This window comes from Diadema antillarum, unplaced genomic scaffold, assembly GCF_040938485.1.
Source record: "Diadema antillarum isolate AM-2024a unplaced genomic scaffold, OU_Dant_1.0 seq00000126_RagTag, whole genome shotgun sequence".
Lineage (NCBI taxonomy): Eukaryota > Metazoa > Echinodermata > Echinoidea > Diadematoida > Diadematidae > Diadema > Diadema antillarum.
In genome coordinates this window covers 1-144,179 of record NW_027271205.1, presented here as the reverse complement: position 1 = coordinate 144,179, position 144,179 = coordinate 1, and the positions used below count along the sequence as shown (strand labels likewise).

The following is a 144,179-nucleotide window of genomic DNA, read 5'->3' as shown; positions in this document are numbered from 1 at the left end:
GAACAAAGACGCAGACTGCAAATGCAAGCGTTTTACGTACGTAGTGTGCCGGGATCTCAGCGTGTGTGCAATGGATCAAATCATATGGATCCAAGATTACACGGTAAATGAAGCCATAATTGCACTAATAATGACATCATACTAAAATGGGACAAATGATCGATATCAAACCTCCAATCAAATGACAAGGATCTCTGTAGGTGCTATGTAACATAAATAATAGTGCATGTTATATAACGCCTGAGGAGATCTTTGTCATTTGATTGGTTGTTTGACATTGGTCATTCGCCCCATTTCACTATGATGTCATAATCCGTGCAATTGTGGCTCCATTTACTGTGCAATTTTGGGTCCATACGATTTGCTCCATTGCACGCTCGCTGAGAGCCTGGCACACTACGCATGTAAAACACTTGCGTTTGCAGTGTGTGTATGCGACAGCGCGCTAGCGTAAGGCGCTCAGAGAGCACTCTCGCGATCTCAGATTCTCTCGTTTCTAAATTAATAAAACATCAAATGACAATGATCTATTTTAGGCATTATATAAAACAAATAATAAATGTTTTTAATTCGTGCAATGGACAGAATATTTCATTCAGTAAAAGATGAAATGTTCGATCCATTCAACTCGGCTGCGCCTCGTTGAATGGATCATTTCATCTTTCACCTCATGAAATATTCTGTCCATTGCACTCATAAACATTCATTATTTGTATATTATACAACGTCCAAGCAGATCCTTGTAATTTGATAGGAGGATTGTTGGTGACGTGATATTCAATAAGTACTCCATTCAACGCGCCATGCAATTTTGGTTCTATTTTTGCGTGCAACTTGGTTCGATTTTTTCATTCTATTCCACGGTTCGAGAAATTGTACGGTACTGCATGTACTGTGTGTTGCATATTGAGGATCGCATGCAGCTAGCGCAGTGTCGTGTGCGGTACATGCGTGCGCGTATGTAGGCCTACGTAGTGCTAGTGTACGTGTATGAGCGAGCGCTGTGACCTGTATCTACACTGATTGCACAAGCCAGAAAGAGAATCGCAGTGGATCCACATGTAAGTATGGCTATATTTTTCATACATATAGACTTCTAGGCCTACCTAGACCTACCCAACAATCCAACCCAAAAGATCTACTTGGACGTTGTATAAAACAAATAGTGTATGGTCTTTACTCGTGCAATGGAACGAGATTTCGCACCATTGCACTCGTGACCATTCACTATTTGTATACTGTCAGACACTATTCTGAAATTTATGAACAACAAGAACACTGTTTGCTATCATGTCAGTTTCTTTTACATCAGCCTTTGGCCTTGGTAAAATAAAATAGCTCTTGGGACACTAATGCATTAAATAGTTGTAGATGTAGTCCAGGATAGTGCATTAATGATCATGTATTGCTTTATGATTTTGATCCAGGCCCTGCTGTTCCTGATACTAACAAACCTTCACTGGTCAGATACTACAAGTACATCTCCTCTGATTACATAGATTGATAGTAACAACACTAACACCTGAATATTTCAGTATGTGCGATCATTTTTATTCATTTTCAATAAAAAAAAAATATTTACATCACCACAAAAATCATCTCAACATTTGTAATGCACAAATCTGCATGTAACTGTCCTGCACATTATCGTGTAAGTTAACAAGCAGTATGCATTCAATTGTGCTGCATATCAAAAAAAAAAAGGGGGGAAAAGGTTCATGCATCACATTGAAACTGCCCTGCTCATTGCAGTAAAAACATCAGTACAAACTCCAGTTTTGTAACGCTTTCAAATCCTCTGCACATTTCCGTGACAGAGGTTAACCATGATAAGTTCAAGGTTTGCCAGCAGCTTGCCTGAACTAGATTTTTTTTTTTTTTAAATATGCAAACATGCATTCAAGATTTACCTGTGATACCCTTGGTAATCCAAGAGGTACCAAATAGTTGTTGCAAGAGTCTTGTACATATACAATTCAGTACATCATGAAAGTCGTGTATTGGCTGTTTTCCGAGCATTTCAATATCATGGACATTCTACCCTAAGGACATACATGTAGCAATACCTATTCAACTCAACCTTTTACATTTTATATATTTTAGCATTTGGACACCAGTTTGCATACCAGTTTGCATGCATTGTTTTTTGCTAATGTTCAACAAGACCAAGACAAACATTTGGGGGTTATGAACAACCTTACAAAAAAAAATTATAAAAATGGTATGCATAAACTCTGAACCCCATAAAGGCTTGTTCCCATTGCCGTGCAATCCCCTATGCATTGTCCATTAGTATTACATGGTATTTTCATTTATGTCTTTCCAATCTTTGCAACTGTTGACATCATGGAGTTATCATCTTGTTAATTGTATCAGATTTTGAGGTCACTTGTGGCAATTACATTAATCAAAGACAAGTTTTAAATTGTTGAAAACTGTTTACAATCAATGCAGTTGTCATGACTGACCTAAAAAATCTGGTAAGAGCTGATATGACTTGATACGATCACCACCAGTAATCCACGATTCAGACCAAGATTTCAATCGTGGTGCAAATTGTGAAACAAATAAACAAAAATGATACAATCAGCTCCTAATGGCCAAATTGTGGTGTAGGAAATGGATCATATGACAGCACAAACAAGCCTTTAACAAATATCTGTTTGAGGTGTGACTCATGGAATGATAAAATCTAGTACGAGTTTCACAGTTTGGGTCTGAATTTAAGACTTCAGTAGCGAGTTTCTGCCAGTCGTTCCACAAGAGCAGCAGTTTGCTCATAGTGCGTTAGCTACTGCATCTTGCTTATAGTTTGGTTTTCTTGGACAAGCTAATCCTGACAACAATTCAGGGAACCACTCATTCCTACACAGTTATTAAATGGACTATACTATCATATTTCAAGCTGAAGTCTGCAGTACGCACAGTATCCAGTTCATCAATAAATACAGTGTAACAGAATAAAGAATCCACATCAAGTTTAAAGGGGCTGTACAGTACTGGTTGTGGTGGGGATTCATGTTTTTTACATTCCTAAGTGAGATAGTAACATCTTATGAAATATGAAAGATCATGTAATTTTAAGAAGGATTCAACGTTTATTTGATGAAAATTGGTTTTCAAATGGCTGAGATATCCAAAAAAGTGATAATGATAAAAGACTACAGGCCACGCCTTTTATTAGGATATCTGTTTCACCTTGTTTTTGGATATCTCAGCCATTTCAAAACTGATTTTCAACAAATAAACTTTTGATACCCCATAGAATTGCATGCTCTTTGGCATCTCATAGAGTGGTTTCTGAATATCTCGAAAAACGTTAAAAGCTAAATCCTCACCTCGACCAGTACTGTAGGCCTACACACCCTTTAAGATGTGACTTAATACACCATCAACGTTTATTGCGCTATAACACTCATTTTCACTATCAAGAACTTGAGATTTCCAGAACCATACCATGGCTAACAGAGAAATTGAAGTTAACAATGAGGAACACCAAAGGGGGTTTGACATGCACCTTAAACTCCATCGACAAACTATCAAAGGACACCTTTGGCGAGGTTGACACCTTCAAAGGGGCACGTAACATAACCAAGACGGAGGGTCAATTCAAACAAATTGAAAGTAAACATGTGGAGCTGGTCGAGAATATAGCAGATGAAGCGACATGTGAAGAAAAGGAGACCTGGATGGAAGAGTGTGAGAATAGGTTTATGGAGACCATCGTACATGCGAGAAAGTTCATTGGTTCCCCATATGACCACAAACTATGTCAGTTTGCATCACCCTGCAAGATTCAGAATTGTGGCGATGATTCCCACTTCTCTGCTATATGTATTTGCCTTGTTGTATATGGAGAAAGAGATCAAAGCTCTTCGTCTCCAGGGAATCGCACTGCACCACCAACACGTTCCAACACCACTTCAGCGAGTGTGAAGAACGGTTGCGAACAAGGACGCAGGCGCATTACAGAGAGTCCTCCCTGCTGTCATAGGTTATCCGCCATATGGAAATAATCGTGAACTGGTGAGGATTCTGTTAGATGATGGAAGCCAGGCCACTCTGATAAGAGAAGGAATCTTCTCCAAGACAGAGAAAGACATCTATCAGGATCATGATCTAAGTCCGGTTGGAGGTACCATAATCAGGAAGACAACTGACTGTTGGACTGTTACATCGAAAACATCAGGGGAAAACTGGTCCTACCCACTGACAGAAACAGATAAGCCTTGTGGGGAAGCCCCAGTTGTACAACCAAAAGACCTCCAGCAGTATCACCACCTGCATGGAGTTGATGCACACGCTTGCCTCTTCTGAAACTGTTGACGTGTTGCTAGGCATTGACAACATCCATTTGATGATAATGGAGGAATACATCCTTGGAGAAAAACCTGACAAGGCTGTAGCGGGGAGATGCCCGTTGGGATGGTTCATCCAAGGAGGACAGGCAGAAGGCTCTGCAGCGCTGCTGAATCATGTCAATGAGTCGACAATCGGTCCCTTGGAGAAGTTCCTCGGCCTGGAAACAGCAGCCTTGCAGCCGAGAAGATGTAAATGCTCATCAGAGCTCTTGGACAGAGGAGCAACTGAAGCGATTGAGCGAAGTGTTACTCAGCATTACGATGGCGCGTACGAAATCATGTTGCTGTGGAAGAAGTCCCCAGATAGTCTTCCGGACAACTACAGCTATGCCGTGTAGAGACTGCATGGCTTGGAAAGCCAGTTCAGAGACAGGCCTGAGGAGTGGGACATGTACTGCAAGCAAATGAGGGATCTGCAGCACAGAGGTGTTTCACATCCCGTCAGTGATGCAGAGGTTCGACAAGACAGAGAAGCTGGAAGAAAAATGTGGTTCTTACCACATTCTGCTGTAAAGAAGATTCAGAAACCATCCCAGTCAGGATTGTCTACGACGCAAAGGCGATATTTCAAGGTCATTGCTTGAACGACTACCTCATGAAAGGTAAAGACCTGAATTCTGATCAACGTGGCTCTGCATTTCAGAGAGATCAAAGTGGGCATCATAGCTGATATTTGCAAAACATTCCAGGCGATCCAGATCAGGCCAGAAGATGCAAGGTTTCATCGGTACGTTTTTCCCGAAAACCAGAACCAACCCATTCAAGTTTATGAACTCACCACTGTGACATTCGGAGACAGGCCTTCTAGAACGGCGGCAACTGTCACCCTCACTCACGCACGTCACAAATAAACATGCACCTGGTGAAGAGCAACTGAAGAAAGTTACCACCGATGAGTTCTATGCGGATGACCCGAGTGAATCCATCAACAATGTCAAGGAAGCCATCAACCTGAAAGCCAAGCTTGTAGAATCGCTTGCTAAGGGCAAATCTGACATCCGTGAATGGCGGTCAAATGTAAAGGAGGTGTGTGACTCTAAGGAGGATGTCAGGACCACATCTGTGTTTTGGGACCGAATGGAACCTTTCGACTGATACACTTCATAGTGTGAAAGAAGTCAAGCCCATGGAGGATGTTGTCCTAACCAAACCCAAGTTGTCAGCCCAAGATAAGATTGCATAGGAATTCATCACAGTGACTTTGGCACATGGGAGCAAATTGGAAATTACAAGTGAACCTTATAGTTCACGAAACCAAACGAGGCATTTAATGCTATTTTTTTTTTTAATTCGTTTGATTTGAACACATTAAAAGGAACATCCTAACAAAGCCTGTGTCTGGAAAACCTGAGACAGACTCATCACATCAAACTTATCGAAGTTAAGGTAATGATTGATATTGTCTCAAGCATTTGAAATACTTGTAGCACACTGGTTGTTGCCTATTTCTTTCCACCACGTCTTGTCCATTGCACTGTTCATTTTCCTTACTGTTGATACCTTCTTTGAAGCTTGAGAATTCATGCCGTTTGTCTTGCAAGGTGATTCCTTGGTTATTTTCTTTAGTGTCATGACATGCTGTTGCCATGGCAATGCATTCTTTGGTATTCTCTAAAAATGTGTTTGGCACACTGTATGAGATGGGTTTGGCTGTAAACGTATTTGCTTATTTACTTACCAACATTATTGCCTACCCATTGTCATCTAAGCCACCAAGTTGGCGAAAATTCAGCATAAGGGCCTTGCTACAGACTTCTCATGACATATTTGCCCAGTCACTGTACCTTTGTCTGTAATACGTGCCTGCCTCTAGATAAAATGGAGAGGCACGTCCTCAGACCACAGATTAGAACAAGTCATCAGTTGCCCGAGTGTCAGATGGCTTTTGGGAAATCGAGCCATGCCTCAGGCTCTTTTTTTTTCTTCCCCCGACACTCGGGGCAGCACAACTGGAAGAACCCATCGATAGTCCATCCAATACGTGTAGTTGTAAGGAAGCCAGTGAGGATGACAGTATTCATGATTCAGGGCCAGGACAAGGTAATCTTGACGATCAGACTGACAACAGTGATATTCTCTCTTCTCATGAACCTGTGTGCATGCACCAGACAGGGCTGCTGGTTTTCGTCAGGAAGAATTTGAAATGCACACAGATTTTGAGCATATCAATGATTTTGATTGTCCACATGGTGGGAGTGGTTCAGACTCAGAGGCTTTGCTTCTGGAGGATCTCTATGCAAGTGGACTATTGAATTTTAGAATCAAGTATCACATGCTGCTCTTGCTGGGCTATTAGCTGCATTTTGACCCGACTTTCCAAATTCACCCAAGGACCGAAGAACTTTGCTGTCCACCAATTGTTTACCAGAATGTAATGTCACTAGCTGGTGGTGAATACCACCATTTTGGTGTGAAAGAGTGTATGTTGTTCACACTGTCTTCCAATAATATTCATCCTGAGAGTTTGTCACAATTACTGCTTGATGTAAACATTGATGGGTTACCACTCTTCAAGAGTTCCTCTGCCCAAGTATGTTTAATCCCTAGCATGATGAAGTCATCATCCGTAAAAGATCCATTCGTGATAGGCATTTTCTACGGCAAATCAAAGCCAAATGATGTCAGGGAATTTCTGTCACTATTCATTCAGGATGTTCCGTCTTTGAAAGAACATGGAGTGAACTTTGCAGGAATCAACAATCCTTTTGACATCCCAGCACAACTTGAAAGAGAAGAGACCACACTGTCACCATTTAAGGGATCTCAGAATCCTACCAGCTGTAACAACTAGAGATGAATTGTTGCAACTCCTTTATCTAGAATGGAAACAGGGGAAACATCAAGCAATATTCCAGGCTGAGTAGGATACAATTCACATGTGTCTCAATGCAAGCCACTGACCCAGGTTGGAGCAACACCAATACTCCCATCAGAGGTAGCACACGAGTGGTCAATCCTGCTGACTGTGATCATGCAAGCAAGTCAACTGAGAAATCTGACCTTTGAAGATCACCCTACTATCATTTCATTTGACATCGCTCTGACAAGGTGGTCCATCTGCGAGATGCCAGACCTAAGTTGAAACATCCAGTTGTCTCACTACTGGGAGAACTACATTGTTGTCATCACTGCCCCACTACACTCTTGGTGCCTCCTGGCATCGATGATGCTGGCATATATAAAAGCCAATGTCGAGATCTCTGGGTCGGCAACAACAAGGCAAATCCTGACGGTTTCACATAAGACGCGCATGCTCTTCGTGTCTACACCTATTCTTATGACGCTCTCAATGAAATGGCGCTGGAATTTTTCAAGGAAAACCTACAAATGAAAGGGGTCTGTCTGAAGGCAACAGACCAAGTTGAAGCTGCCTTCGTGAAGGGAGCAAGAGCAAAAAAGTGGAGACTGTAAAACAAGCAAACACCACTCTATATTTGAGGCTTTGTGCACTGCTGATGTCATCACGGCTTTCTAAGAATGAGAAGAACAAAAAAAATCCAAGAATGCAATGTTAAAATGCAATGATGAATTACCAACATAAAGTTGAAGTTATCCTTTGCTTTGTCGCTGCAACCAGAAGTAACTAGAAATATCACTTAAGGTGATTAATACCCCCGCCCCGTGACGACAGTCTTACCCAAGGAATGATCTTTCCTTGATCTTCTGCCATTTAAATGCCGTTACCATGGCAACGCAGCTTCCGACACGTCCGAAAAATATGTCTTGCACATCTTCCCTCCAAGACTATTGTGTGTGCCACATTTCATAAGCTTTTGTCAAAAACTGAGGAAGTAGTTCAATCCACAAGATCTTTCCTTGATCTTCCACCATTAATATGCCGTTACCATGGCAACGCAGCTTCCGACATGTCCAAAAAATATGTCTTGCACATCTTCCCACCAAGACCAATGTGTGTGCCACATTTCATGAGCTTCAGTCGAATACAGAGGAAGTAGTTCAATCCGCAAGATCTTTCCTTGATCTTCTGCCATTTATATGCCGTTACCATGGCAACGCAGCTTCCGACATGTCCGAAAAATATGTCTTCCACATCTTCCCACCAAGATCAAGGTGTGTGCCACATTTCATAAGCTTTGGTCAAAAAACTGAGGAAGTAGTTAAATCCGCAAGATCTTTCCTTGATCTTCTGCCATTAATATGCCGTTACCATGGCAACGTACTTTCGGGTACTGTCAAAAAATGTGTCTTGCACATCTACAACCAAAGGCACACATCTGTACCAAGTTTCATGGAAATTGGGCAAAAACTGAGGAAGTAGTTTGCAACACAAAATTTTCCATCATTTTGGCTCATAATATGTGAGCTGTTACCATGGCAACATACTTTTTGTCACTGTCAAGAAATGTGTCATGCTGACCTATATCCTAAGACAAACATTCAATATGAATTCCATGAGAATTGGAAGAACACTGATGAAGCAGTTTTGCCATGAAGCATTTTGCCCTATATTTAACATGCCGTTACCATGGCAACGCACTTTTTGCCACTGCGGAAATATGTGTCTTGCACATTAACATATTCAGATGAACATCTGTACCTAATTTCATAAAAATTGATCAAAAACTGTGGGAGGAGTTCGCGACGCAAGATTTGTACCCATTTTTGCCCATAATATGCCGTTACCATGGCAACGTACTTTTGGGTACTGTCAAAAAATACGTCTTGCACATCTACAACCCAAGGCACACATCTGTGCCAAGTTTTATGGGAATCGGTTGAAAACTGAGGAAGTAGTTCGCGACGCAAGATTTGCAACGGACCGACCGCCCGACCGCCCGACCGCCCGCCCGCCCGACCGTCCGCTGATTCCTATATACCCCCTTCAAACTTCGTTTGGCGGGGGTATAATGATCAATCCAGTACCAGGTCAGAGATGACACCAACATAAAGTATATCCCAACAAGCAGGTTCCTTTCACATAAAGTTGAAGGCATAGCTGACCAACTATCTTGCTGCAAAGGTTCTAGAGTACTACAGTACATCACACAAACATGGCATCATCTCTTCTTCAGGGCATACCAGGATCAACAAAGACTTGCTTTTTCACGAGAAGAATCATGAAGAAGTAAACACACTATTGATCTCCCTGCTGTCCTGGTGAAATTCATAGAGCAAATACATGCTGCATTCTAGGGAAATTATGAGCTGAAATAATATGTATGACACACACAATATTTGCGTGGAAATATGCGTGTGTATTCTTTTTTTTTTTCAATTTTAGGTCCAAAAGTAAGGGTGCGTCTTATATACGGGTGCATCTCATACACGGAACTTTACGGTACTTGTGTATGAGGACTGTTCAAGCCTGTGTTCATGTAAATACCCTTGTCAGCATACACTTCTTCTTCAAGAATGGGCTTCCAAAAACATTCTGTAAAAATATGTACACATAGGTCTCCTTTTGACAATGGATGGCAGCCAGACAAGTGAAACTACAAAGAGGTTTGTCGTGGTGGAGTTTTATGAGGAGGAGCCACCGATGTGTTGGCTCAGTGAGTAGAGCGGCTGCCCTCACAATCGGGAGGTCGTGGGTTCAAACCCCGGCCGCGTCATACCAAAAGACGTTAAAAGATGGGAGTTGCTGCTGCCTTGTTTGCCGTTCAACAGTTGAAAAGGTTAGAGCAACGTCGATCTGGCGCTGCTCAGTGGCTGCCGGGCCCACGATCAATTGGGCAAAATGAATTTCCATTCTTGGACAATAAAATTTGGAGTTTATATCCAAAACAATTATTATTATTATTATTATTATTAGAAGTTGCGATTGTCCTGTCAAGCTGGCTCCATAGCTTCACAGGAGAAAATGGGTGCGAGGTCAACTGGCCTTCCACCACAAGTAGTCTGAAGTTGGGGACGATGCTCACTTCAAATGCAATTCCAGAACCGATGACATGGGAAACGTTATTCCCCAGGGATGCTATTATGCTGACAAGAATATCCATCAGGGAAATCAAAAGTTACTCTTGATGACAGGGCATTATTGTATGCTGCACCAAAACTATGCAATAATCTCCCTTTGTTTGTAAAACAAGCAGCTACAATTAATGAATTTAAGGTCAGGTTAAAAAGTCATCTCTTGAAGCAATGTATTTTTTGTTTGAATTATGTATGTTATTTTGTAATGCATAGTAGAGTATATTATTTTAGCAGCTGCACAATATAAATGTCCTTTATTATCATCATTATCATTTTTACCTGCTAAGTTTGGTGAAAATCAGTCTTGGGGATTTCCAGAAGAAGATGAAAATGTAACAAGTTTACGCACAACATGACGCATGATGGATGACGGATAACGCATGAAGGATGCCGAATGAAGAATGATCGCAATAGCTCACTTGAGCCTTCAGCTCAGGTGAGCTAAAAACCTCGAAGGCTTCATAGTAATGGCCGGAAGGATTGTGGGTTTTGTAATAATATGTGTTAAAGGGATAGTACAGTATTGGTAAAGATGAGAATTGGGCTTTTAACTTTTTGCGAGATACCAAGAAAACACTTATTATATAGTACAGAGCATACCATTTTAAGAGGAATTCAAAGTTTATTTGATGAAAATCGGGTTTGGAATGACTGAAACATCCAAAAACAAAGTAGAACAAAGCAATCGTGACAAAGTGTGGGACCCACACTTTAGTGGAATTGCTCTTTTTTTGATATCTCAGCCATTTCAAAACCAATTTTCATCAAATAAACGTTGAATTCCTCATAGAATTACATGTTCTTTCATATCTCATATGAGGTTTCTGATTATCTCACCATAAAATGTTAGAAACCTGAAATTAGGTCTCAACCAAAACTGTACGATCCCTTTAAGCACAGCAGTTCATGCACATGTCATTCTTAATGCGCTCTACTTGTTATGCACAACTATGGTAACGCGTATCGAGAGGATTCTAGAATATGGCAGTCCTCCTTGGCAGTGACCTATCCGTATAGATGAGCAACTCATCATACTGCGATGATGTCAGCAAGAAACTTCGAAATCAACAAGAGATACAGAAATAAGACTTTGACTCGAAAGGTGTTCGAGAATTACCAACACTCTCTTTGGGTCAGAAGGTCACAATGCCTGATCATGGATGTGGAACATGGAATCCTGCAACAGTAGTTGGACAATGCCAGGAACCCAGATCATACTTTGTGCAAACTCCGATCGCGACACAAAGTAACAGTCGTCACAAATGACTGATTTTCAATACAGTTTGTAACAAAAGCAGAAATGAATAAAGGATCCAAATTTGAAGACGATGAATTGAGGACACTGCTCCTGGCCTGGGCAGAGCCAGAGGTTCAAGAGGAGCTGAGAGGTATGACGCGAAATAAGTGTGTTTTCGAGAAACTGGCAGAGCAGCTGGTGAAGGCAGGCTTTGTACGGAGGACCGGACAAGCTTGACGGGATAAAATCAACAGAATTAAAGTATGTTATGTGTGAGTTTTATTCCAGAAAATATATTTTTACCGCAATATTAAAACGTAGGAGATAAATGAAATTAGTGATAGTTGATACGCAAGACTGTTAACTACTGGCGAGCTAGACAAGATCGAACAAACACTGTGCGAGACAACTCTTTACCATTCGGCTCAGCTCCCCTGGGCCTGGCCTGGCCAGCCCGACAGCATAGGGCCAGGCCGCGGGGGGGGGGGGGGGGGGGGGGGGGGGGGGGGGGGTGAGTGCTATAGTATAATATGGTCAGACATATAAATGCATGAAGAGCTCACTATACATTCCGATTTTGTCAACAATTTGTCGATGAAATATATACACATATTTCCCATTATTGTCTACAGTTCATGTACGTGTGTATTAGTAACGCAATCGAAGTTATATTAGACATGCTACGGGACATGAACAATGCACACACTCAGGGCAGAACTTCCAAAAAAGCGCGGCCCCCAATTGACCTGCCTCTGCTGAGGTCAGCGAAGCAATCGCGAACGCTCTTTCCAGGGCTCAAAGAAAGTGAACATTAACAGTGCTCCCGTGAACCGCGTTTTGAATCAGCATTTTGAATCAGCGTTTCAAAACGCTGATTCTGCCTTCGAGTATAAACACACCCAAAGCTTACCGCACCAGATCAGGATGCCTGATCAAGAAGCCTGATCGTCTAATCGAGCATTAGTAACTTTATACGCTGGTTTAACAGTGGTACTAATTTGGGTTAGACATTGTATCTGATGAGTTTGTAAATACAGTTCTGCACTTATGGTGTTCATCCATGAGAAGTATAACTTATAAGAATTTGTTTGGTCACTGACAGGATTTGATAGAATACATTCTGTATCAGAATAAGTAATATTGATTGTACAATATCTACAATATATAACTCGCAGAATGGTATCTCAAGCCACATACATTGAAATGTCTGATGAAAGCATTTGAAAACATCCTTTAATGATCAAACTTTCATGTTAATTTCAATTAAAACATGTATTCACACAGTTACTTAAAAGGAAAAAAAACGAAAGAAGTTCAAAAGAGTGATGTTAATGTCATATGTAATTACTGAAGATAGCTGTGTGCATGCTGTATTGAAATTCTGCATATTTTCGGTAGGGTTGATAGTATTCCTGCTCAAGTAAACACGTGTGATATAGATTTCTCATGCCCGGTGTTAAAGGCGTTGTTACAGTTTCATTGTACATAGTTAAGATTTGCAGCTGTTGCACGAATGCTATTCCAGTACATGCATGCTATTAAATGTTCAGTGCTTATGACTGATATGATTGCATTTACATACATGTATAATCTTATTTTGGCAAAGGTTTCAAGTCTTTTGTCAATCAATTCAAAGTTAGAAATGAACAAGGTAGAAAGACTACAATCATGTATATTTGTGAAATGCCTCGAGTGCACTCTTTCTTTTTATAAGAAAGGAGGGATGCAATAATATGTGTTAAGCACATGCACAGTTCATGCGCATGTCATTGTTAATGCGCTCTACTTGTTACGCACAACTATGGTAACGCATATCGAGAGGATTCTAGAATATGGCAGTCCTCCACAGCCTGCTGTGGCGGCTAGCTATGAAGAATAAAACCATGCCATCCATTAGAATGTTATCACAAACTATGAGTCTTCTGACTGGTTAATCTTTGAACGCTTGTTTGACAGGTTTGGTTACAGAGTTTCATACCCATGAGAATCACACTTGCTGCCACCAAGATCCTAACACCTGCGGTGATAAAGCACCACAACATTGCATTCACTCTTAAGGAAGAAAAAGAGTAGGAATTGAGCACTGTGAGCAATATCAGTCTTCATTGATGTGCTAGAGTATTGACCGATTTGGGTTCGTTGAGGGCAGCAGACAATTTGTGGCACTGGGCGCAGCCATTAGCTAAAATTGCAGTGTCCCAGCTTGTCCCCCCCTCCTCTCCCCCACCCCCCGGGCAGCATGTTTATCGCGCACATGTAACAAAGGTTCGCGCATTTAGCAAGCATTCGCGCACTCAGTACGAGACGCCTTTAGGCTAAAACAGCCATGCCTCAGTTTTTCATTCCATGCGCGTGCTAATGGGGGGAGGGGGTGGGGGAGTGGGGAGAGGGTCGGCTGGGACACAGCAGTAATGGCGCTGCCCATGCCGATAACACACAAAGCGCGTCACAGAATCGGTCAATAAACAGCCCTTAACTAACTAATCAAAAGTCCAAATGATATTGTGGTTTCCCCCTTCTCACACAATGCCAATGTGACAGGTTGTCATTTGCCGATCATTTGCCGATGACTGCAAGTCACATGGGGGGATGGAGCAAACGGCAAGGTGTCATCATTATTTGTCCATTTTCTGGGGGTGCAGATTTTTTTTTTTTTTTTGGGGGGGGGGGGGGAGGGAGGGCAGCCCACTTCACCAGCCCACTTCACCAGCCCACTTCACCGGTTTGGAGCCTGCATGTTGTGATGTGAGAAACCAGTGTAGCTTCTGCGACGACCTCTGCTACGGTGTGAAGTTTGGTCCTTGCTCCGGTCACTCCTATGGTCTGTGGTACGGGTGTCCTCCTCCAGACTTGATGTTGGTCCTAATGGAACTGGACATCTTGCCCACGGGAGCTGTGTGAGGTAACAGCAGAAAGAATTGGGGTCACTCCTTCCTTAAAAATGTACTATCTATCAAATGGATAGAAGACAAATGAAAAATGACAAGCAGTGAAAGGTCCCCTTTATCCTGGAATTTACGATCATCTCTGTCCTATATGATATCCAAGTAATCAAGCTCCTTTACTAGCAGTATTGGCTGTGGTAAGGATGTCGACAAATTACAAAGACAAGGTTAAAAAAAAAAAAAATCGCAAACATGCAATGTTTATATCATGCACATGTCATGCAGAGACACCAACACCAAGCACCTTCTGATCAGGAGATTCTCCCACTTCAAACCCCTAGCAAACTGGAGACTCGAAGCGCGAAGTTCCTTGTGGCCGGGGTCCAGGGCCCTTAAGCGGGCCCTGGAAGCTCTAGGGTTCTAGATGCTCTCTCGTGCTATCTCAGGCTGCATGCCACATGACAAAGTGCATACCGGTAATATTCTTTCAATGAACTTGGACTCATTGCATTCACTGGCTTAAACACATTGGTTCAGTTACTACAGTGATGCCAGCTGTTCCTTTTTTTTCTGCAGTATTTCGTTGTTGTTTTGTTGCTGTTTTTTTGACTGAAAATACTGCCAGTCTCATGGAAAATACTGTTTTTCCAAAATTGTATAGCTACACGTTTATTGCCTAAAAGGTGAAAATACTGGGGTTTTTTCCACAAAAAATGTACCTTTTCATCCCTCAGAATATGGCAATGCTGTTTATAAGGTTATCATCCATCATACTACGATAGAAGTTGATATAGAAGTAAATATCTAATATTGATTGTGTCAAAACCTGTTAACTCCCTCGCATCCATTCTATATGAATTGTGCTTGAGCCTCCGTGGACTTTCACTATAAAGCAATCAAAAACAGAGATTATAAAACTGCATTATAATATAAAGGAGACACTGATCGAGCCACCGAGACATAACCTTCTTGGAAATTTGGTGGGGCGACATCAATTTTTCAATGGCCCTGGACCACCACCAATGTCGAGCCCTGTGTTGGGCGTGGCACAGGTGCATGATGGTGGCACTGAACCACGCCCATATACCCCATGGTACTCACCGTGCTGCTCCACATGCCTCTGCATGGGGGCTGTCATGGTGTGGATGGGCTGGGCGCTCGGCTGCTGCTTGCCCTTCTTCAGGTCCTTGCCCATCCGGATAGCGTCCACCAGGATGTTGGTGTCCACGTTGGAGGAGGTGGTCATGTTCAGGCGGGATGCTACCGGAGCAGCGAGGGCAAGAGCAGATATAGGAGAGGTGAAATTTAGAGGGCGCGATTCTGATGTATGTGAGAACAATTTGGAAGGTTGCAGTGATGTTTTTTAGAGGATGAAATATCTTGTGTGAGAGGAATCTGAAGCGACTGATACACTATATCTGTTATGTACCTGTTTGACTGTACATTCAGAACTAAACAAAATATATATATGTGACAAGGTGTGTGGGAGAGGGCAAAAATAATTTAGCAAAACAAGTTTAAAACTTGATTAAGCATTTAACCCTAAAAAGACTGGGCTATTTTGGTAGCTCGAAAGACTGGGGGGGGGCCTCAAGGGCCCCCCCCCCCAAGATCTCGGCCGTGGATTGCGCGATCGCCGCGGAACTTTGCACAATGGTAGTGTGCGATGTAATCTACAAGATCGTGTTTTTACATTTTCCAAAATAGACTTCGTTTATTTTATTTTGATTAATTATAATTTATGCAAGAAATCAGAATCTTTCATCTAAATCAGTAAATAAAGCTCCAAAAGTGCTCATTTTTGGTATAATTAATCTTTGTGGCATTCTTAGCAAATGTACTTGAAAAAAAATTCGGTATCAAAATTAATTTCTTATTTATTTTATTGTTTCATGAATTTCTTATGTATTTCTATGTTTTTTCTACCTTTTGTTTTTGTTGTTTATTGTAACAAAATTTGTCACAGACACTTTTTGAGGCATAATACTCCTAAAACAAACTAATTTTAGCCATTGAGAGTAAAAATAAGCATATTTATATGAACCATGTGAAAAAACTCAATTTGCATTGACTTTGTACACAAAATCACATTTTTTAGCCATTTTTGGCCTCACGTGCATGTACAAAAAGTCATGTAACTTCAGAACCGTACCCCCAGGCGTCACAAATTTGGTGTCAAAATGTGCGGGAAACTCAAAAGAAAAAAGTCATGGAGCATCGCGGCGAGAGCATTGCGTGTTGCAGAGTAATCGTGCGAAATGTTGAGGGGGGGGGCCTCCGAGGCCCCCCCCCCCCAGTGCAGTTAGGGTTAAAGCACGAGCTGGATCAAGTGTGTTTGTGTTTGTGTTTGTGTGTGTGTGTGTGTGTGTGTGTGTGCACTTCACTTTGTTAAGATTAAAAATTTCCCACTTACAGTCAGTATCCCAGCTGTCTCGTTGGCTATTCAGGATGTTCAGCACGTGGTTACTCAATCTGTTGAGGTTGTCAATTTGTTTCTGCATGATGACAAAAAAAAAAGAAAAACAAGGAAAAGTAGAAATTACGCGGTGCGTAATATATGTCCCCGCCGGAAGTAGCATTTTGTAACAAAATGTACAATACAGGTCAAAAAATCAAGGTCAAAGGTCAAAGAAGTCAAAGGTCAAAATTCTGTGTAGAAGTGTTGAAGCCCTCACCTAGTGCCATCACATAAAGCAAACGGAATCGAAATCGGGTTAGAAATGGCGAAGGAGTAGCATTTTGTAGCAAAATGTACAATACAGGTCAAAAAATCAAGGTCAAAGGTCAAAGAAGTCAAAGGTCAAAATTCTGTGTAGAAGTGTTGAAGCCCTCACCTAGTGCCATCACATAAAGCAAACGGAATCGAAATCGGGTTAGAAATGGCGAAGGAGTAGCATTTTGTAGCAAAATGTACAATATAGGTCAAAAAATCAAGGTCAAAGGTCAAAGAAGTCAAAGGTCAAAATTCTGTGTAGAAGTTTTGAAGCCCTCACCTAGTGCCATCACATAAAGCAAACGGAATCGAAATCGGGTTAGAAATGGCGAAGGAGTAGCATTTTGTAGCAAAATGTACAATATAGGTCAAAAAATCAAGGTCAAAGGTCAAAGAAGTCAAAGGTCAAAATTCTGTGTAGAAGTTTTGAAGCCCTCACCTAGTGCCATCACATAAAGCAAACGGAATCGAAATCGGGTTAGAAATGGCGAAGGAGTAGCATTTTGTAGCCAAATGTACGATACAGGTCAAAAATCAAGGTCAAAGGTCAAAGAAGTCAAAGGTCAAAATTCTGTGTAGAAGTATTGAAGCCCTCACCTAGTGCCATCACATAAAGCAAACAGAATCGAAATCGGGTTAGAAATGGCGAAGGAGTAGCATTTTGTAGCAAAATGTACAATATAGGTCAAAGGTCAAGGTCAAAGGTCACGACTGAATTCTGTGTAGAAGTTTCAAAGCTCCCATGTAGTGCTATCATATAAAGCAAACAGAATCAAAATTGGCTCATAAATGACAGAGAAGTAGCAAATTGAAGATTTTGATCACAAACGGACGCACACACGGACGGACACACGGACGGACGGACGGACACACGGACACACACACGTACAGAGCCCGTTTCATAGTCCCCTGCTCGAACTCGTTCGGCGGGGACAAAAAGAAAAAAGAAGACAGATACATTAAGTGTGAGGAACAATCTAATTTGAGTATTCATATGCCATCAATGGTGCTATTAAACTACAACTAATATAGAGATGGCTGGATGATCATAAACTGGCATAAAGGGGCTCTTACACTTGCATAGAGTTGTGTAGTGTTGCACAACAACCGAGCTTACGCTACCCTACATCGGCCTATGTACCGATTCACCGAGCAACACAAAGGGGTTCGTGGGGCATGCAAAAAACAAAATAAAAACTAGAAATGTCGCTACGGCGACTGGTGTATGCCTCCGCCATAATGCATGGTTCTCCTAATAGGTCTATAGTACAATGTCTTGACAATGTGTGATGACAGTTTCACACAATTGGCAAAATATTAAAATGACAGGTTTGCCACAAATGTGCTGAACGTTCACTTTCCTAGAACTAGGTTCAATTGGATGAACGATTAAAACGTCAGAGTGCAGGTATTTGGGGGAACTGATGATTTTTACTTGACTTTTGACCCTTTTATAAGTTTATGCATAGAGTAATTTTCAAGGTATTGAGAAAAAGTATAATTTCAGTATCAAATGGTAAAATAGTATTATCTAAACCTGGCCTTTGACTTTTGACCTCACAGTTCCAAAGAGAATCACTGTTAGGTAGAACATGCATTAATATGTAAGTTTCATGATAATACCTTGAGTTACTTTTGAGATATGGAGGAAGAAGTGCAATTTAGCACTTTCACTCGACCTTTGACCTTTTGACCTTTGACCTTTTGGCAAGAAACTTCCCACAGAATATATATTGGGTTATACATGCATACATCAAGTTTTAAAAAAATCCTTCAGGCACTGCATAAATATAAGGAAAGTAGTGATATTTTGAGGAGTTGACCTTGACCTTTGACCCCCCTGACCTTTGACCCATGACCCCCAACTTCCCTAGATAATCACTGCCCATAGGTACATGCATATATTCTAAGTTCCATGAAGATACCTTGAACCATTTGCGAGATATGGAGAAAAACATGAAATTTCAACCTTTTTTTCACAAAATAACCTGTGACCTTTGACCTTTGACCCCGTGACCCTAAAATCCAAACAAAGTATTATCCCCCCAGGATATACCCTCATACCAAGTTTGATGCAAAACCACCTCAAGGTTCTTGAGATATCGACAAAAACAAAACGGGACGGACGGACGGACGGACGACCCGAAAACATAATGCCTCCGGCCACTTCGTTGGCGGAGGCATAAAAACATGCTCAATTTTTTTTTGCGTTCTTCCAGCATAGACCACAGGACACAAAAATATGCAGTTTATCCGCACGTCTAAACAACACTATGTTGCAGCATGTCTCATACCTGAGCAACAGTATGTAACACTACACTACTGTACACAAATTCCTATGCAATAGTACACTTTCCTACGCCAGTCCAACACAAAAAATCCTCCAAGGCTGGGTCCACGGAGTTACCCATGCACTTCTTTTTCTCATTCTTGCTATAGCTTGCTCCCGTCAAAATTTAGGTCAAGAGTACACAGCCTATTTCGGCATAGTTGGTACATAACACTATGCTCCTCTACGCAGGTTTGGTGTGAATACCCCTATATTCTATGCTTCAGCCATTGCATCCTAACAGCAAACACATTCTAAGATTTGGAACCAATCATCTTGTTTGTATCCTCCATCAGAATTTACTCGTAATTCATTATGCGGACAGAAAGAAGACGAAATAAACGAACAATTACTCTGGAGGACAGTATACGTATGTATCGTCTCTTTTAACTCTATTTCCATCACAACATATTATACATGTATATAGCTGCAGCACAAAGTTGAGAATCAATATACCACAGCCGCACAAGAGATTTGAAGTATGTATTCATAACATTACGTACATTTTGCAAACAGCTCGCTGTGCGCACATTCATATCAATATTATGTATGTACATGTGTGGAGACACATACAATCAAAAACACTTTTTCATTGTGTAACCGTTAGAAAATTAAGTTGGGAGCTGGAGCCTGGGAACTCCATCAATACACTGGTGTTTACAATTTGTGACTGAGGCATTTCTCTTCCATCTAGAACATTATTCATTTCAACAGAAGCAATCAGGCAAACTAAAGTTTGCATTTGGCAGGAGAAACACAATCCACATCAAACTCTCTCTACACAAATGTCGTTAGGAACAGAATGCAATAATTCATGTGAATAGATCATAAAAATTGTCTTCGAGACAGTTGACTTTGAAGACAAAGCATACACTTATACCAGTAAAATAAATCATCAAACATGACCCTATGATATTAATCTAAGTTAGGTATTGCATTCATGACTACTTTACTTTGTTTCAGACTTATGAATTCCAAATTCAGGTGATCAATAAAGGCCTTACTTACCATTTGCAGATGAAACAAAAACCCAGCTTTAGTGTTTCAAAATAGTGCTAAGATATGAGTTTGAGATAGAAAAGCCAATGTAAAAATATTAATCAGTATAATCAATACTACATACTGTTAAATAATCAAAGTGTGAACATAATAATAGTGATATCTCCTTATACTTTAAGCTTCATTGCAAAATCTTTACATGGTAGGACGTTTTGTCATAGTACTGACCTACACATACAGTGTATATGCAAAAAATGTAATAACTCGAAAATTGTTTAAATCTCTTCTCCCAATGGTATGCAGTACCTTTAATGAATACAAGAAAGAACAAGCTAAGAAAAATCTAATAAAATAAAAGGAAGATCTACCTTTGCCAATTCCTGTGAGATTGGTCCCGCATCCTTGGACAATGTCTGCTCCCGTTCCTCGATCTCTGGCTCAGCTTTGGTGCGGAGGTAGTTTGGGACCACCTCGTGGTTGAAGGATGGTACTCGCCCCTCTGTGGTTTTCTGTTCAACATTACGTGGACAGATGAATATCAAGAATCAGATTTGAAGTGGTGGAGATTTGGATATCAACAGTTTTGGAGAACAATTTCATATTAAGAACTCTATAAGCTACTTATTCACTTGGTAGAAGCATGCTACATTGACATTTCGTTTGTACACCTCTAAAACTTCTTTTTGAATATGATCCTATTCACATGAATGTTACATTTAAATATATGAAACTTTGCATAATATTCAAATGGAAGCAATTATCATATACCCCAGTAGCCAGAAAATCTACTCGTACTTTGCTCCATTTTCTGTTCTGTTCACAATTGTGATATGCTGGGACTGCAGTGGTTATGGTTGCTAATTCACTGGCAGATTATTGAGGTAGTTTCATTGAAAATGACATTCAATAAATCAACTGAAACATACACTAATGATTCAATTATTTTTTTTAAATCCTTATTCAATAACATATAATCATTTTCTCATTCATGTAATCACGCACCTATGCAAATATAGCTTATACCTATTAACTCTTTATGTGCCATGTTCGCACGCCCAACTAGGTCGACGGGGAGCCAACTTCGCATATTCTGCTCAAACCCACAAACCTGCCCAAAATGATCAATAAATCGCCAAATGCCAAAGCACAATGAAAGCGTTTCCTGTGATTCCATTCCTGTAGCGTGTACCTTGTATTTTACGTGGTGAATGACTATCAAACGGTGTGCCCTACTGGATTTGAAAGTAAATTCTAAGTTTCTGTCACTGTTTTGCATGCAAAAGTCAAGCCTCCACAATGATGTAGCTTCTGGTCATTTGAAAGAAAAACAATCATAGTTTTCTCATACAATTTACATCAAAGCAATGCGTGGGCTTTTATATCTCTATAATTTTGCTCACTACATGCCGAGGGGAACAAAAAATCTATAAAAGTTTACATAGATTTGAAAAGCAGAAGGTTTTCCCAAACCATGACTTGCATTGCTATCTCGAATAATGTGGCACACAGGGGGTTTACATCATGGCACATAAAGAGTTAATCAACCAACCAACCAATCAATCACTCGATCAATCACTCAATCAATCACTCAACCAATCAATCAATCAATCACTCAATCAATCTACAGCTATTTTACTGTATGTGGATATTTTCTACCTCCAGTTCTTCATCTCGGTCTTGAGACAACTTGAGGGGTAGGAGGATGAGATTCTTCAGAGATGGAGTTTTGTCGCTCTTGAGATGCTTATTCAATGTGTTGATCTGACCTATACAAGATAAGGGGGAAGAATCAAAAAGAGAAATAAAAGACAGTGCAATTTAGTATCTGGCAATACTTTACATTTGTTTGCACATTTCAAAACAAAGTACATTGCACACTTTTATCACAGGGATATAGCTAACACATGCAATGCTCAAGTTCTCTTTATGCCATATATCATGTGGCGGTTTTATTTTTTTAGAAATTTGCAAGTCCATTGATATTTGTGCAATTAACGGCATGCTGATTAATATTGCCACTTGTAACAAAAATGCAACATACATTGTTTCCAATGTGGAAAATTGATAAGTGTGCTCCCTAAAAAGGAATACCATGGTAATGCCTATATAAATCCCATCTTTTGTCGATGTGATTTCAACTGCTTGCAAATCGTCTTACTGTCCCCTTCGCAAAATGTTATCCTCACAACAACAGAATATGGCATTAAAAAATCTTTCATTTGTTATTTCAATTGGAACATCACAGATAACAAAACTATTTTATTTTGTTTGTGTTTCCTGTAGAGTTTGGCTTAGTATATTCAATATCCTCCACAATGCAATAAACCTATCTTGTGTTCGCCACATGAATGATGAAATGAATTTAATCTTATGGGGTGTTGCAAGAAAGTTGCAATCAACTGCAACTTGCAACTGATTGTCACTGGCCAATCAAAATAATTGTTGCATGCATGTCTTCTTAATAGGGCAGACCTTGAGCCAATCAGAATGGTTGTTTCAAAATTAGCAATTGATTGCAATTGATTGCAACTTTCTTGCAACACCCCATTAGAGTTTCTACTTCTTAAAATGTCACCCCTTCTCCCCCCCCCCCACCCAAAAAAAAAAAAAAAAAAAAAAAAAAAAAATATATATATATATATATATATATATATATATATATATATATAAGCTGGATAAGCTCAAAATAAGCATTCAAAGTTCTTTACACAGAAGAACAATGGAAACTCTCTGTAGACACTGCCCACAGATATAGCAGTTACAGTTGTAGTACAGGAATTTCTCCTTTATCATTCAGTTTTCAGATTATAATAAGACAACTAGGATCATTTGGAAGATAAATGCTATGACATTAACAACTTCATGTATGAGTTGTCTTTTTTCCATGTGCAATTGAGCCTATTTTGGCTAAAAAATCATATCATTTGAGAAAAATAACTATAGCCTTTGAAAAAAAGAGAGAAGATAGAATAGATCATTTCAGAAGGTGAAATAGCATGATGACTAAGAGAGAATAAAGTTTGCCTTATCATCATTTTTCCTCTAGTAAACAAATATGAAGATGAATGAAACAATTACAGATGTGTTACATTACAGTGTTCTTACCTGAGAGTAATGCAAAACTATTGAGCACTGAAGGCCTGTTGAAAGAAACACAACAAAAAAAATTTAGATTTTGTTTCTCTCTTTCTTTCATCTTTTTAGCCAGAGACATTCTTCACATCACAATGTCAAGTCATGAGAATAAAAAAACAAAACAAAAAAAAACAATTGTTGACCAGGAAAAGTACTTCAAAGAAGAAATGATAGCAAAAGGCCGGACAATAAACGGGCATATCTATGTACAAAAATTGCAAAATATCATGAAGCAGGTCCTCAGAAATGGATTAGATATTAAACGCACATTATCTTTGTGATTCCTTAAAACACTGACCTTTGACCCTTTGGAGTGAAAGTGGTTTGTCTGCCATTCACTGTTTCATTGATTCACTACCCTTTTATGAATTTTATTTAATTTCAACTGATTTGATTTATCAGGCACTGTGTGCAAGAAATTTTGAGTCTTGATGGCTTGCATTGTTACAGACATAATGAAATGGAAAGACTTGTATTATAGGCATGTAAAATTCACACAGTCCCTCCATTAATTTTGCCACACCACTCTACACTACAATACAATTGTTAGCTCATGCAGGAATGTGGATGCATGCACGTTTAGCAAGTGGTGGCTGGGGTATCGGGGGGAGGGGGAGGGAACATAATGAAACTGGAAGTCTCGCCGACTTGAATGACCGTTCGTCTTTCCTATTGCAACGCTGCAGGCAAGCACTGGTCTGACAGTCCCTGACCAGTAAAAATTACCGTGGGACCAGTAACTTTTTCAGGAATGGACCAGTAGAGGTCTATATGGCAGTAAAACATGGAAAAACTAGGTATCTATTGGCCCGACTGGTCAGCTGGACACACACACACACACACACACACACACACACACACACACACACACAAATGGGTTAGTGTACAGCCCTGCCTATTGTTATACTCGTCTTCCTTTTCATGTCTTAATACCATGCCATAGTTATGGAAATCATTTTTACCAGTTCAGTGTTTCATGATGATGTTCCAGTTTCATCAGGAGGTCAGTGAGTGCCTTCTTCAAGTCATTGACCCGACTCGAAACATACTCCAATGTGTTATCCAAGACCTTGTCTTGATTCTGCTTATGGGAAGATAATTACAACATAAAATATTGCCATCAATTAATCACCTTAACCAACAGAATCTTGGTAGACCCTAGTCTAGCCCTGTACCATGTACAGGGATGGTATTACTGGACAGCATGGTAATTCTGGACATGCACATCTCTGTGTAACAATGATATTCAAATAATTCAATATGCGCGGGACGTCGTAGACTAGTCTTACAGAGTGTACTGTCGATGCTGTTAATGTTTGGCTGATAGGCCAAAATTGTCAAAAATGTGACACAAAAATGTGGAAATGCAAAGAAATTCACATTTTACCTCAGATTTAGAACAAGAAGAATGAAGATGTTGATTTATTACAAGATTTTATCAATTTCAGTTCGGGAAACCCACTCACAAGGGGGGCCCCTCCTTATAAGTAACCCGTCCCCCTTATAAGTAACCCCGTCCCCCTTATAAGTAACCCCCGGGGCACCCCTTATAAGGAGTCTCCACGCTTTTTTGCAATGCAACGCGAAAATGAAAGGACTGCAGCAATTCGCTTGATTATGTCCATAAAGCTTCACAAGTTTCCTAGTTACTCACGAAATTTGAGCAAAATCGGTTTGAGGCATCATATCTAAAATCATGGATTTAAATGCCATGTCAAACGACCCATGCGAATGCTGAAATGCGAGCGATTACTGGCGTGAGTGTCGCCAGGCGCGGGGGCGCGGCAATGCTTGAGTGCAGACGTGGCGACTCAGTCGCCACGTTACTTATAAGGAGGGGCCCCCCTTGTGAGTGGGTTTCCCGAACTGATTTATCGCGTTAATTGTTCAAAATGTTCATGTTATTGTTAAACCTTTAAAAGATTTACCGGACGATACGAAATTTGAGCCTCATTTGCCGATTTTCTCTTTGTAGTCCGCTTGGTACAAATGTGTAAAGTTTATAGTTTATTTAGTAGTTGTTCTCATGATGATGCGATTATACGAATTTGTACACCGCGCTAACTAATGTCCGTACGCTACAACACTAAAAAATTCAGACACAAAGATTTCGGTGTGTGGGACTACTGTCAATACTAACGTTCACACAGGTCCTCACCTCGCCTCGAAATACTCACATAAACGTTCACACATAGCGACATAAGATTGTCACCTACCAAGCCAAATAACATGCCTAATCGATCCACGGTTTGAAACATTGTAGAACAAATAAAAACTTTTACAATACCTGCATTTTATCTGTATGTTGATACCTCAATGCTCTCCACGCAGACAGCCGTACATGTACGTACATTTGATTTGTAACGTTACTTACTATATGAACTACACAGTAGGTACTGAGTACGATCTACAGCATTCGTTTTCGTGTGTGTGACAACGTGAGACGACCACGTTTGGTGGAGAAGATTGAACACGTCATATTTCGACAAAGATAGAGGCGGCACAAGGACTCTCCAGGAACAATGAATGATGAAGCTGAAACATACAAACTATGGAGAATCCGAAAAACGATAATGCAGGTTGGTGATGACTTGTTCCGCCTTGTTGTAAGACTTAATCGTAGGATGAAGAAGCAGTGTGGTGTGCAACCTGTAACAGTCCCACATATAGAAAATTTGGTCTGCATTGATTGTTACCAATTGTGCTGCAGTGCATTAAATTAGATACGATTACGAAATATTCACCTCACCTGTAGTAGGCTGTATATAAGGCTGTATTCACCTGTCTTGTTGGGCCTCTGGAAAGACAACAGTCTTGTAATGCCCTCCCACTTTCAGCAAGCTTCCACTGTATGTCAAACTTGAATACCTTGACTTCTTCTTCTTCTTCTTCTTCTTTAATCTTCAAAGGGCTAAATTTATATAAAAGTTGAAATCTAGTAATACTATGCAGCCTATCACTATCAGTCACGAAGATGACTTCCTATTTCCTTATTTGCAGTTTTGACTGCTGACGTTAGTATTTGAGACTAACTAGACGTAGGGTCTATAAACCTACTGTCGAGCTGCAACTGGATATGGATTTCTAGGGGCAATGTATTACATTTTTAAGAATACTGCTACAACTGTATGTCACTTGAATAAACAAAGAGTATCGTTGTGGAGTCATAACTGTCTCTTGCCCCTAAGTACCGGTAAATGCCTGGATTACCTTAATACGAAGATAATTGTAAGAAATGACTAGAACCTCTCAACAGTTAAAATTTTGCCAGATCTTTTTTTTTTTTTCACCCATCAGTGAAATTTCAGTTGTGAAACCCAATTTCAAAATTCTACAAACCCTGCCTAGTAGCTGTGCATGGCTGTGGGAACAGATGTTCATTGCATTGTGTTGTTGCAAAATTACAAGTGCTGTATTATGGTAGCTGTATCAAAAAATAAACCTTCATGTCATGTGTGGTATGGAATGTTAACTTGATATGTCTTCAAATACTGAGAACCTATCTTACTCTTAATCTTAAATTCAAGCACTTTTGACTTTCACCTGTCTACATCTGTTACATCACATTTCTACATTGCAGGGTTGTACCACCAGAACAAACAAACTCTCAGTCACAAATCAGTGGCTGGAATGGTTCAATTTTGTCTCAATAAAGGTTTACCGGGTACCTAGTGTAGTGTGTATATATCACCACGTCAACTTCTTCTTTTCTTTTCCTTGCCATAGTGGTTGGTTGTGCTGTTTTTGCCTTTGTTATAATATTAGAAGTCTTGTTTTTATAATATATGTTTGTTCCAGTCTGACTTTTGGTCTAACATCATTTTATGCTCTGCAGCTGTGCCACGACAGAGGCTATCTGGTGACGCAAGATGAGTTGGACCAAACTTTGGAACAGTTCAAGGAACAATTTGGGGATAAACCTAGGTAATGGTGGAAATTTGTTCATTAGAAAACTTTTTGAGATCTTGCAGACCTTTAGGAGTCCATCTGCAGAAAAATGAAAAAACAAAACCGAACCAAACATAAATGCAATAAGACAAGACAGTAACCTCATAACTTTTTGCCAGTCAAAATTTAACTAGAAATAATGCTAAATTGACAATTGGTCATAATGCCATTTGACTACATATCACCAGAACATGTGTTCTTGTTGCTTTTGAGTTGGTTACAAACAAAACATTAATTTTTACTTTCCTGTATACAAAGTTCTACTTTAAATCATATTGAAATTAGAAAATTACCAATTTATATGTGTCAGAATGAAAATTGTTGTTCTTGTTTTTGTTTGTTTGTTTTGATACACTTAGGTCCTAAAGTGAATGAAGTTAAAGTATTTATGGTGTACTCTTATGCTTTCAAACCACATTGAAACAGTGAGAACAGGCCGAACCGCAAGGACCTGACAGTGTTGGTGGCACACAATGATGACCCAACCGATCAAATGTTTGTCTTCTTCCCAGAGGAGAAGAAAGTGGGCATGAAGACAATCAAGGCGTAAGTACATCTTTTGCTGAAACCAGGACATTGTTCATGTTCATAGACATTCTCTGATGTGTCAATGCATCTCTGTTTCTCAAGTCATATACTGTGTATCATATGCCATACTTTTTGTAAATTTGGATTTGCAAGACAATTCTACTCATGACTGAATTTGTGTTCTAGAATCACATTGACAGAGTAAGAAAGAAGTGTAACCAACTCTCAATAGAAAAACTAGCAGTTTCCCTCCATATGGTACAAAATGCAACACATTTTTGTAATTGGAAGCAGTACGTGTTCATTTCATGAATCTGCATAAATAAAGTTGCTTCTGTTTCATCAACAAGTAATACCCTGCTAAAAGTGCTATTACATTTTATGAAAATTTTTGTTTGTGAACATCCTGTATTATGAGCTTATATGCAAACCATCATGAGTGAAACAAAAACGAACATGTGAAATGTCAACTGACTTCTTGTTGCCATGGAAATGTTGCATCATTTCAGGTACTGCCAGAGGATGCAGGAGGAGAATATCACCAGAGCCATCATTGTTGTACAGGAGCGAATGACACCCTCAGCAAAGACCGTGAGTTTCACTCTTGGTTGGCCACCTCTCTCAGAACACAATCCAGGAATGGCAGAAATTCATTCATTTTGCAACATTTTACCAAATGTCTCATTTCCATGATCCAGTAGACCAGGTAAAATGTTTTTAAAAAGTAAAAATTGATTTCAAATTTGTACATACAGCTGTACATGTGCATACAACAAAAGGTCATCTAGTGAAAAACAGAAAGGTACCAAGGGCTTCCCTGACTTGGCAACCACTACAGCATCAAACCCCACCACATACAAATAAAAAGTAAAAATTGATTCAAATTTATACATACAGCTGTAGTATGTACATTTACAACAAAAGGTCATCTTGTGAAAAGCAGAAAGGTACCAAGAGCTTGTCTGACTTGGCAACCACTACAGCATCAAACCCCACCCCCGTGATCTTGTCCATCAATGCGCAATCACCATGAAAATTGGCATATACGTTACATGTGGTGTAATCTACCAAACTATTAAAAAAAAAGAAGAAATTGAAATTGAATTTTTAAACATTTTATATTGATTTAAAATGATGCATATATATGTGTAATATCAAATGTTTTGCTCTAAATCAGAAAATAAAAGTTCCTGGAACCCTAATTTATGGTGTAGATATTCATTGTAGCTTTTCTAAAGATGTACATTAAAAAAAATCTTGTATCAAAATTAATTGCTTATATGTATATCATTGTTTCATGAATTCCTTTGTATTTTGACCTTTTTTGTTATTTTTTCCACAAAATTTATCGCAGAACCTTTTCAAGCATAATTATGCTAAAATGCACTGATTTCAGCCAATGAGAGTAAAAACAATCATATCTTTATGAATAAGGTGAGAGATATCGCATTGACTTTGTACACAACATCACGTTTTTTAGCCATTTTTCGATCTGACAAGCATGTACAAATGCATTCCCGTCTTAGTACGATTATGAGGTTCGTTATTCCTAAATTTTGTTAGTGGACTCACTTTTTTCACTTTTTGATTAAAGAAACTTGTTTTGAAATGTTCCGATTAACGAACGTTTGAAATTCCTATCATTTTCGGACTAACGAACCGTCATAATGCGAACCATATTTCATTGTCGTACTAGAGAACCTTATCAATACCGAACCTTTGGAATGACATCAAAATGTTCCTAACAACAAACCCTATTTCATTTCTGAACTAACAGATATTTAAGTGTATCAGAATCTGTGTGTTTTGTAATTAAGAACCAGTACAATAAAACAAATCTTATTTAATTTTGGATTATTGTATTACAATAATGCAAGTTCCCCTCGGAAACTGCGTGACACACAGAGCAAACACACGGTGATGTTAAGCATTCTCCCATGCAGAGACCCTATAACTGATTGTTCCGCTACATATTTTCGAAAGCGATCCGCATTTTGTTATAATGGAGCACATTTCTTTTGTTTTTCTTTGTCAGTGGCGCCCTGAAAAGACTTCGTTATAACGAAAATTTCGCAATAACCTTGTTCGTTATAAGCGAATTTGTACCATAGACTTTGATGCCGATAATTTTGGGACCAGAAGTTTTACTTCGCTATAAAGAAATTTTGTTATAACCGTGTTCGTTGTAACACGAGTGCACTGTATAAAAGGTCATGCAGCATTGTAATGGTGTGCCCATTTTTCGCAAAACTGTTGTCATGATATGTGCAAGACCTGAAAGTAAAAAGTCAGCAAGTGGCGTGGTCAAAAAATTTCTCCCGGTGGAATGGTAGTGAAAAATGTCGAGTTATGTCAGTTATGGTGAGTTCTTGTGATGTAATTTTTGTGTGTGCATGTGTAAGTAGGTGGTTTGTGGGTGTGCAGTAGATCAAGGACTGTTAAAGCCATAGTCATGAGAAGACAAGAAATGAGACACGTTTCATATTATCAGAAACTTAGATTACGCACATACAACATGTAAGAGAAAACCTATGTAATCCAATGTCAGCCAGAAAGTGCTTGAATGCTAGACTTGTAGAAAAAAAAACATTAAATGATAAGAATATACACAGAATAGAGAAATGTCATATGTCTTCCACCTTCTGCCATTTCATTTTTCCCCCCTCACCTCTCCTTCTTCTTCCCCTTATCCTATTTCATGTTCATTTTTCATTTCCTGTAATCATCTGTCCATCTTTCTCATTCCTGTTTCTCTCCCATTTCAAGGACTGTAGGGACTCGTTGTTGAGGTCGTGGAAGAAGACATATAATTTTTCACTAAGGGTACACTGAAAAAGAGTGCAAAGTATGTTCGTGTTTCACATAGAAAGGACTTGATTATTTTTCTCCTCCCTCAATATTCATATTTCTGCATTCTTGTTCTGTTTAAACAAAAGAAATCTTTCTCCTTCTTGCTTATTCCTGATTTTTATCCCTTTTCTTGGATATCTTTTTTTCCTTCATTTTCTTCATGGCATTCTGCCACATTATGTATCTCCATTATCAGTGTACATCTTACCCATTTGTCTGGGTTTTTTTCCCCCCTCGTCTCCCAGAGTCTTGGGGACATGGCACCAAAGTACATCCTGGAGCAGTTTTTGGAAGCCGAGCTGCTGATTAACATCACTGAACACGAGGTAAGTTAAGGGGTAGTGAGTGAACCAGTTTCTGGTTCCCCTGTTATCCAAGGGTGAAGCCATCTAAGTCAGTAGGGGTAGGGGTGGGGGAAATACAAGGTTTGATTGATTCTTTTGAGAAGCCTTGCAGCCTGTTCTACATTAAATTAGATGAATAAATGAGTGATGAATGATTGAATGAAGGAAGGAAGGAAGGTCCAAACAAATACATACTTAAGTAAGTAAATGGATACATGTGGATAAATGAATAATTGAGAAGATTTATTAATTATGAATACACACATACATGACTCATATGTGGACCTCCCATCCATACTGGATTTGGAGGAAAGAATCTGAATTTTGAACATTCCCAGCTCCTGTTTCAATAGGAGTTTCCTATTTTTCTGGGTAATTTTACTTCACACTCTTATGGGATCTGCTCTTTCTTTCCTACTTTTTAGCCAAATCATCCCTATTTTTCAGTCAGAAAGGTTGGTAGGTCTGCATATGTTTCAGGATCAACCTGAGACAGGCATGCTAACCTTTCAGATATCTTGATACCCTCCACCCCACCCCATTATTCTCCCATCACTTTCGTCATCACCAGTAAACCCTTGCACTCGAGTGGTTTCTGCAGCCCTTGATGATTCTGTCACCATAGTAGCATACCATCATCTCCAAGGAAACGATGAAGCCCTGAAAAAAAAAAAAAAAAAAAAAAAACCTTCATCTCTAAATCTCCCATGTCACGTCACTGGTATTTCGTGAGTGCAGGGTAGAGTCACAAACAGCCACCATAAGTTATGTAAAAATTGTGCCATTCAGATTTCAATATGAGTCCCGAGTATACTCGGGCAGGGGTCTATGGGAAATGCGTGTTGTAGCATAATCAGCCCGCCCTCAATGGGTTAAGCTCTTCATTAGTACACCAGAGACAGCATGGAACAAAAGAACATTTGTTTAAGGAACTGCATCTTGTTTTTTGACCAAGTACCGTCTTTTAATGATTTTGCCCATTACTTTATCAGAGTTATACAACGTGGTACTGTGGCCTCCCATTATTATGAAGTCCTCAGGACAGGCAGTTTATTTTTATATCAGAATTTCATTATAACCGAGCAAATAAGCAATTAATAAACATCGAGCAGGTAATGTTGTGGCTTGAATTTTTACTTCATGGTAACCAGAATTTCGTTATTATCGTGTTTGTTGTAACAGGAGTGCACTGTATCAGATTAGGTATGCAACTCTGTTTGGAGTCGTAAATGAAAAAAAAAAAAAAAATCATGCCACTGTTTGTACCCCAGCACATTTTAGATTTCTAGCCATAGTACAAAATACCTCACATTCTTGGGGGAAATTATATGATAATGTTCATGCATACATGTCTTCTCATAACATACTTAGTCCCCAGCAGTGTCAACTACACTGGAAGCAGCAAATCAGTCATTTTGCAGCTGAGGTGCATGGATGCAATTTAATGTACATCTTTCATTCAACTGCAAGCTCAGTTTTACATCAAGTTTTATCCATAAAAAGAAATCAAAGTCAATCATAACTTTTCAAAGAGGAAGACAGGTGAAAATATCTTGATATCTCATTTTTCTAGAGGAAGAAAAGATAAAAACTGGTGAAGAGAGCAATACAACAATGTTGTGAGGTCTGCATGATACCACTCAAAATCATGTAGTCTTTCCCATGACCCCTCACCTTTGACCCAAAGGCCTGATAAGTCCTAGGACAGACACTCCATGAAAAGGTAACACCCTCAACAACCTGTGTGTGCTGTTACAGTATGTACAATGTATGTTTGAACTTCGTCCTGCTGGTCATTTCCACTCTCACATCCAGTTCGTTCCGGAGCATGTCGTCATGACAACAGATGAGAAGACAGAGCTACTCAACAGATAGTATCCTTTCGATGCCTGTGTCAACACAATTAGTATTTTCATCTCGATTTTGTTGTTGGTGGTTGTAGCAGTGATAGTGATTTGTGTGTGTGTTTGTTTGTTTGTTTTGGTTTTGTTTTTTATTTATTTATTATTATTTTTTATTTTTATTTATATATTTTTTATTTATTTATTTATTTATTTATTTATTTATTTATTTATTTATTTATTTATTTATTTATTTATTTATTTATTTTATTTTATTTTATTTGTTTATTTTTTATTTTTTTTTGGGGGGGGGGGGTCTTTTTATACCGGAATGGACATGTATGTGTCATTGCATGATTGTGTATACCACTAAGCTCCATTTCACAGAGTGTTGCTATGAAAGTAACTCTTGCTGCTGTGGTAAGTGTCATGATAGAGACAAGATTCCTACATCCTGGAGTTGCCATTCTCTAGAGCAAGAACTGCCATCCTAACATCTCTTACGGACTGTGACCCAGGTGTTCATGTGTCGTTTTGAAGGAGAATTAACTGCAGGGAGGATGGTGATGCAAACAATGTCAGTGAAATAAAAACAGTCAATTTCTTGTGCAGTAAGATGAGTATCTGGACTGATGTAACCATGTAGATATCAGTTGATTATCAAACTCAACATCCCACGTGTGGGCATCTCAAAACTGACTTGGTATTGTTAGAAGCTCCATATCTATATATAGTGCAAGAAAATAACAGGTTATGTCCTTACTCACTCAGGGTATATGTCTATTTAGGGGGAAGGTCGGTGTAAAAACAAAAAGACCTTGGGGTTTTTTCTGAATCATGGACATATGTTTCTTTGAGGGAAAAAAGCTACAGTGAGACACCTGGCATTTTGTGTACATGAAGAAAATGAGTTCTGTGCAGATGACATCGCCTTTGAAAAAAATGTCAGCCAATATCATTTTGCTAGCTTTGCAAAGAACATCAATATTTTTAATGACCAGAACATGTCTGTTCTGTAATAAACCAAAAAGGAATGAATGAATGAATGGATGAATGAATGAATGAATGAATGAATGAAGGAATGAATGAAGGAAGGAAGGAATGAAGGAAGGAATGAAGGAATGAATGAATGAATGAATGAATGAATGAATGAATGAATGAATGAATGAATGAATGAATGAATGAATGAATGAATGAATGCACTTAATTTGACAAAGGGGGGAAAATTAAGAAGAAGGAGAGTGAGTAAGAGTTTATGTGAGGGAAAATGGGAAGGAGAAATAATGGAGATTGGCTCGCTGCACAACATCTCATGTTCCTTAACCCCCTCACTCCCACCAGTAAACTGAAGGAGCACCAGCTGCCTAGAATACAAGCAGGAGACCCCGTAGCCAGATACTTTGGGTTAAAGCGAGGACAGGTGAGTGGTATACTCAGCATGGGGGATGATGATGATGACATAGCTTTGTATGTGTTTGCAGTCAGTTTTGACTGACATCATACAATGTAGTGCATGTCAGCGGGGAATTTAGACCCAGACTTATTGGACTCTCGAGCTGGTCAGGGTTATGCTTTCATACTTGCATGCCAGAGGTCAACAGTAGAATTTTTTTCTCTCATGGCCAGTCTGGGCAAATGAATATCATTCAATTTGACACATTGGTGGTCCTAGAAATAACTGCAGTCAGTGGCGCTAAATAAAAGGAAACATAACAATCAATTTTCAATCTTAGTTTCCCAATCACGCCACCAAAAGATAGTACACTTTTTTAGAATTTGGTGGCCCGCCATCAACTTTTGGTGGCCGTGGGCTGTCGGGCCATCACTAATCTCGAGCCCTGCTAATACCAATATTTCAACATGATCCCTTTAAACACTCCTGAAAAACATGTTATCTGTGTATCTGTATTAGTCATTGTGAAGTGAGGTCAGCATAGATTTGAATTATATTTTGCTTCTAAAGATTAGTTCCATGAAGAGAATTAATCATCAAGCTGAACAGTGTTGATTGAAGAGACAGTTTACAAGACGAGTTTTGTCAGGGTATAGAACAATAGCAGTGTACAGATATTACACATTTATTATGATGTGCAAGATGAAGATCAATTTGTTTTCTAGTATAAGGTGAGAATTGGGAACACTTGTAATATTTGATGATGCATGCCTCTACACAAAGGAATAGATGCTTGTACATTGTCAGTATGTCCACTAGATTGTCTGACCATCTGCTTGCATTCGTTGTGTAATGAGTCAGATGATATGAATTAATTTCCTATCAGAAACGGACGGTATAAGTATGAAATAACCCAATGTTTCAAGAATTGTTTGACATAAATTTATCAAGCATGGCAAGATGATGTCATATGACATGTTGAATTCAATTAAAAAGCTTGATAAAGTATAGCTGAGTGCATGGACTCATGAAGGGTTAGTGGATGGCTGGAAGTGATGGTCTCATATCCTTTTTTCCTGTAATTTCATTCATTTTAGGTGGTTAAAATCATCCGTCCCAGCGAGACTGCCGGTCGCTACATCTCGTACAGGCTGGTACAATGACACTGGCCTTGTTCTCTTTGTACATTTGCCAACTTGTAAATACTTCTTCTTTTGTACATTGTACATTCTCGCACAGCTACTTTCCCAATGAACACTGATGATGGCATCAATAGACAAGTGAATGTTAATGAATCTGCGTAAGTTTCAGGTTTACATGAGGATCGCCTTTTCTTCCACCAGATGTATGTAAAACTGATACATGTATATTCTGGATTCAGTTTGTGTGAACGTAACCTTCAAAATCCACAGTTCTTCTCCAGATTAGATAGCACACAGGCATGTGTCCTAATTAATGTTCAGATTTAGAAAACCATTAGACAGCAGATCTTCAAGAGTTTGCAAGACCAATTCAAGTTTGTTTGTTTTTCTTTTCAAAAACCAACAGTGCTTACTGAAAGTACCTCTACTGACATTTTTTTTTTTTTTTCATGGATCAGTTGTTATCCTGCAAGTCTCGAGTGTGTATTTTACTTTTCATGCTTCAAGGCCTTCAGCAAGTTTGGATAACTTTGTTTCAATTCAGCTAGTCTAGGCTGTCAGGAATACTTTCCGGTATAAAAGAATCTGATTGTCACAATAGCTGTTTACTGTAAAAGTGGATATTGTAGTGTGAGTAATATTTGCGCTCTGCCAGGTAAGATGACTCTTGAGTGTTTTTAATTCCGCAAAATCAGGACATTTACTACTGGAACATATGGCATGCAAACATTTTTGTGCTTTTATTTTTGCACTAGTTTCTGGTCGTGTGAAATGCGCAAAAATTTAAACACTGTGAAAATTTCCACTTTTACAGTATATCACGATGGGCCTACAATTCACTTGACAGTACATTGTATCGGAGAGAAAAAAATATTTGTATTCATGTCAACATGGCACAATGTGTGACTTTTTAACTCTCGATTTGTGTATATCACATTATCAGCCAAGCTACCTTTATGAATTTTGTCATTATGTTTCATTTGTAACAAGATTTTGTAAAGCAAGTAGCATTCATTTGTCTGTGAGAGGTAAAGATTTTTTTCATAAATGTTCTCATGTTTCACACAAATTTACCAGTGAACATGTCCCTGGACTACATCAGTGTAGATGTACTCTTATGTCACTATTCAAGCCAGAGAGATTTGTTTTACTGTGAGCAGTAACAGACCTACATGTAAACTTGAAGTGTTTCCACTGTATAATGTTGTGTTTTTTAATTGGTGTGCTGCATTTGTCAGAGTAACAGATTGAATATGATTACCTAGTGTTCTTCATAGTGAAATGAAAAAAAAAACATACAGAAATGGAATGCCAAATCTGACTTCTGTTACACAAATGATTTTTGGACATTTTAAGGACTCTAATGAAGTTTGAGATAAGATCAGAATGCTGAGAAAATAGAGGCTACAGCTGTGAACATTGTGTTGTGGGATTAAGCCAAATTCTCGAACCGTACATCTTACATTGTTCTTTGTACTTGATATGTGTGCTTGTATTGAAAGGACACCGAACAGGGATTCCTCTTGTCCTTATGCCATTACTGTGTCAAGTACGTTCTTCTTTGTCAATAAAGTGATGCCATGCATTTTCATTTTTTTCGCTGTATAGGTCTATTCTCATGGAAAACACTTGTATTCTTATTGGTAGATACTGTGTTGCATGTATATTCAAATTGTGGACATTTTACCTAGGGAGGACTTAGTAATTGAAAGTTTCAGAGACTCCAACCCCAAGCACCTTCTGATCTGGAGATTCTCCCGCCTGAAACCCCTAGGAAACGGTAGCCTCCAATTTGATGTGCGCAAAGCGCACATCACGAGCGCAAAATTCCTTGCGGCCGGGGTCCAGGGCCCGTTTAAGGGCCCTGGAAGCTCTAGGGTTCTAGATGCTCTCTCGTGCTATCTAAGGCTTATTTTTCAACATACGATGACATTGAGTAAAGATCATTTCAAGCGGGAGACACAGAGCTAGGGCGGGAGAAATTAAATCTCAAGCGGGAGAACGGGAGATTTTGCAAAAATGGGCTTTCGGCGGGAGATCTCCCGTCGAAAGCGAAATTTGGTTGTACATACCATATTGGGCATCCCATTTTAGTGCTTTGATGATGCCGGTAGTCAAGGAAGGTGGGGCCAAGCTTTATGGTAACCTGGAGGAACATAACTTACAACAATACATCCTTGGAATGATGTAACTTCATTATTTCCATTCATTATATATATATATATATATATATATATATATATATACACTGTATTTATATATATATATATATATATATATATATATATATGATAATTGATATATATATATATAGATATATGATAATGATAACTTTAAACACAGTGAATCAATCCAAATACAATTTCAGGATGTGAAACTAATTTATTACCTACATCTTACAGAAAACCCCATCCGATTTTCTTCGGTGGTCAAAGAGAGATGAGGAGTTTTGTAGAGCATGTCGGGAATCCCTTCCCTCCAAGTTCTGTCCATCGTGTTCACACATTATGCAATTCTAAGAGCATCCAAGTGATAAACTTGGAAGAATCAGACCCATGACATGCTTTACAACAATTCGCATTTCTCTGTGACCACTTAACCAAATTGAATGAGGTTTTCTGCAAAATATAGCTAAGATGTTATATTTTAAAACCCGGAAGTAGTGTTAGACAGTTTAATCATATTAAAAGTTATCAGTGTGAAAATCCGATTGTATATTTTTTTTTCTAGGGGTGGGGGCGTACTGTATATATATATATAAATATAAATAAATGATATATATATACATATATATACATATACATATATATATATATATATATATATATATATATATATATATATATTATATTATATTATATGTATGGTTATATATGATAGTAGAGAGAGAGAGAGAATGGAAGAGAGGTAGAAAGAGACGGTGGGTTACTTCCCTCTTTCTGTCTCTTATTTTCTTTCGTCTCTCCTTTCCTAGAAAACTTAATTTCTTTCCTCTCATCTTTTTCCCTCATCTGTGTTTATGAACAAACTGAGAGTACAAGAGCCCGGTCATACCTTGGGACTCCGTAATTCTTTGAAAGGTAAAACAATCCCTTTGAGCTCACGTACTGTTACTCCATGATACTCATATTTCCGGTTCAGCTGTAATATCAGAACTCCGATCTCCCCCCCCCCTTTTTTTTTTTGTATGTGCGTGTGGTTTTTTTTTCCTCCTGTAAAGCCTAACTTTCGAATTATAAACAAAACACACCAAAGCACAAACACAAACAAAAAGTGGAAGGGGACCTACCCACGGTTGACTGACCGAAATCTTTCATTCTAGAAACAAAGGTAATGAAGGGCATTTCCACCTCCGGGGAGTTACATTACCCCTGTTTTCTTCCGCTCTATTGCCGCGAATCCGGTGGGTACGTAATACATGTAGCGCATCACGAGATTACCACAGGTAGTTCGCGTCCGAGGAAGTTTACAGCTTGTGCATGCGTCCAATTTACTTTCGTTGTTAACTGGTTACAGTACTGTATAGCAAGAGAAAAAAAAATGTACGTGGTCGAGAAAACAGACACTGCTTTACTGTTGATAATGTTGATGAATGATGGTGTATGTGTTGTATAACTACATCAGAATGTGTGCGTTGGTTGAAGTTTAAGCGTGGATGGAGAGTTTTTGGAACTAATCTGTCCCTGTTTTTCGTTTTCCATGGGGTTATGTAGTGCTTGATTTGATTGTTGCCTTTAGCTTTATTCAGTTTTTTTATGACTCTTTTCTTTTTCTCCTATTTTCTTGTAATTACTCCGCTGCGTCTGTTTTGTTTTTCAATCTTACAAACTTCCCTCGTTTCTTTTGTTATGATTTATCTCCCTGTCCTCCTCTTCTGCCATCTTGTCATTTTTGTTCTTGTTCTCTTCGTTGTCATTTTCTCCTCCTTTTCTTCCTCCTTCTCCTCCTCCCCTCCTTCTGTCTATTCTCCTCATGTAAAGGCCTACTGCTGATAGCTATAGGACACACATTCTAAAGCGAAAATGAAACTCCATTTTACTCTACTTGGACATTATTGGTCAAACAGTTTTGAGCATCTTTGTTTGTTTGTATTGTCTTGTTTCTTCTTTTTGCTACAGCAAAAATCTCGGTAGCCAACCAACAGTCCTCTGCCTGATACACAAGTATTCTCTTCCCCGGCGCGATCTGACTCAATTCTACCCCGCTTTGTTTCGTTCACTCTATGTTCACCATTGGGCACATTTCTTGTGTGTTTTCAGTGAAGACGAAATAACTCGATGTTTTGATTATAAATATATAAAAGAATCATTGCCTCTTTCCACAATAGCAGTGGCATTGATGATTACTGCGAACATCATTTTGTTTCTTAATTATTGAATGTTGAAGTTCGTAGATAAAAATCCACTCGCCAGAATAATTACACAAAATAATACGAATACTGCACGCAGAAGTGCTTAGAGTATTACAATCAATTCTCGCACTCCCGTCTTACAGGGCCTTTTCCTCTTCATATCATTAGTAACGAACATTCCACGATACAGTCCACTATATCCGTTATTTTCCATCCCCTTATGTAATGCCCCTGTCACACTTTGCCGAATATGTCAAACGCATTAAAAACGAATGTCGAATTTTGGCATCCGTTGATATCCGTTAAAATGCGTTGCATGTCATTTTTATCCTTTGGATGGACATTTATCTTCCGGTGATTTCCGTCAGAGCGGCCAGAAAACTTTGTGCATGCACAAACTTTTTTTCTCGCCAAAACGGACAGCGCGATCTGATCCTTGTCCGATGGTTATACGTTTTCTCCTGTATCTACTGTACTTTGTCGTTTTCCATGCGTTTCCATCCATTCGGCCTCCTGTAGAGTCCGTTGCTGCAAGAAATTGAACGGATAGAACGGCTATGTACAGCACATAAAACGCGTACATACGGTTCTCTGACGTTCGATGTACGTCTCATGTGTCACCCATTTGTTCCTCGTGCGTTCTGTCCTGTGAGCACGCGGTTCTTATTCATTTCTCATGCGTTTGAGCGCGTTCCACTGTCCTGTATACACAGTCGCCATAACAGGTGCGTTTTGTTCGGCCGGTAGACCGTGTATGTACGCTCCTCTAAAACGGAAAATCTACACGTTGTCCACCGGATTGACGGTTTGAACAACGGATGAGCAAAATCTCGCCCGTTTCTTTTACGGTGGGCCTATCCGACAAAGTGTGACAGCGGCTTAAATTTGAGTGAGACAGTCCCTGCGCCCGTTTTCGGAAGATCTTAATATCGATAGATTATGATGCATTATGCTCGTGACTGAAAAATGTGCATCAATACTCTGCCAGTTTATACAAGAGCATTACATTGTCAAGTCTCTCAAATTGTCATTTTATATAAGGTGTATTTCGCATGAAGTTGTTGTCTATACAGCTGTATGTTATTTGCAGTATTTCAATGACGCAAAACGACAATAAACTTTCTGAATATAGTATTCTGTAATTATGCTTCATTAGTGCGGGCGAAAAAAAGCAGTTAACCAGTGATAAACATCTCGGTCTCAATGAAAGACTTGTTTTACAAAGACAAATTAGGCGAATGTCCAGAATCATTAGGGCCTACACAGAAACTACAGATCCTCAGGAACCCACTGAGGCGATAAGATACGAGACCGTGTCCAAAATGCAACTTGCAGTGATAAAAATTTGCACTATTCTGATATCCGCGAGATACTCCATCACAACGTTACGATTTTCATTAGAAAGATGACAGCAACAACAACAACAAAATCAACGCTTTCATTCTATAGTCGTCCGTTGTGCTTTTGTTTGCGCACACGGCAGGCAGGAGCATATAGATAGCCGAGGTTATCAGAAAGCCCACGCTCCCCTTTAATTGGTCAACGCGGAAGCTTGTGCACATGCGCCCCCTATATCAGTGTATTTTCGAGCACGCAAGAAGGCTGCGGTGACCGATATAGTATGCTTTCGCTTCGTGGATTAAAACGATACCTTAGTGATTCGCGTTTTTAATGAACAACCGGACCGGAAATCGGAAATAGTAGAGAAAAGGACAAGGAAGCACCAAGAAACTTGCTATGTTTGTCCATTCATTGTGGACCCCACCCTCATGGCAGGCTTTGTGATCCGACTTCCCCCCCCCCCTCCTTCCTTTATCACAATACCGACTTGGAGGTATATATAGATGGTCTCAATACTGTAAAACTTTGTTCATTTGTTTGTTTGTTTGGTTGGTTGGTCGGTTGGTTGGTTGGTTGTTTAAATCAAGGTACCAGCAGATCTACGGAGGTTTAAAATGTAAGACCTCTACTTTTTTTTTTCATTCATTTATTTTTTTTCCATTTCCAACTACACTTAATACAGTTGTTGGTTTTTGTTTACATAAGACATAAGTGCATATATGCCAATGCCAACATTACAAAATATAACAAATGAAATTTAGGGATATACCAATAAATGAAAGGATGAAAAAGAAAAAAAACACACACACACATAACATTCTGAAGTTTAGAAAGTGCAGGAGATGGGGAGGAATGCTAAGGAAGCAATGCTTATAGGGTGCATCACCCCCCCCCCCCCAAAAAAAAAAAGTAAAAAATGATTATACATCATATCATTGATCTTCTATACTTTGTACATGAAAGTAAATATTAGTTGATGTGCTATACGGGAGACTCCCCCTCCCAAAGAGGAGGGCAATTTTGATGGCCATTATTATGGTGTGGTAGTAGGCTACATAATATCTTTCCACGCATGTTGTGCGCTCCAGGAGGCTGCTCTATTGGCCAATGATCTCTATGATCTCATTCAAATAAGTTAGGAAATTATGTTTCAGACATTTCAGTTCGTAAAAGTATTATCGATGACATATTAAGATGAATCACATCTGTCAAGTCTATTCAACTGTGTAATTCTTTTCTCTGTTGCTTATTGCAAGGTTGATAGAGGCAAATGTTGCAGGAAATGTTGTTCATCAAAGCAAACGTCGTTTGAAATCATAATGGATACAATTGAAGCAATATAGATCAGCGGAATGAGTTAAGCGAGCTAATTTCACCAACAATAATTCAGCGAACCCTGACATGTACTCATCCAACATGGCTTCATCTGGGGATTTTGAAGTACAGCCTTTTTTAAAATCACATATGGTCACAAAGAATCTTTAAGGAATATTTTTTTTTTTGGGGGGGGGGGGCATCGGGAAGATGCTCGGAAAGAAGTTAGTGGGTTTCCTTATGAGAAGAAATTAAACTACCGTGGAGAATGTGAATAACACGATAGCCTTGATAGGCTTTCCTTATAGACCCCTCTTGATTCCATTGCTTTCGAGAAAATATGACGATACTGAGGTTTTTTTTTCTCTCTATCTCTGCTCTGCTATGGATGTCACTTGATACCCGTTGCATATTTACCTGTAAATTAAACCTTTCTTGTTATTGCTTGCCTACATTTTTGTTTTGTTTGTTTTCTAGTAATCTGTTTGCTTTGCTTAATATTCAGAAATATGCCACTGGATAAAATGATACCATTTTGGAAATGGACGAAACACGTGCGTTTAAAGAGCGCCCTCTTGTGATACATTTCTAGCTAGTTTTTCTAGACTGCGCATCAATATTTTAATTGGCTTCAGTTGCCTTTGTCTACTCTACATTCCTTTTCCTTTTTTATTTGAGTCAGTCATCATTAGTTGTTTCTTTCAGTCGCTAATTATTTTTCTGTATAATAAATCAGCTTCTCATTTCTCATTTATCTTTCTTCGCGCGTGTGTTGTTTTGCTTTGCATGTCCTTATTTTTTTGGGGGGGTGGATGGGGGGTGAAATATGGTTGTTGTTGTTGTTGTTTTAAAGAAAAAGAAAGAGAAGGAAAAATTGGGGCCCTATACAAATAATTTGTCCCAGACCATACAAACATAAAACAAACATTAGAGATATTAAACAAGAAATATGGGCGTACATTGAATGCACCAGCTGTTTCTGAATATGCCGCAGCAAAATATGATTATAGGAGTGTGCCATTACAGTGTTGGAAATCTGCTTGTCTTCTGTACAAAACTTCTCTGTTTTAATCGCTTCACAAATGATTATGCAACGAGAGCATTGCTCGTAAAATCTTATATACAAAAAAAAAAAAAACGCTTTTCAATCTTTCATTTAATTACAGAGCAATGTTGACATGGTTGACACAGACACAGTCTGTTGTACATTCATATGACTTGAAATCTTTGTATACACACAGGTAAGTATGTTTATTTTTATCATTATCTTAACTGAGCTTAATTTCTCATGAACATCTATACGTGCAGACCGCTGCAAACTGATTGCAATTGTCAAAACACTCAAATTCACAAATCATTATCATTATTTTTTTACATGTTCAAAATTGTGGGTTACAAAGTTAATCATATATCACATATATCATATTCGGGTTTTTTTCAACGGTAGGAATGATGTTTCGATACCTTCAAATATAAAAGTCATTAAACATTTGTGTACCCATCATTATTCGACAGCAAACGCAACGCAACTAATCTGTCAGCTTTAGAGTAAACATCAGCTCATTGCAACTAAAACATTTCCCATCGTAGAAAAGAAACAAACAAAAACAAATCAAAGTGAAATTATATTCATGTTTTCTTCTTTTTTTTATAAAGGAAATTGATATCCATTGTTCGTGCTCACTCAAGCATTTGTGCGCGATTGGACTTCCTTATTCTCTTATGATCAGCGATAGTATTATGTTGTTATGGTTCTTTATTTTTTTGTGTATTATAGAGCGTGACCATCGATAGATGTTATGCTACGTAGAATACCTGCGTGGGGTGCTTATAACATCAAAACGAGAATAACCATTCACCTTCATGTATTATACGGCATTGTTGCATCGACACATGTTATATTAATTTGCTCTAATCGATATATGCGTTGTATTAGAGATATCCACGTCACATTACCCAGATACGATGAAACTAATCGTTTAAAACACCAGTCAAATGACTATCATATCCTTTACTCATTGACTTTTGCAATGTCAAAGAGAAACGGAACATGCTGCCCTGTCTATAGGACATTGATAACTAGAAGCATAAAAGGAAAGATGAACCATCATATATTTCAACCCATGACTGCAATTAAAACATACCAGGTGTTGATATTCATATTAGTCCACAGAAGTGATTTATTCACTCTATCCGTTTTTGTCTATAGATGATGGGTTTGCACATTCCTCTCAAGTATACGTACCTATAGTTAGTAGTGGGCCTAGTTAGTTTACGTGTTTCCAGGGATATTACATTATGCACCTGTAATTCAGCTTGGATCCATTAGTTCTTCCTATGTGAGTTAAAATCAAGCATTCCATTCCACGATTATGAGCAACTTAAAAAAATATTAGAGTACCCATAAAATAAGGATATGTAAGTTAGTAGTAGGCCTAGTTAGTTTACGTGTTTCCAGGGATATTACATTATACACCTGTAATTCAGCTTGGATCCATTAGTCTTTCCTATGTCAGTTAAAATCAAGCATTCCATTCCACGATTATGAGCAACTTAAAAAAATATTAGAGTACCCATAAAATAAGGACATGTAAGTTAGCTTAGTTATTTCACTAAAGTTATCCACGACAATCCAAGAGTGTGCTCAAGATTTTCCAGGGGCAATTTACTTTTCTTACTGTACTCTAATTTTCCGGGACGATGGTGTATAAAGGTCAGAGCCTGTTCACCGATCTGAGGGGGGGGGGGGGTGTTTCATCAACGTTTGTCAGCGCTGACAATTTCAGCAAAATCCTTGGTTTTGATTGGCTGAGATGCTCTGGTCACTGACTGTTGCTATGGTGATTCAAGTTGTCAGCGCTGACAAACGTTGATGAAACACCCCCAGGATTGTATACTCGGCTGCTCTTGATCCTTTCAATAATTACAGTCTTGGATAAAATGTCATTCAAATATGTATCCTGAATTATAAAAATCTATGGGACATTATACGTGGCAAGGAGGTGGAAAACTGCTTGAGACCAATGACCTAGGGTACTAGTCACTTGTAGTTAAATACACAATTCTTCCAATACTTACTCCAGCTTATTTATAAAGACATTCACAGAGCCGAGACCACATCTTTTGGAAGAGAATTCCACACATCGACCACTCTGTGATGACAAGAGGTACTTCCTCACTGGATCTAGCATAAAGATACCGTTTCCAAGCTTCATTTAATGGCCACGAGTTCTCTCTCCACAACTGCAATAATCAAAGCTGACAATATAGACTCTAATAATGAGAAGAGCATGGAAAGACCAGATGAAGATGGGAGAGTTCTCAAGTATACATACCAAAATAGGCCTTTCTGGCTTTGTAGAACGAAAGATCGTTTAGGCCCTACTTCTATTTTGCATTTCGCATGACTCCATTGCAAATCCCCTGCCAGCAAGTTGGTTGCCTCTCCCACATTTCAATAAAACTACGTCACTTGACGGCAGGCATGTTTTTACGTTTATATTTCTCTTCATTTCTTTGCTGCGTTTGTTCGTGTCAGGAGGATACAAAATCGTTGCGAAAAGAACTGCGGCTGGTGAAGATTATTCGCAGCGCCTGAAAGTACAACTAGACGATGGACGTATGTCGGCAAACTTCACAGGAAGCGGTACGCACTGTTATTGTTATTTACTTATGTTAATGAGGCTTAATTGATCTGAGCTTGCGCAGTTAGTCGTTTAAAGTGCAACTTTACTCGCACGCATGCGCCTTGGCTGTCTCTCACACACCGTTGATCACATTCTACACAGTACATGCGATCGACAGCTCGCGAGCGGACCGCTATGCTAGCGCTCGCGCTCGCCTAGCGAATTGCTTCTGGAACGGCCGGCTACGTGCTTTACTATACGGATCGAAATATTCGCGAAGTCCAATTTTCCCAATGGCGGCAGCCAAGCGACACTGCGGCGAGTTCTCTCCGCATAATGGCCACAGATTTGGCCTATCAAACTGTTCTAAACATAAAGAAAATGGACCCATATATTTCCCGGAATCTTTATTGGACATCAGCGCCAAGGTTGTGGCGTTAAATATTCCTTTTCAGCAAGTGGAGGAACGGTTTTCTCGTATTCCAGAACCGGTTCAAACACGGATTGTTTACTGGTCATTTCCTCGGAATGAGAAGGATATTTGTATGTATTCATCCCTTCATCACTCAACAGTGAGTGAAAGTGAATATCAGAAATTACCTTTCCAAAGAGGAGTGAGATTATTAGAAAATGGAGCAGTGGAAAATGTCCTGCAAGTCGGTGAGTAATTTTTCTGAATATCCCGTTGTGTTTGTGTGCGTGTGTTTCTCTGCGATGACAGAATCTCGTGCGATTCGTGTGTGTAGTGTTCTATTGCCATTGGAGAAACAAATATTTCACATGCAGTATTTTTACTGTAAAAGTAACAGATAAATAACATTTGTTACAAGTACATGTTAATAAGTGAAGAATTTCGATGACTATTTCTTGTTCCACTGGCAGCAAGCGTTCTGGTACACTCGCTAAAAGCGTACGCTCGGTAGGGATTGAGACATTGAATACTGCGGGAAGAGGGAGATTTTATGTATGCTAATGCGCATACAGAAAGCCCGTGTGTTCTGCACCATTGTACCGTACTGTGTACACGTACCCTACCCGCAGCTCTGCGGTGAAGTGACCCGCATTTTCCATCCATTATAGACTGGGGCCGAGCCCCATAGGCCTCTGCTGTTTGTTCTGCCCGTTCGTCTGAAAGCCGAGCTCCGCTGTCGCCACGACAGCTCCGCTCGATGAATGCGCGCTGTGAGAGGTGTGTAAATTAGTCTTTCTCTGTGGTTGGACAAGGCCTTCGGAGATTTTTTGTTTCCCCAAATGATTGTGTGTGATCGTGCATGATTTACTCTGGTGCTGAGTTACTCTGCTTGATTACTGGCGCGACATGTCTCCCCAGCCAAGCCTCAGATTACCCTGCTCTGCCTGGCATGCAGTTATTTTACCCTAGCTTTCCTTCTGCTTGAGAAAGTCTATCCCCCACTGGCCCAGATTGCTTTCTTTCTTTTTCTTTTTCGCCGTTTCTCTTTCTCTGACGTTGGCTTCAAATCAAGCTAAGATAAGATGCTATCCAGGAAAAATAAAAGCTCTCAATTTCATTGGAATATGATGTTGATGTATGCATATGAAGGTTCGAATTAGTAAATCTCCTTTGAGACTCGTGTGATGTGTGTGCTGTTGTTTGGATTCAGATACTGACACCCGGGAGAGTCGAGCCCTCTTTATGGTCCATCTCTTGTGTGTGGTAAAATCAGGACTGACTTGAGAGCCGTTCTCACTCATTGAGATGCTAGTGAAGATTGTAAAACAGTGCCAACGCCCAGCGAGTGTTTTTTTTTTCCACTTTGAGTTTTGCTTCACATTCGGAGGTGCTTGGAGTTGGGCAGACTATCCGACTTGACCTCGCAGCTGTTCCTGCCAGCCAGTTCCTGTGGAGTAGATGGGGATTAGATTCAATGCAAACCACTCCCTTCGTTCACCTTGCTTCGTTCCTGACTTTTGTGCTGCCAGAACAGAAATCAGGCAATCTTGTGACAACCCTAGCTTTGCCTAGAAAGCAAATTACTTTCTTGTTAATCACTATTTTCACTCACCAGATGGAAGCATTTTGGGTCAATTCCTCACTTTTAGATCTCATCTTATCCTCCCCCCCCCCCCTTCGCCCATCCCCATTCTCCAACCCCCTACCAAGCCCTGTGTGGCTCAGATGTAGGTCATAGTCAATTTTGGAAGGTGCAGCTCAGCTCGGCTTAGCTCTGCTTTGGGAGCAGGGCTTTGTAAGCAATGCTTGAGTGAGGTAGAGTCATCTGACGTGGTTGCCCCCACACCTTTGATTGATTTCATACACGAGGAAGGATATTTGACGAAAGTGGCTGCGTGTGCAAACCGAACATGTGTCACGGAGTGACGAGGAGCCTACAGGACTTAACCCTCTCCCAGCGATGCTAAGGCTGGAACGAAAGCCCCGAAAGGAAACTCCTTATTTTTAGCTTAGCATCGATGGATGCCCTAATGCGCCGCATGACAGGTCTGCCTTTGCGCGTCTGTATATGAAGCGCACTCCCCCCTGCGTAGCTGCCTGGATGAATAACCGTTTGTCAGTTATTGTTGGCAGAGGGTGATCCGAAGTAACCTTGGCACCTGAACGCAACCCAAATTGATCTAAGCCCCCGTGTCTGCCATCAGCACTAGAGCAATGACTGAAACAGAGGCCGCATTGGTGATGTCATTCATTTATGCAAATGAAAATTTGTCCTTAACGCATCCGCTTCTGTCAGTACTCGCAGGCTTTATCGTATAGGCCTATCTCGCTCAGCAGGTTTACTATGCTAAAAGAGAAGTTAGGCTTTCTACTTCACGTACTTGTGTACATGGGTTATGCTGTTTCTTTCATCATGGAGTCTCCAGCTGAAACTATGAGGGAAAAGTTGAGTGTTTTCATGGTCTTCATAGAAAGTGTAAGCCAACTCCCAGCTTGCCGAGTAACAAAGGGCACTTGATACGGAGATGGGAGAGCTATGTGCTGTGTGCTGCCTTTTGTCTTGCCGCTGCTTATCCTGGTGCTGAGTGTATCAATTTGGACACCAGCTATATAAACTTCCTCTTGTGGTGCCAGCATTCCTTCCACAGGTTTTTTTTTTTTCTTTTTTTTATTGGATATCCCGCTCGTGCAAAGTGCTGGTCCCCGTTAGTTAGCTTGACGAGATGGGAGTGCATAGCGCTCGCTCGGGTATTGGTTTCTAGGCTAATCTTTCTCGTGGTAGGAAGTTCTGCTCAGGAAGGGAAGGATAAACGGTAAAGGTAGACGCTCCGGACTGGGGTGGGTACTGGTCTCGTTTGACTCCAGGAAGTCCTGCTAGCTTTATATGTTTGGTGATTGGTCCTCTGATCAAGGGCTTGGCTGCGTATTATTCGTTTTGTTTTGCAGATCTATACCAACTCTTCCCCCCCCCCCCCCCCCCTTTGTTAATGTTATCTGCAAAGTCCACATGACATATTGAGTTCTGCAGCCATTTACATGAAATTAAGTTCCACTCACACATCAACAAATGCTTCTGTTACCTTTGAAGAGGAAATGAAGAGATTGAATCTAGTTGTTCTTATCAACAGGTTGAAATTTTGTCACAAACTCACAACATCAGGAATTTCCTCATCAGAGAAAGAAAATGAGTACACAACGATAGCAAAAGCTTCATATGCATAGAATCAACAACTATCACATTTGGTAGTCAAGATGACTTGTCTTCGTTCCAGAGAGAAAAGATTAGACAATTCATCCAGACAAAGAGTTGTTGAGAAACTCCGGGATGTGAGTGGAGAAGGGAAGAAAAGATTCTGCCCAACTCTCACAGCGCAGCATCTTTTGGGAAATTGCTTGTGGGTGTGACAGCGAATGCACTTTCTGAAAGGTTACGAGCAGGCCCTGTGCGTGTGTGCCAGTGGGCACATGCTTTCTCCCGTAATTTGAGAAACTCTACCTCACTGGCGAGTCTCAGATCTAAGGAGATTTTTACCAAGACAGATTACCTTTCTCTCCGCGCCGATGCATGCTGGCCGGTATGACGCACAGCGCGCGAATGTTGCAAATTGAAGTTTCATTGCCGATAGGTCAGTGGAGACAAAATAAATTGGGATATTTGTCTTGTGCTTGTGAGGATTCCCGGGGAGAGAAGGAAGAGAAAGAGGGGGGGGGGGGTGGAGGAGGCTGAAGGATGGGATACAGGATGAGATTTTTGCAAGTCCCCCAAGCTGAGCCTCTGTTCCTCTTGTGTAAAGCATGGATGGTAAATAAAATTTGCATAGCCACACTTAATCATCATCCCCACTTTCTGAATAACAGTGCTGAGAGATTGTTCCCAGAAAAAGTAATTCGGCGAGACATTCCTTTTTTCTTCTTCTTTAGAATTAGATGAGTATACAGGAGATGGGTGGGGGGGGGGGGGGATGGAGATGGGTTACCTGGCAGATTAAAGTCAGTTTCCAGCAGCTTTTCAAACCGAAGGCTGCCGTCAGCCTGTGCCCGTTGGCAGGTAATGCAAGCCGGGAGGGGCGCATTGAGGCTGTCGAGTATGGGAAAGTGACCCGCTCCGCCATCTACCCCTGCTGAGATGTGTTTGGTGAGCCCAGAGGAAGGAGGAAGTCTTCTTGCCCTGTGTGTGCTCGGAGGCACTTGCACTTTTTTCCCCCTCCTCCCTCAAAAGGCTCGGGCGACATCTTTAATCTTGCCATGTTTCTCCAGCACTTCTCCCACTCTGCACTCCCCTCATGCGTTGGGCCATTATGCATTCGACAGGCGTGATGGCCCCATTCATCACATGTTCATCCCCTGAAAGTCTGTGGTGTTAAGCACATTGATTTCTGTCTGGTGAATGATTAGTTGCCGAAATGCAATGTTTAAAAGCACCGTACATGTAACTTATTAAGTTCTCCTTTGCACTGGTTTTTGTCCTGCATTGAAAAGGTCTGCTGCAGCAGTCAATTCCCTTATTCCGAAGGTATGGAACCAGCATTAGAAATGTCAACAGACTTTCTGAATTGATTTTATGGTGTGACCCTTTGGAAACCAAATGCTGTTACCAAAATGCCATTCCAGCAGAACATGAATGCACACTGTACATGCTCGTAAGGAGACGGATACTTGTAGGTGTAACTGGATGCTTGCACTGTATGTATGTTTATGATACAGTGCTGTATTTTGTAGCCCCTACTACTCTGTGTCGCCTTTGATCATCAATCTTTAATAGTGGTATCATGTTGTGAGTCATTTGTTTGTGTAACCAAGAATATATTCTTGAGGTATTGGGCATGGCTTTAAAGAAATCGACATTAAAGCTTTGGTTTCATCGAGGATAGGAAAGAAGGATTTCATACAATGTGGTAAAGTCACAGCATTTGTACTACAAAATGTAGGCCTTATTGTGTTGTATGAAGCAACTGCATAATACCCAGTTTTAGCCAGTCGCACTTTGTGCCTACATGTAGTGGGACTTGCTTTTATGTCATTTTGCCATGTTTGACATTCTGTGTGTGTGTGTGTATCTGTGTGTGTGTGGTTTCAAGACTGAGGCATGATGACCAAGTTATCTTCCCTCCCTTCTCCTTTGCCTCCCCCCCCCCCCCCCCCCCCATCTCATGCTCTCTCTCTCTCCTGTCTCCTGCTTGGAGATTGTAATCGTGAACATGTGTGGATGCACTTCAACACATGGTGCGCTTCATCACCAGAGATGACCTGACAGATCGTAGCCAAGAAGGGGGCTCTTCTCTTTCTGCTCTCACACACAGGCTTGGGGTTATTAGGACCCGCGACCTGCTTCCCAGATTGATAATTTCCTGGAGAGAGGCAGTCAAAAGTGAGAATGTGGGAGCGCCTCCCGGCTTGTTCCTCGTACTATATTTTTCTTACGGGAGCACTGTAATATACTTCCTGAAAATTCTCCTCTCTTCCTCCCTCATTTCTCTCTTACTTTTTTTCTTTTCCTTTCCTCCTCAATCTCTCGTTTCATACTTCCACATTTGGAGAGGAAATACTCATTCATTAATTTAGCTTCTGGAAGGGGAAAAAAAAGGCGGACGTGCTATGGTGGCTGGTAATTCTCATCTTCTAGGAATTACTTGTGGGATATCTGATTATGTTTACAGTGTACTGTAAAGTTAATGCTCGTCTTATATGGCTCTATCTGGGTCTTAATTATTAGCAAAGGATCAACATTATGACATCTTTTGAATATGAAGCATATTGTGCTTTCGTCATTTCATATCCACCTCTGGTTCTATGATTTATGGGATATATTTACATGTAAATTTGCAACTACAAAACCCAAGTTGAATGGCAACAATGATGGACAGTTTTTAAACAATTTTTAGGTGCTCCAAATTTGCCAGACTTGTGTTCCCCATGGTAGTGTATGTGTTGTCTTTTGTACTTCAAGAGACATTGTCGGCTAATTCATTTGTCTGAAAAGATGTTTTGCAGATCAAGTTTCTAGAGGTTTAATTAAATGTCTTTGCTAGTGATAATTATGTATAGTATTGGAGTTATTAGCATACAATTGTGTTAACATGTAAGTACACATTGTACATACTGTGTCCATGTATTATACAATAAGTACTGTCAATGACTGCATTGTTGTAAATTGATACAGTGCTGAGAACAAAATACTCTTGCCACTCCAGACGATTCTCAGCGTTCTCCAAACTCTGGTCCGTCGCGACTTGGTTTCGGCGGTTTTAACAACAGTGTTGTCATCCTGACGGTCTTCTGTTGAGTTTAACAAAGACTGTTTGTATTCAGCAATTTCTTGTTTTTGTTTTAGCATAGCTCATTAGTGCATGTATTTGCTTTTGATCTCCCACAACTACATCTAGTAAATATTATGCCGTGGAAGTCATAGAGATAATATTGCAAGCGGCTGTCGTGTTTGTGTACTTGACTTTGAAGCCATGTAATATTGTGGTTGTTTGTTTCCCCCAGTAGGGGGTGATTGCGTGCAAGAATCAATGCGAGTAGGGAGACATACACTTACAAGTACATGTACATTTGATATTGTATCTGTGAGTGCAATAACGATGAAGAAATTCTTCCATTGCGATATAATGTCAGTTTGTCATGAATATAGGCCTACATGGATGTAGTTGGAATGTACAAAGTGTTGCTTGATAATGAAATGACCAATTTTTGGAGTAAGCTTTGTAGAACAATAAAGTCAGCAAGCAGTGCATCATACCTATATGTACATGTACATCAAATTTGTACGATTTACCATGGATAAAATGTCAATGTTATCATAATGATCACTTTATGACACTCTTCAAGGAGAGGAAATCCTCTGTTGTTTCTTGAAGTGAGAGTTTGCTTGGAGTACACCTAGTGAGTCAAAGTGAAACAAAACACTCCCCCATAATAGTCACACTGTATGTTCAACTAGGAGAGTGTTTAAAGGAACTCCAGCACTCAGGTAGACTAAACCTCCGCAGCAGACTTCCTCGTAACTGACCCGTTTTTCCACGACAAAGAAGCTCATTCCTGAATACTTTTGCCTATCATTGATGAAAGAGAGGAATATGTGTTAGAGAGGAGAGGGAGAGTGAGTTGAGAGAAAAGAGATAAATGTGAAAGCCTTTTCTCTCTCTCTGCTCCTCTCAATGGGCAGAATGAGATTATTGATGAGTAGGAATGGCATTATCATCTCTGTGCCAGCGTGATGAGAAAGAACAGACCTCATCCAATTGTGCCGTGGTGGGGCCCAGTGAGGCAGGGCCACACAAAACGTGACCACACACAGGATCAATGTTTACCTCCCTGTCGTATCAGCCTGTTCGCATACTCCAACACCGCCACTACCTACCACTGCCTCTCGTCTCTCCTCCCGCGGTGAAAAGCCCTCCCTACTAAAAACCAGCATACTGCCCCAAGGAGAGGTATAGCCCTGGTGCATCTACTCAAGCCTGTATGCATGCATGGTATAAAAAGGGTGGCTGGAGCATAGATAATGGGATTCTACATAGCTTGGCGAGCCTTTGTGCATGTACATTTGTACATTATTGGTTTATCTCCTCATGACACACAAAAAAGAAAAAAAATAGAATGGAGAGATGGTAATGATTTATATCTGTCACTGTATGCTTGTACTGATGTGTTTGTAAGTAATTGTACTGTATGCTGCTATACAACGTAATTTGCATGGGTACCCTGCTGTTCATTTGGCCACCAAAGTGGATTGCCAATGACGTACATGTACCTGCATACACAGCCGCATATCTGGCTCGCATCAGCAGACACGTTGGTGAATTTCAATGGCCTTTGCTAGTCATATTTTTTTATATCTTGAGTTTTGACAGAAATATATAGGTGTCTGTTATTCATTCAAATGTATTTGTGCAAAACATTTCTATTATTGCTGTCGTGCAATGAGACTCAACCACTGATATAAAAAATTATATGTATTTGATTGATTTTATTTCAAATCTATTTCAAACTCTAAATACCATGGGTCGAATCTCCTCAACTCGAAGCACAAATTCAATGCTGTAAAATGCTGTCTTTTGACATTACAGCAAAATTTGACTCATGCTACAAGGTAAAGAGTGCAAAGCAATGTGATGATTGATCATCCTTGATTTTTTGAACTAGTGAAAATGCAGAATATTAGCAGTTTGTTGGTATTGAAGCATTTCGCAATCACATGCTTCAAACTGATGGACGTCCACTGGCATTGTTGTACGCTTTTCCATCTGAAAATAGTTCATCATTCAATTAGAATTATTCTGAAGTCAATCATACAAAGTGATAAGGTGTGTAGAAGCAAGATAAAATACTTTTTTGTTGTCATAATCAATACCAAACTGTGTATCTGCTCACAGTCATGCAGTGTGTACACGTGCTCTGGATTCTCCTCGCACTTCATATCGATTCTTACTTCAGAGTTCAGAAAAGAAATAGTTTTGATCAAAGGGGGAGAAAAAAAAGCCTGTGTGAATTAATTGCACATGAGCACTGAAATTGACATCATAATCTCAAGTATTCATGCACATAACAATGTGTATTATATCACTGTTGGAGCGACTAAACCATGTACATAGTAACTAAAAAATGTCGAAAGTTCAGGAGACCGAAAAACAACAACAAATAAAAATAGCAGCCAAAGCACTATTATAAATGGGATTGTCTTTCCTTTGACCTACTGTACCTTTGTGGCTTCATTTTTGGGGTTAGAGAGCTATGATTTGGACAAACTGATAATTGGACAACTGATTAAATTAAAAATTCACCAAAATTTGAGATACAAGGGCCCTGTTTTATGAAGAGTTGTAATCGATTATATAGTTGATTTCTATCATAAGTCTATGGCAGCCTGTGCCTTAAGGAGATTTATAATCGATTATATTTTTTGATAAAACGGGGCCCAGGTCTTATACAGCTGTACGGTATGCAATTGTATGTAATGTATGTGAGTATTTATGTGTGTATTGTTTGTTTGTTTATGGTTAGATACATTGTACATTATGATCTTGTATACTGTACATTATGATTATATATTATAGACTGATTATAGACGACTTTTGTATAGCACAAGCTGTGATATTGCAGAAAGTGGGTGACCCCAGGGGGCTCCCCCTTAGTCTGGGTGTGTGGCAGGTTAGCCTTTGTCTCAGAGAAGCACGAGATTTACGAACCAGACATCAGCTTCCTTGCGCCTGTTCTCCCAACACACACATCCATTCCAAATTTGGCCCAAATCAGAACTTGCTTGGAAGATTTCACTCAGACGATTCCTTCCTAAAGCGTGCCTTGGACGGGGCAGATTACAAAACCTGCTGATGTAGATGAAATTTGTTATCAACATTTTGTCCTGGCAAAGCGTTTGCATGGTGCAGGTAAAAACTGATGCATTAAAACCGCTCAAGGGCTACGTGTACGTGTACCTGAATTATTGAATTGAATGGTGAATTTAATTTACTAATCTATTCTATGTGGTATATGTGAGGCTCACGTTTGGTCATCAGTATTCCGAGTTGGCACAAAAACCGACCAGCCACAAGTCGACCAGTGGCTAGCAGAGCAGAACCCGCATGAAAATAACGATGGAGCAGTCAGCATTTAATCAAACAAAACTCATTAATGATTCACTAGTCCATCTGGCTGGTTTCACTTGAATATAATCACATCGAACACAGTTTGTCATGGTAGAAGGAATAGGGCAAGCATACAGTAGTACTGTAAAGGACCTTTGTGTGATACAAAGACAAATTTACATGGACATTTTTAAAGAAGATACAAAGCAGTGTATGACAATGGACGTTTACACTTATTGTTTGTATCATAACAGGAACTCGGTGACAACCAATCAGCTGTTAGAGCATTGCATCTCATTTGTTGCTATGGTAACTAAAACTACTGTAGCTGCAATTTGAGTGCAATTCCCAAATGAGAGGGGGCGTTGGGCGTTAGTGTCTGTTCGTCGTTTCGTTTTCCTTACAAAACCCCTCCCTCCTCGATGAGCATACAGCGCCCGCTTCTGAAACGGCACATTTGGGGGCTAATTCTTCGGCTCCCGCTTGCGGACCGTCAGTTCTGCTCGGCACTGCAGTGTGTCAAGGAAGTCGCGTTTCATCTCTCGCGTCGCCTAATTAATGACTTCACAATTTTTTTTTTGTTGGCCTATCAGGGCCCCTACACCTGATCAGATGAGGAGCATCGTCGAGATCGTTGGGATTGGAGCGAGGTTGGGTTTCACCAGATGGTACCGAGCCCACATCACTGAGACAACCTGGGTGTGCTCGCTGCTTGATTGGGAAGGAGAAGAGGGCGACATGGAAGATAGATCACACTGATCAAACATGCATATATTTACAATATCTCCCGGCTCGGAGCCATTCGCAGCACCGTACACGATGGTGTACTGTAGGTCTTGCTCACAAGGTGTCCACATGGTGGTGAACGGAGATGCTGTGAGAATATACATTATGACTTCATGCCAAGATCTACGAGTAAGTCAAAGATGCAATATAACAAAGTTCTGAAAGCTATCCCAAAGGATTTATTTGGAGGGAGATAAATCTTATTAACTATGGCTTCTTTAGGCAGACATGAAAGAGTGGGTACTCTACAAGTGATATTGTAACCATGTGACCAAAACAGTTCTTTTGTGAGACTTTTTATTAACATGCAGTGCCAAGAGTCAAATAGACCCAACTCCTTTTTTTTTGGGGGGGGGGGGGGAGGGGCTGCTTGTGGTTGTATTGCCCCAAGCTGAACATATCATACATTGTAACTTGTGCTCTTGGTAATGAATGTGAACATTTTTATGGGATAGGCCTATATATAAGTGGGATGTAGGATATACACTGCAGGTGGGATAAGGTGGGATAGGTGGGATGTACTTCTTAGAACATGTCCCTCTATTGCACAAAAGACTTCTCGTCATTTAAGGTTTTGACAGAACTTCTAACTCTGCTGAATCTTTTATTCTTTTCTTGGATTGTTTTCTATTTACTAAAGTCACCTGGAACATGGAACAGCATGGCATTTTAAAGAGCATCCTGGAACTTGTCCGATGTCATACTGCATTTTCTCTGAGCAGTGAAACCATGTCTTTAAAATATATTGGAGCCATGTCTAGTGATGACAGAATGGAGAAGTGGTTGATTTTACAGAGCCTCCCTTCCCAAGGGACCATGCCAGGCAAGAAAAATTATGCACCCAGATCAGAGTTTTGCCTGTACTTCAGAAATACCAGAAGACGGTTAGAGAGAGAGAGCGAGAGAAATCCTGATCCGCGACGCGACGCAGAGGTTAGCTGAAACCGGGGCTGCGGGGTGCCAGCATTAAGATATTGGGCTGAGCTGCAGGAAATTGCGAGTGACACCGGCGGTGTATGTGGGCATGGAGAAACGAAACATGGATTTCTTGCCCACCTTTGCCAGAGAGATTCCCATGGCGATAGACATTTTAAAAAAAAAAGAGAAATTAAAATAACGAGAAGGGGGTGGGTATAGGGGAGAAATGGGTGCACGCGGAGACTGGCTGGCTGTGCCAAGTGTCTTTCCAGGCGGGAATGGAAATGACTTGCCTAATTCTAGAAATTTTATTCTCATATCACAAGCATTTTTTTATTTTTATAGCATTTTCACTTTGATTACATACCCTGATACCACTTTGTTTTCCTGCATAGGTCAGAGCAAATTTGTTGTGTGTTTGAGCAGCAGTTCCTGTGCATAAATTATTTCAAAGTTTGCACTGTATACATTGTACATAATAAAGCTTTGAACATAGTGCTCTTGTGTGATGCACGCAAAAACACTTTTTAAAAAGTTTTTTGAAAGACATTCGTAGTCTAGCCAAGTTAGTTACAAGTCAAGATTGAATATTTATCGGCACAAATGACTACAACACTTGTCTGATTTTTTTCTTTTTTTAAACACTTGTCTGATGTTGCGTATAGGAATAACACATCTAATATCCATCAATATACAAAATATAAATGGGAAAGTCAAGTAGAATTAAATTGCTAGGTAAATGTATTCACAAGAGATGAGTGCATGCAGCTTTCATATTACTTTTTTCTCTCGATAGGAAACAACCGCAACAGACAAAAGAATATGATATCTTTAGATGTTTCTTATGCCCTGAATGTTGAGATTGACGCTTGTACATTGTAGATGCAGTACTCTGCTTTGACTGAGGGGGAAATAATGGAAAAATGTTTACATGCACCAGTGAATTTGTTACAGGTGAAGAGGGAATTCATGAAACTAAACTTGAGTGTTCCAGCGCTGTTTTAACAAATATATAAGATGCGCATGATATATGAGTGTTGTCGTTTGAAGGAAGTGGATATGAGGAAGAGAGAGAATACAGAAAGGGAGGGTAGGGGGGAGAAATTGCTCTGAAAGGAGATGGCGTAGAAGATGAGGAAAGTATGGAGAATGGTTTCAAATTTGTTGTTATTTGTTTTTGTCTTTGAGCTTGTGCAGCATAGTACAGTATGAGATTGATAGATATGGAGCTCTCCATTCTTAGTTTGAGGATTGGTACAATTTTATCCATTCCAGGTTTGAGGATCATGTCTAGCAGTGCTCCAGAGAATATGTAGAGGAATCCTGTGCTTGGGATGATAGAAGTCCCTTTTCATAAAGCCCACCCAAATCGCTGAGAATTATTTAGACTTTAACGTGAGGGTTAGGGGATGAATAATGAGTATTCTTTGAGATTTTCATGTGATTGTGAATGTTTAAGTCATTTGTTCCCCCAACTGTTCCAAGGGAGATGTCTTTCCCTAGCAGATGGATGCCTCATTACGAGATGAATTGTATGTTATGATGTGCCTACCATATGGACAGTATTCTCTCTCTCTCTCTCAAGGGTGGAAATCAGCCATGTTCAACATCAATTTTAGCTAAGAAAAAAAAGCTGAAGAGTTTGCTTTATCATTGCTGTTGGAGAAACAAACCAGTCTGATAAATTCTTTAAGTATTGCAGGCATATTTCAGTCCCTTGTGATCTGTAATTTTAGTTTCAACTATACTCATCAAACTCACCAAAATGAGAGGTAACAGAACTGGATAGAATTACAAATTTTAACAAGCAGTGTGCTTTGTGAGAGATTTGCATCATTCCTTTAATACACTACCACTGCAATTACCGGTATCCAAAAGGAAAGAAAAACGAATACAATCAAATTAAACTGTGGTTTGTGGATTAATATCTGACAATAATCTGATGTTTATACATGCTGTACTACACATGTGTTGTTCTTTCTGAAAGATTATATTTTATAATGTTGGTTTGTGGTAACTAGTGTGTGAAGCTACATTTACTCTTGTAGACCTGTTATACACTTGTAATAAGCTGTGGAATGCCGATCCCAGGAGAAGTTACCACACTGGTAGATTCATTTAGAATATTTCACGGAAGCTTGAGTAAAAAAGAGACTGCGAGAAAACTGGTAGTGGGTGGGTTGTGCCTACATCTTTTAGGGAATCAATGTTAAGTTGAATGGGGTGTTTGCCACTCCGCTCAGTTTTGCTGTAAAAAGAAAGGGGATGGGAGATTTACTGCAGTTCTTCGAACTCCTTCAATACGGATCTGATCTATAGTTGAGGTGAAACCACACACTGTTGAAAAATCCCCTTGGTCCCTTACCGACCGGCCATACACCACACATCGGTGAGTGTATTGAGAGGGGAACTTTTGTCGGGGGCAGGCGGCAAAATCCTGTGGTTTCTCGCTGGCACCGGGGCCTGCCGCGCCTCACCTGGGGCCATTTCTCTCTCTCTCTGTATGCATTCATACCCCCATCGTTCTTCCTCCACTCTTCGTGGTCTGGTCCGGTCTGTGGAGCTTGAATGGCCCTCACTGTCAAACAGCATTGTATCTATAAAACCTGCGTGGGTTTTCAAGAATGTGCCGGTAATACTGTATGGCTGAAAGCACCCTTCTTTCCTTCTGTATTTTTGTGCTTCTCCCTCACCCCGTCTCTTTTACATCAATAATCAATGGGAATTAACAGGGTTTATTGAGGGTTGCTCCTCAGTGTCCTCAATACTTGGGATTTATTTTTCAGTTGTTGCCAGGAGCATTTGCATTTGGAATAAGAGAAGCATGCTGATGCATGTAATCTATTTTGTCTTTTTTTTTCTTGCGTGTGAATGTAGAAAACCCTCTTTTTCATCGTACAGTAACAGGAGGGAAAGAGGAAAATAGGTTATTTCATGGGAGGGCTGCCTGGTATGGTACATGTAGTACAATGGTGGTTGTGGTAATGAAAAAGCGGTGTGTGAGCTGTTTGTTCGGACTTCAATTTTTAATGGACTCCTGAATGCAAGGGTGTATGTAGCCAGGTTGCTGCGTCTCCCCTTGAGTTGAATGAACGAAGGATAAGCTGCAATGTATGCAGACCTGTGTGTGTGTTTGTGTATGTGTGTGTGTGTGTGTGTGTGTATATATGTATGTGTGTGTATGTGTGTGTATAATACTACATTGTATGTGTCTGTCTGTCTATCTGTTATTAAGTATTATGTCAATTTGCCCAGTTTCCTTGCCTCACCCTGCCTTGGCCCTTGTTTTTCCTCCACCTCCTGCTTTTCCCTGTTCTTTGTTTTTTTCTGTGACATTGTGTCACTGCCGCTCTGTCCGTTTCTCAACTCCCTGCTTCCATTCCTTGCGTCCACAACAGCCGAGGACGACTGCACATGTTTTCACTCGTATAGTATACCGTAATGATCCCTGCACAGTTTGTATATTGTCTCATTACGTCTGGCCATTTTGCCAGCTGACACTCATTAAATATTTCCCCCATCAAACATCGAAAAAAACTGTGCCCAGCCAAAATAAAGTCTCCAATATCTTGGGAGAGAGGGAGAGTGAGGGAGAGATACCATGTAGCTGCTAGACTTGTCTGGCCAGGGGTTTTGTTGGAAATGAAGCATTGGGGCGCTACCGCGTGAGAAGACAGCTGCAGGGCACACTATTTAGCCAGGCTTCGGCTTTGACCCTTGTCTGACCCCATGGGTACGATTATAGAAATGGGCTTGCCCTTTCCTCGGTAAAACTGCAGTTGCGAGTGAAGGACAGTGGCCCCAATTAGATATACATGCATATCCCTGCTGTGTCCCGTCCTCATTATATATTACTTTCATTTTATTGCTCATGCTATGTATATTGTCATTCATAAAGCGGAGCAGCCTATAGCTGAACCGTCAGTGCATGGGCGAGTGTCATATCGCATATTGACTGTTGCATCGTAGATTTGCTTTCAGGGCCAAATTCATTCATTTATTAATTCATTCATTTTATTTCCACACTTTCACTTCTTTCAGCCAGAGGCTGTTCTTCCACAAGTCTATGCATCACATGATACAGGAACATAACATAATAAACAAATCATAGAGAATTTAAAAAAAAAAAAAATACTATAAAAACACGAAACAACATCAAAAAGACAACATCAACAGTTGAGCCTACAGGCTACAAACCACATACTGTACACACAAATAACTCTATGCAAGATCAATTCATATGTGAACTTTCACATAAAAATAAACAAACAAATATACACAAAGCATATAAATTTGATAAATCTACGACTGAAAACAGTCATTTGTTAAATAACAACTGTATCTTGTGAAGGACATTTCTTTCAGATTCCAAGGCAAATTGATTTCACGTTGAGGGTAGTGTATGGACAGAGAACTGGATGAGATGCTTGAATTACTGATCAGGGAATAAAGAAAAAAAAGAAGAAGATGTAGAATGCATCACAGATAATAATTTTTTTTTTCTCTCTAACACAAATAAGAGCAATAGACTTGATAACTATCCGCTCTCCAAGTTCAATCTGCATTCATTTCCTGATCATGTACGCTGTTCGATCGTTTACCACGCTGCTTTGCCCCGGCTTTTCCTTCCAAAATATATGGGTTCTTTGCAGATCAACGTGAACTTCATTTGGGATCTCGCTAATCTGGCTTTTCCTGGATACTCTAAATCTCGGGGCTTAATGCAAAGGAGACGACATGTGCCATTTGAAATATGCATGTTAAAAGCTTGCTGTCGATTTAGCGGCAGTGCCGGGAGAATGCATTTTGATGAAAATGGCCAGCATGTCTGGGACAATTTTGCAGGAAACCTGAGTAAACTGCATGATGTTGACATACGTAGATTTTGTATCTTATAGATTCATCAACTAACATTTTTCTCAAAGATTAAAAAAAATATATATTTAAATCAAGTAATTACCAATAGTTGATTTCCCTATTCTTTATGTACAATACCTTATTGTATATCATATAGATTTAGTAATTATCAACATTCATTAAGATACTGTCAAGTACTTTGTACTTGATGAGGTACAATTAAACCTGTTATGTGTCATATAAGTTTGATAGTAAAAAACAACAACGAACAGACAACAAACACTTTTACATGACCTTAAAGGGATGGTACCAGTATTGGTGGAGATGAAAATTTGGCTTTAAATTTTTTTGCGAGATACCAAGAAAACACTTATGAAATAATACAGAGCATACCATTTTAAGAGGAATTCAAAGCTTATTTGATGAAAATCGGGTTTGGAATAGCTGAAACATCCAAAAACAAAGTAAAACAAAAAGATCGTAATAAAGTGTGGGTTCCACACTTTATTAGGATCACTCTGTTTTGGATATCTCAGCCATTTCAAAATCAATTTTCATCAAATGAACATTGAAATCCTCATGGAATTACATGCTTTTTCATATTTCATAAGAGGTTTCTCACTGTCTCACACACACAAAAAAAAAATGATAAAAACCTGAAGTTAAGTCTCAACCAAAACCATACAATCCCTTTAATCGGAGCACCTGCTTGCATCTGTACTCATGGTTAATGGGATTGAGATATACATGTTATATGTAATACACTCATGTAGAAAAGAAAAAATTGTCTATGCATAACATTCAGAGCTCATAACAGTACAAGTTTAATACATTGAATCACATCAGATATTCTGCAGAATTAAAAAGGAGGAAGAGATGAAACATAGTGAATATTCTCAATGTTCTAAAGCCTACAGGAGTAGATGATATGAGCCAATTTGTTAGAATTCTTGTTATTCTCAGAGAATCAAAGATGTTAAGGGTGGGGGAAAGATCGAGGACTGATTTTGTTTCTCAGAGCCATTGCATGAGTGAATGACAAAACAGCTTGCATGACTGCCTATAAAAATTTGAAAGAAAAGAGAAATATCATAATGCCTGTGTCGAGTCCCAAGTAGTCACAATTTTAGCAGCATGGAATGAGACTAGTCCTTTCTCCCTGTCTGTGTGTGTCAGAGGTGACCCCAATTCTCAGCTGACCTCCTTTTCGTGACATGCCCAGGAATTTTCAAGTCTCCAGTCTATTCGTCGTTGCCTTTGCCTTGATGGGTCAATAGGCAATCTGTTGTGCCGAAGAGTAGTCAGTATACAACTACATTATGCATGTTTGCTGTGGAAGGGGTGAGGATATTGTAAAGATTTAATTACTTTGCAGCTTTTTGATTGATGGATGTCATTAGAGAAATGAGCTGATGATGGTAATTTTGTATCATTAGATATCTTGGTTCTGTCATATTGCATTATATAGAACCAAGTCGTATATCCATTCCTATATCCTTCTATCAATCAATGATTTTGATGAAGTGTTCAAAATGTTTTGACTGTTTAAATGACAGTGGATTTAATTTATTATATTAGACTGATACAACAATTGTGTAACAGGTGAGGGGTCTGACGCATTGGTAATGAACACTCTTCATTTTGTTTCTTCCTTCAGGCTGATAACATTGATTGAAAAATATTATATCTGTGCATTCAATATTTTTGTTTCCTATCATTAGTAATATTGCTGCAAATTCAGACACTGGTACACAATAAAGGGATTTTTTTTTTCACATTTACAGCCAAGGAGTGAGTCATCCAAAATGAAAATAAAAAAGTATCAAAGGTTGTATGATAAAGTATGAATGAATGGACACAGCACAATGAAGCAATTTTGTGTAATAGGTGTTGATACCACTGGAACTGTGTTTACGTCAGACGCAAATCACAAAAATTATGCAGTCAAATGCATCAAAGTGGTTGCATGACAAAGAAATATAAAATGTACATTTGCATTGCTGTACTAAACGGAGACCAATATGTGATAATACTTTGTGTATAGTAATTTGCGAGATACCCCCAGTATGGGGCGTCCGTGTGATCCATGCACATGTGAATATCATATTGAATTGCTGATTAGAAAAAGGAAGGGGGGGGGGAGGGAGGCACGTCCAATTAGTTCTTGCACAAATAATGGTACACACACATGTTTACACTCAGAAAGATAATCAGGGGTGGTAATGCAGATGGCATACAAATGCCTCCTCTGCATTCTCTCGTGCTTGAATTGCAATATATATACATATCATGCATACATGGTGTACAACCTATAATGTATGTACACATACGCATACATACATATGGACATGCAGGGGGCCTGCTATACATCGATGGTGATAACACGCATGAGTTGTGTTTGCCCAACCGCTGGCAACCATCGGGGGAAGCGGGAGCAAGGGAAGAAGACGCCATGCTCCTGCTGCCAGGCCCCCCTGTATCCAAACCTCGGTCGCCGCTCGTTATCAACACCGGTCCCCACCGTGCCGCTCGCTCGTCCCCCCTCTCTTTCTACTGCCCGCAAATAACGCAAGCCCAGTAGAGAGTGTGTGTGTGTGGCAGCGAGCCTGCTTGCTAGGAGCGATGCCCAAATGAACGAAAAGGCTCAATAAAAAGCTGCTGTTTCCCCTCCTTGTGAACCCTTTTTCTAGCTCTCTCTCCATCTCTCTTTTGCCCACTCTCTTCCCCCTACCCCCCACTGTCTTATCTCTTCTCTTCTCTGTGATATATATGCCTTTTTCTCTTCCTTCGAGGTATATCTCAGCATGCATTCGCCACTCGCTTTGCATATCAGGTCCGTGATAAGATGCTAGAGCTGGTTCTTCCCTTTTTCCTCTTTCTCTTCCCTTCTCTATCTCGTCTTTTGTATAGATACTGCAGAAACAAAAATAGTGGTTAATCTCATAACTGGCAGATGAGTGTTTGTTGTGCCGATAGATGCAGCTCGTAGCAGCGTGTGCAATTCTTACTCCGCGGTTTATGCGCCCGTAATAAAATTGGTTCCCGGGGAATCAATAAGCGGGAGCCGGGGTATGCTTGCTCATTCGCTGCTATGTAATTTGTCTTCTCCTGCTGTGTGGCTGTGTCTTTATCTACCCTGTGATGTCGTGTGTATTTTCTCACCAAACAAGTGGGTAGACTCCGTGGCCAGGCTTTTGAGAGTCGACGGCAATCTTTGCTGCAGAGAGCGAGAGAAAAGGGAGAAGCATTCAATATATTATGTGGAATGTATTATGCAGGCATGCAAAATGTGTGAATGCTGAAGTGACTGAGTCACTGTCATGTGTGCTAAAACTGCTCAAAAGTCAAAGCAGGACAGTTGAAAAAAAAAAATCTTTGCGATATTTTTTTCCCCCATTCAAAATGAAGCCCCCTCAAAATCCAGAAAGTATCAATGGCTGTGTTGTTCCAGAAAGCTCCCCCCAAAGCTTTACCCTAGTGGCGTCCTACATTAATTGTGCATGGACAACTCTTTTCACCGTGACGTGTGAGTCTGCGAATCATTAGCACTGATGACCTTCATAATTCATCTCCTGTAATTTGATTTTCATTCCAATCTAGCTTTTGTGCCATCCCCACGCTCCGTATGTACCTCTCTGCCCCTTCATTCCTGCTAGTATGGCCAAATTTCTTCCTTCCTCATAGGACCTCTTGTCTGCCTTTCTCACGCAACTTCCTCCTCGTCCCTCCTTTTCTATATCTATCCATCTATCTATCTTGTTGTCTTTCTATCTATCTCTCTATCTATCTAGGCCTCTATAGATTTATCTATCTATCCATCCATCTACCTATCTATCTATCTATCTATCTACCTCTCTGTCTATTTATTTATTTATTTATCTATTTATTCATCTATCTATCTATCTATCTATCTATCTATCTATCTATCTATCTATCTATCTATCTATCTATCTTTTGCTTTCTCCTGATACATAAATTTACACACAAACACACACTAATATACATATCTATATAAACATATATGCATCTTCTTTCTTCTCTGTCATGCTCTCCTCCTTCCTGATTTTTCATTGTGGACAAATGAACCGAGAGATGGAGCCTGGAATTGCCACATTATTCCCCCGTTTCCCCCGAGTGCCGAGCAGCTCGTATCGACGGACCTCCTGACCTTGATCTTACCAGAGCCGTTTGTTCGTTTCGGTGGGGACCCGTGGAGAACAGCCGAGATAATCAACTTATGGAGGATGGCAAGGACAGACTGCCCTTACAGAGACACGAGCGCCTTTTTTTTTTTTTTTTTGATGGAGCAGAAAGAGTGAGAGATGGATAGGGAGAGAATCTATATGATACGCCATGAAATAATGTATCTGCTTTAGAAATCTCCAAGATGCTCGATCTATGCAGTTGCCACAATACAGCGATGTGGAACTCACTGCGTGATGCGTATGCCAAGTGAAAAGGCCAATTGGATTTGAAGTACATTCAAATGTTACATGAATAATTCTGGTTCCCCATAGGGGACCTATTGACTAGCATGGTTCCATCTACCTGTTCCAGTGAATACATCTAGATAATACACTGAATTGTACACCATTCAATTTGCATAAATTGCTATGTTCCACTGGTCTTTGACGAGCTTTCAGTTTGTCAGTAAGAAGATTTTGGATGAGAGTGTACATGAAATTTGAATGGGAAAATCAGTCAGAAGCGAGAAGGTCTTTTGGACCCAAGTTTAATCACTCCTCTTCCTGAAATCCATATTTATCTATCTGTTTGTCTGTCCATCCATCTACCTACCTATCTATCTATCTATCTATCTATCTATCTATCTATCTATCTATCTATCTATCTATCTATCTATCATGAACTAAAACATCTCTTACATTTAAGAGACCTCCAATTTCATTGTTCTATCATAGACCATGGGGATGGCAGCTTTTGGAGGCTGTTACTGTATTTGCATTATGCTTGTGTACCATATCATGCATGCAAATTGCAAATTCCTCGAAGCATGGATTGTGCGCCCCATTTGTTGTATACATTCACAGCGTCTGGTAGGAGTGCACGAATGTTCGATGATCATGTTGAGTGTTCAATATGTGTACCGTGTGTGTGTTCCTGCTGCTGATATGCATGGTGTTGTCTTTGTCAGAGCTTTCATTCACCCCGATTGAACTCAAAGAATATTATTGCAGTTCAATGAATGTGGTTCAGACATGGCGTGACAAGGAGAATATACTCGCTATGCTTTAATAGCACCCACCCTATGAAGACGTAGATGGTTTTGCATTGAGAAACTACTGTATGCCAGCAATAGTTAGGTGATCCGAGTATCCTCTCGGATCACCTATTGTATCTGTACTGAATCTTTCTTCTTTATTTCTTTCTCCTCAAATGTTGTGCAGCGGTTAACTCAAAAAGTAATTCACCTATGACTTTTAAACTTATACCATATATGTATCACGTCATAAGAACGACAGATCTAATGTATCTTTGTGATCAGTCAACCATGACGTCACTATGACGTCATTATCTGAAATCACGTTCACATTCGTATCTCATTAATGAAATGGAATTTCTCAATGACATTTACATATAATATAGTTTAAGTCAAGTTCTATTGATATATTTAATAAAATTTCATCACGACCCTGGTAAACGAGCGCGTACGCGCGCGTTGAAATTTTAATATGTTCCAATCGAGCTCAAAATTGTTTTGCACACGTTTCAGGTCATTTGGAGTATTTCAGAAAAAATCGACGGACGCGTACGCGCGCGCGCATATACGCACGCACAGCTCATATGCAATAGAAATTTCCAGTTTTTTCACACTTATCGGCTGCCTGAAATGTCAAGGAATATTTCTACCAAGTTTCAAGTCAATCTGACTCAATATGACGTCATACGGGCCCGTCAAAGTTGAAATTCCGCGCGCGCGTCAATGGCGATATACAGTACAACTATGCCAAAAAACTGCCAATTTTAAATCCGATTTTACTCGTCAGGATGGACGGTGACCCCCCATTTTCTGTACATATTTTGAAAGCTGATGAGTTGTACATGTCATTTCATGGGGTGGCAATGCTGACAAAATGATTAAAAGATATCAAATTTCTTAATGAAGTAAAAAAAGTAAATTTTCAAAATGACGTCATCAAATTTCAAGTTCATTCGAGCGTATCTCACTAGTCCTTTGTCAATTTTCACCCAGATTTCAGTATGATGTAGCTTATCTAATGTTCTTTCAAACATAAAATTATTAAATTTTGATTGGATAACGGTATCACCTCGTAAAAATGGATTGAAAGTAATCTTGTCAAATTTGACCAGTTTACGTGTTATCTCTATGGGAGTGCAGTTTTTCTGGAAATGAAAATTGACATGACTATCTTTATCGAGCACTAGCTCACTTAAGCTTCGGTAAATTTCTCCCAGATTTTAATATGTTGTAGCTGAGACTTTACGCTACCGTAAGTGTGCCCTTCGTTTTTTCATAAGATGTCAGAATCACGTCAAAAAATTGGGTTGAAATTCAGGCTTATCTTCGATGTATTGAGATATTTCTTTCTTTCTGCAACTTTCTTTGCAATAACTCAAGAAAAACGGCCTCTATCACTTCCATATTTTGCACATGTTTAGTTCATGTCACGTGAATTATTTCATAAAATAACAACTACTTGATCGGACACCATCTTGGGTATGTAAATTAGGGTCAAAGGTCATAAGTGTTTCACCCTGTATCTTAGTGAATACATGTCCTATCTTTCCCATATTTTGCACACGCAAAGACCATGTTACAAGGATCATTTCACAAAATAACCACTTTTTAGTCAGATGCCATCTTGTCTGTGCAAATTGAGGTCAAAGGTCATATGTACTTCTTTTTGTATCTTCGTTATGACGTGTTATCTCTATGGGAGGGAATTTTTTTAAATGTGAAAATTAACATGATTGTCTTTATCGAGCACTAGCTCACTTACCCTTCGGTGAAGTTCTCCCAGATTTTAATATGTTGTAGCTGAGACTTTGCGCTATCGTTATGTGCCCTTAGTTTTTTTCATACGATGTCGGAATTACGATAAAAAAACTTGGTTGAAATTAAAGCTTGTCTTCTATGTATTGAGATATTTCTTTCTTTCTGCAACTTTCTTTGCAATAACTCAAGAAAAACACGCCCTATCACCCCCATATTTTGCACATGTTTAGTTCATGGCTCGTACATTATTTCATAAAATAACAACTACTAGATCGGACAACATCTTGGGTATGTAAATCAGGGTCAAAGGTCATAAATGTTTCATCTTGTATCTTAGTGAATACCTGTCCTATCTTTCCCATATTTTTCACACGTATAGACGATGTCGCGAGAATCATTTCACAAAATAACCACTTTTTCATCAGATGCAATCTTGGGAGTGCAAAGGTGGGTCAAAGGTCATATGTACTTGTTGCTGTTTCTTCGTTATAGTGTATACAGAATTTGGTACCTAACATGGCAGATATGACTCCCTTTGCTAAATGAGAATGCAAACATCACACGGCCAATGTCTCTAAACACAGATGAAACTTGTATGGTCATGTCTATTGCGATCAGGACTCGAATCATTGATAAAAAAAAATCGGATCACCTTAATTTGTCAGTGATGACAAATTACAATCTCTAGTTCACTTTTGTAATACTCACAATGATTTGTCACTATGGCTGCCCCCAATTTGCGTGGGAATATTTGCCATGATTTGCCTGAATTATCAAGAACAATTTATTTCTTTGCTCTTTCTTTTAATGAAGACTTATCAAAATAAAAGTCTTGAGAACATGCCAGAAAAAAAGAAAAATCCTCAAACTGTATTTCTTGCTTATGTGCAATAAGACATTGTGCAATATAAGGTCTGGCTGAAGACCAACAGTCTGAAAGTCTTTCCCTAATATATCATATTATACCAGCAAAATGACTAGTTTCATCCAATATAGACACATTAGTATGCCATTAAGTATTAACATGTATACATGTAAATGGTCTTTAGAAAGCTTTATAATGGTGGTATTTTTTTCAGTTGGCCACATTAATCTGACTAAATGTAACTTTATGTGATCAACTGCATTTGGGCCTTTTTTTTCTTTTCTGTGGTTGTTGGAAATGATAAAGGGAATTTAAACTGCCCATCTGAAGGAACTGCTCATTAGTTTGGACTGTTTTGTCCATAAATCATCTGAATTTACGTACGCTGAAAACTTAGTTCAGCGCAATATTGTTCCCCAGAAAAGATAGGCTTTCCAACTAATGAGCCATTGATACTGTTATTTTGAATAAGCAGAATGGCATGCAGTTTCATTCTCGTTAAATGAATGGCTCTAAAATCACAAGGAATTCACAGCGTAATGCGTCCCCGAGCAGGCACACACATGCGACCTCTCTCTACCTGTGCACACGCAGAGAGGGGCTTTGTCAGCTTTCTGACCGACCCCAAGAGGTGATTCTCTTTGAGCTCTACTCTCCCGGTATCCAAAGAGGAATGTTAATAACTGTTGGATGATTCATAGCCCGCCCACTTCTCCAGTTCCCGCTCTTTGCTCTTTCAAAAAGAAAAGAGAAAAACGGCAATGGTGCTGGACACACAATGTCTATGAGCTCCCAACTGGGAGCCTGCAACACCCCAGTACCGTAAATGTGGTTGTTGTCATAAAGGAGAGAGAAGGGGGAAGAGAGAGAGAGAGAGGGAAAGAGAGAAGAGTGGAAGGATGTAGGGTCATTGTCTTCTCAAAGGCTCATACTGGGCGACAAGTGCCTACGAAAATAAGCTGGGACAGTCGCTGGGAGAGAGATAATATCCCAGCACCCTGCATGCTCTCTCCCTCTCTACTTTATACTTGCCTTGGTCAACAGAGGGTTTATCTAACTGTTCCCCGTCAATTTATTTGTTCCTCTTCTCCCTTACATCCACAGCCCCTTAGTAGTTTTGCATTGACAAGGTAGAAGACGCACTTACCCCAGGCTAGAAACTAGCTTGTTTACAATTCCACCCCCACCTCTCCCCCCCCCCAAAAAAAAGAGAGAAAACAATAAACCTTTACAGAGGACAGGGGTAATGTACTGCCCCCCTTCCCCTCCACCAGCTCCCAAAGAGGGTGAGTGTGAGATGGGTTTGGGTACAAAAGGGCATAATGCCATGACAGATTGACTCACCCCTTTGAGGTATTCAGGTTTGTCATTGACTGAGTTAAACCGAAACTGGTTATTGATTGTCAGATTAATGACTTGTGTCTACAGTTAGTCAAATGAGGAGGTTTTCTGCCCCACAAAGGATTCTTGGGGGCCCAGTAGTGTGAGCGGCAGGTGAGGCTGGAGATGTCTTTTCTTCCGAAACCTTTTCTATCCAGTACCTGCTTTCTTCTTCTCTTGTTGAATGCAGTAATTTCATTTCAACATCCCACAAACTGTACCCACCGAAAATTGAGTGGTGCATTGTTGGGATGCGAAAGAACTGTGTTTGTGGCTCACTGATTGGATGGAATTAGGCAGTCGTCATTCAAATACAGAATTAAGAAGAGATGGGTATACTTATATATTTTAGCTGATAAAGGCCTGTGTAAAAGCTATACATGTACATGCTTGATGCTGTACAGTTGTGCACATCCATTGTGACTATACATTTAAGATTTGCATTCACTACTGAATATCCACTCCTATTCACCATGGGAGAGAAGGGAGTTATTCACACAATCTTACCTCAGAGAGTTTGCATGTGTGGATGCAACCAATATCACCATGCTGTGAAAATTCACATGGAACTTTTTTGTTTTTTAATACTGAATGTTTTGTAGTGTTGATAGTTGCATCATTTTGCTTGTCCAAATTTGCTCTGCTCTTATTTATGAAAATCTACTTGAACACAGCATGGAAATGCACTGTAAAAGGTAGAGCTTCATCTACAAGGAAACACCATTTCAAAGCATCATACATGGATACTACTGTGGACAGTAGCAACATAGACTCCCCCATCCATCCTCGCTCTGTCTTGAGGCTCCGAAGTTTGTTTTGTTTTTTTTTTTTTTGGGGGGGGGGGGGGGAAGGAGGAGGGGGGTGGAAATGTTGTGGTGTTTTGTGTTAAGTGTAGTTCATACAGTGTACAGGACAGAAAGTTTCATTCAGACAGGCAGGTCAATCGAAAATCTCAAGATTCTGTCGCAGTGTTGGAAGACAAAATTTTGACCAAATTTCAGGAGGTGGTTCCACACTGGCAGTTACCAAATTTAGCTGCTTCCAGGGAGTTTATGTTTGTGAATGCAGGACTGACTTTGATGCTCCCTTATACTCAGGTGCTCCTCTGCTTTTACACCTGTCCCTGCCACCCCCCCCCCCCCTCCCCGCCCCTTCAGAAAAGTCAACCGAACTATCCTCTGCATCTGAAACGAACTAGAGGAAAACCACGAATGTCCTCGGCTCTTCAGTGACTGGAGACAAGGCATATTTGACGAAGACGTCTCTGGGGGTGGAATTAGGTCACATCTCTCTCAGGTTGGGCGGTGCTGGGTCGTCTGCTTCCACCTGTCAGTGTGCTGTTACAGGTGTAGCCTTAATTCAAGGCAGGCCGTCCATCATGTGTAAAGTCTGCCACGCTTGTGTCTTGAAAATTCGCATCGTGAATACGGAGCGTTTCATGCAAATGGGATTGTAGCATCCCAGTCTTTTAAAATGTCGAAATGTCTGCCTTTGGCAGCACTCGTTGGAAAACACGCCACGTTTCTATACTTACTTTTGTTACGTGTTTTGCGTCAGTTGTCATTAGGCATTGTGGTCAAACCTAGGATATCATTAACCACATACTCTGCCATTTGGGAAGACATTGCACAATATAAGCCAGGATTGATTACTTGAATTTATTTTCTTTCCCTCTGTAGTCTGAAGTTGTTAGATGGCATGATGATACTTAGTTTCAGTATGAAGAGCGGAAAATATATGGTGCCTGTATATCACTGGAGGCGGCATAAAGTATCCTCTGGAGTATACTGTATGATTACATGTATGTTCCTGTGCAATGTGTGACTTAACTGGTGCACTAATGGTTCCTCAAGAGGAGATGGTTGTGATTCATTAGGAATCTCCACCCACGAGGCTGGAGCTATAGTTTGGCAAAAAATTGGGCACGGATCATTTGCGGCAAAGCGGGATTAGATCTGGCTGCAATGGTGAGGGTTTTCATTTGAATCTGGGGAGAATTCACTGCCAGAGAAAAAGAGAGTGGCAAATTCCAAACGCTCTTTTAGAGAGGGGTCTCCCATCCTCTTGAATGGCAAAAACGAGCAATTTTAGGCATGAAATGAACGAGTTCACCTCATGAATGGAGTTTAAGCAGAGCATGAAGTCATTGTGCAGGCTCAAGCCGCCAGCAGAATTGCCAGTTGTGTGACGTGTGTAGCCTCGGGTTCTGGCAGAGTTTTGACGAAGCCAAGTGGAACCAAGTTTGCACACGATGAACTGAGTCTTGGCAGCGCAAGCGCATACCAACATATCTTTGGTTGTTGGACCTCTGACAAAAAGAAAAAAAAAAGGAGTAAAGGATTGGGGGTGGAGAGGGTTGCATGAGGGAATAAGCGAACGTTGCTCGTAGAATGTGATACTTTCGAGTGACAGGCGGCATTTCAGTCAAAGAGGGTAATTGCTCCACCGGAGCGTGAAAACTGTTTGTTATTGTCAATGGCCCCTTTGTGCTCGCCAGCAAAAGCAGTTGTCTGCCTTCGGGCTTTCGCACAATGCGGGGGACCTCCCCCTGGCGGAGTGGTGTGGAGCGGTGGTGCCATTACAGCTCGCGCGATTATCGCCAGCCCATCATCATTTGCGTGAAAGAGATAGATGTTTTCCTGCCGAGGCACATAGAAAACGGGTTCAAAAGAAATCGGGGAAGAGAAATCAGGGATTTTTGGAAACCCTGATGTTTCCCCCAGAGTTAAGTATTTAATATGAGTTGATGGAGCAGCATTAGCCTTGCAGACTATATCTTCTATGAAAAAGAAATGCGTTGTATGATAGTTCGGGTCCATTTAACCAACACAATTGATACCTTTCCAAGAGAAAGAGGACTTTCATACACAAGTACATTTTTTTCACATGTCTAGATCAACTCTACTGCATGTGAGCTTTAATTAGTACCCTCTCCCCCCTTTTTTTCTTGAAGGGTAGCAGCATTGTGCGTGGTGGTGGTATACCAGCATCTGTTCATTTCACAAGTGAAAGAATGAATGGGGGTTTAGCTTTTCTTTGATTGCCCGACTAGACTACCTCGGAGTTATCGTGGAGTAATGTAATCCAGATAATCTGCCGGTTTTGGTTTTGTGAGCGCTTTCACGCTCCGTGCCAGGACGATTATGTTTCGGCAGTCATTGAATTGCCAATTGTCCTTGGGCCATGTTTCATTCTGCCAAGACATGGCAGTGTAGAGGTGTTGTTCTAGAGCCTTTGTTACTCGGGCATTCCATACATTCTTCCAGCTTTGTCTATTTTTTCCTTTCTTTCTTACCCTCCTGGCTCCAGAATCTTTATTAGAGAGAGGTTGCAGAGAGCTATTTTTTTTTGCAAGTCTTAAGTGAGGGCAGTTTGGGTATACTTCTTGTTAAATGAGTAGGAACTTCTCCAGGCTAGGCAGTTTTTATCGGCTTTTGAGTTCTGAAAACAGGAATGTGTTAATGTCTCGATGGAAATTTTCTGTGATGAGTGCTGTAAATCAAAGCACATTTGAGCATGATTTACTTTAACATCTCCAATAATCAGGGACATCATAAAGAATATATGTGACAGGGCACTGTTGTAATTAATTCTGCATTGCTTGTGATATGCAGCAATGTCGCTATCAAAGCCTCTACTATTGAGTCCAATGTTTGTGGCATTGCTCTGAAAAGTGAACATAAAACATATAGGGTTGGATAGAAAAGTTTACCAGGATTTGTAATTCAGAAAGAAGATGTGGTCATACAGTAGGATCTATAATGCAAGTTTAGTACTGAGAAGTTTTCTGAGTAATTCTTGCCAGTGCAGGACTGCACTACAATTTACTGTTTAGCATTGGTAGTTTACACAGATTATTTCAGAAAAGAGCGAGAATATGATATTAGCTCTTCTACATGAATATGATTATGTTCCTGTGTACATGCTCACTCTCTTTTCCCTGCAGTCAGGCCCAGAGCCGCTTTGTTTACATTCGCTGCCTCTCCTGGAATGCCCTGTGGGGTCACCCAGAGGTCAGCTATGTTTACACAGACTGGGCTATTTTTAGCAACAGGGATTTGCTCTAGTGAGAGAAAGAGGGCAAGAAAGAGAGAGAGAGAGAGAGGGACAGACAGACAGACAGACAGACAGACAGACAGACAGACAGAAAGATAGAGAGAGAGGAAGACTGAGGGAGGGAGAGGGTGAGGGGGAGAGAGAAAAAAAGAGAAAAAGGGGGGGGGGGGGTGGGAGGGTGGAGGGCAAGGCCCTGCATGTGTTTCCACCTATTGCTGACTGTGAGAGGGTCACTGTTTGTATTGATGTGTGCCCCAAAATAAGTTATTCCTCTTTTTTTTTCTGAATTAATTGCCAATCTGTTTTACGTTTCTCATTTTATATCAGCTTGCTTGTCCTTTGGTTATGTACTTTTAGGTCATAGTGTGTTTTAAATGAGAGTAGTATGAAATGTCTACTCTTTCCGTGTGGAAAGATTATACAAGTCGAAAATAATTATGTTCTTTTCCACCTGTGGTCTATGCATCCATATTCATGTAGGCCCTACATTGTTGTGTGTGTTTTATTGTGGATTGAAGGCAATCTCAGTACTGAATGAGTGTAACTAGTTTTAGTCATATGCAGAATACTTAATTCTAGTCTGAATAAAACATCTTTCTTCCTTGTTGAACATTGTATTGTCAATGCCAACTGTAACCAAATTGTCAGCCTGATTATATTTGTTAGAGAAATAACAGTATGTAAGTAAATGGCACTGTACGGCAAGGATGGCATTTAGTATTCTCACATGCATGTAAGTTCCCAATTTCCCAATTTTCCAGGTGAGATTCTTTTTTTTTTTTTTTTTTTTTACTTCTGTCCGGTGCTTTGTTGCCCCTCCCCCTCCTTCCCCTTGTGTTGATGACATGGCACATCTGTCTAAGGGACACTCCCTTTTGCTGAAAAAGGGCAACCTCTATAGGCCAACGCCTTGCCCCGAAAAAAACTGTTAGGATCTATGCTGGTTACTTTCTGACTTTAATACACAATAGATGTGTGTCTATACTGTGTAATCGTGTACATGTTGCTAAGCAGCAGGGGCTTTATGTCCTCCTAAGACAACTTTCAACGATGGTGAGAATTTTTCAGTCATTGGCTGCATTTATCAACTTTTCCAAATTCCTCACCATGTCCATGGTACATATATATGTGTAGATGACATACTGGTATAATCCAGTTCGCAGTTCCACTTTGTGCATGAGCAGAAAAAAGGTTATTCGTACCAACAGGCATGTTGGTTTTTAAATTCACTGAGATAAGCATCTGTGATGTAATGATTATTCATATAATCCTTATAAATGTTGCTTGCCAGCACATCTACCTGACAGCAAAAGTGGTATTTGGCAATATCAATAGAAAGAGAGTGTTAATACATTCAATGCCAAATGATGATTAAGTGGATACTTTCACAGGTGTTAATTGAGGGATCATTGTGGTCATCTGGTTGCTATGCAAGTTCATTCTTTGTTTGATCAGGATTGACGAATCCCATAGATTGTTACGTAAAACTTATGCATTATGTCGCTGAAACGGAATGAAGTGCCCCAAACTTTTTTTTTTTTGGGGGGGGGGGGCGCTTATTTGAAATGAGTGCACAATACTTATCCACAATGAATAACTGAATTTATTTCCTAACGGTGAGAAACTGATACATGATAATATCCCGTTGAAGGGAATTCATATTTGCACGTGTTGATTTCAAATTACGGTGAGGAAACTCTTTGTGTTCAAGTATTCCATCATCCAGAGCCAATACAGTGACTAGATTGTGCTTCCTTTTATAGTGGGTCCAGGCACCGTGATTGGTTTTTGACGGGATATCCTCTGCAGAATCGCATACAGTTGTATGAATGGAGTCCTGAAGAGCGCTGCAAGTTATACTTTTGCCGCGACAAAGTCATAGATACAAAGAGAAAGGAAGAGAAGAGCTATCTGTTTCAAGGATGACAGTCAAGCAAATTTGGGCTGTCAACCATTGTTCTTATAATCAACGGCCTGCCCTTGTTGCAGATATTTCTTTCACTTTCTTGCGCTCTTAATGGATACTTTCAAATACTCTGCAGTCTCGCTTCCAGGTCTTGTGAAGTCAATAAAACTTGGCCCTGCCCGGACTCTTGCGTACGCACGCACATGCTTGGCACGATTGTCATTGCCATTCACGGGACTGAAAGTTTGTGGTTGCACAGAGCAATGGTCCAGGATACAGCAACAAAAGACTTCAGCCTTGTGACTGACATCTTTCAGGTTTCCCTCCACACAATACAGGAATAATGTGCAGGATGTATGCTGGTTTAGAGAAATTATAGCCATATGACATGTTTTCCACCCATTCGTTATTTTGCGTCAATAAAATTGTAAAATCTTTGTCCTTTCGCTTCATATTATTCCCTTGGTATGTTTTTTTCCCCTCTCTGCGAAGTGAAAGCTGGGAAACGAGTATTCTGTATGAGTTACTGAAACTGAGGTTGCATAGTGCAGAGTTTAATATGTGCTTTCAGTTGTGTAAGTTTCTTTCACAAGAGAAACTGGGTGGATTTCATTCTGATTACATGTCGCTGACATTGCACAATTAAATTTTCCACATATAAATGCTCTTGCGAGCTTGTGAAATGAAAATGAAATTTCAAAATTCCAGTCAAATGAGCACCAATAAAGCCATGATATTTACAAGACCAGATTGTTACAAACAATAGTTGCTTGTGTTGTGAGATTAATGCGTAACTGCAGTGAATCATATGCTTAGTATTGTAGGATTGTGGACACAATGTTTTGCTGCCTCAAGTTTTGTGTGGGGGAAAAAGATCCAGATAATTTTCGTCACAATTAAAAAAAAAAATAAGAGCTTCATTCCACTTTACAATGTATCATATTGCCATTATTTGGGCAGAAAAGAAGGTGGTCCATATTAGGGCAATTTTAAGGGCATAGGTCGAGTGACTTAAAAAATAATGCTTCCATTCTACAGAGTTTGTACAGTGGCCTTTTATCATGTTTTCACAACTTGCATTATGTTCCCCAAGTTTGATACATTGTAGTTATTGCCAAGTATTCACACTGTTATATTCCCAATAATAATAGGGAAATTCACAAATCCAATTAAAACATCAAATTGAATTATGACACCAAATAAAATCATGACAGTATGTCCACCCACTGATAACTAGTGATAAGTTGCACACACAAGCACACACACAAAGACACACAGACACACAGACAGACAGACAGACAGACAGACAGACAGACAGACACACACACACACACACACACACAAAGGATATTTCAGAGGAAATGGTTCTTTGTCGCTATGTTGTTCTGACTCCGGATCAAAATTTAAGTAAACATTGCGTATGAAAGACAGGTATGTCACCTGCTTGCAAGAGTACATCGTGTACACCATTACCTTGCAATCACAGTCCCTGGGGACGAGATCTCGTCTGACATTCTATTCACAACCCATGGTAAATTTGCACAAAGGAGGAAAAAAATAGAAATTCTGTGTATGCAGTGAATTCATAAAAGTTTGTGTCTTGTTCTTGACGAATGTAATGTTTAAGCATACCAATGTATGTACTTGAGTGCCATGCATTTTAGGCATTTAGAGTCACTAGCCATAAAATTATGTGATGCATCTCATGTCATATGTATATTCACATGAAGAGTTTACATGCCACCCTGTTGTCAGCGAGTGTGATGCTTTGAAAAAAAAAGTGATGACAAAATTCAAGCCAACCAAGTGCAGTCTGTGCTACTTGCGAAGGCAAGTTCACTAAAGGTGTGTTCCACTCTCTCCGCTTGGAACACGTGTAAAATTAGCTCATACATGGGACAGATAACCCCTTCAATTTTCAAAACCAATGTTCTCCACGCAGCCTTTGGTTTTTTTTTTTTTCCTCCCAGTACAAGTCGGCAACCTTTTGAAACAAGAGTTCATTTGGCGTTATCACACCCAGGAGAGGGGTATCTCGTGCTGGGATCATCTCTTGTGGATGCGGAGTGGTCGGTGCGCTCAGGGGGAACCTGCTAAATATAGGCCCGGCTCTTCCTGCAGGTGTTAGCAAGGACTGGAGGAGAGGTGTGGGGAGAAGGGATGTAGGGAGAAGGGGGTATAGAGATGAGGGGTGTAGGGAGAAGGGGTGTAGGGTGGAGGGGTGTAGGGAGGAGGGGTGTAGGGGGACGGGATGTCGGGAGAAGGGGTATAGGGACGAGGGGTGTATGGATGAAGGGTGTATGGAAGAGGGGTGTACTGCAGGGAGGAGGGGTGTAGGGAGGAGGGTGTATAGGGAGGAGGGGTGAGGGAGATGGGATGTGGAGAGAAGGGTTGTAGGGAGGAGGGGTATATGCAGGAGGGGTGTAGGGAGGAGGGGTGTATAGAGTAGGGGTGTAGAGAAGAGGGGAGTAGGGGTGAAGGGAGAAGGGGTGAAGGGAGAAGGGGTAATAGGGAGGAGGGGTGTAGGGAGGAGGGTTGTATGGAAGAAGGGTGTAGGGAGGAGGGGTGTGTGGAAGAAGGGTGTAGGGAGGAGGGGTGGAGGGGTTTAGGGAGGAGGGGTGTAGGGAGAAGGGGTGTAGGGAGGTGGAGTGTGTGGAGGAGGAGGTGCTGAAAATAGGATGGGATGTGGGGAAGTAGGATGGAAAGAGGAAGAAGAAGGAAAATGAGGAGAGAAAGGTAAGCTCCCACTAGTGTAGCAGAATTTAGCAACAGAGAAGATGTGACATAAGATGAAGATTATGCCCATACTCTTTAGCCTTGAAAAAAAGTTGATCGGGAATATCCCTTTTGTGATGAGAACTTGAATACCTTCAGTATACTTGATACTGTAATCCCTCTTTGCAGCTCCAAGAAGCTATACTAGGATGAAGTATGCATTTCTTTGAAACTGAGTCTTCTTGAAATACTGAAGGGACTTTTTCTGTACCAACTCCAGGGAATGCTGCGAAAGGAGGCTAGCAATTCTTCCCGGAAATGGAACACAGGGTCCTACCAACTTCCAAGTTCTTGCCCTATGACCCAATGACCTTGCAGGGGCATCGACTTGTGTGCAACTGAGATGCCAGAGCTTTAACAAAATGACAACATGACTGTCATTAGAGATGCAAACCCAATTTGTCAGTTGACAAAATTGATGTGGCATTAACAGAGACTGATTAAAAAAAAACAGGGTCTGACAGAAGAAGCATTAAAGCCCTGACATACAAGATGTTCACACAAGTAGGTTTATACATCAATGTTTCGAGTGTTAGAAGAGCCATCGCTACAAAAGGAATGTAAACAATGCCTCTACATCATGTCTTTTTTTTTAAAACAATCTAATTTGAAGGATGAACTGTTTTGATACAAGTCAGAGATCAACTAATGGAATTAAAGAGAAAATCCAAAACTAAAATGGGATCAAAGTTGAAAGATGATGATTTGGGGGGAGGTCATCCTGAGGTCACGATGGAGGGGGGCAAACTTTGGTGGCGCTGCAAAATTACGCTGTAGTGGTGAGTCATTTAAGTGTGGGACCAGTGGTCTAAATCTGGGTACTTAAAGTTGTCAGGAGATATCACCCACTCCTTGGCAGGTCCTTCTCTGACTCATCTTTTCTCACATCTCTGGTGCCTTTTCCACCCTTCTCTCCGTCTCTCCATCCCTCCCTCACTCATTCATTCCCTCTTTATCTCTCATCCTTATTCCTAGCCTCGAGGAGAGTGTGTGATGCCAGTAGTTGAAGATGCCTAGAGCACCATTTACTCGGTAGACCAGAGTGATCGCTAGGGTTCAAAATGTTGTGTCATTAGCATTTACTCTCTTGGTGTGCATGGGAAGTGGTGCTAGGATATCGCCATGCAGTAAGGCAAGCTATTACATCTGTTCTCGTTGACGTCTCGTGCCGAGTTTTATATTCTCGTCGTATTTGTAGAAGTGCTTGCAATGTCCTGTAGGAAATAACATGAGGGTGCAGTCTTTCAAATCTGATTTTGTGAGCTCATGGGCAGGTCCCTTCATTGTGTGCAAACATGGCTGGCGGATGTCTAGGGAGGATTTTGAAGAAGAGGAGGAAAGGGAGGAGGGAAAAAAAAAATCGATGTCTTGCTTCATAGATGTTGAAAGCAGGAGCGGAGCCAGATGAATGCAGTTACCGTGTGCCGTGCATAACAGGTTCCTGCCGCACAAAGACCGGAGTGGGGGGATCCAAACATGCCAGTACGGGGAGCGTGTGCGCTGTTCCGACTGTCTGATCAAAAGTCATTTCCCGCGAGAGAATGTAAGGGAGAAAAGAATATTATTTGCTGGCAGCACTCGCCTCTTTCCCCCCCCCCTGTCTTTTATCGGTTTCTGTATGGCTGCTCCTTTTCACCCCACGGAGTCTTATCCACGGAGGTCAGGCATTAGGTGTATTTGCAGACATAACAATATTCCCCAGTATTTTCCATCACCGGAGCTGGAGCCAGCGAGCGGGCAGGCAAATAAGATCAGTGGAGACAAGACCCTCTCTTTATTGGTATGCCACGCTGGGAGCTATGCAACGCCTGATTTGACTAACGAAGGAGCGAGCGAGTGCACCAAATACCCCAGCTATGTCGGCGAGGCTACTATTATGTATGCCTGCTGTCTGCTGCTCTCCCCACACACTTCTTCTCGTGTTGGCGGTCGGTCTGTTGCTCTCTCCCCTCATCTCTCCCTCTCTCCCTCTCTCTTGCGCCCTCTTAGCCGCCTCTCACGCCCTCTCCTCAGCACAGCTCCGCTTGTTGTGATTCTCATTTTACTCGGGCACGCACCAGCGGAGCACGGGCCTTTAAAAGATTGAGAGCTTGCGTGACTGCCTCGGCCTTTTAGCGCACGCGGGCAGCAAAAGCACCGTGCCCCTGTGATGGATTTGCATTCAGGCCAGAATTGCTGGTAGAGTGGTGGGAGAGAGAGACAGGGAGGAGGAGGAGGAGAAGGGGGGTGGGGGGAGAGAGGGGGAGTGAGGGGGAGTGAGGGATGTAGCGCCACCAATGCGACTACTTGTGTGGTTTGCTCGGTTCGGTTGGCTGCTCTGGTGGTGCGGAGGAAACGCTCCTTCCTTCGATGGATGGCTAAGGGGGAAAACTTACAGGATGATGGTCTCGAGTTGGGCACGCTACCTCACTCTTCCTCTATCTCCTTTTCCTCCCCCCCCCCCCCTCACTCGGGGAAGACTTGTTCCCTTGCCACTAGGCCCAAAAGGCATGTGTGTAGTTGGGGCTCTGGGGCTGGCTGTATAAATATTCTGTTCTTCGGCTCCCTTTCCCTATATAGTATTAATAAAATCAGGAAGCCATATGTGTGCATTTGTTTGAGTGTGTGTGTGTGTGTGTGTGTGTGTACGCTTACACTCAAAATATGTGCATATGGAAGATGTCTGCAGGCATACTGATTACTGCAAGAGGTAGTAACAGTGGAAAATCATTCCAAATGGACTGATGATGCATGCTGGGATAGCCAATCTGTCCAAGTCATTAAAATTGGCAATGATTAATATAACTTTTGATTATGTTTTATTATGTAGTAAATGCATCTCTAGATAAGAACTGGATGAAAAAGATATGTAGGGGGTAATAATCATGAGAAGTAGTGTCCTCGGCAGTTTGATGTTGCTATGACAGTAGATGTGGATGACAAGTGTGTGATTTACCTGGAGAAGAAAGGTCAGCATTCAATGTGTCTACATACATTGTACATACATGTAAAACTCAATAAAACTTTTGATGCTGCCTTTAAGGAAGTGTATAATGTCCATACTCCCTCCCCTTGAAGTAGATTCCGTGCCATAAACGTTTGGTTTTCATTAGTTATGTCCACTCTTGATTAATTGATGTCATCAGCACTGCTAACATTGTGTCAACAGATAATTGTATTCTAGTTTGGTTTATTGGAGAGTGACACCCCGTCTCTCGATTACCGACTTAAGGCTTTTATTACCCCGTGCATGGTTTATTAATCAGCCCATATAGGATAATACACTAGTGTGACTGATAGTGCATACAATGGCAGTAACATGATGCCAAGGGACTAAGCGAAAGCTATACTCTCTGGCTAGGGCCCTTTGTGTTTAGACTGAGCGGGAGATAAGCTAGACTGAGGTTGGTAAGAAAACAAGAGACAAGGGTCCGTGGGTGTGTCTGATTCGAGCTGTGATTTGAGAGTGTCGTTTTCCCTGAGAGGGGCAGTAGACACGGTTTTCAACTTGGAGGTTTTCTCATTTTGATATCAATCCACACGTACACACACACACACACACACACACACACACACACACACACACACACACACACACACACACGTAAGCACAACGCTCACACTCACTCACAAACACACACATGCAGACGAGAACCATGAGGGCAGCAGACAGAGATTATGTGGGTCTATCCCGTGATTTTCTGGCCTAATTAAAACAGGGCGCAAATTGACATTCGCTCCAGAAGGAAATGATTTTAGTGTGATGTGGTTTGCGCAAAAGTATGCACTTAATTAAATGCACTGAGTCATGAAAGGGACGAATTTCCCATTTCGTGCTTTGCGACAACATGCAGACAGGGACCATGGATATGAGTGAGATTGAGCTTGTGTGTTCATGCTCTGCTTTCAATCCTTTCATTTAGCAGAAAAGATGGAAACTGGATGAAATTCAAATTCTACTGATTGAAATGTAAATTTGGAAATTTCGTATTGATCATAATAATTGTAACAATTTTTGCAATGTTCCCCCTTTTTCTTTGTATTTTTTAATGGTCAAATGGATTGAAATATTCATGATTTCCATTCATTATCACCATCTGTTTGATATTTCATTTACAGCTCAAATTTCCAGCATGCAAATAGAATATATACGGATGCTCATCACATTGTGAGAGAGAAAAGGATTCCTGGCCAGCAATGATTGCTTAAAAAGAAACAGACGATCCTGCCTAACCAGTATTACAACACTACCTATGTTGGGTCCCTGAAATTATATTCTTTTTCCTTTTGCAAATCGTGGCTTGATTTTCTAATTACTTTCTCAATCTGGTGGGATAAAGAGACTTCATCGCAAGAAAAAGTCAGCTTTGCGCTGAAACGGACTCCCCGCGCTTGCCAGGGGATATGTTTGCAAGCGCAGAGCTACCCGCAAATTGCGAATTGTGCCCATGAGTTTACGGGTGAGCCGTGGAAAGGAGAGCGTTTGGCCGTGTACATCATCATTTCAACTGGGACTGAGCACAATTGAAATTATGATATCAATTTTCAGATTGATTGCTCTGAAGCAGCTGGTTTTCATGCTGCTCTGTTTTTTCTCCCCCCCCCTCTCCGATATGAGGGAAACCGGGCCTCTTAATTCATGTTTTATCTCTCCCTATGGGCTGGTGTATTGGAAAGGTCTTTTCGTCTCCACGCTGTACAACTTGTCATGCGCCTTGTATCGTAGCTGCATTCACTTTGTGCACTGTAACATGTAATGAGACTCATCAGGGCTTGTCCACTCTTTTGTCCTACGAGTGGAACGGTGCCGTAAAAAAAAGTGTAAAAATATGCATGCCGGCATGTGTGGAGACCTTCTATTCTTCCTCTTTTTTTGTTATACCCCATCAGTTGTTTATTGGAGCACATCCAGTGTATTAGTTTAGTCTCCAGTATGACGTGAAATGTATCAGAATTGGTCTGTCGCACAGAGATGGACGGATATTATTTCTGGGACAGCATTCTAAAGCTGGTAGTGTACTGATGTATGAATGTATGCAATTATAAGTTCTGTTTTTTTTTATCCTGTAGTCCATTATCTGTTGGACTGAATGCCCATGCGGGAAAATACATGATAATCCACAAATTTTGTGAAGATGCAAAGAAATTTTTAGTACAACTTTCCCTAGAGATTGTTTATTGGATTATGTATACACTGGATTTATGAATACTGTATAGGAAAAAGTAGCACTTTTTTGTCGAAGAATTCTCTGTGGATATTTGCATTTGCATGGTAACAGCTACACATGTAACACTCTGCACTTATAGTATGGCATTTTCTGAGAGTGATTATAGGTCTGCAATGCAACACTCGTAGGCAGAGAAAGAAAATCACACAGACACGTTCATTTTCATATAGATGTCTGGAAGGATCTTATGCATGTTTAAAACAGTAATTATTGTTAGCTGTAGTATACTTTAACTGCAATGACAGCACGCTGATGTGATGTTAAAGGGGCTGCATCAACGTAGGCAGCTTATTTAATGCAGTTTGTCCCGTCTGTTCAGCCCACATCCTCTTCTGTCCTGTTTGCTGTATTGGACGACTCAGTGTCCATCCACTAAGCTCTGTCCCATGCCGCATGCTTGCCGATGTCCGGTTGGACAAGCGAGAGGGATTGTAATGAGGGGATCTTCGAGCTAGGAAACTGACTCAGGGTCCCTTAAGCTTTCGCCAATCTCTCACCCCCTCTCTCTCTCTCTCTCTGTCTATTTCTTTCTCTGTCTCCGTGACAGTCCAGTCCTTGTTCCCCGCTTTCGTTTTTCCCCGGTTTACTCCGCCACGTTCTGTTTGTTTTCTTTTGTTTTGTTGAGTGAGGATAACTGCCCCTCCCCCTTTCTTGTGCGCGCACCGCTGCCCGAAACTCGATCATCGGTGAGACCTTTAGGGCGTACCGTGATGGGGGCGATTCGCGAGTGGAGGATTTCCCCACCGTGCGGCATTATCATGCATGGCCTAGTGGCCAGTAGGAAAATACGGGTCCATCGTAGCATATTGATTGTGTCCAAGCGGTAGCGAAAGCAGAGCACTGGACCATTTTGGAGGGTAACTGGGGGGGGGGGGGGGGGATGGGTTGAGGTGCTTGACCAAAAAGCGGGGGTGGGTGCATCTACATTGTACATTAGGGCCTCGGCAATGCTCCGTTTGTTTGTCACCTTCTGAAAATGTGCATCACTTTGGATGCACTTTTGATTGCGGCTGGAGGGCGTATTTTCAGCCCCCATTTTCAACATGCCCCCTTTTTACAGATGCTAGTCATGTTGAAAAAGGATATTATGTGTAGCATCTGATATCATCGTTGGATCTCAGTAGGCTAGAACCCAAACTCTCTGCCTGGTCCCCTCAGTCAGCATAAGCGATGATAATGCATGCGACGGTGAAACCCCCGCAGCAAATCACTAGTGGTTGGCGATAAATGCAGGAATAAACTTTACCGAATGTCCATTTCTCCCGTCGACCTCTCCTTCTTCCTGTCCGTTCCAGTTAAGAACTCTTCAAACTGCGTCGGTCAGAGCTCCGCCACTCTGCATCTGTCCATCTGGCTGTGTTCCCCTTCTCCCTCGTTTTCTCCACGCCACCCTTCAGACGTGTGATGCTGCCATTGCATGACATTCTGACGAATTCACCCCTCACCGTGGGCATGTCTTAGGAGCTCATTTTGGCAGAGGAATCTTCAAACACGTTGAACTAGCTGACGACACACACTTGCTACAAAGCCAGGGCTCCTTTCTGCATATTATTACTAATCATGTGCTTGGGGGCAGGATTAGGGGAATTCTTTTTTTTTTTTGGCCCCCGTTGTTCTTTCCCCCTCGATTTTAATCCTGCCTTCGTGTGAAACCTTGGTTTTGAAGTTGTGTACGTGTAGCAGTGAAAAAGTGTACAGTGTGGCCTCGGCATTAGTTTACACATCACTGGAGAACCTTGCATATTTTCTCCCTTCAAGAGCTTTCGCAGACTGAAATTTTATGCTTGGAAAACTTAGCTGTGTCACAATTCCCAATGCCTGTTGAGATCTCTCAGAGCAAGAGTAGAAGGGGGAATGAAACCCCAAAATGCATGTGGATTGAGTGAATGCAGTGATAACAGTGGAACACATCAGTGAAAGTTTGAGGAAAATCAGACAATCCGGTAAAAAATCATGAATTTCTAACGTTTTGGTGTCGCCATGGCTGGATGCGAAGACTACTGCAGATCATGATGTCATATGGAATGTGATATGAAGAAAATGCAAAAGAAAATTCCACAAATTTAAATTTTTTATGAAAGTACACATTCCCTCTACTTGTTACTTGTATTATATGTCAAGTGTAATATTATTCCCCTGCTAGTCTCATGCTCTATCATTGTGCTAGAAAAGTGAGAATATGTTGAAATTTATAATTTTTTTCTTTAAATATTGTTTTCCATATGTGACATCATGATCTGTAGTAGTCTTCTCATCCAGCGGTGGTGGCACCAAAATGTTCAAAAATTCATTACTTTTGAGTGAATTGTCTGATTTTCCTCAAACTTTCACTGATGTGTTCTAATATTGCTGCATTCAAGCAATCCACATCATACTTGGGTTTATTTACCCTTTTATCGATAGGAGATATCTCTGGAAAACCTTGATTTGCCCGACAAAGAAGCGCACAAATACATGAAGTTATTATACAAGTGTATCAAGATTTATGTTTATAATATGCAGGCTTGAAATGTTACTGACAGATAAAACAAGGATGATATGATTTGATTGATTCACTGCGTATTCTATTCTGTAATAAGTTCAATATGAAAATTAGTGTAATTACTGAAGTTGTCAAAAAGTGATCTTTTTCCCTCAAAAGTAATATCAAACACTCTTTCCTTCCAGCAATGAATTTGTAATTGAATGTCATGCCATGAAGTACAATGTATGTAAGTACAATGTACTGGTACATGGACATATATCACACCAGTTTTGCTCGACGGTTGTCATGTCGGAAAACGTGTAAAAATTGTATGCGTACGCCTTCCTGTCTGCAGTCTGACCTGCTTTTGATTAAGGATGGTTGGAATGAGCATTGTTAATCATCTATTGTGACCAACAAACGAAATGACAGCCCGTAGCATAATTTATGCAAGCCTGAAGGACCCATCTCTCCATGGAGTTTGCATTTCTGACTTGAAGTGGAATGCCTTGAATGATTTATGAATGATTTTGATTCTCAGGAGTGTATTTTAATGCAAGCTTATGTGCTGTGGAGGAGGGTGAAAATTTTCTGTGCAAAATGTCACTTCATTTCTAAGTGCATTCACAATGAAATCGACGGGGTATTAAATACCACATTTTTTTTTTTTTGGTCATCATTCTCATTGGTTAAATGCCACAGTAATGGACACCACAGTAACCCACTTGGTACTATGAAATACTGTGGTATTTCTCGTATTAAAGCATACAAGCGCATATCTCTGGTGAGAAAGGAAGCAAAGTGTATCATATCACATGAAAAATAAACTGCTGTACGATCTGTAGTATTTTGTGACACAATTCATACTCAAATATTGCATGAGTATGTGAACTTTATGCGAAGTTTGAAAAAATATGATACCACAGTATTTTGCAATGTATTTTGAGGCATATTTCATGCGGTTTATTTGTGTTAACAATATGAAAAACTGCGCAAAGTACTGCAGTACATCAACGTCAACATAAATGCATCTACTGTAGGTACATTTAATCAACAATCTATTGACTAAAATAAGCAGCAGGCAGATAAAGTTGTAGTATATTTTGCATATCTATAGTATGTAAAGGCAGTGTTATCATTGTGGTGACCAGATTTTGAAAATCATTGAACTCTTTTCTCCGACATGTATCAAGGTGATGTTCAAATGGAAGAAGTTCAAATAGATGGAATATGTCCAAGCATGGGCTGTCACTATGACAATATCTGTGACCAAATATCACAAGTACTAGTAAACCATTCACAAACCGGTTTATTTTGACACTGCAATTTGTGCCTGATGATTAGGGAAATTTGTTCTGTACAGATGATCTACTCTGTGAGAGATCACTATGGTTTAGAAGAATTTACTGATCATTTTCATCTTTGGCATATTTTTTTTTCTAGTTTTATATAGCTGAATGTTTAGACAATAACAGATACATGTATAAGAACCACACTGCTCATTCTTTCCCCTAATTTGTAAGCATTGTCAGAGACTGATTTTAGTTATTTGTATTTAAGCACTTTGTGAAGGAAAATGAAGAGATGTCATCATAGTGCTGATGTGTATGACATTAAGTACCATTTGCATGTTTGTCCTATTTATATGTTTATATTCTAGATGGATAATGATTATAGCCATGGTAATGGGCATCGGTGATTTTTCGCAAGATGCGAAACTCAGTGATATGGCGACTGCAACATCTCAATTGCAGTAATTCTTGGCAAGGTTGGGTGTAACACAACAATTTGTTGGCAGTTGCTCTTCATCCATGCACATATTGAAGTACATTTTAGTTGCTTTTTTTTTCTTTTATTACGAGAATGGAAAAGAGATTACACATCAATTTGGCAATTCATGTCGTCCCGTTTCTAATAGCTCTAATTGGAGTTCTGGCACTTCTTCAACTGTGACAGTGTATAATTCTGGACGTGTGTCCACAAGGGCGTGAAGCTCACAGGGGAATGGCCTGTGATGTGCTATGAAAAAGGAAAAAAAATTGTGAGTGATTAGGCTATTGTTGGAAATCAAGTTCATGGCTCTGGTGTTGTATGGGTAAGGTAGGCATATATTCGTACCTCAGCTGCACTTGTAGAGATATACGTTTGTAAGTAACATTGTCCTTCCGTGAAATGAGAGTAGAAGAGGGGGGAGGGATATGCTCTCTCATCTCGGAAGTGCCACTCAGTGAAGTACCGTATGTCAGTATTATTTTCTTTGTTTACAGTACTTATTACCTTTAACCCCTGACCTTTGACCTGACAATGTTGTCCATAGATCTACATTTGTATGTCATATTCTCCTTATCAGTACACAGTTATTCATTTTGCTTTGATCTGCAAGGCAGCTCATGGTGAAAGATTTCAGTGTGTGGATTGATAGTGTGTTGAATCGGTGATGACAACTATGATGCTGATTGTGATGTTAAAAGTTGAAATGGGGGATAACTTGGAGAGGCATATTTTGCTTCTGGTGTCCCCATCTACAATTTATTTAATGATGTACACTGTACATGCTGTCTGAATGCATCCACTCGTATTGTAAAGCCTACTGTTATGTGTGGTGATGTCATTGTGCAGTCATTATTATTATTATTATAATTATTATTATTATTATTATTATTATTATTATTATTATTATTATTATTATTATTATTATTATTATTATCATTATTATTATCATTATTATTATTATTATTATTATTATTATTATTATTATTATCATTATTATTATTATCATTATTATTATCATTATTATTATTATTATTATTATTATTATTATCATTATTATTATTATCATTATTATTATCATTATTATTATTATTATTATTATTATTATCATTATTATTATTATCGTCATCATTATTATCATCATTATCATCATCATCATCATCATCATCATCATCATCATTATTATTATTATTATTATTATTATTATTATTATTATTATTATTATTGTTCTCTTGGAAATAAATGAATTGAAGTGAGTGACTATGATGTCTGATGATGATAATATCAGTGAGAGGAAGAGCTGATAATGTTGGTGCTTGAGTTGTCATTCTCCCATAATGGTACATAGAAACTGAAATACACTGTATATGTCAGGAGATGCTAACTGGAAATAAAACAAAAGATTTTTCTGTGCATTCTTTCCCCACTGTTCAGAGAAATCTATGAGGAATATATTGTACCACATAACTACAAGCATTTAATCATATATTTCTCTTTTCATTAATTAGACAGTCCTTGTAGGCTAGAGAAGATATTGAAACCAAGGATGTAAGTTACTGTGGATGGATTGATTGTAAAGTCGCCATTGATGGATGATTAATGTGCACCTTCTCTTCTCTGCACCATTCCAGGCTTCCACCTCAGCGGTACGGTCAGCGAGCCCAGCGGTCAGCTCTACGAGCCGGAGCAGAGGCACCGGGTGTCCATCAGCTTCGACCGCTGCAAGATCACGGCGGTGACCTGCACCTGCGGCAGCCGCGACATCTTCTGGTGCCAGCATGTGGTGGCGCTGTCGCTGCACAGGATCCGGCGGGCGCGGGAGGTCCAGCTCCGCCTCCCCATCTCAGAGACACTACTCCAGATGGACCGCGAGCAACTCCAGAAGTTCGCCCAGTACCTCATCGCTGCCCACCACACCAACGTCTTGCCGACTGCCCAGAAGCTGGCGGACGAGATTCTGCAGTCAAAGTCGGAAATCAATCAGGTTGCCGGTAGGTTTGCTGAAAGCGAAATTTAAACAATATTCCAGGATATTATCTTATCTTTAATATCAAAGCAGCATGTATACTGGAAATACAGTCTTGTTTATCCAGGGAAATCTCTTCAGTGTTACGCCAGCTCTACCAGAGTGCCCTGCCATTATCATTACGTTAGTGTTGCCAGGTATCCATTCATACAACTGGGTCAAGAGGGACATGGTGGGTAAAAACGTCTTGTCCAAGGAAGTAAGCACTGGATGGGATTTGAACTCGGTATCCAGACTGAAAGTTAAGAGTCTTATCCACCATTCTACAGTGCCCCCACAATGGTCTCAGTGATACTGGTCTACAGTATCATGATTTGACTTTTAAATTCTATTGTTTACCATGAAAGGAAGTTTGGAATGTGATGTGGCTTATAGTATCAGATCTAGTCATAGCTAAATCATGTGACGTGAGTTTATTGAAAAGTCTAATAGAGTACTTCATTTTATCCATTTTAAAGCTACGTGTGATATTGGAAAAAAATGGAATGAACGAAAGAAATTTGCCAAAGTTTTATTGTAAGTGTAGCTTCCTCAAATAACCAAATATTCTTGATCATACTGACTTGTTATTAATCACAACAGGAAAATGACACATAAATAAATGTATTAGAATAGGTACACTTGTATAAACACAAACAAATATTCATATATTTCTCTGACTGTGAATACTTTGGGACATTATTGGCAAAAATGTATTCTCTTTTCACCGACCACATCTGAGTTTCTTGTCTGTAAAACATCAAACTCTGAAAACTTGTCAATTTCCAGAGGGGGAAAAATGGTTGGATTTCATTCAGTGGATACTATCATTTTCTTTATTTTGACCTACACTTGTTATGTGTACACAATGATCATAACATTGATGTGCTGCAGTTAGTGTATTCCTGTCAGAATCTTCTTGACCTCTCACTTCAACCCTCACCTTTCACCCCTGACACCTCACCCCTCATGCAATCCTCCCCTTCTCTCTGAACTCTTCCCCTGGATCCCACCTGTTCTATCATCTTCTTCTCCCCACCCCTCTTTCTTCTCTCCCCTCCTCTCCCCTCCCCTTCCCCCTTCCCCATCCCCCCTCCAACCCCCCTTTCCAATCCCCCTTTCCAATGAGGGCACAAGCCTAGAAACAAATACCATGAGTAGAACATAGGCATATTGGGTGTCAGCTAGTGAGGAAGAAAGGGGGGATGGGGTAAGGGGGAATGGGTCTGGGAAGATCCCCTCAGTTTTGGCAGGAAATTGCTGGAAATGGGCTGATCAGCTGCCGTGCGACAGGAGCTGCGACAGTTTTCTCCGACGACTGCAAGGGAAGAGCCGGCTAGAAATCTCTGCTCTCCACGCGCCAAGAGTCCGCTCCTTGCCAATCGGTAGATCTCCCCCCTTTTCGCTCTCTGCGTGACTACAGACCCCGCAGAAAAGAGAGGGGTGCAGGAGAGCCCCCCAGTGCATGACCCGTGCAGGATCTCGATTCACATGACAGGAGAGATAATGCCTGCTTCCATACATGCTGAGGTAGTCGGGTCCCTTACCACCAAAGATCTCTCTAAACCTTCTGATTTCAATCTTTCACACGGGGCCTAAAAATAGTTGTAGCGGACTTAACGAATGCCATTGTAAAACCAAGCGAATACTAACACAAAAACTCCACTGTATTTGTAGAGGTGCTTATGTTTAACAACATCCAACACATGACTCTACAATACAGATATGTAAACGTACATTTACATCATTGAAATAGGGGATGCTTACCGGTAAGTGAAATGTTTGAACATCAATTTTCTTATCTGATAGATTTAAGAATGAAAGTGTTCCGGCATCTACAAGCTTGCCTGGTCTCACATCTTCCTTCCTTCCGTCCGTCTGCTCTCCTTTAGAGCACCTTGCCCTTCAGCACTGACAAAATGGCCACATTTTCCCTCCGCCCTTTACACACACTGACCTTTCGTAACTACAGCACACACAGAGTTCACCTGTTGGCATAAAAGAGGAATCCATCTCCATTGCGGGGCTGCATTTAGAAATGTAACTGGAACGGGAAGTACACGGCATGAATAGATGAAAAGATGCGTGACCAAGGATAGCATCAAAGCGCTTCTTAAGAAGAAACAACGACAACAACAAAAGCCATGGAGCTACAATGGAATGGATGCTATCATGTCATAGACGGACATTGACATGTACACGTTTCTGTGTGCGTGGTAGGTTGTCAATAGGCAGAGCCTTGGCATTTCCAGGTAGCCACGACGTCGCCAATCTGTGAAAAACCCCTCCGACTCTTTTGGAAATTTACATTCCTGACATCAACTTATCTGCGCATTGTTGTCCGCAAAAGGGTAAAAGCCCACGAACGACGTCGCCGTGGTGCAGTGACGCCGGCGGAGACACTGGGAGAGCCGGTGCGCTGGATTCTCGGCGAAATGCCAGCCTTTGAATCGCGCTCTGCCATTGATTGAATAGAAGGGGACAATGAATTTCCTGCGATGCCTCTCTCGGTGGGGTTGAAAGAGGGTTAATTGTGCAGCGCTCCGCTGTGGAGTGTGCAAGAATTGTGAAGCTCCGTGCCTTTTGATATTTTCAGTTTCATTCATATTTCCTGTGCGATGGTTGCCTTCTTCTTTTTTTCCCTTTTTGAGCATCCGATCTACGATAGTTGAGAGGAATATTCAGCGTCATTATCAGTGGCAAGAAAGTTAGTTATCAACATCTTTCAACATCTGCTAATGACCAGGAAATATTTCACTTCCTAAATGATGCTCAAATCCGCTGCGAGAGAGGGATCAACTTGCCGCTTTGAGCTTTTTGCTCCGTATGACAGCCGTGATCTTAATCTGTGAACTTTGATTCGGCAATCATGAAATGTGAGGCTCTGAAATTGTCATGTTTTGGAGAAAAAAAAAATCAATTTTTTTGCTGTAATCACTTGTCATGTAAATGATGCTCATGAATGCCCTGCAATTATACAATTCCATCAGTTGCTGGTGCAGAAATTTGTCATAGATTCTGACTCTTTGCCTAATGTAATCACTCATTAGAGTGTCATTCCAATATGGTATCGTGAACATTACCCAACACAATGTTCCCCCAATTTTTATGCACCAGAAACAGGTAGAAGAGAATGTGTACAACTATGCTACTTAGCACACACACAACAAAATCATATTACTCAGAGAGGACATTTAAACTGCTTTGACCTGCAGTACATGGAGAAGATATGGAGAAGAACACTATTGATCATTCTCAGAAAATTAGCAGCATGAATGCCTGTTGACAACAAAAACATTGCCTTTTGTTTAATATACGATGTATTCTAATTCATAAATATTTATTTACAGCCCAGGATACCCATGTCATCATCAGTGAAATTCACAATCATTGGTATTCAGGTGGATTGGTAGAAAATGTACTGTTAATTGCATTTATTTCTCTGTAGGAGTAACAACAGTAACTACAGCAAGACAATAAACAACACAAAATGTAGACAATCCTGTTCATAATTTGTAGGCGTATGCGACAGGAAAAGAGTTTTGTCATCACCGCCGTTAGTTCTAAAATGAGTCCGATTCATAATCTTTTCCCCCTGTATGATATCTCCTCCTCCTTCTCCTCCTCCCCGTGTCGTAGGTGCACCGGACCCGACGGCGGGGGCCAGCATCGACGACGACAGCTGCTGGCACTTGGACGAGGAACAGGTCCAGGAACAAGTGAAGCTGTACCTGCAGCAGGGCAGCTACTATGACTCGGGGAAACAACTGAACTCACTATTTGCCAAGGTATGGTATGTAGGATGGTACCCAGCTATTCTCTGCTCCAGGCACTGGGATTTTTTGTTACTGGCTGCCCTTCCATCCCAAGGCAACTACTAGAAATTTAAAGAAATAAATAGATAAAAGAATAGAAGAAAAAGAAGGAAGAAGGTTCTGTTTAGGCATTTTCTTGGAGGCATAATCTCTCTTTTGAGTAAACTTTCATTTTTTTTTTAACTTGAAGGTTGGAATCTTTTTTCCTCTGATTATGTTTCTGCACTAGGACCTTGTTTCATTCATTCATTAATTTTAATTTTATTTCAATATGGTGATAAAAGGAACTTGCTCAGCCAGTGGCTGTCATTCTGCAAGTCCAGGCCTGTACTACATAACAAAAACAAAGCACAATAGATTGAGTATACAGTGCTCTCGAAGATGAGCATGTGTATGTGTGTGTGCAGATATAAGTAGCTTTTCTAATTTTCAGGTAACAAGAAAGACAGGATGAGACAGCTTTGAAATCCTTTCAGGACATTGCATTCAACTTTTTTTTGTTAATGTTTGAAAATATGTGCAACTGAATCAAAACTTACTGTTGCATCTGGTGTGCTTATCTTAGGTATGATTCAAGGGATGTACATTGACTCCTCACCCCCCCCCCCATGTAGAAAAGATAATAACTGTTGCCAAGAAATTAATTTTGTGTGAGGGCATGATGAATGTGTTGTTATCACTAAACCAGAAGAAATGCCGGGCAGTCAGAGAGAGTAGTGTGAAACCTAGAGTAAGCACTTCTTTCTCTTGAACGGTGCCACTCTTGCATGAGTGAGGGTTTTCCTATCTCTGACATGTTATTGTGACAAAACGCCAAAATGTGATGGATTGCTCCGAGATTTACAACCTGTGCGCAGTCTTTTTTTGCAATGCCGTGGCATTAAAAAATCGGTATCACCGAGTCGTTCCACATTTTGTTTTGCCATGTCATCGTCGCTCACATAATTTGTGGGAGCGGTGCGTCTTTTGGCGCCGTTCTCCAGGGAGATCTGCGATTGGGATAGGTTGCAAATATCTTCCCCACCCCCCCCCCCCCCACCACCACCACCCCCAGGGACTTATGGTATGTGTGCATGTGAATATTTACATGTCAGTGTGTGTGTATGTGAAACAAGGTGTGTTTATGTGACATTAACTCCAGTCTTGTTCAGTTTATAACAGCCTAGATGTCCACAGGGAAATGAAGTGACAAGGTCCATATATTGTTGGTTAGGGTCAGGAGTAATCATGTCTAGAAAAGAATGTTTGTTTGCCTTAGATATGCTTGTGACTTCATACTCTCTTGGTTTTACATCTTCGTAAGTCTCGGAGGAATTCATATGTTCAGCAGTGGTTCATGCTGGGGTTGATACTTTAAACCTCCCCTTGTCATAGTGATACCCCAGAGATGGCTTGAATTTTGAAAGGAAAACATGTCAAGACATTGTCACGTTCATCCAGTTGAATCCTGTTATGTTTACTGCTTCAATTCGCATCAACGTCTAATGAAATTGTAATGTTTATCGTGCTGCGATGGAAATATTCCCCATGAACTGAATGTCTTGCGATTCATATGAAAGGGTAGTTTGGGTTTGTTTGTCCTTGCCTTCAGGCTGATATCATGCTATTTCTGCTTCTCACATAGGTCAAAATTTAGTCATCCTTTTCAAATTATTTCTGTTCACGTTGTCATGGAATTTGAAGGGTGTTCAAACAATGTTAACCTTTTTTCATTGCCAGGGACTTTTGATGGGACTACAACACTATGGGGTTTTCCGTGCCAATCAGTACCCAAAGTGTACAAAGGGTTAACAACACGTAATGTAGAAACAATACATAATTGACATGATGTATGGATATAGCAAGTAAATGTAAATGTAAGTCAGTACAGATTCATCAAGATGACTATGATGCGCAACCAAGACAAAAGAAATACAAATTAAGTCTTTAAATCAGGCTACTTCATGTAGGGGGAAACAGCGCGAGCGGATTAGAAATTACATCTGCGATTCTCCACCTCGCCCGACACAGGTACGAGAAATGTTACGGGTTAGGGACTCCAACGGAGCGCGAATGCTGACGCTCATCACGGAGCAGTTCATGGTGGATCCGCGGCTGCAGCTATGGCGACAGCAAGGAACGCCCATGACCGACAAACACAGACAACTCTGGGATCAGCTAGGTAAGCAATACGCCTTCTTCCTTTCAAGTCATTGAACCCTAGTGAAAGTCCCCCTCCCACTCCCCACCCCAGCCTTTCCCCCAAACGAATTAAATAGGTAATTTTAGATCGAGATGAAAACAAAAAATCTACTTCTATTCACAGTAGTTTGTGTGGGACATTTTACAATGTAGTTCAATACATCTATGTGTGCAAAGCTGGCCAAATTGAAACCACTTCAGTATATGGAATACACTGCAATTATTGGAGGAGTGATTTCTCTTATTCTTTATTTTTCAAATTTCTATGAGGTTTTTTTTTTTTGTAATAATTTCTTGACAGTCCTTGAGATGAAGGGGAACCAGTACTTGAATTTCTCAAGAAGTCATATTTCATTACCGAAGGCATCAAATTCAGCTCTTCAAATAGGGAACATTGTTATCCATTGATTGGTTTTATGGCATTAAATTGGTTTTCTTTGTTGTACTCAGGATTCTAGTCACCCAACCCCCTCAGGATTGAGCCTGATCTATTCCATCTGCCAACTGGATGCGAAAGTTGCATTTTTTGGTTCAGATCCATTCCGACAGTGAGCTTTTGCATCCATATAATGTTGTGATTTCAAGTTTTACAAAACTGGTGATTTCAAATGTGAACAAAATACAACTGTATGCACAGTCTGCGTTTTTCCTTCTGCTATTTTATGATACTCAGGAAAGTTGAACTTGTGCTCAGTCGGCCATCTTGATTTGACGGAGTTCCTGTGTAGATGGCAAAATTGAATTATTTAGCAGCTTTTTAGTTCCTGCAGATACCCATCGCACTCAGTGAGGATTTTTTTTGACTACACTCCCCATTCTATTCATGCATCTCTGGATGGCATCCGAGAGTGCAGCTTTGTGTCGCGGATTCAGGCGCTGACCTGATCTAAATCAAGATGTGCTCTTATCTCCCGCAATACGCGACTACTACCGCCGATCAGACAAGGGCTTTGCCGTTCCGTTTTCCCTCTTGAAATGGGTTTTCCTGTTTGTTTTATTTCCATCTTCGCAGTTTTGAAATGCAGATTATCTAAGCTTCGATGCAGGCTGCAGTTAGGAAGGGAGGGGGGTGATGACCTCATAATAGATTTGATGCCTAGATAGTTCATGCTTCTAATACGGGCAGTGCATAGCTCTTCTCCCACAGATATATCTATGGATGGGACTAAGTGTATGCATATTTGTGTGTGTGTGTGTGTGTGTGTGTGTGTGTGTGTGTGTGTGTGTGTGTGTGTGTGTGTGTGTGTGTCTCATCTCTCTCTCTCTCTCCTCTGTCTCTATGAGAGCAGTTATGTTTAGATTTATATATATATATATATATATATATATATATATATATATATATATATATATATATATATATTCATGTATTTGTCTATTTATTTATCTATGTAAATTTCTTACCATTATGATTATTCCATCAGCAAGTGAATGTTAGCCTCCAAGCCAGTCAATTTTCTGTAAGGATAGCAACCAATCACAGCTTTCTGGATAGGGATCCATGTTTGTCTTGGCCACCTTCCCTATGAACAAGTCTACCAGTCTAGTTTGCCACAATGTAATACACATTGGATTTCAGCAATGGTTTAGTTAGTTTGTATGTTACTGCCATGTTTTAATTACAGTATGTTGTGAAGGTTTCAAGTAATCCACATTTTGTTTGTCAGTGCCAGATTTCCATTTTTATTTGTACGAAGCATAGCTTTTTTTTTCTTTGTTATCCCAAGAAACTCGATAACAATTATTTGATGGTTTTATCTTTCATTACACTGGCAAACCCTTCCCTTTATATACAGTGTCTCAAGGACCTATAGACAGATCTATGCTTTGTTTAGGTTAGGTTAGGATACAAGTAGAGTCATGATGGATGTTATCTTGCCGCTCAAGGAAAACAATTATCTGTCTAAACGTTGCTTTATATGTTTTGGAAGGGACTCAAAGGAATTGTTGTGATTGTTTTTTGAACATGCTGGTGTGCTTCTGGTCGAAAAGATGGTGAGTCATGAAATTGGCAGTAGAATTAGGTGAGAAAGTTTGTTGGAGCTGCTGTATGGAGCTGGGAATCAACTTCCAAATTTACACCTTAGGACAGGAAATTATGTCTACTTCACGAGAGCTCCCTCAGCCAAGAATCACAGAACCCTTTGCTGGGATCAAAAAGTTGAGCTCCTGTTTATTATCGGCTAAAAATATTGCCATTACAAAGCTGGATCTAAACCAAGACAACCATTGCCTAAGTTTCCTGATATTTGTTCTTTTTTGGTAATCTGGGCCAGTAGATACTGAAAATTAGAATTCACAATTTTATCCAGTGGACTTGATAATTTGAGGAAGATTAAACAAGCAGATTAGTCACATTTTCATGTAAACCAGATAGAAAATATTTTTTCAGAACAGTGAATATCAATCAGAGTCATCTATGCAAATTAGACAAAGTGATGCTGGATGATGCCTCACAAATATCCCACTGACCTTCATCCACCACTTTATTCATTCCCATTGCTTGAAATGAAATTAAGAGGAATGAGTTGTATCCTTCATATCAGATGTTTGCAGAGTTGTGATAGCTGAGTAATGATGACTCTAAAAGGGAAGGGAATTGTACAGTTGCTGAATTTTTGACCAAAACACTTGACTTTTATAACATTTTTATGTACCAACCATTGGAAGACCTCATTGTGATACAATGACAACATTACTTCATCTAACTTGTATGTGGGGGTTGCAACCACCACAACTCTTTTTTAAAATCATGTGAACGTTTGAATTTCATAATTGTCTTTCCCTATGTCCAGTTGTAATGAGGTATATGAACTGCTGTTTTTGCTTGATATACTCTATTCATCAACTCATAACCAATCTGTAGGTGGCTTTTCGATCTCTGTTGCGAATAAGTAAGATGCGTTGCAGGATCCAGTATACTTGTATCTGAAAGTAAGCTGGTAGATTGCACTTAATGTAAAAGTGGAAATTTTCGGGGTGTGGATTTTTAAATGCATTTTGCTCGACCAGAAACTTGCATGAAAATACAGGCACATGAATATTTTTTTCTTGTCATGTACCACTCTATTATGTCTTGATTCCATGGAATTAAGAACACATAAACTTCATCCTACTTGGCAGATATTGAAAAATTACTTGTGCGAAAATATCCACTTTTATGGCATATGTTTTGAAGGATGCTAAAAAATATGGCTCTCTCTGTTATACTTGGATTGAATATAGGGGGCTTCATTCTGGAGACAGTAAGGCTCAACAACAGACTGTCATTATCATTTTCTCTGTTGTTTTGGCTCTAAAAACATAAACTGGGAAATTTCTGCCCAGTAAACAATGGTAGTGGCTTTAGCAGTGTGTGTGGGGATGGCAAGACAACCACATAGTCCCTTGATTGAGACAGTCCCAAGAGGAAAAAGAATGTATGACTCCAGCTGCTGTTTGTCGTGGATGTATGTCACTTGCAAGAAAAGATTGATGCACGCTCATCAAGAAATGAAACTTGCACATTCTGTTCCTGATTCAAATTTCAAGCCTTGGTAATCTTCAAGGTGTTTCTGGGTGCTGCTTAATCCATTGGTGTGTAGGCAGAGCAAAGTCTTGTAATTACTCAGGAGGGGAGGGGGGAGGGAGAATAGTTGTTGAATCTGTGCTGATTTCCTTGACACCCCATCCCCCCGTTGCTCCTTCAGATCCCGTCCGCAGGAATTGATCTGTGATTCAGGAAAAGTGACAACAGCGCAAAGTGCTTTCACCCGATTTCAGATTCAGGTTTGGCTCCAAGAAAGTTGATTAAGACTTAATTAGCGGGGACTAATGAGAACTGATGGCCCACGGTGTAATCAGCGATTCATCGAGCTCCGGCGCTAGCTCCTTGGTCTCGTGTTTGCCGTGGGAGTGCTCTGAATTGGAATTTCTCTCCGTTTTATCACTTATGTAGGGGAAAGGAAAATTTGTGAATCACTTCTCCTGTTCTTTGGGGGGGGGGGGGAGGGAGGAGGTAGTTGCTTGAATGAGGTAAGGTGGCAGATGAAGTGAAGAGTAGGTGTAGTTAGGGCATGTGTAGGTCCATGGTTAGAGGTTAATATGAGTAGATGAGGAAAGGGTATACAGATACAAAAAAGATAGTGATATATATACATCTATCTGTACCATATGTACTGTATATACTGTATATAAAAGATTAGATGGTGGTTAGATAAAGGCATATGGTTTGATATGCTCAGAGTATTACTAGTACATCTTGAGCGAGGAGAGAGAGGAACAAGAATCCCGGAGCGAAAGCGAGAGCCAGCAATCACGTTACCCGCTGTTATCTGCGGAAGAGAATGTGGAAATGGCTCTCGGTGAGTTCATCGTGGACGGACAAATTGCAGCGGATTAGGGCTATTCAAAACAGATACAGTGAGAGTGAGCGAGAAAGAGAGGAAGAGATATATATATTGAGAGAGAGAGGGAGATATATATATATTGAGATATATATATATATATATATATATATATATATATATATATATTGAGAGAGAGAGGGAGAGATAAAGGAAGAGAGAGATAGGATAGAGAGGGATCAGATGTGATGCATATCGCAATCTTATTGTCTTGGTGGATGGAAGTGACAGCAAGGACCCTGCGTGTTTCTCTTGGCAGCGTCTGGCTTCCCGAGTATGGTTTGTGTTTGCAGCGGGAGATAAGTTCAGGCTGCTCCCAGCACCGAAAAGGCAATGTATGGGGGCCCCTCACCATGTGTGCTCGCAGGGCCTGTTGCATTTGTTTGTACTGGGTGCGTGCTTTCCATTTGCGCCTCGTCAGCCCCCCCTGGTCAATTAGGCACCAGAAAGTCATATGCAAACCATGATGATAAGCAGAAAGGGCTGAGGGATGGAAATGAATTTTCGCTGGCATCGTGTCGTTTTAGCCAAGTTTTTAGTAGGGCAGAGGCCCCCTTCTACTGTTTGGACACTAACCCAGAAACAACTGTGATACGTTGTATCATGTAATCCCTGACAAATAAATGTGAACCATGGCATGGCAACCATGTTCATGGGTGATTGTCCTCTTTTGCAATCCTTCTTTTAATGAGCCCCATACAAGTTTCAGCCTAGATACCATCAGGCAGCAGAGAAGCACATGCCAAATCTTGCATCAACCTAACCCCTAGTTTGGCAGTGAAAGTTAGTACTGTTCTCCAAATTTCCCATCCTTCATTTATTTTTTGCCTCTTCGAGTGATAGCATTGCAGGATGTTTATGCTTTACTGCTTTTTGATGAATTTTCACTCTGTACTTCTAGAAGCATTTGTTAATTGCATTTAGAATCTTACAGGAGTTGACAGAAATTGTTTTTGATATGTAATACAGCCATTTTTGTAAATTATTTGCTTTATGAACTTGCAAAATGAGGAAGTGATGGAAGCTGTGTATAAAGCTATGTTGAAAAGGACCCTTTACCATGTGGGTTATATGAGGCATGCATAATTATTCTGACTTATGCAACACATAACAATTTGCTGAGAAAGTCTACATAACTATAGTAGTTCGGAGATAGAGATAATACTCCATGTTTTTCGTGATAATCAAATAGAGTTCATACTGCACACTGGCACAGTCTTGTCAACATATTGTAATGGAAATTCAATAGCACCATTGCTATTTAAGCTTTTTACATTTATATTCGTTAGAGAGAATTAGTTCTATTTTTGAGAACCCCTTCCCTTCCACGTTCGTGATCTTTTTGTGAAATAGAATTAAGATTTTGAAAAATCCGATGGAAATTCAAGTTGGCTAATGCCTATATTTTTCATGTTTTGCAAATACGGTTAGAGGGTGAATGTTCCGTGGTGTTGGAAGCGGCGAAGCGTGACACCTCAGTACGCATTTTGGCACAGGGCGCCCTCCCCCAGCGGGAAGTACTGGAGCAGCCGTGACAGGAGGGAGGGCCTTCGGTGTATAGCTGGTGAAACCCGTGACACATGTGCACACGTGGGCTGGGAGAGGGTAGAGATTCTCTCCGGCGGAGCCACGGTTTCAGCGAAGGAAGTTGGTCATTGCGTGACGCGATAGCTGGGTGTATTTTCGTCTGACAGGAGCTTTGCCGGCCAGCTTTTCCCCCCTTATACTCCTAGAGTTCTAAGCGAGCTGGCTATAAAACACAAGCCAAGCCAGAGCTGCTGCATAGTCCTATACAATCTTGACTCAAAATCTGACACGGAGACCACGAGTCATCGCGGTACCGTAAGCCAATTTGTCCCCACAATTTTCTCCTGGCTCACTTTGAGTTTTTTGATTCAGAAAACTGGCATGTGAAAAGGGAGGAAAGGGGGGGGGGGAGGGAGAAGAGTACCGCGGGAGATCACCCAATCAACCAGCAGTTTCCTGGCATGGCATCGCCTCTGTGGCGGTGATAGCCGCCTTGAAATCGGGCATGTGTCACGCAAAGACACCCCTCCTCCTACTCCGATGCCCCCCTTTTTCCAAACACGCTCCCCCTTCGCTCTATCCCATGTATGTGATCCACAGTCATGTCTGATTTGAAGATGAGTTTGTCCGTTATGCTGACCTTTACCGCCCGCCTTTTCCCTGTCAAAAAATTAGAGTGGACAGTCTTGTCTTGGTGCGGACTGGCCGACCGTGGGGCACCATAATGGAATTAAGGGATAAATGGACTGTTTTTCCAGAAATATCTGCAGGACAGTGCCTTAAATTTCAACCCACAGTTTACTATTCCCTCTGCATCTCCACTTCAACTTGCAGGCAGCCTAATAATGTGTATTCGAGACATTAGGGGAGACTGAACCTAGCTTTAAGTAGTAACAAAATAGAATAATGCCCCTGGTGACACTTCCTGGCAGAGGCAGAAGAAAAAAACCAACAACCTACAGACTCTGAAACAAAGATGATCATGGTGGATTCAAATTTTCCGGCAGACAATGAAGAATGCACACCTACAGAGTTTATTTAATTGATGATGGACACAATAACAAAACACAAGAATAACATGTATACATGCATGCTTATCATGATGGGAGTTACTATACCATTGCTATACAGTGCAAGAAATATAATCTATAGAATACTTCAACTATGCTGAGGAATGCTGTTTAAAAAATTGTGAAATAATTTCTGCACAGAATTTCATAGAATTTCAAGTATAAACGCTCATTAAAAACAACACAAATATTGAGCTTAGTCACTTTCCATTCCCTAGATTTTTTAGCAGATGTCATGTTTTCACCCACATTTGTTACATACAGCACTTCTTATGCAATTTGTGTGGAAATGTATGAAGAAATCAAAAGCTCTGCTACACTTTTCGGAAAGGACAATTTTCGCTGGCTTTTCGTAGGATTTGCTGAAACTAAACACGGGTTCCTGCTACAGGACTTTTCATGGAGACTCTGTCGTAACCGCTCTGGAGTTGTTACGTTTCCAAGGATGTCAGCTATTAGGTTACTGTCGGCAAGTGGTAGATTTACACATGTTATGCACACGGGCCTGCCATGAATCGATAACTTAAGTTTCCCCGGCTTAGTGAGAGAATACCGAAGTCTTCGCTGTGTGCACAGGGCAGTCAGACACAAGTTAAAACTATCCAGAAATAGTTGTGATTCTCTTAACATTAGATTTAAGGCAGTGAAAGAGAAGAGGGTGAGGGAGACTTTGGGTCATTTGTACAAAAGCACACCATGTGCAGAGCTCACTTTCATTCACTGTTTTTCCACAAGGTGAGGCCTCTTTGTCCCCATAATTGAACAGGAAATGTGGGATGCATATCTAGTTTGCTGTAATGTGAGCTGAATCATAAATGACTCCGTGTTTGATGACATAGTGATACGACCGAAGTCATACACGGAGGGCAAATCGCAGGAAAGGGAACTGCTCTGGGTTGTGTCACCCAGAGAGGGAGCCCCGCCATAATTCCCGCCTGACAGATGCTTCCAGTCAGTCCGCGGCTGCCTGATTCCGAGAATATGGGTGTCGCGGACAAACGTGGCAAGCAACATTGTCGATCGGCAGCGGGCTCAGCTGTTGTGGAAGTGGTAACAGGGGCTGGCTCCGCGGCATTGTCACTGGCGGAGAGGCAGAACGCAGGCGTCACTGTGTGCATGTGTCGTCAGCGCCCCCCGATTTCCCCCTCTGCCGGCTTCGGATGAGGTGGCACGCCCCCTGGTAAGAATGAGCAGCTGCTAAAGAACATTTCCTCCGTGTCTTTGTGGCGCTTCAAGCCACAACGCCATGCACAAATGAGACATCTTTTAATTCGGCACAGCACGTTGTCTTTCATCGGGCGCTTTCGGGGATTACTCTGAGTTGATGCAAATTACAGAGCTGGGGCAAATGGAAATGGAAACGAAAGTGACAGGAATTAGTGATTGTGGAGCAGGAAAGGGAACATAAATCTAGAATGGTTTCCAGGAAGAGAAATAAATGGTCGGTCCCAGCATCCACAGAGCGTGTTAGCATTCACAGCCTTCTTCCTTCCTCTCCTTTCCCCGCTTCCTTATCACGTTATCAGCACCACTCAAAGATGATTTCGGACTGTTCTACTCCAATCACAGTTGACTGATTAATCATGCCTCGGCCTCTTGTTTGCCGCCTTAACCCCCTGTTCCCCTTCCCCGTACTGCTCCCATGCGTTCTCCCGACTCTCCCTGCAAGGCCAACTACTCTATCCTGTAGGAATCAAGTTAATTAACCACCTTGTTTTTAGGGGGATATTGTGCGAGAGAAGAAGAGGAGGCACAGACGGCCCTCTCCCTCGCCCCTCTGCACATCCTGCCCCTCCCCTTCCCATCCTCTCGCCACCTCATTTTCACCTCCCATTTTGAGGCTAATGATGCTGCCCAAATATGGCCCAGCTGTGACTCCCGGTTGTCCCCACTCAATCTCTGACGAGGGAACTGTCAGGGTCCTGAGTTCATGTGCCGTGTATAATATATCGAGTCCCCTTGTGTTTACCAGGGGGGAACTTTGTAAGTTGGGCGTCAGAATCAAGTGATGCACAACTTTAAGGATGATGTCATTGGCCGGATTTGGTATTTAAGCTGGGATTTCTCCAGCTGACCCTCTGGTGCTCCTGTGCTTTAAGAAACAGGGTCCTGACGACTCATGCCAGGTGCCACAAGATGCTCCTCCAGACTGCTTGCCCCTATCCTGCTTCAACCTGCCGACCCCCTTCTACCTGTATGCATGCTCAGTCAGTATATAATGTTATATTGTACCCCCTTTCTGTAAGTTTGGCAGTCTCCTTGTATGTATCAAGGTGCTTGGCAAATCAGAAAGGATAGTCTCTTCACAGCCTGGTGCATTTGATTTGATTAGACTGTGTAAAGGTCAAATATACATAGTGTATATCCTCAGCCCCCAAGACTGGGAACGAGGCTACATATTGATACAGTCGTACTAGCAGGTGTACTTAATGGATTTGACACTCGCATATGGAGTGGTGTGTGTACGAATCTATGGTATTTGTGCATAAATGCACAGACGTGTCCTGCATCAACAAGATCCATGAATACAAATATATGTGCATGTGTGAATCCATGTCAGTGCAAGGCCTTTCAAAAGTGAGCACGTATATATTTTGAAAGCTCACAATCAAATTTAGGAAAATCTAATGTCGATATAGAGCCCACAGTTGGGTTATTATTATCATTATCACTTTTTGTTGTTATAGAATATCATTGTCAAATGGCTACAGACCATAGGGAACATGTCAGGAACAAAAATGCATTTTGAAATAGACACAGGGAAATATTTTCTATATGAAAAAAAAAAATGCAAAACTTTAAGATTAATCAAGAAAACCACTTTCTTGCACACCATTTAAAACAGGTGTATGACAGATGCTTTAGGATAGATGACATGACAAAAGGAGGGGGAGATATATTTCCAAGCTAGTGAATTTGAGTGTGGTCTAATTGACATCCTGTTGTATAATTTCCCACCACACTCAACAGGATTATCATTTCTTTCTGTTTGCCTACTTGCCTCTCTGTCTCTGCAAAGTTTCACAGATCTGTTGAATTTCATGCCATTATATTCACTTTGAAGGGGAGGGGGCAAATAGTGTCATAGACCGTGATTCTTAAATTGAAACGCTCCGGTAACATTGACGTGGGAGTCGCGGCGAACGAATGTTGAATGTTATGCCGCATCATGGCAGCAGGCAGCCGGTGGTGCCACGAGGCTATACCCAGTGGACGATGCTCCGGAGTGAAGCCAGATGGTTTTGGGGAGGAAGAACATGAATGTGGCACGCTCTTTGTCTGTCTGACAGTTGATGACTTCATCTACCTTGTCTGTGCGCCGCACCAACACCGGGAATCAAACCCACATGTCGTCGGATCGTCATGTACAGTTCAGCAGGAAGAGTTTGTGATAGGGGAATGGTGTGTGGGGGGAAAGGGGGGGGGGAGGAGAGAATGGGAGAGGGAGGAGTGGGGAAGAGTAGGATTAGGTAGCAGCGAAAGGGTGAGAGAATTCTGTATACAATGTAAACCTGAGATGGGAAATCTGGCAGTTTTCGGTTTTTTGTTTTTTGATTTATAAAGTTCAACACTAAGGAAGCCATTATTTACCTACAGTGTAGTTTATACTGCAGGCGGGTTTCAGAGTCTCCTTGAGAAGGTTTGAAAGTCCGCTTGGAAAAGCGGTCTCCTGTCTGTTTAAACTGCTCGCGCTGGTTTTGCCCAAGCAGGCCCGACTGGCTCCATTCCCATGGTAACCAAATTGCCCTCCAATACATGGCGTGGGCTTTTGAATTCTTACAAAACTACAAATGTGATTGAGCTTGAAAGTGTGCAAGTGAAGTTGCATTTATCAGTGGTGGTTGGTCACGACAATGGGTTGTTTGTGTTAGCTGGCGATGACATTCAGTGAATACTTTCCTGGTCAGCAAAATGGCAGCTTTTCGAACCCCTTAGCATTTATAATGCAGCCGAGGCTCTGAAGCACCCCCTGTTTATGACATGACCTGAAACGTTTCAGACTTCAACATCTGCCAGAAACGTCTGAAACGTTTGAAACGCCTGAAACGTCTGAAACGTCTGAAACGTCTGAAACGTCTGAACTCCAGAAATCAGACTTCAACATCTGCCAGACATGGAGAACAAGCTGGGAAGACACCCAACAACCTGCCCAACTCGTTGTCACGCCCAATACATCTGTCCCCCCAGGAGCAAACCTCCCAAGGAGTGAGTGGGTGTCTCTAAATTGGATTCGAACGGGAGTTGGACGTTTCAATGCAGCCATGCATCGTTGGGGGCTACGCCCGTCAGCAGCTTGCCAGTGTGGTGCACCAGAACAGACTGCTCAACACATCACGAGTGAGTGCCCTGATCTCCGCCCTCCTGACAGCATGGACCTAAAGCACCCTACTCCAGAGACTGTAACTTGGCTACAACAATTGAGGGACATTATTTAGCTGCTGCTGCCTCATAAGCAAGAAGAAGAAGACATGACCTGATCAGACCTAATCAGATCTCCTTTTCTGAATTCTCTCTGATTGTATAATGAGCCGAGAAGGCTGCTCGAAGCTGCAATAGGAGGCTTCAGAACCTCCTTTTGTGCGTAGTGTAAACGGGGTATAGGAGCATATGATCACGCAACCGTGGGACCGATGGCGCTAAGACAAATCTAGAGAACTAGGGAATGAAGATGACTTGCCTTGCCTACGGGCACAACAGCTGCTTCCAGGGGACTCAAACCAGGGACCTCACGATTGGGAGGCCATAGTCTTACCCACTGAGCCTCAGTGGCTCCTCAGGATAAATGCAGGGTGCTTCAAACCTACTGGCCCACTTCCCTGGTTGCTGTAGGGGGCAAGCATGTACCTCCTTAGGGCAAATTATGTGAATGGACTCTCGCCTTTGAAAAATGTGGGGCCTTTGCAGAACGCCCATATGGCAAGCGGTGAAATATCCTCTGATATGATGCCCTTTACTGCTTTTATTCTGATTAAACAGTCATGTTCCGAATCACTGCATGATACACCTGCATCGCTTTGCCATGATATCCCATATCATATTGGTTGTTGTCCTTTCCTTGAAATTTGGTGCATTTGTTTGTGAGTTGCTTGCCTGCCTGCAAGTTTAAGGTATATAGGAAAAATTTTTTCCTGATAAATCAGTTGCACACTAATTAAGGGAAATTGAAATTATGCTTGGCACCCTGTGACTGCTGTGAAGTTCAAGCAAAATTGAGTAATATGTCTCTTTCTGAAGTGATTTGAAAAGAAACATCGCATATTACTATCATGCTTTCAAATAAGGGATAGGTAAGAAAATCCACCCTTATGACTTATTAATATGATGATGATCCACAGCACTTATATGGCGCCATATATCTGTCACAGAAACATTCAAAGGCGCAGACTCCTCCAAGACAGTTAGCAATTAAATGTCTGGTGAAAAATGTGAGTCTTGAGTGAGGCTTTGAAGTGATCCAGTTTGTCAATTTCACGGAGGAAAGATGGGAGGGAGTTCCATAGGCGAGGAGCAATAGAGGAAAACGCCCGGTCTCCGTATCCCTTGAGATGTGTGATGGGCACCTGGAGAGTGAGGCCAGATGAACGAAGGCCAGGGCGAGACTGCCGTCGCTCAATTAGGGAAGACAGGTATCCTGGGGCCAGACCATGAATGGCCTTAAAAGTGAGAAGTAAAATATGTGTCCATCCCATGTACTTCAAGCCAAGTAGGTGAATTAGAGTGCATCATTATTTTCTACAATATCAATTTGATAGTGTTGATCAAGGTGATGTCTTACAGGTAGTGGTATTGCCAGTTGCCTAAACTATGACCAGGTTTTAAACATTTCATATCTTCTCTGCTGGGTAGCCATGCAGTTGACTGCAGATTTTGCATCTTCAGTATGTGATGCTTGAGCCTTTTTATCACACTGTTGTGTATTTGATGAGACTGCATAGATTACACTGAGCGAAAGTAGAGCTTAATCTTAGGAACATACAGGTGTGCCTTTTTGACATGGCTAAGCCCCAACCTGCTCCTTCTTCTTTTCTCATCTGTTGGACTTATGAGTTTACGCTGGATAACGAGCCGTTGTGTGTCATTTCTTGATTGAGTCAGCACTTATTGTACCTGTGTAAATCTATTTAGCTGCACTAATTACATAATGTAACCCCATCCATCTATGTCCATTATGCAATTAACCAGGATTGGTTTTGTGCTCTCTCTCTCTGACATGCACTCACTGAAGAAGGTGATGATTATGATGATGATGATAATGAACTGACGTTGAGTGCTGACACATTTTCCCATATGCAGGGACTAAGGCTGCTGCTTGTTCCTGCACAAGGAGGCAGATAGACAACCACATTGGGTACTAATGTGGTACATGTGATACATTTTGATAGTTGAGCTCAGAAACAAGCTGTCTGTACACTCATGTTATAAGGTTCCAGAATCCAGAGAGGTGAAGGGGGGGGGGGGGGGGGGGGGGAGGGGCAAAAAGTCATAGATTTATTTTAAACAAGTTGACAAATACCATGTAACTTTGACTAGGATAATTCAGTGGCTTTTAAAGTTGACTCACATAGGAGAAATATACATTTTATAATACCTGTCCAAAGGAGGGTTATATCGTAATAAGTGGAAGGTCAAAGTCACTTGAATTCATTTAGTATAATTGATTATGTAATCAAATTTGTTAGCCTTGTCTGTAGAAAGATATTTAGTTTTCTTCCCTTGATATTTTGTATTTCTGATTATTATAGAGAACTGCAGTGTTTTTTTTAAACTTGTGCTATTTCATAATACAGCCTCAAATCATCTGTAATAAACGACATCCTATAATTAATCTGGGGATCATTTTGTTTTTAATGAAATCTAGCTGCTCATTAAGCGCACTGTATCATGAGAAGGAATGTTCAGCTTTTGCTGAGGTGACATCAAGATCATGATTCACTTTGCATTTGAATCAAGTATTTGATACTTCCTTCATGATATGCAGTTTGAGCAAAGACATTCGTGCACAACCAGAAAAAGAAAGAAAAAGAAAAAGTGCCTTCCATTCTAGCCAGCATTGGATAATTAGCCCGAAAAAGGGTAGATTCAAATTCATCCAAATTCAATTGGGCAATTTGTCAATCAGTTGCAATAAAGGGTAGATTTTAAATCAATTTAGTGTGTACACCTGATGATGCCACTTGATGGGAGTACAAAGTTGAAAATTTTCAGCACCCAACTCATATAAGGCACTGGGAATCCGTTGGCACCTATATGTCGTTAAGATGAATTACATCAACTCAAAATGATATTCTTTGCGATAAAAGTCAATTCTTGAAAGAGACTGGTTCTTTGTCTCAATAGATTGAAGACACTACTTATGTTGTATCAGTAATAGACTTGCTGAATGGAATGCATGTTGAATGCAGACAGAGTGTTCAAGGGAGTGGGATTAACATAACAACATAGATTTGTGAATGTGGGACACTCAGAGTGTCGTATACCTCCTTTCTTCTTCTTTTACTTACAAATCAAGCTGTCATGATTATCAAGTTTTGGTGGTTTTCTAGGAATTTTGTTGACAAAGACTCTGTTACTCTCTGGAAATTTAGGAGGAAAATGTCCGTGGGAGTATCAAACTGTGACTTTAAAGTGCTTTGCTGACCTTAACATGAGTGTAGGATTGAAAAATGTTTTATTTCAATTATCAGTTGGTAAGAGGGATATGATCTTTCATTTGACACACGTGTGCTCATTTGAATCTACTGTAGGATCTTTTTTTCTATTCTTTTGAAGATGTGAGAGTTTTGAAAAAAAAATAGAATAGATTGAGTTTCATATAATTGCACTTTGCACACTAAACAGGCTGGATATCTGGCTACCATTGACAGTCAAAATGTTAAATTCATGGCAAGAGCACTCTTTACATTGCTTTAGAAAATATAATATCAGCATAACGTAGAATATAGTAGGTTTATATACAAAGCAGAATTTCAATACAAAATGCTGTACCATAAAGCCTACTCCAGTTCCTTTTCAACCTGCCAAACACAGTGCTGAAAAACCCCAGGCACATGCTAATAATATGCTTGGAAAAGTGTGATGATAGTCCAATCCACTCTTGTCCTGGAATGAAATACTGCTGCCCACTTTGTATACTAATATTTGTATACTATGGAATGGAAGGAAAAGAAGAGCAAAAGGCTGTCCTACCAAGACTACACTCGTACATCCCGGCTTTTGGCCTTGTCTACCCTTATCTTACCCGACAACCGCGCGCCGCTTGATTAGAGTCGCAGGCCCTCAACCGGCTCCCGGCTCTCAGCGGCTGGCTAGAATTACGCTTCGCCAGGGCTGAGGATACAAGCAGCCGGCCCAGATACCATTACCGACGAGAGCGAGACATCCCCACAGGAAAGACGCTATCATGGCAGCCGTACCTGCCTCTGCATGCGAAAGCCGCCGTGCGTTGTGTTGTAACGTCAGCGGCTGCCCCCCTTTGCAGCGGGCATGCAAATTAGTATGTATGTCCATTTGTGAGTTCTCTCTTCCTCTTCGTTTGATGGAGTGTGTTGTAGTGGCCACTTGGGATGCTTCATGTCCGTGTTATACATAAATTCATATTTTCGCCCTCCATGCTCCGGGCATGAGACGCCCAGCTGATGATCCCACTCGTTGCCAATTTGAGGATGACAGACATGTACCGATACCTTGATGCCTTTTCACTCAAGTCACAGTCAGGAAATTCTATCCACACTGATTATTATTTGTTGTGACAAAGGGGTGTATTATAATCAAAGAAAATAATAATTCTCAGTGCTTGAAGGGAAAGCTCTTGATCAAATGGCTCGATGTTACGAAATGCATTTTATTTGATTTCTTATCTAATGCATGGATTGACAGAAATGGGGGCTGCCTTCATTCCAACAAGACCATTACCCATTGCTGCATTTTTTTCCCATTGTTGAGATATTGAGAAATGCCTCTTTTCCACAACATGCAAATTTGAGATAAGTTGATGTCCAAATTGCATTCATTTACAAGGAAATATCCTTGCAGCAAAGAATGTGAAGGACCTGTCAAAATTTTGTGCAAATTTTTTGGCTGCCACGGTAACCGGGCACTTGAAGATGTCGCTGTTTATCATCTTACACCCGACCAGCCTCATTCGATTTGCGGGGAGGAATGGGGGGAAAAATATTATGTCGCATGTAACGCGGCATGAATTATGGATGGTGTGTAGGTTGTGAGCTCATTTACAAGTGATGAGATTGAGCCTGGGACGTTTCCGTGGTAGCAGCGTTTCTTTCTGCGGACAGGGTCGCCACTATATGTACATTTCCACTCCATGCAGCCGACAAAATGTTCACAAATGTTGAAGTTAGCAATGCCTTGCCTCTCTTTGAGCAGAGAAGGTGTCCCATCTTGTCACTAAGGGGTCATATTTATTTCAAGTAGAAAGGAAGGGGGAAAAAAAGATTTCCATGAATTCCCGTGACAGCAGTTGAGTGCTGAGATAAACCGAAATTTTGATTAGAAGAACGACACAAGATCGCCGAGTCTCTCCCGAGAAGGATCAGCTTCCTTTGCTCATTTGAATAATCATTTTGCCGCCCCAATCTGAACAGCTCTGGAATTTAAGTGAGTCTCCTTATTTTTCATGGCAGTTTGGCTGTAGTTCATGAAAAAAAAAAAACAGAGGAGGGAAGAAATTCACAACCCAGTGGATCCAATCTTCCATTCTCCAACAAGTAGCATGCATGCCAGCTCTAAATATTCACCAGTCACATGTGAAACGGATGCGATGTTTGTGCATGCATTAAAGCAGCTCAGCCAGTGTGCCTCATCAGTGAAACTCTATGCTGCAACCAAATGCATTACTCTTACCCACTCCACCACTTCAGAACGAGACAAGGTGGGGGGGGGGGATGGGGGCTGGCTGTGATTGCTGTCGCCGCGGAAACACGTCCCACCACGATAGGACTCTTTGAGGAAAATGTTAGCTCAGGCCGTGCAAACTCCTCCTGTCGTGCAACCACGGTCGACACATTTACAAATAGATGAAAGCGCCTGCCAAGCCGAGCCGAGGTACTTCATTATGGCAGCAAGCAGATAGAGATTTACTGGCCGCTTCAATCAGCATGCGTAAGTAATGCCGCCTCTGTCGTTGCGGGTCGACCGTCTGATGTAGAGGGCAGCACCACCCTCCTATCTCAAGGATGAGGGCAGTCTTGTGTCGGGCAGATGGATACGTCCCGTCTTATCACAATTACACATTTCTGGAAAGGTGCTCTCCTTGTGTGTTGTATGAGGGGAGACTGATGGTCACATCTCAGGGAGCTGCAAGAAGGCCGTATCTATATTAAGATAGTGCTGAGGCGATGGTCATATTCACTGCAGTACTGCAGTGTTTAATCAGATTGGTTTTGCTTAAATCTGTAACTGGAGTGTGGAAGTGCTTATCAAATTTTAGGTCTCTTTCCTGGAAATTTGAAAAGCTACAGATGCCTGAGGTTCCATGTCCTTAGTTCATGGTATATCCAGCGAACTCACTGCCACCACTCTTTAACCCATTGATGACGGGCTGATTTTGCTACAACATGCATTTCCCATAGACACTTGGCTGAGTATACTCGGGACTCGTCCTCAATGGGTTAATGAACAGCAGGCTCCGAGTCATGCATGCACACAGCAAGCAACTGCCATATTTGTCAGGCATGCATTTGTATCAGACTGCCACTCATTGTGTACACTATACTGACTAGAACAAGAGAAGGGAGTATTGCTATGACTGAAAGCAAATACAAATGAGTTCCATTTGTGCTTGAGAGTAAGACTAAGAGAGGGAAAGGAGGAAACAGAGACTCCACTCCAGTCTCTTACATGTAATTAATGACAAACACTGAAAGCTGCCTCTCTATGTCCGAATTGATGTACATTGTACAATTTGATGAAATGGCTGTGCGTGCAAGACTAATCCAGATTCCTCATCAGTAACCAAACGTTGATTGCCATTGATTAGCAGTGCGAGATGCCCATCTACCTAATGAGAGCAGGGAGGTGGGAAGAGATGAGAGTGACCGGCCATACATTTCGAGGAGGAAGGGCTATATAACCTTTGTCCCTCATCCCGGTATCCCATGGCGATGACCTTCCTCTGTCAGCTCTGGGCGTTGAGACAAGCTCTGGATGTTGAGGCAAGCCTCCTCCACCCTTAATGCGGGATTCGCATCTTTCTTCTCTCAGCAAATTCAAATGACATCCACGGGGCTGTAGGCAGTTAGAGCAGTAGGCAGCCAGGAGTCAAGTATAAAAATTACAAACAACACTGCAGTATGTGCTATTACAGATTTTATTATGTTTTTTTTTTTTAGCAATTGTAACCCTCTGTACAAATAAAGATTGCAACTATCATAGCAAATATTCACCCCTTTGAATATTAATCATATCTTTCTGCCGTGATTTTGTAGCATTGATCAATAGAATGCTACTTATAGTGTACACACGTTATAGCCCTTTCTTTATACTGCTTTACATACTGGTCATCATACATGCAGGAAACATTCCATATTTGCCAAATATTTCTTTGGTGTCCAACAGAAATAGAATCTTTTAACCAGACAATGGAAGGATGGTCCATGCACTGTCAACATTTATTTGATATTCTATAACTTGTATTAATTGTTTATTTATTGGTGTTATTGTCCTTAATAAACAATCAGATATTTAGTTCAATACCATCAACATATTTTAGAACACACACACACAAATGAGCTACACAGCAATTTGGACTTCAACAAGGAGGTCAGTTGAAATCAAACTTAACTTCTTTATGTTTTTGCTTTAAGTAGTCTAAAATGGAACAATTGATTTGGGTGAGGCTTCAAAGCCATAAAGTTTTAAATCTGAATACATGTTGAAAAGAATGGTCAGAACCACAAGTTGTAGTTTATTATAAAAACATATCTTATGAGGGAGAAATACATCACTATCTTTGTTTTATGAACATGATGAAATATTCAAATGACACTTCAAATCATTTGTGTCTTCGGTGAGAGCAAGGTTTTCAGAGCAATAAAAGAAAAATCAAGGGGAATAGAAAAAATGTGAGTAAATGTTCATGTTGGCAGACATCTTTACCACTTGAGCTCAAGCTTGTCTAACGCTTGTCTGACATCAGATGTCCTCTTCAGACAATATCGAGGATGGAAATTGCGGGAGAGGACCAGTAACCTTTTAGGACAATTGTGTGCCATGTGTGGCGCAGGAACATATTCCAGCACATCACCACAAATACTGTATTACAGCATATCACCACAAATACTGTATTACAGCATTCACCAAAGAAGTTCTTAGCAAATGCCATCGTCTAACCTAATTTCAGTTTGGGAATAGGTGCATCTGGCCATGAAACTCGGACAAGGGTTATTGCTCTTAAGTTGGCACATTCCAAATTACATTCAAGCGGAGATGCTGTTCAGAAATCTTCCATGGCGAATACCATGAGAACCGGTGAGCTATACACCCACCTGTTCAGTCTGACAAACACTTACAACAGGAGCAAACAATGTGTACCATTAATTTTTGGTGCCAAAGTTCAGCAGGTCAGCCAAGGTAATATGTACCTGAGACGATTCAGCTCCAACTGTATCGGTGTCCCAGACAACATCTCACTGTGTGTTCTCCAGATGACAAAATGTAGCACTGCAGAATCCAAGATCCATATCGATATCAGTGGAATCATTAAATGCAAATGTACATGATACAAATACGTATGTAGTAAGTGAAGTAAAATGACTCGCAATGCATGATGTTAGGGTCTGTTAGGAAAATACATGCGCAAAAAGATGTTATGGTTTCATATTGTGGCTGATCTAGAGGTTATGTCAAATTTGATTGTCGGAATGTTAAGCTCTCACGTCAGAAAAGCAAGTTTGTTCCTTTTTTTTTAATGTCATGCTAGTCAGGGTATGCAATGACAGCAGTTACAAGCAAACATGTTGATATTCAAGAATTGTTTTCATTGCTTTCGGTCGGGCAAGTACATCATATACTGGCTACACCTTCTGTTATGATACCATTATCTGACTGCTCATGAACTTTCAACAACAAAAACAAGAGCAAGAACCACAGCAAGAAAACAGTGAAAGTAAATGCGTTCATTTCCTCCGTTTGGAACAACACCTACAGCTCTACAATGTTTTTCCATGCAGTTTTGTCTTTTATCTTTGTGGTCAATATTTTGGAGCTGTTTGTTGCTGTTTTGATTTACGCACGTGATGTACGTATGTCGGCTTCGTCGGACAACAACTAAAAGGGTAAGGCTCCGCAAAGTTCAAGTGAGTCTCAATAATGCTGTTGTCTGGAGAAACTTGTCATGATGGAATTGACGAAATGGCAAGGTTTTAACTTCAAATTTTCTGAGGATGGATAAGCAAAATGAGAAAATTTTTGCCGCGTTGTGTAAAGTTTTTCGAGATAGTTGTGTTGGCCAGAAAGAGAAGCGCTGAAGGAGATCCACAATGGCGTTGACGTTACATCGGTTTCATTTGAAAGGGCCGACTGACGTCCGCGCGGCCGTCAGATGACGACGACGTAAAGCCGCACATTAGGCTGATGTCATCAGAGAGCCTCCTTATTGATTAGCCGCTCATTTAGCCGACAGTATTTACGCCACCATCATGCAGCCTGATGTGGATATGTAAAGGTCATTCAAATAGCCGTTGGTGTGGCGAGAGCTGAGCTCTGCGTGTGTCCCTGCCCTTCTTGTTTGTGCATCTCATGAGTAGTCTCAGCGTTCGTGTTTGATCTCGTGTCGGTAAACAAAATGTCCAACGAGGCCATCAATACTTCCCTCACAAACCTCCAGAAAGGCAACAATCGCACTCAAGGCAGGCATTTGTAAGGACTGTGGACGCATGCACTCAAAGACGTCACTGAAGCCATTTTCTTCTCAATTCTGCCGTATGATTTCTTGGTCAGAATGCTTACTTTTCTATGACAAAGTCTGTTCATAATTTCTCCCTCTCCCATCCGTTTTGCAGAGGGCGTCTTGTTGCCAACATCAACTTTGATCATTTAGTGTTATCCAGAAAAAAATGTTTATACCAACATTCGTGATACCAAGTACCAATGCATACACTTGACAAAAGGCAGAGATACTTCCTAGTATCATTAGTTGTGATTTCACGTAACAAAACTCATCAAATAACTCTTGAAATATTGCAGTTTTGATAGTTGCTTATCTTGCGGGGGTGGGGGGGGATGTTCATAGATTCTTACCCCCTTTTCGTGAGATCATGTGCTTGTTTGCTGTTCAGTGTGTCAGTACTTAACTCATTGCAGGAGATGAGATGACAGTCTCATGCAGTGAAAGTGGAAACAACTGTTGTCTGCTGAAACGTTCTGCCAGTAAACCAATAGCCGTCATAAAATTGAGAAAGGGGAGTGCTCTTTCGCGGACATCCGAATATCAAGATATGATTGTGAAAGGCGGGGTCTCCGTAGATCTGTTTTCCCCATTGTTCACGCAAATGCTGAGTGGCAAAAGCACATGATGGCCTTTTGAATGCATACCCTGATAAGCGTAATTTTCCTTTCTGTAGTGCATAGATCCCACTTTTGAAACATGTTCATATTTCATTCAAACCTCCCATAGCTTGTTTATGCTGCAAGCTCTTTCATGCAAGGCAAAAATTAGCTGATATAGCTACTTTGTAACTGTGCATAATGATTCATGTTGATACTAATTAAACAAAAATGAAAAAAAAATTGTTAACAGACATATCATGAAAAATGATCACATTTTTTGGTCATTAGGAATGTGAAGGGTGACAAATCAAAATGTCTCAGTGGTGAGTACCTTGAGTCATAATTTTTGCCCATTTCATGTGAGAAATGAACAATTCTATAAAGTGATAAATCATGGCAAAATGATTGCCTTTGAGGATTTTTAGTTCTGTTGATGGAAGAAGATAAATTGGACAGATATAATCTCCTCCAGTGGCCAGCGTGACGGTGTGTTTGTGTGGCTTTGGCTTAAATTGCTTTTTTTTCTTGGTAAACGTTCATAATGCCCACTTTTATATGACAAATGTCATTCAGACCATTGCTCATCTGTTGCCATTGTGCCACTCTATTTATTCCACAAATAATTTCCTTGCGATGAATCCTTCTCAAAGACACGCATTGCTGAACTCGCATATATTGTCTTCGGAGTTCTAGTCACATTATTGTTATTATCATTTTTTTTAAAAATGTACTGCCGTGCATGCCGAAGGTTTGAGAGGAGCGGCGCCCTCTGTGTCCATCCTAACCTGTCACCTCCTGCCGCTCCTTCCTCTTCCCATGGCCAAGTAGATGACATTCCTCGCACAGGAAACATTGTTCTCTGCCATACTGGGGGTCTTCCAGGGGGGCAACGGTTTACCCATGAAGTTCCTCTCTTCTGCCTCCTAGCTCCTCCTTCTCATTTCTCAACAGAACAACATACTGTAAAAGTGGAAATTTTCCCCGTGTTGAAATTTTCATGCAACCCGAAACTAGCGCGAACATAAAAGCTCGCGAATATTTTTTCTTGTCATATGTTCCAGTAGTTGATGTCATGATTCTGCGGAATTAAAAACACGCGAAACTCTTCTTATCCCGCCGAGCACGAAAAATTAGTCATGCGAAAATATCTGCTTTTACAGCACATGATAGTTTCAAATGGGGTCATGTCAGAGGACTGCAATGCAAAATGCATTCTTTTTTACATATCTCATGAAGCTTGAGCATTTTTTTTTTTTTTGTGAATGAGTTTGTTTTCTACTAAGAGTGAATAATATCAGAGTTAATTTTATATGCGTTGTCAAATCCTAGTGTTCAAATCTGCTGTATCATTTTACAGTAGGACTTGTAGTTTTCATCTTTGAAAATAGGAATAGAAAAGAAGAAGTGCGTGATGAGAACAGATGAATTGCATGGAAGCTCAGAATGATAATGTGTTTCAGAATTACAATGTCGTTAAAAGACATGTGATATTCTTCCCCCCCCCCCCTTCCCAGTGGACAGCATCTTTGTTTTGTTGACTTGATTTTTGTTTCAGGTGTGAGGGTTAAGGTTATCTGAGGAAAGAACTGTGCCATCCCAGCTGTTCTGGGGAAAAGATATCACTGTCAATATCATCAATCAATCTCACCGCGAATCTCTTCGGCCTGGCATTATCGACAACCAGATTTTCTTTGAAAAACGTTTTCTCAAATCTTCGTGGATTGTCTCTGAGATTTGGATGGTCTTGCATGTATTTGTGTCACCCATCTGTCACGAGCAGATACGGCTTATCAGACACCTTATCAAAAGAAAAAAAAAAGGAATTCCTCGTGTAGGCGCACGGGTGAAATGATACATTCAGCCGACATGTTTTGCCGACGTTCCCCATCAAGAGATGATAGAGCCTCCACGACTCGTTCCGACGCTGCTTTCACTACCTTATTTTCTGACAAAAAACGTCAGTTGTTTCACGTTTCCTCTGCGATGTGCTGCATACTTTTGAACATATTGCCAAGCTGATGTCTGTGTCAGTGACATTAGGAAAAGCAGATTATTATTGTAGAGTAAAGAACACTGGTCCAACGGCAAGGGACTATGTTTTTGTACATTCCAAAATCGTCTTCATTCATTTTAGACAGTAATGAGACATGCTGGGCCCTGTTTCATAAAGCTCTTCGTAAAGTTACAAACAACTTACGAGCGACTGGTGATCAGTTCTGATGTGCTATACGTATCAGAATTTCCATAATTTAGCACAAGAACCAATCACCAGTCGCTGGTAAGTTGTTCGTAACTTTACGAACAGCTTTATGAAACACCCCCAGGACTGTTTTGACTTTACACCACCAACACACCAAAAGTTGCATAATTCCACCTTCAAGTGTCAGATTGGTGTGGAATGCTGGGAATCTCTGGAGCTCCATCCTCATACCTCTGTGATGAAATCTGCAAAGACTATAGGTCAGTCTGCCCTTTTTTTTGGGGGGGGGGGGGTGGGGCTGCACTGTGTGTTGGATGACCATGGCCATGCACAGATTACGCCGTGGAAGATCCAACAAAAGTTTTCTAGTCATCTGAATTTGCATGGATGCACAGTCCAGCAAGATGGTTAAGTGGAGATGGAACACTTATCCCCAAACATCACAGTCTTTTTATTCTACTTGTGATACTCTCCGTCAGAATCGGAAAATGGATCAAGCAGAAATTTGCAAGCCTAAATTGTAATGGTATATTTTACAGCAGGTGTGAGTGGTCGCAATGCAGATCATCAACAACTCATGCAGCATGTAACGAAACACGTACATCACGTCCACAAAGTATATAACTTACTGCGAAACATCACTCAGTGCTCAAGCTGCCTTTGGTGTAGTCCAATCAATACACAAAACGATGACATGTGCTCAGAGAATGTTTTGAAAATGAAACAAACTCTTATCAAACCGAAAGCAGCCTGAGAAGGAATCTGACACTTCTCATCAGGAACATCGTAGCTATTGTCAAGAGGGGTAAAGTAGAAGGCCCATGCACATTCCAGTGGGAATGTGCATGTTAAGAAGTGGAGATTGGATTAATGTGTTGGCGTGATCTAATTCAACCAGAACTTGAGAGAAAGGGCAAAAAGAATGACTATAAGGAAATCTCTCTCAAACAAATCCATTTTGTCCGTCTTATCATTTCACTCCTCAAAATCAGAAATTTGGCTCGAGAAAAGGGAGCTTATCAGAAAGGTGCGGAGGGTCTTTGGCGATTCCCAGAGCTCCAGTCGCTCTTGTCTTCTTTCTTTGTCTTTCATCACTTTTCCGTAGCAGTGGAACACGTGTCGTAACGCATCTGTTCGTACTTTTTGGGCCACAACAGGAGAAAAATGAGATTCGCCGCAGTGATTCTCATTTCATCTTGTGTGGCTGCATGAAATGATAAAAAGTGCAGTCCTACATCTTAGCACTTTTTCCTGCATTCTTTAAAAATGTAACTGCTGTTTTCAGTGCAGAGTTACTCTCTCTTTTCTTTTTCTCAACTTTTCAGTTCAGAGGATGCCTGTAGATACTCTTGTTTTCAAGATGGGTCCTTTGATATTTTTTTTTTCTTGGTGGTAGACATTACCATTGTGGACATTGTCGTTTTCTCCTCGTATTTGCATATTTTTCCATTTGCCATCTCAAATGTATGTTTTGGAGGAAAATATGGGGTAGGTGAATATCGACTTTAAGTGCTAAAATGTGTGTATATATGCATAACAGTGTTGGCGATTTTAATAATAATAATGTAGGGATTTGTTCAGGGTTTTTATTTCGGATAAGTTAGGTTATAGGTCTTTTTGTCTTAGTTTCTTGGTTTCATCCATTTTCAATGCTTATCAGTCTATCGATCATATAATTTCTTGTATTACTGGGGGGAATGCAGCCTACAAGCTCAGCTTTTTAGCATTCCTCCCCATTTCCAACATTTTCCTATACCTACAAGTTTTCTGTAAATTTATCCTTTACTTTGTATGATGAAATTTATGCACTGTATTCAATTTTTGTAATATATTTATATGTTTTTGTTGGAAATGAAAAATAAATGAATGAATGAATGAATGAATGAATGAATAACTGGCAAATCATTTCCACTATAACCAATAATGAATCATCAATTCAAACCCCTAATCAAAAGAAAAAAAAATCTCTGCTTTATATCCAAAATATAAGATACGGATAGATACAAAGTTGTAGATAGATAGGAAGATACTACTACTACTACTACTACTACTACTACTACTACTGCTACTACTACTGCAACTACTAATACTACTAGTGATAATCAAACAACAAATATAGTGAATATCATTTATTAGCACTTTATACAGGCAATATTGAGTGCACTAATACAGAACAGAAAAGTTGAATTGAAATACAAAATGCAATTATTGTGATATACGTATATATTTATATATAGAGAGGAAAACAGTATAGATATCGATATATGTTTTATTCTTCCATTTTTCTTTTGTATATATTCAATATCTCGTCATCTTTTTTGTCTCTCCCCCAGGTCTGCTGTGGATGGTGGTGGTGATGAACCCAGGGTACTCAGTACGGGACAAGGAGCAGTGGAGGGAGAGGTTACGGCAGTGGAGCTCCAACGATCTCTGTCCGCTGGAAGACGCCGACGCCCGCAGTAATATTCCAAACCCAGGACCAGGTGCAATAAACAATGTGGCAGGTATGTGCTGGCATGCTCACTCAACATTACCGGTGGTCCAGTGGCCCGGTGGCCCGGTGGCCCAGTGGCCCAGTGGCCCGGTGGCCCTCGGCCACCAAAAGTTGATGCATGGCCACCAAATAATAATAACTAATATTTATATAGTGCTTTTTCTTAGCAGACACAAAGCCCTTAAACAATTTTAACAAAATACAAGAAATCAACAATATTTACCAAACAAAACAAAACAGAGAAAGGACAAAGCAAAACAAATTAAACAATGACCTTAAACTTGTCAGACTTTAAACTTGTCAAATGAATAAAAAAAAAGGATATCTTTTGGTGTCCTGATTGGGCAACTAGGATTTGAAATAGATTGATATGGTTCTTTTTAAATTCGGGCGACCAAAATTTGAAATGTAGAGATAGTAGTCGCTCAAGCAGACCACCAGAGAGAAAAAGTTTATGTTGACCTCTTCTTTAAGTTGTGTGACTGTAATCCATTCACGATGGTGCAGTGACCAAGAGATATGAAATATTGCTGTCAGTAGAAAAAAAATGATGCCATTATTTATACTCTTTTCTCGGAGAATGTTTTAAGTTGATAGGGAAGTAAACAATACGACATGAAATGAATTCACGCGAATTTAATGAGCTTGTGTGTGTCCCATATAACCATAACCTAATTCAGGGTAGCATTGGTGAGGACCAGAAGGGTGCTTCTGTCTGATTCTGTAAAGCAATTGAATTGAATTGATTGTTTCACTATTGTGTCGTTCTTGTTCACTGCTGGCAAAGTAAAATACAGTACTCTGAATCTGTTATTTCATTGAAGGAAGCAGGATGAATCTCCGACTGAGAAGCTTGATTGTGATGCCTTGAAGCAACCTCTCTTGATGCCAGCAAATATTTTTCAAAAGTGAAGCATCAGAAATCCTTATTTTTATAGATAATTGAGTTGACATGTCACATATCTATTCAACTTTTATACGATTTCAGTTTTATTTTTGGTGATAATCATTTGAAACTGATTGTTAGGCATGATGTATTCAAGTGAAATTTTATGAAGCAAACTCAGATAAGGAGTAATCCTGTATATCAATGAGATTAGAGAAAAGTTGAAACGTTATTGTAGGTCTCTCAGATCCACCATCTCTAAATGCCATGGATTTTGTACAGAATCAGTTTTAAGTGATATCACAAGAGTCATACAAAGGCAGCAGTTATCATAGCAGTTTGAAAATGTTTTTTCTTCCTCCTCCTCTTCCTCCTTCTCCTCCTTCTCCTCCTCTTCTTCCTCTTTATCTTCTTTTGCTTCCTCCCTCCATCTCTTCCATCTCCTCCTCCCCTTCCTCCTCTTACTCTTCTTCCTCCTCATCGCCCTCTTCGTCGTCATCGTCCTCCTATTCTTCCTCTACCTCCTCCTTCCCCTCCTCCCCTCCTCCCCTCCTCCCTCTTCCTTTTTCCTCTCTCTTCCTTCCTCCTCCCTCTCCCCTCCTCCCTCTCCCCTCCTCCCTGTCCTCCTCCTCCCCCTTCTCCTTCTCATCCTCCTCCTCCTCCTCCTCCTTCTCCTCCTTCTCCTCCTCGTCCTCCTTCTCCTCCTTCTCCTTCTCCCCTCCTCCCCTCCGTCTTTGCCTCCCTTCCCCCTCCCTCTGCTCGTCTTCCCGTCCTTATCCTCCTGTTCCTCCTGCTCCTGTTCTCACTCCTCCCCCTCTTCCTCCTCATCCATCTCCTCTACCATCACCTCAGGACCGTCAGGGAACGGCGAGAGGCCTCGAACTATCTTCACACGGGCGATAGAGGCCTGCGACCTCCAGTGGACCGACAACCACTTACAAAACGTCTTGACCAAAGACTACTTCTTGTGTGTGCATCATCATAGAGACATGGACTTCGGTCTCTTCAACCAGTCTGGTTACCCCCTCTGGTCAGGTAATAGCTCATTGTCCTTCATGTTTTTCTTTGTTGTTGGGGTTGGTTTTTTTTTAATCTGAAAATAAAAAAGCCTACATGTACTTCTTTAAAATCATCAGAAAAAAAGAGATTGTGAAATTTCAGATTTCTTCTTTGTCATACGAGTGAAGGGTGTGTTTATTTCGAGCAGGTAAGATTTGATACAAGTGATTCATGTCATAAGTGAGTTTTTGTGTTAGCCTGATGCTTAAATACTAAAGGTCTTGTCAATGACAAAATGGTCATATGGGTTCATGTATTCATGGCTTTGTGGGTACTTTTTTTTTCTTAGTATATTGTTTCCCTCCCTCCCCCCCCCCCAAAAAAAAAAAAAAAAAATGGGGGGGGGTAATTTTGTATTATTTCTCAAACTGACACAATTAAGAATGTATGGGAAAATGATGTACATAATCAACCCATAAGAACAGAATTTTTATAGCTTGTTTCAAAATTATCTTTTCCTAGGCACTAGGCATAAGTATGAATTTGATAATGAAATTACACCTTCTGAAAAGTTTCATAACACTGAGCTGCTTTTATATACAATAAATAAATTGGTGTATATTGGATAATTGATATACACAGTATTGAAGGAACTTGTATATAAACTCTACCTTTGCAGTTATGAGTTAATTTCCTTTCTAGATGAGTGAAATTATCATGCTCCATACTGTATGTTTTCCATTTCGCAATATCCTACCTACGCAGGTTTAATAGTACAACAGCCTTAACTAATGTACATCGAGTTTTTAATGAATGACAATGTCAATACATCTGTGCATAATGTAAACACCACCTCTAGAACATCCACCCCCCAGCTGTTACTTATGTTGGTACCTCGCAAGAAAGCAAAGTAGGCCAACAATGATGCTAGTTTCAGTCAAGGGGTGCTATTGCATTGGTGTACATGTACTTTACCTACTTTATTACGAAGGTCTGGGGACAAACACCTTCCTAGCAATCTTTCTACCTGTCTTTTTACACTGCTTCTCCCCCCCCCCCCCATCTCCCCCCATCTCCCCCCTCCCACCCCACTGACCCCCAGCGGATGCTACCCTCTTGTTCTTCCATTGGTATCCAACCTCGTCATTCACGCCCAAGGGAGTAAATGGGCCCCAAATTATGCCCTTAGCGCCTTAGAACTCCTGGCTGTATTGAATGCCATAGCATGAACAAGAAGGCAGCAAAATGTACCCGCACTCCCTCCGCATAATCTGGCCCTAGGAGGGGGGTCGTCATTCAATTGGTGAGGTTGCTGCACTTTCTTTCAGGGGTGCAATAGGGGTGCAAAGCATATTCCATTTGCCCAAGAATGTTGCACTCCTGGATTGGGTTCTTCCCTTTTGAAAGACCCATGCATACTTGTGGTAGTGACATGGGGTATTTCACGTGAAAACCATCCAAATTTGGACCTAAGCAACCTGGTCCATGAATTCCCAGTCATTATCGTTTATACGAACTAGTAGCTTCAGGCAAAAAGTATAGACTTGGCTGGAAAGCATGTGTGCCAAATATTAGGGTACGCACGCTCATAGACAGGAGTTGCATACTCCATTCAAACAGAAAAAAACACACTCCTCATGAATCAAACTGATTTCTTCTCAATAGAAAAACATCAATTAGAGCGAATTTGTCCGATCCTGCAAAATGCCATTCATCGTCATTTGAAAAAAGAAAGAAAAAAAAAAGCATTGCTCCTCACTCAACAACTCCGGTATACTTTGTGTGATGATAGTGCCCATTTGGTTTTGAACAGGCAATATACAGTATGTCATCACTTAAGAATCTCCCCTCTCTGTTTGTTTGATCCCGTGTGCCTATATAACTGTATGTCCATGTGATCACCAAGTTTACTGCCCTCATCCCCCAGTCAATAAATCCATTATGTCCAGTTCCCTGCAAACCGATCTCGATAGTCTTTGCTCCAAGCTGTATGATATAATGCTCCACTTAGTGCAGCACTTGCATGGAATCTCAAGGTATGATAATTGCTGCTGCCATGGCTACTGCCATACATATCAGCTGTAAGCATCAAAGTCATTGCCATAGCAACTGTGGTAGATGTGACGTGTAATAATCACAAATCTCTTGATGAGACAGAACATTCGACTGGTCTCTGTAATCATTGTATATTGCCACATTCTTGTCAAAACTGTTCCCCTTCACTTAAAGAAACATACCCATTTAAAGATTCATGAGCTTTGTTACTGAAAAGAAGAAGAAGAAAAAAAAAATCTAGAAGATCAGTCTAGAAAAACAGGCCACAGCCTGGGAGTTAGGCTATATTGACATCACGCACTTCTACTTGAACAAGGTTTTAGCGTATAGCTGATGTGGCTGCCACTATATATTCTCTATACATCCTACATATCCTCTTGAGTTATGTATGCATGGGACATGGGTAAGACTAGTCGTGGTGTTCCGGATCACATGGCCAGTGGAAAAAGCTGACATAATTGTTCACTTGATCGTCATTCATCTTGAAAGTTAATTCATTAGTAGTCAGCAATTATGCAGAAGGCAGTGTAGCAGGCACAAAGAGAAAGAGAGAGAGAGGGTGCGATAGATGGAGGAACATGAGCGTAACCTAAAAAAAAAGAGAGAGAAATAATGGCAAATAAAGTTGGGAATAGAGAAATTAAGAGGAAAGAGAGGCAGAAGGATAGATATAGATGGAAATGAGAGGTAGATTAGTAGAGAAAACAAAACTGCAATGCCCAGAAATTTAACCACTAAAATGTTCATTTTGGGTGTGATAGTGCAAGCTGGAAAGCATAGGAACCCATTTCGTGCAATCGCACAAGGACTGAAAGAATCTCTGAGGATGGTGATGGAGGACTGGTGATAGTGGATCATCTGGTAGAGACTCCGAAGAGTAGTCTGAAAATCATATCAGGGCAATTAACCCCCCACCCCCATTCCACCCCCAATTACCCCCAGGCTAAATGCTGGTTAGTGATAATGTTAGAGTAAAGATTAGGGTTAGGTTTAGGGTTACAGTATGGGTTAGGGTTAGGTTAAGGGTTAGAATTTGGGTTTGGGTTAGGAATAGGTTCAGTATTAGGGTTAGGGATAGGGGAAGGGTCTGGGGTAATTGTCCAGGGGGTATGTTTCCTGAGAACCTCTGAACAAAATGTCAGAAGAAACCAAAGGATGTTTCAGTATGTCATTAGAGATGGGGAGAACTTGTTGCTTTATGCAGTAATACATGATGGATAATCGAACGACATACACCAAATCAGGAGGGCGAAGACAGACAGGAGGAAGATTAGGATGATGATGATGAGGAGGATGAGGAGGAGGCATTTGCATAGATGCCAGTAGTGGAGACAATGGCAGAGAGAACGAGATGGAGATGGATGGAAGAAAAAAAATGTAAGGGAGATTGGGAGGAGATAGAAGAGGGAAATTTACACAGAGAGTGAAGAAGAGAGAAATGAATTGCACAACCTTCGATATTGTTTGGCTTTTGTGCGCCATGCTTTTGTTCGTTCAGTTCTCGAGTGATTAGACACAACTGTAGCATGAACTCAAACGTCTGGAATATGGTCCATGCTCACACTGACTTCTCCCAGTAATTACTGCTCATTGTTGTGTATGTTAAAACATTTAATAATGGATCGCTTGGCTTTTTTTTTTCTTTCTTCCCTTCTCTCTCTTTCTCTCTTTTTTGCTGTTTTTCTTCCCTTCTGTACAGCAAACCTGAGCATTGCATATTTTGTCAGTCGTTACCATCAGAATGAATTTTTGTGCCGTGGTGATGTGACCTGCTGCATGCTTCTATTTGCATCAGTGATTAGCAATGGCAGAAGGAAAAAATAAAAGGTTTCCATAAGTGAAAACAACATGATGAAAATAACACATGAATGAGCAATCACATTAGTCTATGGGAACTTATGCATGAACGTGATGACATTTTGGGAATTTTTGCTATAACGAAGGAGACTCTCTTTCTTCGGCGAACATGAAAATTATTTCTTTTGTTTGCCTGCAGGTTACTGGCAGGCATCGCAACAAAAGACTTTTGTGAAGCAAAAGGGAATTGCAGCCAACTTTTATCATTGCCTTAGTCGTAACAATGATTGGTTTGTGTGCTCCTATTTAACAATGAAGAGAGCCAATGTTATGCAAGTCGTCTCTAGCTGTGGTTTTGTAGATCAAGGATGCTGCGTGCCTTAATCAAGCTTATGTGAACATTTGCTTAAATGTCCACTGGAATAGAGACAAGTAAGGCAATGATTATTATTTATCAAAAGGGAAGAATGTCTATTACAGTGGTATGTTAATTCTCCTATGAATCAATACACTGACTACCAGTGGTGTTGTATATGGTACACTATTTTATATGGTGCTATCTGAGTTTGTTATAAAGTGTACTTGATGATGCATCAGATTGTTACTTCAAATGGCTAGTAGAATTATTTGAAGAACCATAGCTATCTGAGTTTGTTATAAAGCGTACTTGGTGATGCATCAAATTGTTACTTCAAATGCCTAGTATAATTATTTCATGAACCTTAGCTATGTTAGTGTATTATGAAGTGTCCTTTATGGTAAATCAAATGGTTACTAATACTTCAAATGGCTGGTGAAATTATTTCATGAACCATAGCTATGTCTGTGTGTTCTATCCTGTACCCACGTACAATGTATTCCCATGTCAAAGAGGCATGAAAGCCATTAACAGTAGAGGGCGTAGGCAGGTTCTGTAACTCCCCACCCCACTCTCCCCCCCCCCCCCTTCCTCCTTCGCCCCTTTGTAACATGGTCACACGATTGGTCAAGTGAAGTGGGCTGCCATCTCGTAAAGTGAACTGCCAGCGCTGCCTCATTACCGCCTGATGCATAATGCCGGCTTGTGGCCGGCCGCACGGCTGATCTATGCGAGAGAAGAGGGAGAAAATTGTCTCCCGAGTCGCTGGGATTTATTTGACAAGCCCCTGAATGCAAAACCACTTGTTTTGCAGTCACTTTCCACATTTTCTTCTCTCCCCCTATTTTTCTCTCCCCGTCCTTCGTATTCCTCCATTTCCTCTCTCTCCCTCTCCCTGTCTATCTCTCATATATCCCCCTGTGACTGTCATATATCATGTGCTCTTATGGCTATATATATTAACGCTGTATGGCTTTGCCACTCGTGTGTCTTTTTTTCTTGGAGTCTATTTGTGGAAAGCGTTCAAAACCATCGGATCCTTCAGCTGTATACACTATTCTTCCCCATACTTTCATACCTTTCATGTGGTGATTCATGTAGTCCTTCAAGTCTAACCCTGTTAGGCACTGTTTGAAAATACTTCTTTTATACATAGCCGTATTTTACACATGCATAAATGTAGTAAGTGTCTCACAAAAGAGGGTGAAGAAAAAAATCTTGAGATACGTGTTAACAAATTAAACGAATGCAAAACAAACACACTACACAGGACACATAATTGAATATATCATTCAATGAATAAATAGGTGAAAAAACCCACATAGATATATATATATATAGATATATCATATATATATATACCATACATAAAATTGTTAACAGGTGATTGAGTATATATTGTATATCTGTCCATCTGTCTATCTATCTATCTATCTATCTATCTATCTATCTATCTATCTATCTATCTGTCTGTCTGTCTGTCTGTCTATCTATATATCTATCCATCTATCTACCTATATATATATATATATATATATATATATATATATATATATATATATATATATATATATCTTCATCTATATATCTATATATCAATATATGATATTTGCTTAATCACCTGTTCCTGTCAATATCCTCTTTCCATACCAGTGCATGCCCCAGGGTTTGGAACTCAACGGGAGACTGGTTCCAATCTGCCGTTTCATAAGAGGAGAAGATATATTCATAATGAGAAATAGATAGACAGAGAGACAGAGAAAGGGAGAGGGAGTAGAGGAAGATATATATATATATATATATATATATATATATATATATATATATATATATATGCATATAACTGAGAGAGAAATACATCAATATAATAGAGAGAGAGAAAAATATATCTATGTATATAATAGAAAGAGAGAGAAATATATCTATATATATATAATAGAGAGAGAGAGAAATATATATATATATATAATAGAGAGAGAGAGAGAAATATATCTATATATAATAGAGAGAGAGAAATATGTAGATAGATAGAGAGAGATAGATTGTGAGAGAAGGAGCAAGGGAATGGAATACCAAGCCCTCCTCCGTGGCATAAAATTGTTATCAATCAAGGCTGGCGTATCGTGCACCAATTTGAATATTATGCAGAGAATAACTGAGGCTGTGATGATTTGTGCTGTCAGGCTGAAACCTTTTTTTTTTCTCTCTCTCTCTCTTTTCTACGGTGTTCAAGTCCGGTCCGACAGTCGGTACGCTAGCTGCCTTTCCCTCGCTTGTCCCCCCTCACTCACTCACACTCTGACAGAGAAATCAGTGTGAATGCGTGGTGTGATATAATCCATTTTACAACAGGCCAAGCTTCAGTGACTACATCCTGTCACTTTCGAAAGTAATGCTCGAGGCAACTTAATATGTGGATTTCCATTCCTTTATTTCATTCCCCCACCCATTTTTGTGTTTGGTATGGGAATACCGGGAATGGGGGTGTTATTGGAAGGGGGAAAGGGGCGGTTTAGTCTCCATTAGATGGCTTTCCAACGTAATAGAATTACGATTCTTGGAATCGGTACAAAGATGATGAAAAATATTTGCAATAATATAATGTTTGCAGGTAAATGTGAGATGTCTTATGTGTTTGTAGAAACCTTTAGCAGCCGTGGAGATTGAGGGTGAAAGTAAAGACTCGAGTTTTCCACCATTTTGTGGCTTCATTTCTTTGTGCCTTGAAGATTTTAGAGCATTAGAATTGTTAGTTGATTCATTATTACCCATCCCCCCCAAAAAAAGGGGACTTTTATTGTATCTAAAAAATCAGAGCTGTCTCAATCAACATCCTATTTCAGAAACTTCTGTTAATACCATGTCCCATCCATAAGGTTAAGACACAGATCTAAGCAGGATTGAATGTGAGGTCACAGGTCACTAGCAATCATGACTTTTCATCAGGGCCCACTTCATATGTGGGACTCTTGGTTCTTTTAAAGTGTGTAATAGCTGATAGACTTAACATCTGTGCTTGTAGCCAGTGTGAACTGGGTATGAGCTTTGTTAATGAACTTGAATCTCTAACAGGTCATATACCCCTTTTTAGCAGGCATCACAGAATTTTGCAAGGTTGAAGAATAATGTCTCCCAACATCATGTATGAAATCTTATAGTAATACACCTCATAGATTTTGAAAAGAAAAAAAAAGAAAACTAACCCCATGTGACTTGAAAATATGCTATCCTTTGTATACCAAGAACGACAGTTGTATTTTTTTATGGGGGGGGGGAGGGATTCAGATAGATTCACTGGAAATCTGTAGTATTTTTTCCCCCGCAATCATAAAGAAGTTTTCAATTTTAAAATTTTAAGGAAAGGTCTGACTTTACCTACAATATTTATCTACAATATACCAGCTTATGAATGGAATCTGATTCAGGGTTACAAAAATACGAAAGAGATACACAAATTTTAAAGTCATAAAAGTGTGTGTTTTTTTTTCTTCTAAATCCAGAAAATTGGTAAGAGGAAGTGGGCTGGAGTTAGGAAGACTGGAAGGCAAAAAGATAATGAAGTGGGCATTCTTTCTAGCGACTGTGGTCAAAAATTGCAGGTGGCATGTAGATCAGCTGAAATGGCTATCCAACAGGCTGGGGTATAGGATGAAAACACTGTGCAATGGGGCAGGTGTATTCTGTGAATTGGTCGACTTTGAATTTGCTCCTGGGAGGGAGAGGGAGAGACAGACAGACAGACAGACAGACAGACAAACACGCAAACTGACAGAGGAGTTAAACATCTTCTTCCATATCATATAATGCACAACATTTTATTGTGCATCAGTACTTCTCTCATGTAACATTTCATTTCAAGGATTTTCATCAGCATATAATCCTGGTTACTTTTCTTTCATGGTCTAGTGTTCATTCCATCAATTTTTTCTTTCCTTTCTTTTTTTTTAATGAATCATAAATGAGGAACATCAAAGGGTCCATTTTCATTGGTAACCAGAATTTACTGAGAGTTCATAATTATCACATGTGATTTTTTCCCCTTTACACCTTCTTCATGTTGATAAGAAAGAAAAAAAAAAGAAGAACCATCTATCACAGTTGATACTGTGGATATTGCCTCAAGCATTCATATCATTTTGAGTATGACTTGTACACTGCTAATGGTAATCTCATTGCTTGTTCATTGTGCAAGTTCTTGTACAGACAGACAGACAGACAGACAGACTAACATGGCTCATTCCCCAACTGAGGAGATTTGTCTCCCCCCCCCCCTTCTGATCTTGACCCGCTCCGCCCCGTTTGTCACCATGTTACTTTTTGAACTCCCGTGACCTCTACGGGACGACTCCGCTTCCACGGGCGTGCGTCACCTTTTGTAGTCGCCACAATGGCTTTGTTTTGATTGACAGAGATGGGATGGGGTTGGGGTGGGGTGGGGTGGGATAGGGGAGGGTAGAGGGGGATGCTGCGGTTGGTTGTTCGCGAAAGGGCGAGGATTGAGTGGAGAGGGTATTGAAATGCCGCACACCGGGAGCCGATGGTGGGGGAGGACACTCGGTCGCATCGGAAGACCGGCAAATGTTTATCCACCTGTGTTACTCGATACAAGGAGGGAATTTCGGATGAGTGGGAGGGATGGAGTGATAGGAGAACAACAAAAGAAAAGGTTGACTGCTGGTATCATTTTGATACATTGAAGCCTCGTTCCATGGAATGGTGGGGTGTGTTAGCACAATGCCTTCTCTTGGAGGCGACGGGGAAAAGCGAGATGGGAGGAATAGCTTGGTATTTACCTCAGCATGCCATGACTTTTTGCTGCATTCAGAGACCTCTCAGATGCTTTTAGATCCTAGTCTCACTGTTTGTCGTCTGCTATCTCCTGTTTGTTCCTGTCCCTTCTTTTCCCCACCACCGCTTCATAATAGAGCTTTCAAAGTCTTTTTTTACCCCCTGTGGATGTCTGCCTTTCCTTCCAAGCTGATCTCTTATTGTTACTTTAGTGTCTTTCCTCAGCTGTCCCCTTCTCTCACATTCTCCCTACTTCAAGTATACTCTTAACTCATGTACACTGTGATGTAAGGTGTTCAAGACTCGCCCCCTTGAATGTATACCATGCTCTACCTGCATTGTGTTCTGTGCTCTATTTATCCACATGCCACATAAGTAAGATACAGTCAAGACAGTGATACACAGTGTGTGTCCATCATGTTAAGGTCATGTATAAACAATGTCAGCAACTGCAATCAATTTTTTTTTTAATTTTTATTACAACAGAATACTCTCTAGAACAACTTACAACAGTGTACACATTTCACCACACTGTGCATGGACTTAGTGATTACACTGTACAGAGAGTAGTATGATTGTCTCTGCAACCACAGTGTGCAACTCTCTTATACATACCGGTAGTTTGAGACTGTCAACACTGAGAATGTGTGTAGACAAGAGAAATGATAGAGTTATTTGTTATTAGTTGGAGTGCACACAGTGTGTCTTTCTGCCCACAGTGTTGTACTCTTTGCCACAGTGTGAAACAGTGTCAGTGTTATGAGTGCATATTAATAGACCAAATATGCTGTGGGATTCATGCTTTTCTGACAGCTCGCTGTGATATTCCTCTGCTCAGAAATGTTTTCCTCTTTTTAACATGGCATCAAATGTTGTCAACACCCAAAATCATTCAAAAGACATGCGGATGTTCGACTGTGGTGACTTGATACGACTACCAGCAGGGGGTGATGTGGTGTAATAGACACGATATGATAGTTTTGCCAGAGCGGGTGAAAGCGAGAATTCATGAATAAAAACCTAATTTCTCTTCCAGAGCATCTACCCACAGCCTGCGCCCGGGTGGATGCCCTGCGCTCCCACGGCTACCCCAAAGAAGCCCTCCGTCTGGCAGTCTCCATCGTAAGATACCTCAAAAAAGTACAGCAGGACCACCTCAAGCAGGCCAAACATGGTAGGTATCCCCTTCTTTTCTCTTTTCTTGTGTATCATCCAGACCTCAAGTTAATAGTGTGAGTTGCATGTGGTATTTATGTGTGGAAGGGTTGTATAAGTTCACTCAGCTTGACTCAGAAGTACACACATCCTATAAACTGTGCCATTACAGCTCATGAAGCACTATCCAGCATTGTTCAATTTCATTTTGGCATGGGGCAGATGGAAAAAAAAATCTATTTGAAGAATTGCTGGTATTATCAATTGTAGGAACTCTCTCTCACTGAAATCCTCAATTCAGTTTGGCCAAGAAGTTACACTGATTGTACACAATATGCCTTATCATAATGATTTAAAATGTTACAAACTTACAATAAAAGGGAGAACAGATATTTGTGCCCACCTATCACTTTGTAATTTCATAGTCCTTGTTTTAATTTTTGTAATTGTTGTTTTATTTCATACTTGTGTTTATTAATGTTTTTATTTGTCATTTGCATGTACATGTACATGTGAACTCAATTTGATAGCTGATGGCTGGCATTATAGACAGTGATGAAACAAAGAAACACAAATTCATGCACGTCACATTTTGTGCTGGTGGAATCAACACAAAGTGAAGGTAATAATTTTTTTGTGTGTGTGGTTTATCTCTTGCCAGGTGCCAGGAAGTCCAAACACAGGAAGTGCTCTCCGCCCAGTATGACGGCCAGCGAGATGTTCTACACCAGCACCGGTGGGAGCGGCACCGGCAGCAGCGGTGGCGGTCTGTGCCGGGACGCCAGCGAGGCGTGGATCGGACACCCCCTGGACCCCATCGGCTGCCTCCTCGACACGTTACTCGAGGCTTCCTCTGCCAACCCTCAGGGGGGCGACGGTGGTGATGGGAGTGGTAAGTCGACATTGTCTTTGATATGTCACATGGTCGGCATACATACTGGTTGATGATTGGTCATAATGCAGTCATGTGACTAATGCAGTAAGGATCGAATCATGTTATTGTGAGCAGTGATGTTATGCAAGGCAATATACAATAAGAGTGATCCAAGAATTTGACTGGCTGCAGACAGAGCAAGATTTAAATGATGTATGTATCATTTTATGTAGACCATCTAATATAACATAATATTGCCTTGTCTATCATTGTAATATAACACCCGACAATCACTTGGGAGTTATATTTTCCCCTCAAGACAATAGTTTCCCTCAGTGCAATCTCTTACAGAAAATATAACTCCTGTGGGGGTGTCAAGTGATATATTACACCTGTATAAAGAAGATTATCTAATGTAGATAAAAACCTGTGTAGTTGATTTTCTCACAAGTCTTTGTAACATGCTACGTATTACATCCATTCCTTCATGATATTGAATGTTGTCGTTTAATTTGTTATACATAAAGCATCTGCAGTGTGCTGTATGTATTTCCTAGGTCTGTAGATTATATGTTACTTGTTGATTCGAAATTTTTGCTCAGTTTTAAAGCAGAACTGTCCCCCTTGAAATGAACAAAGTCACGGTGCCTCCTAGAATAACTGAAAGCCGATGATGCTTCACGCCAACAATGCAGCTGTGTAGAATGAGTAGGTGTGTACCATGCAGCGCTGAAACAGAATCCACCCACTACTGCTGTCTCATCTCTGCAGTGATGTGAGGAACATTTTTGTCTCTTTTCTCCCTTTTTTTATCTCTCTTTCTCCCGCTCTTTTTTTTTAGAGAGTGAGAATAAAAGGGTCTTGTCCAATTTCCAGAGAGGAAGCTGGGTTTAGGAGCCCCAGCTGTTGCGAGGAATCTCTGCAAGAATTCAGAACATTTGAAGGAAATCGACGCGAGCACATATTGATCAGTGGCATGGCCCCCCCGCAGGGAGTCGGGTCCTGGTGGGGATGAGTGGAAAGACGTCAACCACAAGTTGATGGTTCGGGGTTCATTTGGGCTTGTGCAGTTAAAAAAAGGCACACAAATTGTGCCAATTCACCGGCAGATGTTGCCCAGTACACCATGGGGATGAAACCTCTCTCACTCCATAATCCTACCCCCGATAAAGCACAGATCAAACCGTTTTTCTTTCTTGTTAAGAGGATGCTCTATATCTTTCTGGATGTGAGATGTGTGTGCAGATTGCAAACGGAGATAGGACTTCACACGGCAGAGCCTGCACCCAGCGTATCTGCTACTGGAAATCATCCAAATGGACGTTTATGGGTTTCCAGGAACTGCACACGGCTCCACGGAGGAAACAAAAGGGGGGTGTTCGGCTCTGCGTAGGCCAGAGAGGTCGTGTGAATTAGGCTCACTACCTGTCTTGTGCAGCCATCCCCACTAGGGCGTGAGGCACACGCTGAAGTACTTAGCGCGTTCTGCTCGGCATGTTTTTAGCAATTTCCAGTGACCACTCAGAGTTGTGCCCTTCCGCTTCTCCCAAAATAAGTTCTTCCTTCCAGAGGCTAACTCAGTTATAGAGGCCATTGTTTACAATAAGGTAATGAAAGGGGTTGAGGATGCTTGCTGTTTCAGTACAGTGATCATACCAGGGAGCTGGTTGTAAATTGTTTCACCGTGTAAGAACGTTTTTTTCACCAAAGTCATTCTTTTTGTGTTGCTTGCAGGGATGTCAAGCGGTCCATCCACGAGCAGCTCATCGTCCAACCAGTCGTCCTCGTCGTCGACGAGCCACGCCAACAACAAGTACCGCCACGTGCGGGTGACGGGCTCGCACGACCCGCTCGAGTCCTACCTGACGCTGGCCTACGAGGTGGCGGTGATCGGACTGGGCCAACAGCGGGTCATGCCCATGGGGCTCTACGCCCAGGACAAGGCGTGTCGGGCAGAGGAGGAGCTCATTACCAGACACAGCGAGATCCTGATGGACCACAACCTGGTGGAGGTCCTTCAGCAGCAGGCCAACACCCTTATGGAAGGTAGGTGTGCCACCCTTGCACAGGAAGTGTGGCAGTGGTCTAGCGGTATTTTACTCTGTGCTCTAGATCAAAAGGTCTCAGTTTCAAACCTCTCCATAACATATATTGTATATGGCCTTGACTAAGATATTTTTTCCACCATGTTCCATCCTTTTTTTTTCTATGTTCTAAATGTGTAAATGGGAACTTTGTTTAGGATTCAAGCCCTCCCATGACACCTGAACCATGCATTAGATTTAAGCTACCTTTGTTAATACAGGCCACAAAGTTAAACATAATTGGTACACAGTCAGTTTGACTTGTCATTTTATAGATGGAATTCTATCTCTGTAGTAAAAACTAAATATATTGAACAAATATTTTACTAGGCTTATCATATTTAACATAGCTGCTAGTCATTACAATAACATTCCAAAGATGGTAGATTTAGTTCAATTCACATGCATGCTCATGTGATATATGAAACAATTTTGGTCCTCATTCTGTTAAAAAACTAATCTTTTTCTTCCTTCTCCCCCCCCCCCCCCCCAAAAAAAAAAAGGTGGGATGGCTAGCGGTCTTGGGAGCATGGTCCGACCCGAGAGTTTCCCCATGCACACATTTGGCAGATACCTCTTTCAGACACTGCTTCCATACAATGAGGACCTCGCGTACAAGGTCGGCCTTCGCGCAATGAGGTGAGAATAGAGTGATCTTGATGTCCAGAGACACACACACATGAATGGTTCCATGCTCAGTTCGTTTATAGGAGTAAGGTCCACTTAGAATGGAAAGACAGAATGAAAGCAAATCTCTTAAGAACTTAACTTATGGTAAAAAGAAAAAAATGCATAGTCATGTATCTGTTCAAATTTTGGAATGGTCATTGCAGTTTTGGACAAAAAAATGATGGCTCTTTAAGGTATGACTCATATGGTTTGCTGTTTTGATGATATGAATTTGCATAAAGTAATAGAAATACATACTTTTGTCCCAATTGTATTTTGTAGCAAGTATATTCTTGCAGTGAACATGCATGCTGCAGTTTTGGTAGAAATGGATGTATACAAAATGAAAAGAAATGAACAAATTGTTCAAATTAAATATTTTTTGCATCATGTTGGGTTTTTTTTCACAACAAAATTGCCTTTATTGGTGTAAATGATAAACTCATTCTTGTCGATGAAGGGCAATTTGTCAATCAGTTCCACAAGATCCACTGTTCCTACTCTGTTTGTAACTCTCAGGCTGCCCATCCTAGAGGAAGGGGCATCAGTGGCTGGAGGACTGACCGCCAGCAGCATGAACGCTGTCCTGATGGGCCGCTACCCTCGCTGGTTCGTGCTGGGCCACATCGAGTCGCAGCAGTGCGAGCTCGCCAGCTGCATGATCACGGCCGCCAAAGGTTGGTCTCGAGAGGGCGCGTGCACCAAGATTGTACCACCACGGATGTGATGCTATTTACAGATGTGCTAGTTTCTTTACAGCGTTCCTTCCCACGCCGCCCCCCCAATCTTTTTGACAGCAGTTCTTTCTTTAGAAGTCAGCAGAGAGACATCACAGAAATGTTTGGATAATGATATTTGTATAATTGAGTTTAGATATGATTATTTTGTGACTTTATAGACACTATTGTCACTGAACTCTCAGCAGTGCCCATTGCCTCTTTAAAAATTTTGAAGGTGATTTGTAGTTGCTTTTTAATTACATTTTGTCCATGTACCCCAACCTATGTCATTTAGGACCAAGCCACGACTAGTTGCAGGTTAAAATACCCACTTAAAAGACCTGAACCATGAAAATCAAGGGAGACAGTTAAGGCACTTGTAATTCTAGTTAATAGCACCCCTTTCATGACAGCAATGATTACCATGAATTCTGGAATTCTGCATTTATTTTTATAGTGGCATATTACCAAGTTTTCAGCTTGAATGAGAAAGACTTTAAAGGCAAAGACATAATCGCAAATTACAACAAAAATTTACAGTTAAAATTGCTGTATTGCATCTATGCTGTTGCAAGTGTAAAATGTTGGACAGACTTTATTGATGCACGGTAATGACTGAAATGTCTTTGCAATATAGATGATCCCCGGCGGTTGCGAACAGTTTTGGAGGCTGCCCAGCGCCATATCCACAGCGCATCACAGCTCTTCAAGTTGGCACAAGATGCGTTCAAGGTGGCGACACCCGTGGATGGGCCAACGCACTGCACGCTGCTGAAGGCGACCTTTGACTTGGGTCTGCACATCATGCGGATGACATTGGCCAACAACAACTGGCGGCGGAGGGACATGGTGCACTGGATGGTGCGATGCGCCACTGAGATCGGCATTAGTGCCCTAATCACTGTCATGCAGTCCTGGTACACCCTCTTCTCGCCAACGGAAGCCACGACGATGGTGGCCACGACCGTCATGTCGCCAAATACTGCGGTGCGGCTCAACCTGAACTTCCGGCAGCAGGAGGAGCTGGCGAGGTGCGCGCGGAGCGTTGCGCTCCAGTGCGCCGCCAAGGACCCGCCGTCCTGCGCGCTGTGTGCGCTGACCCTCTGTGAGAAGGACAATGTCGCGTTCAAGGCGGCCTACCAGATAGTCGTGGATGCGGCGGCCGGAGCCATGAACTCCCAGCAGCTCTTCACGATAGCACGGTACATGGAGCACCGCGGATACGCCACACTGGCCTACGACCTGGCCGTGCTGGCGATGCGCAACCTGTCCCTAGGCTACAACCAGGACACTCACCCGGCGATAAATGACGTGTACTGGGCCTGCGCCCTCAGCCACTCCTTGGGCAAGGAGCAGCTGAGTAACATCATCCCTCTAGTGGTGAAGAGTGTCCAGTGTGCCTCGGTCCTCGCAGATGTGCTTCACAGGTGAGCCATCAAGAGTATCATTAGTTAGCAGTTGTATTGCTGCAGGATATTTTTTGCTAGTTTGCTAATGTCCAGAAGAGCTGATAATTTCTCTGTGCATAATACAGGACTCTCCCATGCATTAACTGTCTGTGCCTTTCAATATATTTCTAAATCTTGTTGCATTTCGAACACAGCTATGTAAATCACCAATTTTAGCATTGCCATGACAGCTCTTGAGCATAAATTTCAAAACAAAGGGATATCAATGACTGTCACTGGGTAACTTTTGGTCACTTACGTCACTACTGTCTTGCTTGTCTTTCCTGCAGATGTACCCTCACTGCGCCCGGCGTGGGCTGCCCACCAGACGCCAAGCGCCGCTGCATCAAACTCTTGCCATACGACAAAGATCCCATGCGGCAGCTGCTGGATGCTGCCATTGCGGCGTACATCAACACCGCCCACTCGCGGCTCACCCACATCTCGCCACGCCACTACGGCGACTTCATCGAATTCCTGGGCAAGGCACGTGAGACGTTCTACCTGGCGCCCGACGGCCACATGCGCTTCACCAAGCTCATAGACGATCTCAAAATCATGTACCGCGGCAAGAAGAAACTTATGCACCTGGTCCGCGAGAGGTTCGGATGACGCTGGGCCCACTTTGGGCCCTACCAAGCCCCCAGACAAGCTGTACTGGAAAGGGACTGTGGGGCATTTGTCTCGCCTGTGTGTGCTTGGTGGGTTTAATCTTACCACAACTGGAGTAGTGAACATACCCCTTCCCTCCAAACAAAACAGAATATATGAATGAATGAAAAGAAAACACACAAATGGGTGTTTTAGCAGAGCATTTTGTCAAAAAACAGAAAATGAAAGGAGTTGTGCAGCATCACCCTAATGATTTGTTTTGTTGTAAGTAGCCCCAGTGTCTTTTTTCTTGCTCATGTTGATGGATGACCAGTGGACAATATGTGAACTCTCTGCAGGTCCATGTTGGTAACTCCCTCTTATCGTGCCATGTGCTCCAAACTGCAGTATTCTAGATTGGATGAGTCTCTATGCTGGCGCTGTATGCTACACTCAGTTGAGCAGAGGTGGTCTCAAACCACTAAAGCAAGCTATCTGGCATAGCTTGACAAATAAGAGTGAAGGACAAACACATATGCATGTCTCGATACGATTGCTCTACAAGATAAGGTAGACTTACCGATATCACCAAGAAATGGCGATGTCATCATGAACAAAGCTCTGGATGTGTCTGCTGCATGCATGAATTCCACAGACAGATAGATTATTGATAGACAGTGAATGGATTGAGAGTAAGAATATCTGGCTGGTCCAATGTAGAAATTGGTGTGTGAGTGTGCTTGGGTTAGCCTCTCCCTAGAAGGAATCTTGTGTTGTGGAACCAATCCAGGCATCTATGAATGATGATATCGTGGCCGTGAAACGCTCTTGGGTGAACAAAGGCATGGGTAGACTCCCCATAGACACTCGCCATAGATTATTTATTGCCAATGATTCAGTAATTTACGAAGACAAGAGAAAAATTTGCAATATAGATGTAAGTGTATCACTGTGGATGATTTAAATATGAAGGAGTGATTGATAAGTAGCTCTAGTCACCAATTTATTAGCTGTATTAACATAAGCTATGTGATCGGAACTCTGCTGAATCCAAACCAAGAAATGTTATTTGCCAATGGACAGGTAAAACAAAAAATCTTTATCTCATCTCATGCTACATTGCCAAAGGTGTGTTATAATTGTGAGTTGTACATCCGTGGATAAAAAACAAACAAACAAGAAAACAATCCTGCATATTTATTCAAGGTTGCCAAACGGAGTAGATTATTGCCTCTGTGTGTGTGTGGATCAGGAAGCGAGTGAGAAAGATAGTGTGGCCGTGTGGATGCCACTCGAAAACCAATGCAACTTTGCCCAACCTCTGCCGATGTTAGAAGAAAA

At 40.9% G+C, this 144,179-nt stretch overlaps 3 protein-coding genes across 3 annotated transcripts; 2 read left to right on the top strand and 1 right to left on the bottom strand.

Annotated features, from left to right (window-relative positions):
• Positions 1 to 14,348: 14,348 nt before the first annotated feature.
• On the bottom strand, positions 14,349 to 25,920 carry LOC139727342 (mediator of RNA polymerase II transcription subunit 8-like). The gene is made up of 8 exons (XM_071638302.1): positions 25,881 to 25,920; positions 24,556 to 24,674; positions 23,564 to 23,598; positions 22,115 to 22,224; positions 20,827 to 20,967; positions 16,831 to 16,912; positions 15,519 to 15,677; positions 14,349 to 14,425 (listed from the first exon to the last, which is right to left on the bottom strand). The coding sequence occupies exons 1-8, from the start codon at positions 25,884 to 25,886 to the stop codon at positions 14,349 to 14,351; spliced, it is 729 nt and encodes a 242-aa protein (XP_071494403.1). The 5' UTR covers positions 25,887 to 25,920.
• Positions 25,921 to 26,035: 115 nt separating this feature from the next.
• Positions 26,036 to 36,495, top strand: LOC139727320 (DNA-directed RNA polymerases I, II, and III subunit RPABC1). Its single transcript, XM_071638274.1, has 8 exons — positions 26,036 to 26,172; positions 27,429 to 27,517; positions 27,968 to 28,087; positions 28,579 to 28,660; positions 31,165 to 31,245; positions 33,079 to 33,137; positions 34,446 to 34,524; positions 35,595 to 36,495. The coding sequence occupies exons 1-8, from the start codon at positions 26,116 to 26,118 to the stop codon at positions 35,658 to 35,660; spliced, it is 633 nt and encodes a 210-aa protein (XP_071494375.1). The 5' UTR covers positions 26,036 to 26,115; the 3' UTR covers positions 35,661 to 36,495.
• Positions 36,496 to 46,515: 10,020 nt separating this feature from the next.
• Positions 46,516 to 144,156, top strand: LOC139727337 (zinc finger SWIM domain-containing protein 5-like). The gene is made up of 13 exons (XM_071638294.1): positions 46,516 to 46,931; positions 91,865 to 92,224; positions 95,878 to 96,026; positions 98,064 to 98,214; positions 124,255 to 124,425; positions 126,154 to 126,336; positions 136,335 to 136,472; positions 137,115 to 137,345; positions 139,062 to 139,373; positions 139,915 to 140,050; positions 140,600 to 140,757; positions 141,437 to 142,226; positions 142,538 to 144,156. The coding sequence occupies exons 1-13, from the start codon at positions 46,565 to 46,567 to the stop codon at positions 142,857 to 142,859; spliced, it is 3,468 nt and encodes a 1,155-aa protein (XP_071494395.1). The 5' UTR covers positions 46,516 to 46,564; the 3' UTR covers positions 142,860 to 144,156.
• Positions 144,157 to 144,179: the final 23 nt, after the last annotated feature.

What these genes read in the sequence shown, in the direction of transcription:
- LOC139727337 (XM_071638294.1), top strand. Translation starts at nt 46,565, where the DNA reads ATGGCGGCAGCCAAGCGACACTGCGGCGAGTTCTCTCCGCATAATGGC. An exon ending in TGAACTCACTATTTGCCAAG is followed by an intron (nt 96,027 to 98,063) that starts GTATGGTATGTA and finishes CGCCCGACACAG; the next exon opens with GTACGAGAAATGTTACGGGT. An exon ending in TGCAATAAACAATGTGGCAG is followed by an intron (nt 124,426 to 126,153) that starts GTATGTGCTGGC and finishes CCATCACCTCAG; the next exon opens with GACCGTCAGGGAACGGCGAG.
- LOC139727320 (XM_071638274.1), top strand. Translation starts at nt 26,116, where the DNA reads ATGAATGATGAAGCTGAAACATACAAACTATGGAGAATCCGAAAAACG. An exon ending in ACAGAGCTACTCAACAGATA is followed by an intron (nt 33,138 to 34,445) that starts GTATCCTTTCGA and finishes CACTCCCACCAG; the next exon opens with TAAACTGAAGGAGCACCAGC. An exon ending in TTGGGTTAAAGCGAGGACAG is followed by an intron (nt 34,525 to 35,594) that starts GTGAGTGGTATA and finishes CATTCATTTTAG; the next exon opens with GTGGTTAAAATCATCCGTCC.
- LOC139727342 (XM_071638302.1), bottom strand. An exon ending in CATCATGAAACACTGAACTG is followed by an intron (nt 23,599 to 24,555) that starts GTAAAAATGATT and finishes TTCTTTCAACAG; the next exon opens with GCCTTCAGTGCTCAATAGTT. An exon ending in ACCGAGATGAAGAACTGGAG is followed by an intron (nt 20,968 to 22,114) that starts GTAGAAAATATC and finishes AATGTTGAACAG; the next exon opens with AAAACCACAGAGGGGCGAGT.